General features: G+C 40.8%; 1 long non-coding RNA gene across 1 annotated transcript; it reads left to right on the top strand.

Moving 5' to 3' along the window:
• Positions 1–60266: 60266 nt before the first annotated feature.
• Positions 60267–128003, top strand: LOC115467918. The gene is made up of 3 exons (XR_003941783.1): positions 60267–60334; positions 122716–122754; positions 127881–128003. It is a non-coding gene; the product is annotated as an uncharacterized LOC115467918 (long non-coding RNA).
• The last annotated feature ends 16176 nt before the right edge of the window (positions 128004–144179 follow it).

Below are 144179 nucleotides of genomic sequence, written 5' to 3'. Positions count from 1 at the left end.
ATAAGATGCTGTCCAATAAGCTTTGAAAATCTTTTGGTGAATAGGATGTTGTCATTCAGGACCACAAATAGCAGAGTATCTCCAATCATAACCATTAAAATGCATACACTTAGGAGCCCTTTTACTAAGCTACGTAGGTGCCTATCAGGCTCATTTTCGAAAGAGATGGACGTCCATCTTCCGATATAAATTGGTACTTGGACGTCCATCTCAGAGATGTCCAAATCAGTATAATCGAAACCCGATTTTGGATGTTTCTAACTGAAGTCCGTCACAAGGACGTCCAAATTTCAAGGGGGTGTATCGGAGGCATGGTGAAGGCGGGACTTGGGCATTCCTAAGACTTGGACGTGTTTGATCCATAATAGGTAAAAGCAGAGACGTCCATGACTACAACATTAGACATTTTCCCCCAGGCATGTTTTTATTATGAATAAGGCACAAAAAGGTGCCCGGAATGACCAGATGACCACTGGAGGGAATCGGGGGTGACCTCCCCTTACTCACTCAGTGGTTATTAACCCCTCCCACCCTCAAAATACATTATTAAAATATTCCTTGTCAGCCTCTATGCCAGCCTCAGATATCATACTCAGGTCCATGACAGTGCATGCAGGTCCCTGGAGCAGTTTTAGTGGGTGCAGTGCACTTCAGACAGGTGGACCCAGGCCCATACCCCCCTACATGTTACATTTGTGGAGGAAATAGCGAGCCCTCCAAAGCTCACCAGAAACCCTCTGTACCCACATCTAGGTGCCCCCTTCACCCATAAATGCTATGGTAGTGGTGTACAGTTGGGGGTAGTGGGTTTTGGGGGGCTCAGCACACAAGGAAAGGGAGCTATGTTCCTTGGAGCATTTTATGAAGTCCACTGCAGTGCCCCCTAGGGTGTCCGATTGCTGTCCTCGCATGTCAGGGGGACCAGTGCACTAGAAATGCTGGTTCCTCCCATGTCCAAATGGCTTACATTTGGACGTTTTTGACTTGGACATCTTTGGTCCAAATCTAAGGACATCCTTGGTATTTTCAAAATGAAAGATGAACGTCCATCTTTTTTTTTTTAATTTGCTTTCCCCGCCTCCGGATTTGGATGTTTACAAAGACATCCAAATGCCAACTTAGACATTTCTTTCGAAAATGCCCCTCTATGTGTGCCCAATGTGGGCCAGTTCAGAACTACCACCCAGCTACTATGTGGCCCAGGTTGTAATTTCATTTTTTACGCCCATCCACTATGCGCACCAGAAAATATATTTTTATTTTCAAGCGCACGATGCTAACTGGGTGGTTATTGGCATTGTACGCAGATAGACGATTATCTCCTGGTTAATGCGTGAGACCTTACCACTAAATGAATGGGTGGCAGTAAGGTCTCAGATCCAAAATGGACATGCACCAATTTTCATTTTGCCGCATGTCCATTTTTGCCCCCCCCCCCCCAAAAAAAACATTTTTACAAGTGTGGTGAAAAATGGATCTGCGTGTGTCTGAAACATATGCCTATGCTAGCGCAGGCCATTTTTCAGCACACCTTAGTAAAAGGACCCTTAGGGTCGTCTTCTTCCTAGTCTTGCTTTGACTGTCAACAACCAAACTCGTATTTTAAGCATATAGTCACTTTTATGTTCTTATTCATACCTAAATTCTGTGTTCATGCCATTAAACTGGAATAACAACATTTACTAAATTAGAGTCATAGCTACCTTAAACCAAAGTGCTGGGAACCACATATACTTTATTTGTCTTAACATTGACTGTTAATACCCATTGGATGCAAGACCTCACTGTAAGTTAATAAATAGATCCCTGTATGAAATGTGTAAAATATCATAATTTTGTAAATATATTAAACACATATTTACAGAATACACATATGTGCTTCAGTTTTTTCAGAAAATAGATATTTGATCTGCTTGCCCCAAAGCCTTTGAGCTGACAACATTTTCAATTTATAATTGACAATGTCCTGTTTTTTTCCCTTAATCTTCTTCCTCTAAGCATCCTGTTTTATGTCAGTACAAATTCTTGGGAGAGATTTAAGAAAACATAGAGCAGGCTCAGTGCCACTCATGATTTAGTGCTACTTGGCAGGTACATAACCATTATAAATGTGAGGTCCTTTTCTTTAAAAAGAATGTAGAGAAAGGTCAATTATCGTAATGTGTACGTAAAGATAAATATTGCCCATGCTATTTCATAGCATCAGTCCTAGGGTAGTCTACTTCTCCATCTGTTGGACTGACTCTTTGTTCTTTTTTTTTTTATTAAAATATGCTCACTCTGGGGAAAATGAAGATCAATTTTTACACACACTTCTCAACTGATCCTCAATGTAAGATTTCACTTGTAAGATTGGCACACTCTTATAAGGCTAAGGACCCTCTGGACCACATCATTCACCTGTAAAGGCTAAAGTGGCATCACTCTCAAAAACACTACTTAAAAATTTTCAGTTACTATTCAATCAGCTGCTTGAGCGATACACTTATTTAATTCTTTAGTGTGGCAGGTGTTTTACACTTCTAGCTTAGCCTAGTGGTTAAATCATGTGACCTAGAATAAGAGATGCCAGATTTCTAATCTTGCTTCTTCCACTGATGCTCTTTGGGACTTATGCATGGCACCTCATTAACCATCTCTTAGATAAGCCACTGAGACAGGGACTCACTTATTAAATCTGACTGGATTTCTGATTTAAGAATGTGACCAATTAAATCTAAATGGCAACATGCATCTTAATTTAAAATTACTCAATGCTTTTTTTTAATCCCTATCTTTTGTGATGCCCCTCCATCAAATGAGGCATGTGTATTGACACCTTGGTTTTTTTTCTAAATCGGTAGATAAAAACAACTGTTACACATTGTAAGCTGTCATCCTTGGCGCTTAAACAAATGCTATATCTGTTAGTCAATTCTTGAGAATATGTCGTATTTGTTCTTCTGATTATGTATTTAAACAGAATGCTTAAAGCTAAAGTTTCTAGCAAAAGGGTATCCAGTGATTGTAATAAAGAAGGCATATTACACAGCTCTTTGGCTAACAGACTATTCAGTATACTAATGTAAAGCAAATGGATAAACAAGTGGGTGTCATAAACCATTCAGTATTAGCATCTCAAGTGGCTCAGATTATCTATTGACACTGTACTGGACTTTGTATTGCATATACATGAGGAAGAAATATTAAGGATCACATATTACAAGAATTTTTCAAGGGAATCCTGAAAGAATATGGCAGGGGCTGATCAAGGGGTCCTTTTACTAAGGTGCGCTGAAAAGTGGGCTGCGGTAGTGTAGGCGCATGTTGTGGAAGCATGTATATCCATTTTTCAGTGCACCTGTAAAAAAGGTCTTTTTAAAAATTTTGCGAGAAATAGATGTATGGCAAAATATAAATTAGTGCATTCATTTTTGGTCTGAGCTCTTACCACCAGCCACTGACTTAGCGGTAAGGTCTCTTGCATTAACTGTGCGGTAATTGCCTACATATGTCAAGAAGGAGTTACCGCCCAATTTTTGCCAAGCGACAGAAAATAAAATATATTTTCTGGCGCGCATATCGGACGCATAACAAAAATAAAATTACCACACAGGCCATGCGGTAGCCGGGCAATAACTCCAAATTCATGCATGTTGGGTGCACATAGGCAGCTATCCTTATTTTCGAAGAAGGGCACCCATCTTCTGACACAAATCGGGAGATGGGCTTCCTTCTCCTAAGGTCGCCCAAATCGGCATAATCGAAAGTCGATTTTGGGCATCCTCAACTGCTTTCCGTTGCAGGGATGACCAAAGGCCAAAGGGGTGTGTCAGCAGTGTACTGAAGGCAGGACGGAGCGTGGTTAACAGATGGGCATCCTCGGCCGATAATGGAAAAAAAAGGGCGTCCCTGATGAGTATTTGGCCGACTTTACTTGGTCCATTCTTTTTCATGACCAAGCACCAAAAAGGTGCCAGCACTGACCAGATGACGACCAGATGGAATCGGGGATGACCTCCCCTGTCTTCCCCAGTGGTCACTAACCACCTCCCACCCTGAAAAAAACAACTTCAAAAACTTTTGTCTTTTTTTTTAAGAGTATGTCCTTCGCTATGCCTCCGTCCCTGTGACAGCAGTTGAGGACGTCCAAAATGTGGATGTTTCTGTGAGAAGGACATCCATGCCTTTGCTGTGCCTCTGATACCTTCTTTGTTTATTTACTTGGATTTTGAATCACAAGTAGCAGCAGTGGGATTTAAACCGGCCACCTCTGGATTGCAAAACCAGTGCTCTAACCACTAGGCCACTCTGCTACTCCTCCACTCTATTCCACTCCCTTGAAAATTTGGCCATCCTGAGGGGTGGGGGCAGTATGCAGGTCCCTGGGGGGGATGTATGTGTGTGTATGCAGAGGCATAATGAAAGCGTGGACGTCCTTTGCAAACCATTTTGGCATCCTCAACAGCTCCATTTGCATGCAAGTTCCTTCATGCATGCCCGTTCCTTTCCGTATTGGTAAGGGAAGGGCTTTTTCCATTCAGTTAGTGGGACCAGTGCACTACGAATGCTGGCCCTCCCAGACCAAATGGCTTGGATTTGGTCGTTTCTGAGATGGGCGTCCTCGCTTTCCATTATCGCCGAAAACCAGAGACGACCATCTCTAAGGTCGACCTTAATTTCCTGATTTGGGAGTCCCTGACCATATTATCAAAACGAAGATGGACGTCCATCTTGTTCTGATAATACAGGTTGCCCCACCCCTTTATGGGGGGGGCTGTCCTTGGAGATGGGCGCACTTAGAGATGGGTGCCCCCGTTTGATTATCCCCCTCCACGTGGCTTAGTAAAAGGACCCCCCCAAGTGTGTGGACATTGTGACTTTTGTGATACTTCACTGTCTATTTTGGAATAGGAACATCCTGTTAGCAGAAGGAAATACAAAATGTGACATTTGACTAATTGTGGTTCCAGTTTTGTTGTATATGTTATCATTTGCCCATGCCAAAAAGTATACGTGGGATGCACCACTAGAAAAATTAAAATTTGGTTAATTGAACATTGAAACAGACTGACTACTAGTACTATGTCTTCTCCTTTCTAGTCCATTTCATACAACATAATCATTTACTTTCACAAATCCACTGGTTCATCATTGAAGCTATTACCTCACTCAGTTGAAGCGGGAGACAAGTATCAACATTTAGTTTAATAAAAACAATTCTGGATACACCAATTATCAGCAGTTCATCCCAAGGGGCTAAATGATACAATTGAGTGGAACACTGTTATTTAATAATGACTCTTCTGTGTTTTTTGCTATTGCTTTAATTGACTGTTAGTTAATCATTGAGAAAGCTATGATGTCATCTCGTTTCTGATGCATGGTTTTGTTTTCTCAGAGTTTCAAAACAAGGTGAGTTCACAGAGGTTGGCAAGCCCTTTCTCATTATAATCAAGTGATACAAATGCTCTTTTGGATACCGAAGCTGCCTGTATGAGCTCAGTAGAGTCCCTGAAGCAATTCTGACCACACCTCGAATGTTGTGTTCAATTATGGTCGCCACATCTCAAAAAAGATATAGTGGAATTTGAAAAGGTACAGAGAAGGGCAACAAAAATGATAAAGGGGATGAGAAGACTTCCCTATGAGGAAAGGCTGAAGCGTGTGGGGCTCTTCAGCTTAGAGAAAAGACGGGTGAGGAGAGATATGATAGAGGTCTATAAAATAATGAATGGAGTGGAACGGGTAGACGTGAATCGTTTGTTTACTCTTTCCAAAAATACAACTAAAAACGCTAGCGCACCTCTGGAAAAGACCCCTTTGGTGACTTAAATTTTATGTCTCAAGTATGAAAATGTTTGCATTTTGAATTCAGAGACAATGTTTTGAACTGCCAATTCTGGCTTGGACATTCTTTTGAAAATGCCCCTCCACATGACCATTTCTTGAAAAAGGTGACTAAAGTCACCAGAAACAAGCAAAAAAAAAAAGAGGTTTTAATGAATTATGTTAGAACAAACAATTTGTAATACAACAGTCTAAATGCCATCCTTTTATGTGAATAATAAAAATGTTACAGAAGTTCAAATATATCATTTTTTACAGACTGTTTATGGACCCATGATATGAAAAATTGGTCATTTCCATAATTATGAATCCGCTAGTTTAGTTTACCCTTTTCCCTAAGACAACTTACAGTATGAGTACCATATCAGCCCATTTAAATTTGTCTTATCATAGAAAGAACTATAGACTTCTAACCATCATTTTTCTCATTTGTTGTAATATATATGTTTAGTTGTGTGTTATTTGTGCAAAATGAATAGTGACCAGTACCTATTTCTTCCCAGAGTGTCTTCAATGGTACATTGTAGATTGGACAATGCTGACATTTGTTTAATTTTAGTTTCATGTTTCAAGCATTTCTTGATCAAAAAAAGTTAATGCTTCTCCAACCATGCATTAGACTCAATAATTAGTCTTTATAAAACATCATTAAAAATCTCCTCAAAAGATCTCATTAATGCTCCAAAATTCAGTATCCTTCTTCCAACGGTGACCAGTGCAGGTCACAAGTACCTGATAGAGTTCCACAAAGTGGCAAGATTCCATGCTACGTAACCCTAGGAGGAAGCAGTGGCTTTCCCCCAAGTCTATCTTAATAAGGTGGGTCCATGGGTTAATGGACTACATAACAGCAGCTGAGCATGGAAGAGCGATGTAATATTTATTTTTGGATTTTGCTCACACCTTTCTCAGTAGTAGCTCAAGGTGAGTTACATTTAGGTACACTGGATATTTCCCTGTTGCTGGATGGCTCACAATCTAATTTTGTACCTGAGGCAGTGGAGGGTTAAGTGACTTGCCCAAGATCACAAGGAGTAGCAGTAGGATTTGAAGTGGGCACCTTTGGATGTCAACACTGGTGCTCTAACCACTAGGTTACTTCTCCACTCCTTAAAAGAAATCTTGTGGTAGGGGTGGAAAAGAGGGAATGGGGGAGTTATGAGTGGAAGAGGCAGGCTAATTTTGGGTGCTTGGGAATTAATTGATTAAATATTTTATGGAATTAATTAGTGTTAGTGAATGGGTAGGGAGGAAGGTATGTTCAGATATGGAGGGAGATCTGGCCATTAAAGGGTGGTTGACAGGCTGGATTTGTTGGTATATAAACTACTAGGTTAGATTAGTTTAGATTGATGATCTCATGGTGTCTTGAATTATTTGTGTCACGTATTCGGTGGTTTTTTTCCTTCTTTCTGTTCTATTAAGTAATGTTTGGCCATTTAGCCCATCTCACTAGCATGGAGATTGTTGCTACTTTCTATTTGCTTTGCCCCTCTTGTTATAACACAGAATATTTATAGACTTCCTTGTGTCACATTCCCCACTCCTTGTTTCCTTGGGGAGCTGTTGTCTCTGGTGTTGATGTCTCCCTATATGTTCATAAAAGTTGGACTGAAAACCCCATTGTTAAAGTCAAAAGTAGAATGAATTGCTTTCCCATTGACTGTACTTGAAAAATAATTAAAATAATTAAATACAATAATTGGAAAAAATGAATGAAACTAAAGAAAAGAGCAAATGAATTGAAACATCATGATTTTCTCCATGCACAAAACAGCCAATGAACCTATACAAGGTAGGATTGCATTCCAGATTTGCACTGGAACAGCTTTATCTATATTCAAAGTCTACCTCTTCAGAGCTGGGGGGAGGAGAGGGGAATCAGCCTCTTAAACGATATCTGAAGCTATGAGTTAAAAGTAGATATATGAAACATATTTATATGAAGTCTTTGGTTTTTTTTTTTTCTTTTTAGCAAACAGACTTTTAGCTAATTTTCACAATGACTGGCAATAATGTTTAAGTGAATACCAACAATAAAACTACAATTCATATCAGCCCTCTAGATGATGTATTAGGGTTTAAAGTGCTTGGTTATGTGCTTGAATTAACAAGACATTATTCTTTTTGCTCTCTATATTACAAATGGTACAATGTCTTTTTGGTTAACATGTAATATATTCTCCATAATAAAGGATGAAGTTACCAGTCATGTTATACCACTTCTTTTTCTTAATTTTGTTTTACACACCAGTGATATTTTTGTTTTAAAGGAAATATAAGAGTAAGCATGGATAAACATACTTTTATTTCTGAGTCTTATATTTTATGTTTATTGCCCAGTTGACAAGGTAAACAAAGGCGATTTAGTTATTTGTTCTAGTCTAATTTTATGTTGTTTCTGCAGTCAAATTTAAAGGAACTCAAGCAAGAAGAAAAATACATCATTTAATACAACATATGAGGCCAAAATAAACCTAAGCCCCATTTAGATAGCGTATTTTTCCTTCCTGTTTTATAATGTAAACCTTCAGTTTTTCACAACTAAGAATTGCATATACACGTACCCTATTTCCCCAATATTCAGCATTGACCGGTTAAACATCATATCGTTGCCTAACTGGCAATATTCAGCAGGAGATAACTGGTTATCTACTGCTGAATATTATCAGTTAGTGCCTAGGTTTGTGTTACCCAGTTAGTGCCTGGCACATAACCAGCTATATCACATGATTCATCTGGTTAGGTGCTATTATTCAGTGCCTAACTGGATAAGTCTAGTGGTCAATAGGAACTAGTTAGCACTGAATATCGGCATAACTGGTTAACTGTTCAACAGGGGTCGCTGGCATTTTTGTCTCTCTCTCTATATATATATATTTTTTTTTTCTCACCAAAACACAGAGCAATTATGTTCAGTTATTCAGAGGAATGTCCTCTTCTCTCATAACTTCTCAGAAAGGATCTAGTACTCATAAATGGAGACAGTGGGGGTAATTCTATAATTGGGCACTTCCTTTTATGTGCCAATGCTGTGCCTTGAGAGCCTATTCTATAATGGCATCTTGGCACTCAGATTCCATTATAGAATACTAGCACAGCAATAGATCTGATGGAATTGTGGGCACCTAAATGTGGAAAGGTCATGTAAACATGTAAAGGGCATGCATAGATTACTTTATTCTGTAAGTGGTGTGCTTAAGTGGCAGCACTACCCATGCCCCACTTATGCTCTGCCCACGTGAAAAATGTTTTACAAGTACATGCTATGCTACTTACATGCACACTTAAAGGATAACGCTTAGTTGTTCTGCTGCCACATCCACATGCAAATGCTCACTTACCTGCAAACATACAGGTATTCTATACTAGGAATGGGCTGTCATTTGCAACAACGTGGGGAATGAAAGAAGGTATACAAAGGACAGCAGATCTTTACGATAAAAAAATTACATAAAAGGAAAAGGAAACCATTTTGTTTTTTCAAGGAGGTGGCTGACAGTATTAGAGCTAAAAGGCTAACTTTCAGAAAGTACAATAGATCAGAAAAGGAAAATATAGAAAAGAATATCAAGTAAACTGAGGTAAGCAAACAGAAATCAGGAAGACAAAATTGAGGACAGAAGATAAAATGGCCAAAAACGTAAAATGAGTTAACATGATTTTTTTGGTTATATCCAAGGAGAAAGGCAAGGGGTTGACCTCTAAAACTGAAGACAGAGAGGCCCTTCTACAAAACGGTGGTAAGTACTAACACGTGCTTACCTCACATTAAAAAAGCACTACTGCAGGATGTGCTCAGGTGTTCTGCAGTACTTCTGGGACTGGTGTGCACCAATAGCATGCTAAAAGATATAAAATACTTTTTAGCGTGGGGGGTGTGTTTGGAGGCAGAGAGTAGGCATGGCCTGTGCTAATTGGGCAATGCTGGTAAATTGCTCTACGCTGCTCAATTAGTGTGGGAGCTCTTACTGCCTAGTAAATAGGTGATGTCGCTAATGGCCACATGCTAGTTGGGAAATTAGCACCTGGTCGTGAATGTAAATCTAGAAATTGGGGCCATTTTACTTCCATGCTAAAAGTGACCTCAGAGCTTATGATGCCACCAGGTGAAAAAGAGCGCAGGCCACTTTAAACATCAACAAGAATGTAGTTAATTCAAAACAGAAAATACCAGTGTTATCATTTTTTTTTAGTTTCCAATACCCCCTTTCCCTCCCTTCCCACCCCACCCCAAAACAGCAGTCAACATTCTAATAAGTACCCAAAAAAGGAAAGGAGAGAGAGCTCCGACCCTTATGACTCTCCCCTTCACTAGAGAGCTATAAAACAACCCCAACCCATCACAACAGATCCACCTTAAACCCCCTCTTTTGTCCCCCCCCCCAATTCCTCCTACCACCTGAAACAGTATGGTGAACAACCAAGGTGTAGATGTATCCAACTCTTATCACAAATGGAGGTCATTAAGAATCAAACTATGGGCTCGAGGAGAAAGGCTTTGACTATAGGACTCCCAAATCAGCAAAAACCACTTTTTACGCTTCACTGTGGTACAAGCAGCTTGAGCCTCCCAGGTCATTAACAGATGAATAGCATTACATCAGTGCCAGAAAGAGGGAACATCATTTGAACACCAATGTTGAAGTGTACATTTCACACCTACCTCACAAACTTTATATAAAAAAATAACATTCCCCCTTGGAAAGAAAACCACCACAGCCCATCATTCCCAATAATATATTATATGGAGAAATGTGTAAGGATTGGTGAAAAATTGTTCCTGTGAAGGATAACACCTGATGCCAAAACCCCTGGATATTTATACAAGTCCACATAGCATGAGAAAGAGTATTCTCCACTACACCACATCTACCACAAGTAGAGGAAGGTGTGCTCCCAGCATAGAATGCCTGCTTCGGTGAGAAATAAGCTCTTGTCAAGGTTTGAAACAAATACTTGTGATACTGTGTACTTTGCACCACCAGGTGGAACATTCCTTAACATTTTAAACAAAGTGTCAGGACCCAGGTGAATACACAACTCTAGATTCTATTTTGCAGTAATAAGAGTGGGACTTCTTAGGAATAAGGAAAACTAGAGATTTGTGTAAAGTGGACACTGACACTCAGGATAAGTGAGTCAAAGTAAAAAAAAGTTTGCAGCTTGCAAAAGCTGATTTATTTAGTAGGTCAATTGCATATAGGCAAAGACGTCCTCAGAGTGTGCATATAAGTTTCCAAAATTAGGTCAAAAGACTTTAGCACTCCTGTCTCCATTAGGAGATCTGCAATACATAAATATCCTATCCGTCCCCATCTAGTAAAAACTACAGAATTAAGACCAGGGCCAAAGTCTAAATTTCCCCCCAGGATCAATACATCAGTATAAGTGGGAGGTTTTTGCCAGTATATAAGGAGAGTTTGCCAAGCTGCCTGCATAAATTTAAGTAAAACATTATGCTTAAGACCCGGTAAGAGTGATTTGCTGGGTATATACAGTAAATAATGGGAGTGCAGTGGTTTTAAGACTTCCCTCTCCATATGCTAGGGGATATAATCAGCCATTTCCACCATCCAATATTTCAAATGTTGAAGAAGACATGCAATGTTGTATAAATGCATTTTAGGTTTTCCCAAGCTCCCCTGTCGAGGAACCATTTAGCAAATCCATCCGGATTTTAGGTTTCCTCCCTTTCCAGAGAAATCTACTGAGAACTCTATTGAACAGTTTAAGATTGCTTCTCATAACCCAAAGTAGGAGTTGTTGAAGTACATAGAGCCAACAAGGGGGAACAAAGACATTCTGTATAGATTAATCCTCCCATAAAGAGACAAGGGCAAAGAGTTACACATTTTTAATTGCTGTTTAGTATATTGTAATAGAGCCCCAATATTAGCTGACTCCAACAACTGAGGGTCAGCCAGAAGCTGTATATCTAAATATGTAAACTGATCCATAACCCATTCTGTAGGGAAGGCACCAACCCACTCTCTATGCAAACTAGGATACGTTAGTAAAGCCTTTAGATTTGCCCATGTAAAGCCAAAATCCTGAGAACTCCCCATATTCCTGAAAACTCTCTAACAAGACTGGAAGAGATCTAACTGGATCCACAAGATCCAATAGGTCATCTGTGAGTGCAAAGATCTTAAAGTCCATATCACCTACCATTATCTCTCGAATCAAGGGCTCAAGAGTCAGCATAAACAACAAAGGCGATAGGGAACAACCCTGTCTGGTGCCCCTGTAAATAGGAAATGGCTCAGAAATTTGTATTTATTTGTATTTTGCTCACACCTTTTCAGTAGTAGCTCAAAGTGAGTTACATTCAGGTACATTGGGTATTTCTCTGTCCCTTGAGAACTCACAATCTAAGTTTGTACCTGAGGAAATGGAGGGTTAAATGACTTGCCCAAGATCACAAGGAGCAGCAGTGGGATTTGACCTGGGCACTTCTGGATGTTAAGACTGGTGCTCCAACCACTAGACCACCCCTCCACTCCTTGACCATTGACCATAACAGATGCTCTAGAAGCACAATAAAGCAAACAGATAGCATCATTAAAGCTGCCTGTGATACCATATCTCTCCAGAACCTTAAACAGAAAGCCCCATGCTCACTTTTTCAGCATCAAAGCTGATAAGCGGTGAAGACTCATGCCTAGCGTGCATCACTTCAAGAGTGGCAAGAATCTATCTTATATTTTTAACTGTATGATGATCTCTAACAAATCCAATCTGTGGATCAGCAATAACTGAAGGGAGCTCTCTCACCAACCTATTAACCAGAACTATAGCCAATAATTTAGCCTCAAAACAGAAGAGTGAGGTAGGTCTGTATGCTTCTGGCATACTGGGGTCTTTATGAGTGTTAGGGAATACTATAATCTGAGCAAAAGTCAAGAAATCAGGTAAACATTTAACCATAATAACATTATTATATATAGCTGTAATGGGTTTAGCAATATCTGATACCAAGAGTTTGTAAAATTCAGCCCTATATCCATCAGGGTCCTGTGACTTCAAGAATTCTTGTTAATTGCCAATGTGATCTCTACTTCTCCAATGGGTCGATTTAAAGAGGAGATTTGGGACAGAGTTAGAGTGGGCAAATTGGCACTGGAGAGAGAGAGAGAGAGAGGCATTAGGGTCCAACCCTGAGTCAGTATCATCTCTATACCAGGGCCTGATAAAAATGGGTAAAAATAATATTGATTTCCTTAGCTATATGCACCATTCTATATCAATATCGTATCTCCTAGGCTGTAATGAATAGTATGTTATCTGAGAAGGAGGAAAAAGCCTCAACAGACTCCTGAACCTCAGCTCTAGGCTTAACAATGTTCACTGGAGTTCTATCTGTCATCACCAGCTTAAAAAACCTCCTCTCCGTGCTTCCAATTCTTTATTTGAAAGTCAAAGTCAAAATCTGTACTTATCTTAACTTTGACTGTTGCTCTTGCGACGCTCAGTCTTTCTTGCCACTGCTTCTGCCTTCAGTATCTGTGAGTGTGAGAGAGCTCTTTTCCATTAAGTTAGGTGGTGACTGTTCTTTGTTTAGTGCCTCGGAAATTAGGGGTCCTAATTAGTTCAGGACTTGGGTCTAAGTATGTGTTCTTTGACTTGCATTGATAGGTACATAAATGCTCACTGCCTTAACATCATTGTGAGTAATTTAGCATAAGTACATTATTACTGGTTCACATTTTTCTCTGCTGCTAATACATAATAAATTAGCTTTCACATTTCTATAACATCTGAGCCTTGTGTCTTGTTCTTTTCTAGTGATTATTCTAAGCTGTAATAAATTTAGATCTGTAGTTAGAGCGACATTTTATACCTAACCTAGATAACCAGAGTGCTACCTTTCATATTTTGTTATCTGTGTATACATCCCCTCATTGCCTCCCCTTTTATCTGTGATGTTTTATTTTTAATATATATGTTTATTTTCTACTCCAGTGTGGGCAAGAGTGGTATATAAGTGGTAATGAATGAAAAGAAAGGAAAATAATATATACTATAGCTCTCCCATCTTATTTTTAAGGTTTCTAGCATTTATATACAGACACATCAAATTGTGTTTTTTCTTTGCATCTACAAACTGCTTAGAAATTGATGGGGATAATTTGTAGCCTTTACTCTGCTCTCCCTTTAAACACTCCTTGCTTTCTTTCACCATTGTTGAAACATCTCTATTGTGATTCCCTAAATGTCCCATTTCATCAGTATCCTTCAAGGATACTCCACGCCGAACCATGCACTCTTGGGTGACTGCTGGTTTTCCCTTCCATTTTAGTTTAAATGCTGTTTTATCACCTTTTTCAATGTTAGTGCCAGCAGCTTTGGTTCCATCCCGGTTAAGGTGGAGTCTATCCTATTGGACTAGGCTCGTCCTTTCCCAGAATGTTGTCGTGTTCCTAAGAAATCTAAATTTCGCATCCCTGCACCACCCTCTCAACCACACATTCCGGCATTGGAGTTCTGCCTGCCTCTTGGGTCCTGCATGTGGAATGGGGAGAATTTCTGAAAATGCTACCATGGAAGATTTGGATTTTAGCTCCCTCCCACATTTTCCTATGTCATTGGTACCCACATGTATGAAGACATCTGACTCCTCCCCCAGCACTAGCTAATATCATATCTAGGTATCCTAACCCTTCCCTCCTGGGCAGAAGTTCCTGGAGATGCAACCTTGGTGGAAGAGGATATTGCATCTCCTAGTAGGCAGATACTGGCTACAAGATTACTTCCTACTTCACCAGGGTGATGTTCTCCTTTTAGGAGACCTCCCACTTCCAAGACAGCACAGGGGCTACCAGACTGGAGGTCAGACTTCTCTATAATATCCATATAGGTCTCTTCTATGTACCTATGTTTCCCTCAGCTCTTTCAAGTCTGCTACTCTATCCTTAATAGAACAGACATATAATCTCTCACCAACTGGGGGATAATCATTCATGTGACTCTCAATGCAAATGATTGGATAGCACCTTTCTTGCTACTGAACTGCTGTCTGCATCTTAGTATTATTGAGTTGTTTAATTATTTAAAACGTGTTAAGTTAGTAGGATATTAGACTAAATATAAAGAGCCTTAAGATTATATGGTATATTGTGTGATTTATTTAGTTTGTGCTTCTCAGGAACTAATGGCATGTAATTAAAATTATTTAATGAAAAATCCCCTCTTGTTATCCTAATTAGAACACTTGGCTATAAATTAAAACTATAAATGAAGAGACATGCTAGGGATGGGGAGAGTGTGTATGAAGACTGAATTAGGCCCTGCTGTGCCTTCTAGAGGCTATCTGTTAACACCATAGGCTGTGATAGCTAAGTTTCTACCTCTGGCAGAAAGTTCAAATTTAAAACTATGGGAAAAGGGTTTTATACTATGGAAACAAGTTAATAAAGTTTGCTTTATAAAATGCAAACTGTTTTTATCAATAAACCTACAATTTCTCTTTTATCCCCAATCATTAAATCACCAAAGCACAGAGCAAAATAATGTTCACTTATCTAGAGAACTGTCTTCTTCCAATGTATGTGTCTTATGGGCAAAAAATTCCCTACATTAATCGTTGATCAAAAAACCCTTATATTTGACTTGTTCTCTTCTACCTGCACTTGTCAAACTTTTCAGCAGCTGATGTAACTTTTTAAGTTGATTCTCAGCCAATACCAATTGGGTATTAAAATATTGATTTTATTTTCCTTTTAAACTTGAACTGACAAAATGTATTATGAATCCAACACTGTTCCCTATCAGGTAAGCTATCAAGTTTCCACCAAGTGTGCTCTAATTAACAGGATTGTCTTTTTTTTAACCATCTAACCACTGAATGATACAGCTTCCTGGTGGAAACAGATAACTTGGTCTGTCCCAGCATGGTGATGCTTATGTACTTATGAAGGAAGGAAAGCAAAACAAACAAACTGGAACAGAACGAGGAGGAACTCACCACACAGCACCAGAGCAAACAGAGAAACCCAGGTGTAGTGAGAGAGGTAATTAGACACACGCAGGCAGCAGCCTGCAGACAGAGACAGAGCAATAGAAAACTGCAAGCCGGGAAAGGAGTAACAACTCCACACAAGCACAGAGCTAATAGCTCAGACAGAGCAAAGGTAAGGCTTCAGCAGAATTGGAGAAAATGCCAAAGAAGGGGTTGACGGGAGAGGTGAGCTTAAGTAGATCAGACTGATATCAGCTCAGCCCCTGACGGACCAATCAGGAGTGGTTACAAGCATTCCCCTGTCTGGACTAGCAGAATTCTAAACAGAATCATAACATCACCCCCTCCCCCCTTCAAAGGCGCCCCCTACGTTGGGACTGGGGTTTTGGTTTATGCGGGAAGAGGCAGTGAAAATGTTTGAACAGTACTGGGGCATGTACATCAGCAGCATCCTCCCAGGAATTCTCCGCTGATACATAGCATTTCCAAGAAATCAGGTACTGAAGGTGTCCCCTAAGGCGCCGAGCATCAAGGATCTTTCGGACTTCATATTCCTCCTGGGAGGCAGATACCGCGGGACTAGGTGGCAGAGCAGGCAGGGATCCTTTTCTAAGAATCACAGGCTTAAGTAAGGAGACATGAAAGGTGTTATGTACTTGGAGAGTGAGTGGTAACTTCAGCTGGTAGTATACCGGATTGACTTGTCTCAAAATGGGGTATGGACCCACAAATTGTGGTGCAAACTGAGAAGAAGGAGTCTTCAGTCGAAGGTTGCAAGTAGACAGCCATACTAAATCACCCGGCTGGAACCGGGGTTCCAATCTCCGATGCTTATCCGCTTGACGCTTCGTGCGAGCAGAGGTTAATTGCAGTGTCTTCTGGATGGAAGACCAAATAGACTGGAAAGAGGTTACAGCTTTGGCAGCTGCTGGGACATTGGAGCTAGTCCTCAATGGAAACGGTACGAGAAGATGTCTTCCATACACTATGAAAAATGGAGAAGCCCCTGTAGCCGAGCTCTCTCTATAGTTATGGGCAAACTCTGCCCAAGGAAGCGACTGACTCCAATCGTCATGATGGTCAGTGACATACATTCTAAGGAATTGCTTCAAGCTTTGATTGACGCGTTCCGTTTGACCGTTGGACTGAGGGTGATATCCTGAGGAGAAATTTAGTTTTACCCCAAGGGCCCGATTCAAGGCTCGCCAAAACTTGGATACAAATTGCACTCCACGGTCAGACGTAATTGATTCTGGTAGGCCGTGGAGACGAAAAATAAACATGATGAAGTACTGAGCAAGCTTCACAGCTGACGGGAGGCTAGACAAGGTACAAAGTGGGTCATTTTAGAAAACCGATCTACCATGGCCCAAATGGCTGTATATTCTTCAGATGTAGGCAGGTCAGTAATGAAGTCCATGGCTATATGGGTCCATGGTCTCTCTCAGGCACTGGTAATGGCATGAGGAGGCCCTGGGATCTTTGCCAATCAGCCTTATGCTGCAGCACACTCCGGACAAGCAGCGACAAATTCCTTGCACATCATGGTCAAGTGTAGGCCACCAATACCTCTGCAAAATGAACCATTTAGTTCCCAGGATACCAGGATGTCCAGCAAGTTGGGAGGCATGACCCCACCGAAGTACTCTTTCTCTCAACCGAGGTGGTACAAATGTCATACCTACGGGTACCGCAAGCATCACAGCTGGAATAATGGCAGCCGGTTCAATTACATGTTGCAGAGGATCATCTTCTAGGTCCAATTCTAAAGATCTAGAAAGCGCATCCGCATTGGTATTTTTCTCTGCCGGAAGGTAGATTAATATGAAGTGGAAGCGAGAGAAAAATAATGCCCACTGGCGCTGTCGGGGATTCAATCTCTTCGCTTCACGCAGGTAAAACCAAGTTATTGTGGTCAGTGAATATGGTGAATGGTTCTTGGGCCCCTTTCAAAAGATGTGGCCCACTTCTCTAAGACCAGCTTAATAGCCAAAAGTTCCTGGTCACCAATGGCATAATTCTTCTCTGCTGGAGTATATTTTTTGGAGAAAAAGGCATGGGAGAAGCTTCCTGCTAGATTAGACCTGTGGATAGAATTGCCCCTGTGCCAACTGACGATGCATCCACTTCCATAAAAATTTCCTGGCTGGATCAAGATGTTGTAACACTTGCGCCACAACAAAAGCCCATTTAAGATTTTCAAAGGCCTCATAAGCCTCTGGTGACCAGTTCCGGGCGTCAGCATTCTTTGTGGTCAGAGCAGTAAGGGGAGCGATTAGTGACGAATAATTGTGGATGAACTGCTTATATATTTGCAAATCCCAGGAAGCCCTGCAGCGCCTTACGCCCAGTGGGCTGTTGCTATTGTCAAAATCATGGTCAGCTTGCTGGGATCCATCTGTAGTCTTTGGTTCGAAATGATATAACCAAGGAAAGGCAGCTCAGATAGATGAAACTTACATTTCTCTAGTTTCACGTATAATTGGTTCTCTCTTAACCGTTGTAATGTTTCATAATGATCCTCCGCTGATCTAGAATTATTAGGATATCATCTAGATAGACCATGTCCTGTATATACTGGGTCATGGCTTCAGTTTCTGGACGGGAGAGAGGATACACTTGGTCACGAGGGGGTTCAGCTCCGGTAGTAGGTCAATGGCACAATCATAGGGTCGATGAGGAAGTAAAGTCTCCACCTCGTTGTTTAGAAAAAAACATCCTTGAAGGACTTATATCTGTCTGGTAAACACTAAATTGGCTTGGGCCAGAGGAAGCAGCGCTGGTACCGGAGAGGACTTGTCCCAGACAGGCTTTATGGCAGGCTGGGCCCCACGCTGCCGACCCCGGTCCCAGTCGATGCAGGGGTTATGCAAGCGAAGCCAGGGTAATCCTAGAATGATGGAATCATGAAAGTTAGGTAGTAGGCTCATAGAGATGGCTCTGAAGAGGAACCCTTTCCTCTTCAAAGCCATTTCTAATGCAGTAGAGAGTTTGTAGGATTTGCGAGCAGGAATTCAAGAAAGGTTCAGAGCATTGCTGTTCATATTTGATCAGGTAGACGTCATCTTGGATCTCCTCGATATATGAGCATTTTATAAACAATGGATATACTAATAACTGGGGTTAAGCAATAAAACTTTCTTAATGGTAGCCCATATTGATAACTCACCCCCTAAAAAGCAAAGTAGTAGACATTATTTTAAAATTAATAGAAAAATATGGGAATATAATTCCGTTGTATCAATTAATTGTGTGAACAAACCTTTTAGTATTGTATGCTGTTCCAGTTGTTATATTAAAAAAAAAGAAAATAAATTATGAGAACTAGAAAAGGTACCAAGAAGGACAATCCAAGGAGGATACCAGAAAAGTCTTATTTGAAATACTAAAAACCGACCTAACACCTAAGGCCTGCCTCAGGGGTCTTGATCAATCTCTGTTTTTTATATTAACCTTATCAGCTAACAACACAACATTTTTTTACAAGAGAGGAGATGATCGAGGTTTTGATTAACAACACTTGTGTGCATATTCTCTTCGGTGAATATCTTTACACTGCAACATCAGAGATTGCTCAATACCCCTGAGGCAGGCCTTACAGCTGAAACACAGCCGTGTCCGGTCAGTTTTTAGTATTTCAAATAAGACTTTTCTGGTATCCTCCTTGGATTGTCCTCATTTCTTTTTTTACATCTCACGGTTTCGTGAGGTTCTTTCCACCTCCTTTTTTTGTTTACCAAGGAGAACAAAGTAGATGATGGAGATAGTAAAAGAGCCACTCAAGGAACTATTCTAAGGTGCATTAACATTTTTAGCTCGAGCTAAAAATCAGCTGGTGCTAATTGCTATACCCATTATATTCCTATGGGTGTCTCAGCATTTAGAGCAAGCTAATTTTTAGTGAGAACTAACAATGCTAGTGCACCTTAGTAAAAGATCCCCTTATCAAGTAAGGCTACATTGATTAGGACTTTTCAACTTGAGAGAAGAAATAACTAAGAGGTGATATGTCAGAGCCTTCGAAACCCAGAAATTGGGTCAAACAAACAAGAAGGGATGGTATTTAGTCTTTCTAATAGCAGTAGTATTAGAGGTTTATCCATAAAACTAATTGGTAAACAGATTGAATCACATTTGAAGAAAGTGTTTTGTTTTTCAATTAACACAATTATACCAGAAGTTGTTGCCACAGGATATGGTCTAGTGATATGCAGTAGCTGAGTATGAAAAAGGCTTGGATAAGAATGTGAAGGTCATTTGACAATGAACTGGTGATGAATGGACATTACAGCAGCAGCTTCTTCTGAGCTGAAGGCTAAAACAGGTACCAGTTGAATATGCAAGCGCAACCAGAACAACCAAGCTGGTAAATGGAAATGATAAAACTCTATCAAGAAGTAATTACTAGGCATAAGCTTGATATGATGACTAAGTAGAAAATACTTGCTGTAGGAATGTGCATTTGCAAGCACACATTTGATTGTTTAGTGTACCATAAAATTTTAATGCACACTAAATTAATTTATCACACATAAAATTATAAGTTAACACACATACAATTGATTTGCTTGCATTAAAAAACTTAAACACATGTTTAAAAAGTTATTAAATGAATGTGTGAAACAAACTGAAGAATGCCCAATTAAAAAAAAAAAAGCCAAACTGAAAAGGACCAAAATATTTTCATCTGTTCACATTCCAGACTTGCAGTTAGAAAATTAAAGATGCAGAAACACATAACAGAGTCCAGCAAACATTAAGATGGGCAATATAGCAAGAGCAGGAACAAATGTAAGCATAAACATGACATTTCAGAGAACTGCTGACAAAAGCAGTGGTTGATGGTGCTAGAGAATACATTTCGTAAACTGCAATCTTCAATGAATGAATTAAATGAGAAAATGAAAGTGAATAATCATAAAATCAATGACATGGAACAACACAAATCTGACATGAAGACGGAATGAAGGAAATAACTATGCATGTTGCTGAATTGCAAAGAATAACAAGCTATTGGAGGATGAGTTTGAAGACCTTGAAAATCAAGTTGAAGGAATAATGCAAGGATATTTATGTAACTTTGTAAGTCTAAATGTTTGAAATATGCCTCCACATGTATCTGATAAAGTAAAAGATGAAACCTGCACCTGAATTTGTGAACACTAGCTAGTGTAAAATCAAGGAACTCCTGAGAAGAGAATAGTGATTTTATAGAATAGATTGCGTACATAGGGTACAGTAAGACAAGAGAATGACAAACCCTGACAAGTAACTGCAAAAGTCTAAAAAATTGTAGATGTAGAGGAGCATTTTCGATGTGACATCTAAATGGCAAAATAAATGTTTTATCGGAAAACGTTTAAGAACTGAAGTCCATAACAGAAGAAAAAACTTTTTCTGATATTTGAAAAGACACAAAACATGTTTTAAAAGTGGACATACTGAAAATTTCATAGACAGTCAGAGATAAATGTTTCCATCAATCGAAAATACACTATGCAAAACTTGCAATGGCGATACTGGTTCCCACATCGAAAAAACATCTGCACCAACTGCAGGACATTCCCTCCACTTGCAAATCATATGTCTATATCTATATACCTAGACAATGCTCTCAATAAAGCAAACGTTTATTCAAATACATCTGAGACTCAACACAAGTCATTTTCAGCTTATGCAGCCTGTATCAGGAGTCTAAAACCAAAAACTTATAAACACACATAATATGATTCAATAAATTAAATAATATGGTTACACTGCCATGCAAATCTATTAAACATAATAAAAATTAATATAAAAGCATGAGTAATAAATATAAATAAATACAATATACATCGAAAATAATATACTTTCTGAGACATTCTGAGACAAAGGGACAATTCTCTGGTAAGAGAACATTATTTCTCTCTGTGCTTTGGGAACTTAAAGATTGGGGTTTAAAGGAGAAACTATAGGTTATTGATAGGCAGAATAAAAAAATTAAAAGAAAAAGCAAACTTTATCAAATAGTATCTATACCTTTCCCCCCTAGTTTTAAACTTGAACTTGTATCACAGCATTTACAGATAGCCTCTAACAGGCACAGCAGGAACTAGTTCAGTCTTCATTATAACCTCTCCCCAGCTCCCACCCACCCCTAGCACAGCTCTTTATCTATAGTCATTATTCTAATTAGGATAACAAGAGGAGTTTTTTCATTAGAGTTTTAATTACATCTTCATTAGTTGTAATTATATTTAATTAGTTTCTGGGAAGAAAACATTCATAAGTTACACATTATACCATATAATCTTACGGCTCTTTATATTCATCTAATAATCCTAGTACCTTAAGAAGTTTAATTAAATCACTCTATAATATTAAGATGTAGACAGCAGTCCAGCAGCGGAGAGGAGGTGCTATCCAATCTTTGCACTGAGTGTCACATGTATGATGTGAAATCCAGAAGCCTTAGAAATAAAATGGCAGAGTTAGAATATATTGCACTAAATTAAAAATAGATACAAAAGCATTCCTGAGACCTGTGGAAGGAGGATAACCTTATATTGCAGTGATAGGGTGACCAAATTGGTGGAGGGGTAGTATTGTATGTTAAGGAGGGCCTTGAATCGAATAAAACTAAAATTCTGCAGGACACAAAACACATCTTGGAATCCCTATGGATTAAAATTCCATGTGTAAAAAGGAAAGGATAGGAGTGTACTAATATCACCTGGCCAGGATGAACAGACATGTAGAAATGATATCAGAAATTAGGGAGGTTAACAAACTGGGGAATACGATAATAATGGGTGATTTTATTTGCCCCGATATTGACTGGATAAATGTAACATCAGTGCATGCTAAAGAAGTGAAATTTCTTGATGGAATCAAGGACTGCTTTATGGAGCAGCTGGTTCAGGAGCCAACAAGATGGAGGAACAATTCTAGACCTAGTCCTCAATGGAGTAAATAATCTGGTGTAGGAGGTAATGGTGGTTGGGCCTCTTGATAACAGTGATCAAAGTTCTTGAATTATTTTAAGTTTCTATTCTCTCATGGCATTTCAGGGGTTGAAAGTTCAAATTCAGCCTTTCGCCTAAACCACTCAGTACCGAGTGTGAGTTAAAGAAACCAGAAAGAAGTCTTTTTCAACAAAGAACTGGATTTAGGTCAGCTGGATATGATATCTACAAGCAACTACAATATGAACCAGAATCTACTGCTAAATCAGAAATTCTTATATTTTTCATTGGTTATAAATTGATTAAACAAATTTGCATATGATCTCATATGAAAAGTCTAGGAGTATCCTAGGAAACAATTTTCTCCCCTATCCTTTTTTTTTCCTGTTCTTCAATTTTGTTTTGTTATTTTGTGTGTAGAAATATGATTTCATGCATGTAAAGTAGTGAATAAAGCATGTAGCTAGAAAATGCCACTATACTTGTAACCTAATAATGGTATTCGTACACTTAATTTTTTTCACTCATTTGTATTATTTATATTGTCTGAGGGTCATTTAAAACATTATTTGCAATTTATATATGCAGTGCACATGTCAAGTGTATCTCATACAGGGAAATAGTGTCATTGTACATAAGACACTTATAATTGATTGTTTATTGCTTGTCTTGTGCTTGTAGCACTTTCGTTAGCATATTAAATCCATAAATAGTGCTATTATATTTCAAAATAGGCTGTCACATTGTTCAGATCCAACAATGGAACCTACTGCAATTCCCCATATCACATCAGAAGACCAGTTTGCAAGAGGATTCTTTTATAGCAACAGCTTGAATTTCTGACTAAATGTCAGTCATAAACAATTAGCAAGTATTATATTGCCCCCAGTAGTAAATCCTCATTTATTATCTTGTCTCATTTACTTTCTGTCTTTTCTGGCTTGTCCCTTTTAATATGCAAGTGCTCCTATTGGCAACAGTATAATATAAGCAGAGAGCACACACTGACGCTGTCTAGCTTATTAATAATTATATTGAATGCTCTCTCAGGGCTTGACTCATTCTAAATGTTTCACATCCACTCAAAGTAAAAGCCAGAGGACCACATTTCTTCCTCATAAAGGCTTGTTCAAGTGAAACTCTTACATGCCTCTACAGTGTACACCGATCATGACTGTGAGCTCATTCTTTGAGGAATTGTAGTGAAGATGCCTATTATAGCATGCTGTCTGCTCCTAAGTTGGTCTAATCTTTTCTTTTAAATCAAAGCTGGCAACACTGCGGCACTAGGTAGAGAGAAAGAAAAAGGAGTAAATGTCTGTTTATAAAAGGTTTGCAAGGAGTCCTCCTAGCAATTTTGCTGTGACCTAGTGATTTTGTCTGACAGAGGGTTGAAATAGTACCTCTAAACTTGGAGTATCTTGTCAGTCAATGAGAGGGACTGGAACTGTCAATTAGTGCTGTAAGGAACATGTAACAGACAGGTAGAGGGACATACAAGCATCTCAACATGTTTATAAATATAAGAACTAAACAGTATAAATATTGGAAAGGAGCAGAAATTATCAAGAACTTGTTGGCTTAGAGGCTATTTGAACCATATAGATGCAAGGTAGGTACAAGGGTACTTTGAAATGGATGTGCCTTGTAAAGTAATTTCTAAAGGAAACCTACTTTGCAGTTTTCCTTTGAAAACTAGGTTCAGTAAAGCATGCACATACAAAAAGGGACCAGAAGTTTGAATATCCTTGCTTCCTTAGAAACTACAAAAACAACTCAACTTGAGACTGGCAGTGGGCCATGCAGGCTGTGTTCTCATCAGGCTCCTACAACTTAGATTAAATAATATACTTTTTAGTTATTTACATCTCTAATTTTTACAGACTTCTGTTCAGTCAAGTTGAGGCACTAGTCCTCAGTTTGACTTCAAACTTCTTTCATTTATTTTATCTGGAGAAAGAAAACTTTTATCTTCCCTTCATATTACAAACAGCTTTCCTCCAGCCCTCTGATCTGAGCTGAATCTATATTTACATCTGACCATTCTCCTAGAGAGCAAAAGAAACAGCCTACAGCAACCTGCCTCAATTGGACTATCCAAGGATATCAGAACCAAAAACTACAATATGTGAGTAAAAATTTTATTTTATCTATATAACTATTTTTAAGATTCTGATTCTGTTGAAACTAAAGTTCATTAACCCCCTCTGCGTTAAGTTTCCAAAGAAATTCACACAGAAGTGTAAAGTAGAATCATATGATTTTTTAAAATTTTTTGAACCCTCTGATCTTCCAGGTCTCGTCTGAATTTACAACTTTAAAAGGCCTATTCTCTCAGCAGTGGCGTACCAAGGGGGGGGGGGCGGTGGGGGCGGTCTGCCCCGGGTGCATGTCGCTGGGGGGGTGTCGCGGCGCGCGCCTGTTGCCCTGTCTCAGTCCGAGAAAGTTTGCAATTCGCATGTGTTCTCTGCTCCCTCTGAGTCTGCCCCGGAACAGGTTACTTCCTGTTCTGGGGCAGACTCAGAGGGAGCAGTGAACACATGCAAATTGCGAACTTTCTCGGAGACAGGGCAACAGGCGTGCACCGCGGCACACCCCCCCCCCCCCCAGCGGCGTGCACCCGGGGGGGGGGGTCATTTTGCCGGGGGGGGGTTGCGCTGTACCTGGGGGGGGCGCATCGGCGATCCGCCCCAGATGTCAGCTAGGGTCGGAACTCCACTGTCTCTCAGACCTGATTACTTAAAGCCTTTAATCATCCTACAGTGCCAACTGGTAACCCTTGCTTTACTGCATCCAAAGGTTGCTGATCCACTGACTCTTTTAGAACTATAGTGCCACCTAGTGAAATTTGCCTAAAAAGCTTCTGACACAAAGAATGTGCCTTGGCCCAGCAGAATGAGAGACCTCGGGAATCCAGTGGTGTATGTGAGAGGAAACTATAATCCCCCCCAACCAAAGAGAAGACAAAAGTGCAAGAAGTCACACATCTACATAATAGCACTTAAATAATTACCTCACTGCCAAACTAAAGCTACCCCTAGCATCCCCATATCACCCTTTGAAGCTATAGGCTTGGTGAATGCCAGATCAGCTGCTAAGAAATCCTCAATGATCCACAATGTCATCCATGAAGAGCATCTAGACATTTTAGTGAAATCTGGCTAGATGAAAGCAGGGGTTTACCACTGGCTGAACTATGCCCAACAGGTTTCAATATTCAACATCAAGAAAGACCTGAAAGACGGGATGGAGGGGTATCACTCATGATTTAGGATACAATCAAATTGCACAGCTAAGTCAATCATAATCCCTTTTAATCCAGCTAGAAGAGGAGAAACCAACCTGGCTACTCTTGGTATACCAAGTACCTTGTAACAACACATCATCTGTGAAAGAACTGCTTGATCTGGTTGGACAGGTGATCCTGAATTAACCGAGGATGGTGGTCATTGGAGACTTCAGTCTACATATAGAAACCCCAGATACCACCACAGTTGTCTTCCTGGACATGATGACAGCCTTAGGCGGTCGGTGGCCCAACTGTTTGGGGAGGCTAAAGGGGGCAGGGTTAGGGTTGGGGCCAGGGGTGGAGCTTAAATCCATAATTGTCTGATAACACACAGAAAAAAAGAATAAAAGTCACAATTAATACCTTTTATTAAATTTAGATATTAGATATGTATCATATGTCAAAGAATAAAGTGGTTGCTCAAAGCATATACTAACCACAATCACTCAACTGCAAAACACTATGCACAACTTTGTGCAAAAAAAACACACTCAGAACCTTACTGTACCATAAATATTACACTGGGCAGAACCTAATGCACCAATATACCACCCATACGGAAAATGCAGACCATCAACAATATGAAACAAGGGATCATAATATCACAATTCTCATGTAGAGCCACAAAACACCCTAATTCATGTTTAATGTGGGATAAAATGCCATAAATAAGTAAATAAATATAAACTTTTAATGTTGAGCACTTGATTCTCAAAGTGGACATATTCCAAACACTATAATGAAAATAAAATGATCTTTTCTACCTTTGTTGTCTGGTGACTTTGTTTTTCTGATCATGCTGGCCCAGTATCCGATTCTGCTGCTATCTGTCCTCTTAACTCCGTTTCCAGGGCTTCCTTTCCATTTATTTCTTTACTTTCTGCCTTTATTCTTCATTTCTTGCCTTACATCCGTAAGTAAAAGCTGGGTCTTCTGCAGACTTGACTGTCCAGTGGATCCAGCTTCTGCCTATTTTCTCCATCGATGTGCAGGTTTTCTCCCTTTTCCCTCATCTCATCTCCTTCCTCTCTCTTCCCTCCCCTCCAAGTCCAGCATTTCTTCTCTCTCCCTTCCCCTCCATCCATGTACATCTCCTTCCTCTGTCTTCCCTCCCCTTCATGCATGTCCAGAATTTCTCCCCCTCATCCATGTGCATCTCCGTCTTGTCTTCCTTCCCTCCCCTCCATCCATGTCCAACAATTCTCCTCTCTCCCTGCCCTCCCCTCCATCCATGTCCAGCAACCCTCTCTCCCCTGCCCTCCATCCATCCATGTCCAGCAACCCTCTTCTCTTCCCTGCCCTCCATCTACCCATGTCCAGCAACCCTCCTCTCCGCTCTAGCCACCCATGTTCAGCAACCCTCCTCTCTCCCCTGCCCTCCCCTCCATCCACCCATGTCCAGCAACCCTCCTCTCCCCTCTAGCCATCCACCTATGTCCAGCCCCTCCATCCATGTCCAGCAACCCTCCTTTCTCCCCTGCCCTGCCCTCTATCCACCCATGTTCAGCAACCCTCCTCTCTCCCCTGCCATCCCCTCTATCGACCCATATCCAGCAACCCTCCTCTCCCCTGCCCTCCATTCTGTCCCCTGCCCCCCTCCATCCATACCCAGCGGGATTCTCCTCTCCCCTACCTCCATCCATCTGAGCGAGCGGTGCCGTGAGTCTCCCCTTCCCTCCCCTTCCTTACTATCTGCCCCGCACCGCCCTTGGGGTTTTTAATCTTTAATGTACCTCCGTCCCAGCGCCGGCCACGTCATTTCGAAGCCCGCCCTGCACGTCTCTATTCTTCTCTCCCTTCGTGATGTGACGTGAGTTCGTTCCGCAGAGTCCCGCCCTCGAGGAAATGATGTCAGAAGGCGGGACTCTGTGGAACGAACTGCCCGCCCACCCAGAAATGCGGACAAATGGGCGGCCGGCTGGCCAAACCCCCCCCCCCTCGGACGCCTAACCCTTTCCTGAAATTGGGCAGCACCATACACTGGCCATTTTGGTTTTTTAGGGGCTTTTTACCCATTGTAGGAAAAATGGCCCTGGTGTATGGGAAACATGGACCCCACTGCTACTGCAGGGCCTTTTCATACAGCTTGGTAAGAGGATCCCTTAGAGGATATCTGAGACATTAATATTAAAAAGATTATTTAGAGTGGAAAATTTAACTTATTGCTACCTGAAAGGGTTGAAGGGCTATTGTGTGATTTGTAATGTTTAATATTGATATCTATTTATTATATAAATATGATCAACTAGAATATTTGTTTTTGTTTAATAAGTTTTCATTATTTGTTTACTTAATAGAGAGAACTGTGTGGAGTTTGTTTTTCCCATTTTACTTTATTTGATTGTATCAGATAAATGCAACAACAAAACATGCTAAGTAAGTAAAGTTTATAGAGAAAAGAAAACAGATAAGGAGCCAACAGTAGAGGAAGCTATTTTAGATCTAGTCCTTAGTAGAATGCAGGATTCAGTGTGAGAAGTAGGTAGGAAGTTATCAACATGGTCTAATAAGTCCCATTTTATACAATGAGACCCTGTGTTAAAATAACCTGACTTGTGGTAAAATAACACAATTTTACACTAGCTCATGCTGATAACTTCTCACACCAAATCTCATACTTGCCAATAGTGATCATAACATGATCAAATTTAACTTAACAACTGGATGGAGGACACTAAGGAAATCTAGCGGTCCTTTTACTAAGCTGCATTAAGCACCAATACTTGCTTACCACAGGTTAAAAAGCAATACTACAGGGCGTGTTCAGCAGGTGAGCCCTTACTGTCCACAAAACAGGTGGTGGTAAAGGGCTGATGTACTAATGGCCATGCACTAATGAGGAAATTAACATGTGGTCATTAATAAGATGAACACAATACTCCAGGTGTGGCCTCACCAACGACTTGTACAGGGGCATCAACACCTCTTTTCTTCTGCTGGTCACACCTTTCTCTACACATCCTAGCAAACTTCTAGCTACGGCCATCGCCTTGTCACACTGTTTCATCGCCTTCAGATCCTCAGCTACTATCACCCCAAGATTCCTCTCCCCATCCGTACATATCAGACTCTCCCTGCTTAACACATACATTGCCAAACCTTAGACCATTCTTCTAGCTTCCGTAGGTCCTTTTTCATTTTTTCCACTCCCTCCTGGGTGTCCACTTTGTTACAAATCTTAGTATCATCCGCAAAAAAGCAAACTTTATCTTCTAACCCTTCAGCAATGTCACTCACAAATATATTGAACAGAATCGGCCCCAGCACTGATCCCTGAGGCACTCCACTACTCACCTTTCCCTCCGAGCGAATTCCATTTACCACCACCCTCTGGCATCTGTCCGTCAACCAGTTCCTAATCCAGTTTACCACATCGGGTCCTATTTTCAGCCCATCAAGTTTATTTAAGAGCCTCCTGTGGGGAACCGTGTCAAAAGCTTTGCTGAAATCTAAGTAGATTACGTCCATAGCACGTCCACGATTCAATTCTCCGGTCACCCAGTCAAAGAATTCAATAAGATTTGTTTGGCATGATTTCCCTTTGGTAAAACCATGTTGTCTGGGATCTTGCAACTTATTGTCTTCCAGGAAATTTACTATCCTTTCCTTCAGCATTGCTTCCATTACTTTTCTAATAACCGAAGTGAGGCTTACCAGTCTGTAGTTTCCAGCTTCTTCCCTATCACCACTTTTGTGAAGAGGAACCACATCCGCTGTTTTCCACTCCCACGGAACCTCTCCCATCTCTAAGGATTTATTAAACAAATCTTTAAGAGGACCTGCCAGAACTTCTCTGAGCTCCCTCAATATCCTGGAGTGGATCCCGTCCGGTCCCACGGCTTTGTCCACCTTTAGATTTTTAAGTTGTTTATACACCCTCTCTTCCGTGAACGGTGCTCTATCCACTCCATTCTCATATGTACTTTTGTCAGTCAATTGTGGTCCTTCTCCAGGATTTTCTTCTGTGAAAACAGAGCAAAAGTATCTGTTTAGCAATTTTGCTTTTTCTTCATCATTTTCTACATAGCAGTTCGCAGCATCTTTTAGTCTCACAATTCCCTTTTTTGTCTTCTTCCTTTCACTAATATACCTGAAGAAATTTTTGTCGCCCTTCCTTACCTTTCTAGCCATTTGTTTTTCTGCTTGCGATTTCGCCAGACGTATCTCTCTCTTGGTGTCTTTTAGTTTCATCCAGTATTCCTCTCTGTGCTCCTTTTCTTGAGTTTTTCTGTACTTCAGGAACGCCAGCTCTTTAGCCTTATTTAACTATAAGTTAGTACTCTTATATGCACCATACAACACACACAACTGTTAATAATCTATAGGTTGCACACATCGCTTGGTAACATGCCCATAATGGACTAGATTCCATAAATATCACAGAAAAAATAGGCTTAGCGCTATTCTATAACCCATGCTTACAGTTAGGCACAGTTTATAAAATAGTGCTTAGTTCCAGAAACCATGACTAAATGTAGGTGCAACCACTTATGCCAATGAAAACCTGGTGTAAATTTCCACCTGTAAATTAGGCACAGATCCCACAAATTCTATAACAATGCTCATAAATGTTTGGAACAACCCCAACCTGCCCGTGCCCTTCCCATGTGACCTCTTTTTAGATCCACACACTAGAATTTACATACATCTCTTTTTAGCATACATCTGAAAACATGTGTGCATAAATTTTAATTAGTGTCAATCAGTGCAGATAATTGCTTGTTATTGCCCAATTATCAGCACTGATTGACTCATTAATCAATTAAGTTGCATGCAAATTGAACGTGTGGCCAAATTTGTGTGCACATCTCAAAGCACCATATATAGAATCTGAGGGAATATGCCCATGCTCCACCCAAATGTATACCTGCTTGCAGCTGTATGCTAAACGCTTCTTTTACAAAGCCACAATAGCGATTACTGTATGGCAAATGAAAGGAAGTCCATTCAATTCCAATGGGCTTCCTCTCATTTGTCGCATGGAAAACACTAGCACAGCTTAATAAAAGAAACCCTAAGTGACTTACACAAATGGCCACTACCTCATGGACTACCGGAAACAAAACAGGGTACACTCTGACCCAGTAAGCAGAGGGAAAAGCACCATGGGAGTAGAGCCTATCAACTACCAACATCGTGAGTATTTGCCACAAGCTAGTGGAATCACGGAGCCCAATACCATACACCCACCACAATGCATTGCTGATGTGACTCTGTAGTGCCCTTAACAGAAAAGGTGTCACACTCACCCGAGACCCACATCAGAATCAGGGAAAGGCTGTCAAAGGATAGAACACATTCTGCTGTAATGGAGATGGGTACGGCATTTGAGGCTGGCATACAGGCTGGGAAAAAAAGTTTGTAAAGTGGGTGTTTTTTGGTGGGAGGGGGTTAGTGACCACTGGTGGAGTCAGGGGAGGTCATCCCCGATTCCCTCCGGTGGTTATCTGGTCAGTTGGGGCACTCTTTTGGGACTTGGACCTGAAAAAAGGGTCCAAATAAAACGACCCAAATTCTCATCAAAAACGCCCTTCTTGTTTTGATTATCAGTCAAAGACGCCCATCTCTCCTCGGCCGATAACCACGCCCCAGTCCCGCCTTTGCCACGCCTCTGACCCCCCCCCCCCCCCCCCGTGATCTTTGTTCGTCTCTGTGACGGACTGCAGTTGAGGATGCCAAAAATTGGGTTTCGATTATACCGATTTGGGCGCCCATGGGAAACGGACGCCCATCTCCCGATTTGGGTGGAACTATGGGTGTCTTTCTCTTTCAAAAATAAGCTGGATAGACTTTACACCTCTGTGGAGTACTTTGAGAATTACCCCAATAGCAACAATTAATCCCTCCATTAGAAAGAGTGCTTCTGCTCAGTGTACATGTTTAAATAAATAACTGCGTATATGATTCTTCCCAACTTTGACAATGCATTGTTAATAGGTGATATTTACCTTCATTAAAAAACGATTATATCAAAATGAAAGAACTGTCAGAAATTCTTGAACCATGGAGCGTCACAACTCCTACAGGTACTTCTACACATAGTAATGGTCACATATTTGACATACTAGCCTATAAACTTATAAATCCCACTAATATCTATATATCTGAGATAGAACAGGAACCAGTTTTATGGTCAGACCATAGTATACTAAAGTTTAAAATAAACCGGAAAGAAGTTAAAGACAAAAAGACAGCTCATTACAAACCTACTTTATATAATACAAGAGGTAAAATCAATATAGAACAATTCTGCTCTTAAAGTAGATGAAAATCAACCAATTTCTATGCTAGAGTCTAACAACTTCTTGGTATCTTGAGATGAACTTTGTAAAAACATTAGATGATATAGCTCCTATAAAAACCAAGTCTGGACCAAATAAAAAGCTATTTAACTGATTCAATCAAGAAATCCTAAACATTAAGAGACTCCGCAGAAAACTAGAGAGAAAATAGATGAAAACAAAAAAACATAGAAAACAAAACACTATAGAAGAAAGCAACTAGGGATTACAAAAATAAAATTAAAAAAGGCCAATTTAAATACTTCAAAAAATTGATAGGGAACAGCCAAACATCAAAACAATCTATCCTTCAGATTCAATATAGCACGCATAACATTCTGCACTGAAATCTAAATGAATTCCATAACAATGCACATAACTTAATTGGCTTAACAAGCTAATCAGCATTGATAACAGCACTTAAAAAGCAATAATGATTGGCAATAATTAGAATTTACATGCACAACTCGCTAAGCATATTCAGTTATGTACTGTGCCTAAATTCTAATGTGTGATGTTCAAAAGGGGAATGGCTATGGGTGTGGAAATGAGCGTTTTGTGGGCATTCCAAAATGTATGTGTGCGATCATAGAATATGTCTCTGTGCACATAAATCTATGGACAGGGAATTACTCCATATTTTTGATGGTGTAAATGGATGCACCTACTTTTAGGCGCAGTGATATCTACTAAGTGTATTCTATAAACCGCACCTAAATCTAGATGCCACTTATAGAATATGCTTAGGTGGAAATGTTTACCATGCAGATTTTTTTAGCACCTTATATAGAATCTGTCCTTATATGCCTTGTTTAAAATCCTTATAAACACTCAGGAGATAACATCTTCAAATACAACTGGCAATCTATTTCAAGCAAAAAATATGCAAGCTAAGCAAAATGTAATCCATTTAACAGGAAAGCTAGACAATTATCTAGAAGAACCCAATACATTGTCCATTGCTGCAGATCGAGTATGGTTTGACTTCTCACCTCTAACTTTTTATACAACCAAAACACTTCTACATAAATATTCTACTTCTCATTGCATCTTAGACCCTTCTTCAAGCTAGAATGGAAGAGTAGCTGAGTGGTTAGTGCAGCAGACTTTGATCCTCCGGAACTGGGTTCAATTCCCAGTGGAGCTCCTTGTGACTGTGGGAAAATCACTTAACCCTCCATTGCCCAAGGTACAAAATAAGTACACGTATATATGTAAACCACTTTGAATGTAGTTGCAATATACCACAGAAAGGCAGTATATCGTCCCATTTCCCTTTCCCTACCTCTTGAGATCAGATTCTGAGTCCTTCATTCAAATATGGCATCTTTTCTGAATCAAAAGGTAACATCATGTTAACTCCCATTCCTAAAAATCCATCTGGTAATAAAAAATGATGTGACCAATTACAGACCAGTAGCATCAATTCCACTAATTACTAAGGGCTCTATTTATTAAGCCGTGCTGTAGGTGCGCTAGCATTTTTAGTGCTTGCTAAACATTAGCATGCACTAACACTAGAAAAACACCCATATGGGTGTTTTTAGCATTAGCGTGCACTAAAAATGTTAGTGCACCTTAGTAAACAGGCCCCTAAATTTATGGAAGATATGGTAGCACAACAACTTATGGAATTCCTAAACTCCTTCTCAATATTACTTAAGTCACAATCTGGTTTCAGACCCTATTACAGCACTGAGACAGTCTTAACAACTTGAGGGTTATTTACTAAGCTGTAGCAAAAGGGGACCTGTGCTGGCATCAGTGTGTATTTGTGATATGTGCTGAGGCCCCCTTCTACTGTAGAGTCTAAAAGGTTGGGGGGGGGTGTAAGAAATGGCCATGCGGCAAGTGAAGCACTTGCTGCATGGCCATTGAGATGGCGGTAAGGGCTTCTGCACCAACCTGGCAGTAACCCACCACATGATTACTGCTGGATAAACTCCAGCGCTACAAAAATAAAAACATTTTTGTAGCACCGGAAATGTTGCATGCTGGGGGTGTGAACTACCGCTAGCCTGGCGGTACTTCCAGTTAGGGAATGGTAAACCCGTGTTGGGCTTACTGCCACTTAGTAAAAGACCTGATGGAATCAAGGGTATCCACCTTCCAACTGAAACTAAACAGGGGGGGGGGGGGGGAACATATTCCTAGTCCTTACTGATCCATTCCATTCACACATTGTCAAAGAATTCATTATAGATCAATGCAAGTTCCCACTAGAACACTACATGAAAATTCTAGGTATTTCTATCGATCAACACATTTCTTTTGATCTGCATGTATCTCTAGCTATAAAGAGAGTCTTAATTGTAAAAATATTGTTTACAATTACTTCTCCTATTAATGTTCTAATTGGTGAAATTTTCTTCTAAGGGTTGTTAGATCTGTACATGATTACAGCTAATTTTGGAAATTATTTAAAAAGTTTTCTTTTCAAAACGTTCCTGCAACAAGATAATGGAAGACAGGAAGAACCATTTTTATGTAAAATGGTGTTTCAAACTTTATCCTGTATAACTGCTTATAATTTGATGTTTGTTACATAATGCAACCTTGAAAAATAATTCATAAACTAATTTTTGTAAAGTTTCATATGGCCATATATAGAAAATAAACTCAACATTTTTAAACAGAAGTATAGCTATAATATGTATGTACTAAATTGTCTGGATTGCAAGCCACATTGAACCTGAACTCTGTTTGGGATAATGTGGGATACAAATGTCATTATAAATAAATAAACCTATTTCTTCACCTTTTCACAACATTAGCCAATACTAAATGTTCAACAGCACAAATTATTATTCATACCAATTATGCCATTATTATAGAGCAGATGTGCATGGCACAAAATTTAAAAGAATATAACCATGATGATTAGGGAATCAATCATGAATCAGAGACTGTTCTGGATTTAATTGTAATGAAATTAAGTAGAAATAGTGACAAGTTATAAAAATATAACACAGTTAATATCCCGGTACTATCCTCCTCCTTTGGTTTCCTTCTCAATCAGAACCACGCAGGAATCACTAGCGTGTCTTTGTAAAAGAAGCCCATAGTGAGCAGCGTTCAACTGGATGCAATAGGGTATGTTGCTCCCTTAATCCCTTAATGGTTGATGTCGCCTCCCCCAATAATGTGAAACTGGCATGGGTTATTGATCTTTGTACTGATTATTAAATTAAATTTTAATTACATATTTATTGTCAGTGGCGGGACCTCTTAAAGAGTTATTTAATAGATCTTTACAGATGGGAGAGGTTTCACGGGATTGGAGACGAGTGGATGTGGTCCCTCTTCACAAAAGTGGAGACAGAAAAGAAGTGGGAAACTATAGACCGGTAAGTCTTACGTCGGTGGTAGGAAAAATAATGGAGTTGCTGCTGAAAGAAAGGATAGTTAACTTTCTAGAAGCCGACGGGTTACAGGACCCGAGGCAATGTTGAACAATGGATATTTATGAAATCACAAATTTGAAGTATAAAAGTTTCATTCCGACTTGAGGCTCACACAGTTCCTGCATAGCAGTATCCCACTGACAATTGGATAACGACACACTCGCTATATCAACGCAAGTTAAGTAAATACCAGGTCATAAGTTTTGGAAATCTGTATTTATAGACTGTTCTAGCTGGTATACAACCATATAGTGGAGTGGAGGTAGGGAGTGCTATGATGGTGGCAATGGTGTTTATACATATCTCGAGTCTTCGAGTCGCAGTAAAACACCAAAAAAACTGAGCACAATTTGAATTTTTACTCACATATATTTTTTGCACAATAAGTTTGCTTTATAAGACAAACATTTAGTTTAGGTTGTGATTTATTTTTTCTTTGGTTTCTATAAGAATTTCCAGTTAAAATGTAATGCCAAGAAGTGCAGAGTGATGCACTTGGAGTGCAGAAACCCAAAAGAGAGATACCGGCTAGTGGGGGAGAGATTAGTAAGCTCGATTCAGGAGAGAGACCTTGAGGTGTTGGTGTCTGAGGATCTAAAGGTGAAGAAACAATGCAACAAGACGATGGCTGTGGCCAGAAGGATGCTAGGCTGCGTAGAGAGGGGCATAACCAGCAGAAGAAAGGAGGTGTTGATGCCCCTTCTACAAGTTGTTGGTGAGGCCTCACTTGGAGTATTGTGTTCAGTTTTGGAGGCCGTATCTTGCTAAAGATGTAAAAAGACTGGAAGCGGTGCAAATAAAAGCTACAAAAATGGTATGGGATTTGCATTGCAAACTGTACGAGGAGAGACTTGTTGACCTGAACATGTATACCTTGGAGGAAAGGAGAAACAAGGGTGACACGATACAGACATTCAAATATTTGAAAGGTATTAATCTGCAAATGAACCTTTTTCAGAAACGGGAAGCCAATAGAACTAGAGGACATGACTTGAGGTTGAGAGGGGGGGCAGACTCAGGACTAATGTCAGGAAGTATTTTTTCACATAGAGAGTGGTGGATATGTGGAATGCCCTCCCGCAGGAGGTGGTGGAGATGAAAACGGTAATGGAATTCAAACATGCATGGGAGAAACACAAAGGAATGGTTCTGTGGATTCTTAGTGGAGATTGTGTGGCAACTCCGATAATTGGGAAACAAAACGGGAGCTGAGCAGACTTCTACGGTCTATGCCATGATCATGACTGAATAGATAGGGACGGGCTGGAGTGTAAATTTGAAGGGGCTTCGATGTTAGCTTCAGAACTTAGTACAAGAACAGTGCTGGGCAGACCTCTATGGTCTGTGCCCTGAGAAAGGCAAGGAAAAATCAAACTCATACATATAAAGTATCTTGTTGGGCAGACTGGATGGACCATATAGGTCTTTATCTGCCGTCATTTACTTTGTCACTATGTTAAAACCTCAACCGCCCAGGGGAGGTGCTCAATTTTTGGGGTTAAGGAACTTCCCCACTGAAGATAGTGCTGTGGCTGTCACTCTTTAGAGTCTTCGGGAAATTCTGCATGGCAGTCTCTGAAAAAGGTTTGGCTAATTTCTTAAAGAAAAGTCCATAAGTCATTAGTATGGAAAAGGAAAGGGAATGTGTTTTCACAACTACATTCAAAGCAGTTTATATAGTATGTACAGTATTTGTACCTGGGCCAATGGAGGGTTAAGTGACTTGCCCAGAGTCAAAAGGAGCTGAGGTGGGAATTGAACTCAGCTCCTCAGGGTCAAAGTCTGCTGAACTAACCACTGCTTATTTCTAGGATAAGCAGCATAAAATAGGTTTTACTATTTTGGGATCTTGCAAGGTAGTTGTGACATTGATTGGCCACTGTTTGAAATAGGATACTGGGTTTGATTGACCTTCAGTCTGCTTCAGTATGGCAAATGTTATGTTCTTAGGTAGTGCCGTACTAAGCAATAATGAGGTAATGCTGCATGCTGCCCAGTTACCACTGGGTTACTGTGGTAGCACTTATCACCTCCTAAATAGGTGGCAGTAAAGGCTTCCCCCGGAAACGGCCGTACGGCAAGTGTACACTTACTGCACAGCCATTTCCTTTTTTTTTTTTTTTTTTGCTTTTTATCTGCTCTGGTAAAAGGGGCCTTAGTGCTTGGCAAATCCATGCGCTGATGCTACTACAGGCACCTTTTTACTGCAGTTTGGTAAAAGGAGCCCTAATGTGCATAGCTGTCTTTATAAAATAGATTTAGGTTCCGTGTTAAAAAAATCACCCTCCAGGAGTTACTGTTACATGGTGTTGAACCTCTCTACCTCCTAAGGTCTGTGACAACGGCTTCAGACTTGTTCAAGGAGAAGATCTAATCCAGGAATTTGTCTTAGATTTCAGCATTATCACTGAGCCAGCAGGCTAGCCCAGAATATAACTTGCAATAAAACAATAAAAGTTTTTATATTTTCTGGTAAGTGGGAAAAAGTATTGTAAAAATGCTCTTATAAGTCACAATAATTTGAAGGTTATACCACACATCATATTCAGTTTGTGATTCACAAATGAAAATGAATGATTCACACATCTAACTATAACATTGTCATTTTTCTTGTACAAATCTTTCTAGAGATTTGACCAGTTATGATTTCTGAAGATTGGGAGTCAAGTGGGTGAAAGGCTGCCATATGTCCCTTTCAAAGTTTTAATTTCCAGTCGGGGGTTGTTTATAAAATGATTTTAATATTCTCTTTTCAGTTTCATTGTAAAATAGGTCACTCACAAAACCGACCAACAAATATAGAGGCACAATCTACAGGTTCTTCTTGTTGCTCTCAGGACTAGGCTCAACAGTACATGTAATCATCTCAGCAGGGAAAGAAAAAAATAGAAATAAGAATAACATGTTTTGTTAAGTCAGAGGACACTGACTAGCAATGTGAGACAACTGCTAAGCACTTTTGGTGAAGCTTCAGTTTGAAACATATTGTCAGGAGTAGGGCAACCTGGGCGCCTGGCACTCACCTTGAGCTCCCCAACACATGTCTGAAGAAGTCATTACTTAACCACACATTTAGGATTTGGTAAACAGCTGCTATTGAGCAGCATTCCACTTGAGGGATTATAAGGAGTTTCCCCCTTAACCCCCCCAGTGGTTTTGTCCCCTCCAAATGTCAAAATGGCAAGGTAAACCAATCACTGTGACAACATTTGGACTATACCTGGTTATGTTTCTAAAGTTGCAAGGATAACTGGTTATCTGTCGGCACATAACCAGTTAACTGGTTATGCTGCAGAATAACAATATATGTAAACAAAACCGGTTATGTAATGGCTTTGAACCTAGCAAAATTAGGTATGTATATTTTTCTAAAATGGATGTTTATGCTTCATGCTCACCCCCCCCCCCCCCCCCGTGCATAAATGTACGTTTCTTCTGTATTTTAGAACAGCATCTATATCGGTAGATTCTGTACTGAAATATTAGTGAACCTTAGGATGCACTTACCTGAATGTCTCAATACCGACTTTAACAAACTGTCTAAAATGGGACTGAAAATATATAGTGGTATTGATATGCACGAATGATTTAAACATTGTGGTTAGCTAAAAAACAAAAAAAAAAAACAACAACAACATTGACCATGGGGTTTAAATATTGACCACCTTTATGGGAACCAAAAATAACATCCAGCACACACTTTAGAGGGCAATTCATAACAGAAGTCCATATGTATTTAAAACACAGGTATATCTTCTTCTACTAAAGAAGACTATTTGATTGGGTAATGAATCATAGATGAGCAAGTCACAGTATAAAGAGAAAACATACTGTACGCATTTCATGGTGTTGTGGAAAGGGTCATTTGTCAAGGCATTGTCATCATTATCATAGTCTTTGATGCATTTGCTGTGATTGATTTGGCCAAATGGCAAATGGCCCAACATGCTGGAAACAAAAGTGTTTAAAGATTACTCCACTAATAGAGAGTTCACTCTGTTTGTTATTACAACTTGCAGATCTGACCATGTTATCTACTGTATTATCTGCCCATGTGAAAAGCTATATATAGGGCAGACATCCCGATAATTGTATATGTGACTAGTGGAACAGAAAAGTGCCATTAAAACTCAGAAGACTACCTTGCCCCTAGCGATTCACTGCATTGCCTATCAACATTCATTTGAGATGCTACGGTGTCTAGTACTGCAGCAAGTTAATGTGTCAGTGAGGGGTGGAGATAGATGCCGTCAACTGTTACAGAAAGAACAACAGTGGATTTTCAGATTGAATTCACTAACCCCATGAGGTCTGAATGCTAGACTCGAATGGTGTCATTTTTGTTTTTACTTTTTTGATCATTTGCTGATTTTTTTTTCTCTGTTCTTTAAGTTTTGCTTTTAGTGTTGCCATGCTGATTAGTTGCTGCCTCTGTAGGCATCTGACGTCACCTTAGTTTATTTAGAGGGATCGCCATTTTCCAGGAAATTATCTTCAGAGTTCCATCTGTTTGTGAACGGAGTTGAAGTAAGCAATGATGGGGTTAAGCAAACATTTTTCTTTCTTGCAGACTTTTTGACCAATTGACCCTGACGCAGCTTCACGAAACGCTGGCCATTGTTGGTCATGTTCGGTTCTGTTATACTTGGAAAGAAGAGACTCCATAGCTAAGTACTGGAAACTGCCATTTTGACAACATTCTTGTTTAAAATATTTGCTTTTGCATTTACTAAGGAGGTTTTTTGCCGATGATGAAGAAATCCTGTTCTTCCAGCCTAGAGCTGGGATCTTCTTGAGGCTTTTTCCTCCTTATTATTTAATTTTTCCCTACTGCTTACAGTATTGATTAGAAGAGAATCTACTTTTTCTGTGGAATGTAGATATTATCCAATAACAAAAAGTGAAGACTCAATAACACTCTCTAGTGTAAGGAGGAAAAAGATACTGTGGCAATAAGAACACAAAGTTCTTCTTCTAATGACTTTGAAGCACACAGTTAAAAAGTAATCACAGATCATAAAAAACTTCCTGTAAAACATTTTTTATATAATAATTTTTACCTTGAAAAACTTTTTTTATTGTTTGCTGGTGTGTTTTAACTTTGCATGCTCACTCAAAAGCCCATCAGATGTAGTCCCACAACAAAATAGAGAGAAAACCTGGGACTTATCTGGATAATGCAGTGTTCATGTGAACAGCCCCAGCTTCAAAGCTCAGATCAGTGTGGTACCGACAGACCCGTTTCGCTATAGCTGCAAAAAAAAAAGAAAAGCATTAAAAGACAAAAAACACACAAAACAAAAAATAACTCAAAGAGCATTGTTGTGCTAACTCAAACCTGCTGCAAAATGGTTGCTCCCCTGCTAGTAAAGAGTAAACAGAGGGAACGAAACAGTGGCCATCTTTAAAGGCAACCGCCGACTGTCATTGACTAATCAGCATAAACAATGTCAGCCATCGCTTGATATAGACGCAATAGCAAGGGGTTTTCCTTGAATAATTTTACAAGTAGAGTTTTAGTCCTCCCCATCTCCAAATAAATTTTGATAGGGGCACTATCAGTGGCACTGGCAATCTTTGCCCCATCAAGACAGAGAAGACATGAAAAATAGAGAGCCTATATTTTTTCCTCTCCCTCCTCCTTTCAATACTGTAGTAAACTGTCTTGCTGTACCTGCACCTGAAAGGCAGTATATCAAGCGAAACAAACTAACAGAATGACAGAGAAAAGAGAAGATGATAAATAAGGCAAACCAACACAAATCTGAACACTTGACCAAATGATAAAGTATCTGAAGACAAAGGTCTTTTCTATCACCGATAATGCTATTGTAGGCATAGACCATAGTAGGGAATCCAAGGCTTAAGGTAGAAAAGCATTCCAAGCTTCATTAACTTCTTTGGCATCTGTACTACAGGTTGTTTATAGAAGAGGAACATTTCATGCAGTTATTTCTGAGTTGGATTGGCCAGACTCCTCACAAGATGTGCCCCCTACATGCCTCCTTCTCTCATGAACCAGCCAGTAGAGCTGCTAATGTGTACTATTATGTTATCACACACCAGCACAATTAATGCCCATTATTAGTAACCAGGTGCCACTGCATAAAATGGGATCTTTGTAAACTAAATGTATATTAATGGTATTAGCTCATGCTAATATGGTTGTGCTGTAGGTTCTCTCAAAGTGGGGGCAGGAGGGGTTAGTAACCACTGGGGGAGTAAGGGGAGGTCATCCCCGATTCCTCCAATGGTCATCTGGTCATTTAGGGTACCTTTTTGTGCCTTATTCATTACAAAAACAGGTCTAGCTCAAAACATCTAAGTTTTAGTCCTGGACATTTTTGTTTTGTTTCATTATGGCTGAAAAACATCTAAATCTTAGGAATGCCAAAGTTCCACCCTGAACACGCCCCTGGCACTCTCCCTTGATATCTGGACGCACTTCTGGCAGATTTCAGAGAAAAACGTCTAAAAATATTTTTATTTTATTTATTGCATTTGTACCCCACATTCCCCCACCTACTTGCAGGCTCAATGTGGCTTACATAAATTTGTTAATATTGTCATTAAAGGAAAGCAGATCAGGTTCAGTTAATAATGTGAAGTGAGTAGGAAGGAGAAAAAGAGGAAGGAAGAGAGTGTTTAGGGAAATTATAGGGTAAGCGTTCAGAGATGAGTGGGTTGGTGAGGTGACTTAGAGGGGCATAATCGAACGTGAACGCCCATTTGTAAAAACGTCCATCTCCGAGAACGGGTCCGTGAAGGGGCGGGCCGAACTGTATTTTCGAAAAAAATGGACGTCCATCTTTTTTTTCGAAAATACATTGGATTAGGCGTTTTTTGAGCTGGGCGTTTTTGTTTTTTAGCGATAATCGAAAAAAACAAGCAAGCAAGTGCAGTCAGGGACGTCCAAATCAAAAGATAGTAAAAGGGGGAATTGAACCAGCAACCTTTTGATTACAAGCTCAGTGCTCTAGCCAGTGCACCACTGATTAGATGTCCTTCTCTTTCCATTAGTTCCCTCCAAGTTTCTGTCAGCCAATCACAGCTCATTTAGCTGACATCTGTGTCAGCGAAACAGCGGTGATTGGCTGACAGAAACTTGGAGGGACCTAATGGGAAGGGAAGGACGTCTAATCAGTGGTGCACTGGCTAGAGCACTGAGCTTGTAATCAAAAGGTTGCTGGTTCAATTCCCCCTTTTACTATCTTTTGATTTGGACGTCCCTGACTGCACTTGCTTGCTTGTTTTTTTTTTTTCTTCCGATTTTTCCTCTCTGCATGGGTCCCGCGCAGCACCAACTAAAGTAAAATTGCTCTGGGGACCTGCATACTACTGTCATGGAGCTAGGTATGATATTTGAGGCTGGCATAGAGGCATCTCAGGGGGACCAGTGCACTACGAATGCTGGCCCCTCCCATGACCAAATGCCTTGGATTTGGTCGTTTTTGAGCTGGGACGCTTCGGTTTCGATTATCGCTAAAAAACAAAAACGCCCAGCTCAAAAAACGCCCTAATGCAATGTATTTTCGAAAAAAAAGATGGACGTCCATTTTTTTCGAAAATACAGTTCGGCCCGCCCCTTCACAGACCCGTTCTCGGAGATGGACGTTTTTACAAATGGGCGTTTGCATTCGATTATGCCCCTCTTAGTGGGCTATAGGTTTTTATTGTAGGCCTTGTTGAAGAAGAATGTCTTCAGAGATTTTTGAAAGATAGTTGTTGCTGATTTGGACGTTTTTGTGAGAAAAACATCCAAATGCAGACTTATGCCACTTTTTGGACGTTTTCTCTTTTGAAAATGAGCCCAATAGTTATTTCAAGAGTATGCATTTAGCCTATTATACTATCCCACCAACCATGCTACAGAGAAAAAATTTTTTTTCAGAGGAAAGCATTAATAGCTGCAACTTCTAGTGCAATTGTGAAAAGGCAGGTGTAAGATCCTATCTCCACAAGGGGAAGAAAGGAAGGACAGGGTAAAAGCAACAAGTAGAGCTAACAGAGTAGAGCAGCAGGTGACCTCCATGCCCTGCAGAGAAATGTAGGCAGCTTGTTTTGGCAGATACAGAATCTGATGATTTCTCATGTTATTGATTTTAATCAGAATCATCAGATATTGAACGTTTAACAGCTGAAGTGAGTCTTGAAGATCTTGTTAGCTTTCTAAGAGGTGAAGAAGTAGAAAGTGATATTGCCACTGTCAGAGTCAAGATCACCCCACAGATATAGCAGACAATAGAGAGTGGGAAGGCACCCCTGCACTTTCATTCTTTCCTTCATCCTCCGCCCCAGGTCCAGCAAAAGCAGCATCACCATCTTCAAGGAAGTAGAGAGGATGGTTCTACACAGAAAGAGAAAAGGAGTTCAAATGCCCCATCTTTGGCATATAAATTACTTATCACAAGGGCTACACTTTTATTTTCCATCTGTCAAAAACTTATTTTTATATTATATTTATATTCAAGAATACCATTATGGGTCACTGGTGTCAATTTGGATTACACTGCTGGTGAGGGGAGAAGTGACTAGGTATTTCTCCTACCCAGACTTTACGGTAGGCCTGGGGATAGGAGGGGTGCTTCAGAAGCATGGGGAAGGAATTGGATGATTTTAAACATTGGGATGAGTGGTTCATGGTGTGGACTGCCACTAGGGAGGGCTAGTTGGGTTGAGGGGATATTTGGGAGTGACATTAGGGGGTTGGTCTGTTGAGGACATCCTAGAGGAGCATTCTACTTTGTGGGAGCTGTTGAAAACTATTTTATCCCGGTACCGGGCCTCTTTGCATTGCGGCTCAGGATCATTGGGATATGGCTTAATGGCCTGATGCTTCCAGAACGATGGACTAAGCGCTGTGTGCAAGGTGGCTTGCAGGCAGTATTAGCCTTTTATTATTGGAGTTGGCAGCCTTCGGTACACAGATAGCTCAGATTGGTGACTCCTGTAGTAAATCAAGCTGTGGTAATAGATCTCCTTTTACTGCACCTTGATAACGTCCCTCCTAATTTGGAAAAACATAAGAAAAACAGCAATGTTTTGTGCTGAAGGCTTTAGGTGATGAAATTATAATATAGTGATGATCTTATGAAGTTAGCACGTGAGGCAGAATGTGAGGGATCAGTCACTTAGCAAAACTAGTGAGGTTCATGTTGTTCTGAACAGCCAAGCTAGCTGTGGTGCTGTGATGCGAACACAGCCCAAAGTGAATGGGCTGTGTTGGCATTACTGCACTGCCAGTCGATAGAGTGGCTTAGTAAACAAGGTGGTAAGATTAATGCTTTAAAGTATGTAAGATGGGCAACCAATTACATTGCATAAACCAATTCTAGATTTCTCTTTCTGCAAAATAGTAAAGAGACCATATTTTGTCAGCAAACATCTTGAAAAGTATTTGCAGCATATGTTTGGACAAGTTTCTTTACAAAAAGAGTGAAATAGTTTTCACACTGCGCTCTGTGAAATTGCACACTAAATACATTGCAAAGATCTTGGCAATTTTTTTCCAAGGTTATTTCATAGAGTGTGCTATAAATTGAGCTTGATTCATTCACATTTGAAATTAGAAATTAAAAAAAAAGTTAGTTTGTATATCCAGCAAAAAAATAGCTGATATTCTGACTTGTTGAGTTGCATATCCACACTTTCTTTGACGTTTTCTTTACAATCTCCTCTAACCGATGACATTTTCTACGTTGCTTGATGTCATTTTAAACCCAAAATGATACAAAACCCCCCAAAGCAAATTCCCATTTTTTTTCTTGTCTTCAGTAATGTTCACAATTGCTTCATAGTAAGTACTATTGAGTAAGGGTTAGTTAGGGTTACTCACTTGTTCAGTACCTTTATTTTATCATCCCCACCTTAGTAATTCCCGTATCTCTTATTTGTCCTGTTTGTCTGTCCTAATTAGATTGTAAACTCTGTTGAGCAGGGACTGTCTCTTCATTTTCAAGTGTACAGCGCTGCGTACATCTAGTAGCACTATAGAAATGCTAAGTAGTAGTAGTAGTAGTACTATTGCTCAATAATGTACACTGTCAGATGCACTATAACTTAATAGTGTGCACTATTGCACAGTAATGCACACCAATTGAGCAATAGGGTGCATTATTGTTTATAATACCATTGAAACAAAACCCCAAAAATAGATCAAATAAAGGGGGCTTATTACTAAGCTGTGGTACGCATGTGTGCTTACTGCAGATTTAAAAACACTATCGTGGGGCATGCTCAAGCATTCATGTGGTAGTTTTTGGATCGGTGTGTGCTGCCCAAGCACTAAAAAATACTGTTTATTTTTTAGCGCTGGTGGCAGAGAGTAGGCATGTTCTACATTAATTTGTTCATGCAGCTTCACTGCTGTGCACTAACCGATTAGTGCATGATTAGCACAGGAGCCTTTACTGCATAGAAAATAGGTATTGATAAAGGTTTATGCACTAATGACCATAGTAACATAGTAACATAGTAGATGACGGCAGAAACAGACCGGCACGGTCCATCTAGTCTGCCCAACTCATATGTGCTACTTTTTGTGTATACCTTACCTTGATTTGTACCTGTCCTTTTCAGGGCACAGACTGTATAAGTCTGCCCAGCACTATCCCCGCCTCCCAACCACCAGCCCCGCCTCCCACCACCGGTTCTGGCACAGACCGCATAAGTCTGCCCAGCACTATCCCCGCCTCCCACCACCGGCTCTGGCACAGACCGTATAAGTCTGCCCAGCACCATCCCCATCTCCCGCCACCGGCTCTGCCACCCAATCTCGGCTAAGCTCCTTAGGATCCATTCCAGTGGTGTGCTGGAGCAGGCTCTCATAGGCTCGCAAGAGCTGGTTGTTAAGTTTTTAAGAATTTTGAGAGCTGGTTGTTAGATTGTGAGCTCTTTGAGCAGGGACTGTCTTTCTTCTATGTTTGTGCAGCGCTGCGTACGCCTTGTAGCGCTATAGAAATGCTAAATAGTAGTAGTAGTAGTAGTAAACTAGGGCCCTCCATGGCTACTTTAACAACTGGCTCCCACAATGTGGGCTTGGGCCCCCTGCTGAATTCTCTTTTACTTTGCTGGTGGGGATGCTGAGCCCTGCCAGCCAAGTAAATAGACTGCTGCTGCTCCCCGATCCTTGTTTCCAGCTCTGAGCAGCAGGCTGGGACTTCTCCAGCATGTGTGAGAAGTTTCATCATGCTACTCAGAGCAAGACGTTGGGAGTGGTGGCAGTCCATTTATTGGCTGCCAGCAAAGGTATGCCTAGTGTGCCCGCACGAAGGGAGGGAGGAGAGAGAGGCAAGTGTTGCTCCCCCCCACTCGGCCACCCCTAGCCCTTCCAACTGCAGAGCTGGCTATGTCTGGAGACAGAGCCTGTTGTTAAAAATTTACCAGCACACCCCTGATCCATTCCTTCTGAACAGGATTCCTTTATGTTTATCCGATGCATGTTTGAATTCCGTTACTGTTTTCGTTTCCACCACCTCCCGCGGGAGGGCATTCCAAGCATCCACTACTCTCTCCATGAAAAAATACTTCCTGACATTTTTCTTGAGTCTGCCCCCCTTCAATCTCATTTCATGTCCTCTCGTTCTACTGCCTTCGCATCTCCGGAAAAGGTTTGCAGATTAATACCTTTCAAATATTTGAACGTCTGTATCATATCACCCCTGTTTCTAATTTCCTCCAGAGTATACATGTTCAGGTCAGCAAGTCTCTCCTCATATGTCTTGTAACGCAAATCCCATACCATTATTGTAGCTTTTCTTTGCACCGCTTCAATTCTTTTTACATCCTTAACAAGACACGGCCTCCAAAACTGAACACAATACTCCAGGTGGGGCCTCACCAACGACTTATACAGGGGCATCAACACCCCCTTTCTTCTGCTGGTCACACCTCTCTGTATACAGCCTAACAACCTTCTGGCTACGGCCACTGCCTTGTCACACTGTTTCATCACCTTCAAATCCTCAGATACTATCACCCCAAGATTCCTCTCCCCGTCCATACCTATCAGACCCTCCCCGCCTAACACATATGTCTCCCGTGGATTTCTACTCCCTAAGTGCATCACTTTGCATTTCTTCGCATTGAATTTTAATAGCCAAACCTTAGACCATTCTTCTAGCTTCCGTAGGTCCTTTTTCATGTGCTAATGTTGAAATTTTCACCTGACCATTAATAGGGGAAATGGAAAATGCAGCCATTTTGCAGCCACTCTAAAAATGGCCTCAGCATCCAGGAAAGCCCCACACTAGTAAGAGCACAGACCACGTTTTAGCACTGCTTAGTAAAAGGGCCTCAAAATGAAAAATCCCATTAACAACATGGGATGTGAAAATGGAAAAAAAAAAACCATATATTTTAGCCGGTGCATCCCTAATGGAGAATATACACCTGATAAATGAGAAATATGGGCAAACCTCAGCATATGGAAGGACACCTTTGCAGGGGCAAGTACTAGGTGTTAGATATGTATGTGTGGTGATAAAGCTCCCATTGAGTCCAATGAACATTGTAGTATATTATCCAGGCTTCTACCTACACTGATCTACAAGCAATCTGCAGTCCTTAGCCAAAAAGAGAACCTTTATCATAACTGCCCTTAGGTAAGACAAACACATACAGCTCATCAATAGTTAGGTGATTAATTTACCCAAGGTGCCCTTCAAGCTGCATGTTGATGGATTACTGCAAAAAGTAGGACTAGTATTGGGGCAGGGCAACTGGGGTATTGTTTGGGAGCTGCATTTTTTTAGGGTTTTGAATCTTGCTTTTAGGATGGAGCAAGGAGTAGAGCCATCATATTTCATTTCATATTTCACACTTTAGTACAATTTATTTTCCTTATAGCCTTACTGAATGAGTGAAATTAAACCTAACTAGAGCTGTACCAAATAATATATTTTTGAAAAGTGAATCATCTTTGCAAACAGCCCATACTCTTCACAAATAATGCACACTTTTAGAAAAGTGCACACTTTTTTTGAGTAGACTGCACACTCTTTCAGAAAAGTGTGCACTATTAACAACATGAAAAAAAGTTTCTGTTGTTTCAGAAAAAATGACACCAAACATTTTAAACTAATGTTGACATATCCCATGTCATTTCAAACAAATGCACATTCCTAAAATTTCCCCATTTCTAGTCTTCCCTGGAGTTTAAGCAAGAAACATTTTTTCTAAATTTGAAAAGAAGTCTTCATCTGTAAGTATGTAATCTACTCCTCCTATCATCTTCATCCACCTAACCTACTTTTTCTCCTTATTGGAGGGCAGTAATTAATATTTTGCTGGAAGTGTCCACCGGCTTGTTATACTAGACTGGAACTGTACCATAGAGTGTAGGAGCAAGCTCCGCCTACTTCATTACCATCCCTGAAACCATGGGTATTTAAAAGGCTTCCTTTGCTTTGTGTCATCTGATTCTTTTGCTGGAAGTGCCCACCAGTGTGTTTTGTAATTTAGTCCAATCACTAGTCTTAAGCCGAATCGATTACTGCAATGGCATATACGCAGGGTGCAGAGACCTACTTCTTAAAAAACTACAAACTGTCCAAAACATAGCAGCTCGGCTTATCTTCGGAGCATCAAAGTTCAGCATTTCCAGACCTCTTCGTGAGAAATTGCACTGGCTTCCTGTGCAGGAGCGAATAACTTTTAAAATTTGCACCCTAGTCCATAAGATCCTCTACGGAGCAGCTCCAGCATATATAGATGCCCTTGTCAGCTTACCACCGATGAATTCACTTCGATCTTCTTGTTCATACTTATACCTCCATTACCCTGTGTGATCTGGTCTCAAGTTTAAAAGCACATATGCTTCCACCTTTTCCTATATCGACACTCGTTTGTGGAATATATTACCTAAATCTGTAAAAACGGTTCAAGATCATTTGACTTTCAGGAAGTCTCTCAAGACCTACTTATTTGGGCAAGCTTACCCTAAAGATCCCGTCCTGCCTCTATGATTCCTGGACTCCAACTCCTCTAAAGATCTTGTGGACTTAACTACTTTCTCTAACCCTGAACATTTCTGTCCCACATATCACTTTCCTTTAATTATACTTTCCTGTTTGTTATCTAAATGTTGTAAGCCACATTGAGCCTGCCAGTGGTGGGAAATTGTGGGGTATAAATGATATAAAATAAATAAATAAAAATACCAGACCAGACTGACTGTATTGTAGCGCATGGGAGCAAGCTCCACCCACTATATTAACATTTCTGAAGCCATGGGTATTTAGCCATGGCACTTAGCAGCATGTCACCTAAGGTGCAAGCCAAAGGCATGCACCATTGCATAGCACCTGGCATGGAGCCGATATTTTATTGGCGTGGGTTTAAACTTTGTCCAGTAAGTGGAATCATAATTTTTATTTTATCATGAAGCTGTTATATTTGATAGTTCTTTTGGACATGAGCAGACTGCAAACTGAAAAAAAACAGAATATGTAGGTCAAGCTATTCCTGTTTTGCATACTGTTAATCAAAAGCCTAAACTTAAGAAATAGTCAACAATTAATAGGTCTTGGTTGCTTGACTGTTCTATCTACCGCCTTAATTATATTGAATGTATGATTGGAAATAAGCCTTTTCGTTGTAATGGTCATATATGACCTCAGAGGAATCCCACTAATTTATTATACTATTGTTTGTAACTATAGGTTTTATCATGATATTTCTGCTGTGCCTGTGTCTTGTTCCTATGTTAATGTCAGTTCAGAAAGGAATACGCTTTTATTATTACATGATTTTATTGAGTTTTCTGACTTAGGATTTCTCTTTTTGTCTGTGACGGTTAACCAATATTGTTTGTCCAGAAATATCTCATCTGTGTCCTTCTGGTTATAGCATATTGCATTCCCCTAGGCAAGATGAAAAGGACGGTGGGTTAGCAATTATATTTAAAAGTTATTTTCATCTAACATTATCAGATTCTGCTGTTTTACCTGGGTTGGAATATATGTTTTGTAGATTTCAGGATGAGTGTGCACTATTAACAGCACATGAAAAAAGTTTACGTTGTTTCAGGACTCCAGCATTGAATTTCTGGGTATACGGAGCCAGAAAAAACATAGGAACCACATAAATTTAAGGCTACTTTTTATGCGGTCCTATTTATGTGGTTATCATAGCCGGGTAAGGGGGCCTTTTACAAAGCCACACTGGCTATGGGCATCTCAGTGCTTACTGCCAGCTGATTTTTACTGTGAGCTAAAAACGCTAGTACTAAATATCTGCACTTAACCAGCTAAGTGCTGACATCTCCCCACAATGACCTCAAAATATCGGATTGGGTGCTAAATGGACATTTTCAGCTGATTAAATGTTGCTTAGTCATTTCCCCCTTAGGCCCATCCAAAATCTATTCTCTCGCTATGCTACTTGTAAAGTTTCTAGAAAATAATAGATTGCAAGACCGGAAGCTGCATGGTTTTACTAGAGGTAGGTCTTGACAAACAGAAAGAGAGAGAGAGATATAGAAAGGGTGTGGCTTCATGAATCAGCATTTTTCTCCATACTGTTTTCTCCTTACCTGCTTGTTTTCATAAAGGCAGGATTGTTTCTATAGTTTAAGGGACACTTTTCTTGCTTCAATTATGTATCCCCGTTAACTAAGCCGTGCGGCAATGTTGACCCAGCCCATTCACAGCTAGCACAGCTTAGTAAACAGGGTCGATAGGAAGGATAATTTATTTATCTTCAGATTATCACAGAGGAAGTGTCAATTACCCTGAATACTTTCTTTAATTTTCAGTTTTTAACCCTTCCAATTAATTCATCTCAGATTTTTATAAGATCATGGTCTCATTCGGATCATGTAGATGGTTTTGATTATGATTCTTTTTTTTCTAGTAAAAAAGCAAAGAAGAATCTAGAATCTAGGAAATTTATTTATTTATTTAAAATTTATTATCCTGTGCCATCTACAATTCTAGGCAGGATATAATATATAAATACATAAAATACAAAAAGCATACAAAAAGACACAAAATTTCAAGACATGAAGACATAAACATCATTGGTGAAGTTCTACCACATTTTAGCCATTCTTTTACACTTTTGACAGATTTAGAATCCAAACACTTCTACTTAGCTGAAATAATAAATACATTTCTTACCTTGGCTTGCATGTGTATATTGTTTCCTATTTTCCACAAGAAATCTAAATATTGTATTGTGTTACTAATTAAAAATAAACTTAAGTTGAATTGGTAGCACTTCTAGGGCTCTTTTACAAATCAGTGTTAAAAGGTGGCCTGCAATGGCATCAGCACTTGGCAATTCCACATGCCTGGGTCACCTTTTACTGCAGTGGGTAAAGGGGCATTTTCCCAATAAAGGCAGTAAATGGCTATGCACTAATTTTAAAATTTGGTGTGCAGCCATTTACTGGCAGAACCCTTACCACCTCCTATTTAGGAGGCAGTGAGGGCTCCAGTGGTAACCCAGGGGTAATCAGGCAGTGTGCGGCATTGCCCGATTACTGCCAGACATGCCTATTCCCTGCCCACTAGTGCTAGAAAATAAAAGCTATTTTCTAGTACCAGAAATGGCACGCAGCAGAACTGGAAGTACTCCTGGGCCCCTGCGGTAAGGCCAATTTGCATCATGCTACCCTGGCGGTAGCCCTGCTACTGGTTGGCAAAAGGCCCCCTTAATTTTAATCATATGACCCAGACAGTACTGCACAAGTAATAGCCGATGATCCTTCTACCTGTAGCCTCATCATGTCTTTGCTTAAAAATTAAGTAATTCTAGGCCTGGTATAAGAATGCATGTTCTCTGCCACTTGGAGTAGTATTCTGTAAATAAGAGAAAGTGTCAATTTTTCTTCATAGAATATGCTTAAATTTGGCATCTTAACTAGTACCTAAGTAAGTATCCTGTTATGTGGCACCTATTCTATAAAGGAATGTAGGTACTGACTTTCCTTTATGGAACACTAGCCTAACAAGTGAAATATGCACACTTAAGTTAGGCCATAGAGCCACTGTGTGTGCTAGCATCCAAATGACAAAGATATGTGCATAACTTACAACATTATATAAGTTACACACATTAGTATGAATCATGCCCATGATCCTCTCAGTCTTTATGCCTACCCATAAAATAAGGCTATGTAAGTCATGGATGTATTTACAGACTAGTGGTTGGGTGGATTTGGGGCATTTACACATGTATGTGTACATATATGCCAGTATTCTAAACATATATTCATTAAATCAGTCTGTAAATGTTAGTGCTCACTTTATAGAATTATCCTCTGTGCATTCTATGTTTGAAAACTTTCTTCTCCCCTCAATTTTAATTGGTTCTCTGATCTCTCACACTCAGGAATTCCTAACACAGCCCATTTCTCTAATTAAAAAACAGCTTTGAACTGCTCCTACATTCAGTAGCGTACCAAGGGTGGGGAGGTGGGGGCTGTCCACCCTGGGTGCAAGCAGCAAAGTTATGCATGGAGCAATCGTGTGGCTGCCGGCTCTGTTGGTTCCCTGCCCCCCTCTGATGTTACTTCCTGTTCTAGAGTAGGGACTGGAGGAGCCAACAGCCACTCGACTGCTCCATGCACACCCAGGTGGTAAGGATGATGTGTTTTGCGGGGAGGTGGGGTGATGCGCTTTGGGGAGGGGGATGATGTGCCGAGGGGGGCATAATGCACTGGGTGGGAGACATAACAGTGACCCGCCACATGTGGCAGCCAACATAGGTAAGCCACTGCCTACATTCTGGAATTTCCCCCAGCCATAGCATGTTTGTGATTTGTGGAAACTGTTTATTTCAATTTGAATAATTAATAAGTCTTATAAAACTGGCTATTAGTCAACTGCTTTCTTTTACTTTCTTATTAACACTGTTAGCAGTGCTATGAAAACAGAAATAAATAACTCAAAGAAATATTAAACAATTCATTGTTTTTTTGGATTCCTGCTTAGATTTCATCTTAACTCTGTGGGAAATCACCTCATCTTTAGTGTCAACCTTAAACTGCAGTTATACTCCAGCATTATGGTATTTAGGTAAGTTTGCTAAAATGACTACATTTATCCCAACAGAATCTATATCTATTCAAAATATAGTGACATTCTACTAAAGTGCAGTAATTACTATGGTAATTATTTTAGAAGCATTAGTTGTGTTTTAAATGTCTATAAATAGGTATTTAAATATTCAAATGTCAAGAAAGTCTAAAGTCTGAGTTTACAAAACTAGAAAACTGAAGTGCATCCATATGGCAAAGGGGCAAAGGGTGGGCATGTTTTGGGCTGGACTTGGATGAGCATAACATATAAGGGAAAGGGAACTCCATACACTGCCTTTCTTTGGTTTTTACAACTACATTCAAAGCAGTTTACATATTATTACAGGTACTTATTTGTACCTGGGTCTATGGAGGGTTAAGTGACTTGCCCAGAGTCACAAAGAGCTGCAGTGGGAATCAAATGTAGCTCCCCAGGATCAAAGTCCACTGCATTAACCACTAGGCTACTCCTCCACTTTGTAAAGGGAATGGGCATCCATGTCCTAATGGATGGATTTTGGAAGTTAGACCTGTTACCTGGACCTCCAGGGGGCCCTTGCTGGAGAGAGCAGTAAGTCTTGCACATACCCTCTGTTAACTGGTAAACATAATGGGGCTCATTTTCGAAACAGAATAGCATCCAAAAAGTGGCACAAAGTGGTAGATGGATTTTCTTTTGCAAAAATGTCCAAATCACTGTTTTCAAAACCCATTTTTGAAACATGTTGTGCATCCAAATCATAAGGGGGAGCACTGGGGTGGGATTTGGGCATTCCCAAAACTTGGACCTTTTTCTGACATAATGGAACAAAGCAAAAACATCCAGGGCTAATTCCCGAATGTTCAGTTCTCTTGTTAAATTTGTTACCTCGCCTTGAATCTTGTTATGGGAGAGTTGGCAGGTAATAAATACCTCATAACATAACAAAGGCTACAAGACTGTAATGATCCCAACAATATATATAGATATACAGAATACTCTTAAATACTACTTTATTAGTTTGAAGTAGAATGTGGGTATAGATGATAATAGTGGGCTTTTATAAAATAGGCATATTGTTCCAGTTTTGACATAAGTACCCTTTTATTAAACTAGTCCCATAGAGATTAAAAAAAAATCCCATGCTAGCTGCTTAGCACGGGTAGAGGCAGGTCATTGCCATCAAAAGAATAGAATAGTCACCAGAGACAGCTAATGCATGGGTCAATGCTACGCGCTAACTGTTAAGTGCAGTTGTGCTACAGCCAGTCTGGCAGTACAGTCATACAGTAGCTCTGTAAAGGGGGACCACTGAACATCCTGATGAAGGATTAACCCCATGACTGAAAGCTATGCACCTGATATAATCCCTCTTGTTCTAGTTCTCCCAACAGAAACCTATCTATCCCCCCCCCCCCCCCCGATTTGATCATTCCAATCTGATCCTCCTCCTTCAAGCCCTACACTCATTCACAACTCTAATGCAAACCCCTCCTCCAGTGCAAAGCTACTTGGCTCCAACCCAATTATCCTTAACTTCTTGGACCTCCTGACCAACCTTAGGACTTACCCAGAGGTAATCCCTGGTCTTCTAGTAGGAGTGGTCCTCCTCTGCTTCTGCCCTCTCTGGCTTCAATTTCAAAATGGTGCTGATGACCCCTGGCAATTTTATTTGAGGTTCCTGTTATATGCTGTTTTGCAATTTCCAAAGCTTTACTGATTTTCCTAGTATCTAGGTAATACTTTTAACAAATCTTCCTTGTTTTTCATGTTTTTCTGCTTCTTTTCTTTCATGTCTTTCCGTTTGCTTACATCTGATCTCAATGTTTTAATCTTATTTTCTATCAAATCTTCTTAGCAGTCTTTTTTATTTCATATCCAAGTTCTTCCATGATCACCACTGCTGCCGTGTATATGTACTGGTTGATTTGTTCTCAAATTGTCGTTTCTATATATTTAACCACTGTGTTCGCGTCTTTCAATGTTCTCTTTTTGCACCACGTTTCAGTAGAGGCAATCTTTGGCATTGCTTTTTATTATTTCATATGTTCTAGCATCTTCTACTTCAGTTCAGCAAAAAACAGGAACATCAAAGAAAATTACCAAATGTGCGGCTAAAATTATCTAGTAAAGTGTCACGATTATGACTGTTTTTCTTGGTTTGTGCTCCTCTCGCCCTCTGGTGGCCAGAACCAGTGGCTGCCATAGACTTTCCAGATTCTCTTTTCGGTCCAGTCCAGATATTTTAGCCCTCCAGTCTTGCTTGGAAGTTTGGCAGCTAGCCTCACCCTTAGCTGCCTTGAGATTGCTGCAGCTGAGCCTCAGCTGCTGATCGGTTTATTAGCCACCTAGAAACTTTCTGCTTTGCCTTTGCAATGCCAAAGGTCCAGGTTGGTGTTTGTGCTTAGTGCACTTCTGCCTTGTCTTGATTAGCCTTGTTTCTTAGTTAGTGTCCCTAGTCTGTATTTCTTGCCTGTTTGAGTCTCCTGAATCCTGCCTTGAATCCAGTCCTGATTGCTCCTTCCCTGTCTTCTTTTGGCTTCCTTTCCCTTCTGGTTGTGAGCTTGTGTTTGTTTCCTGCCTGCTTGAGACCTGTATCTTGAACCCTGTTCTAGCCAAGCTTGTGTTTGTTTCCTGCCTGTTTCACACCCTGTACCTTGAACCCTATTCTAGCCAAGCTTGTGGTTGTTTCCTGCCTGTTTGAGACCCTATGGAACGGCGGTCAAGCGCAGATGAAGTCCTGTTCCAGTCACGCTAGTTCCTGAATCCTGCTTGAGAATCCTGTATCCTGTCCAGTCCGGGTTGGAGGGTTTTGCCTGCTGCTGCCGCTCCTCATCAGCAGCCCAAGGGCTCACATTGGTCCAGTGTCTGAGAGCCTGAGACCGTGACATACAGGCAGAACCAACAGTTCTAGCCAAATCAAAAGCCCTTCAACCACAACATCAGTGGAAAAGTAACACATACTGTGCACAACCTGACAAAGAAACAGTTCAGTTTGGAAGAACCAGTAGTTAGAAACCTGTGGAAGATCTAGCTCAAGCAGGTGTTAATAAGTAATGCTGATGGACTGTATTCAAAGGTATTTGGTATGACAGATCAAACAGGTAATATTAAAACCATAAAGACTGACCAGTCATTATTCAGCCAGTCTGGCTCTGGTGTTAAAAGTGGAAATTCAATGCTGGGCCCTGTGTGGAATTCGGCATTGGATTTCCATTTTTTTTTAAGTCGGTAGCGCTTGACCAGTTAAGTTAATATTCAGACTTAATCTGTCATGGGTTAGCGCAGAAAGGGGGTCTTTACTAAGCAACGGTAAGCCCAACACAGGTCCCACTAGCCAAGGCCTTAACCCATTTATCTATACTGATGATGCTACACTATACATCCCCTACAAACATGATCTGACAGAAATCACCAATAAAATCAAGCTCAGCCTAGACATCATGAACTCATGGGCAAATGCATTCCAACTAAAAGTCAACACAGAAAAAACACACTGTCTTATCATCTCATCCCAACACAACACATACAAACCCACAAACATTAACACCCCAGAATACCCTCCTTATATCAGACAGCCTGAAAACACAGCAGCTAGGCTTATATTTGGAAAAACACATTTTGACAGTACCAAACCACTCCAAGAAAAACTGCACTGGCTTCCAATTAAGGAACGTATCGCTTTCAAAATCTGCACGACAGTTCACAAAATTATCTATGGTGAAGTACCGGGTTACATGACAGACCTCATCAACCTGCCAACCAGAAACACTATAAAATCAGCACAATCATACCTAAACCTCCACTACCCAAGCATCAAGGACTCAAATACAAATCCATTTATGCATCTAGCTTTTCCTACCTAAGCGCACAACTATGGAACGCACTACCAAAAGTAGTAAAAACTATGCTTGACCATACAAATTTCCAGAAAGTACTAAATACAGACCTGTTCAGAAAAGCATACCCCAGTGACCCAACATAAAAACCTGGATACCTGCGACACAACATAACCAAAGACCATAATGGACATATGTTAACTCTTCCCCTCCCTCTCTAAGTTCCTCCAATTGTATTTACCATAAATGTAACCCATTCTACCACAATTTCACCTTGTATTGTTCATACCTGCATTTGTTTGAACCGGAATCGGCTAACACCGTTTACAGTACTATGTAAGCCACATTGAGCCTGCAAAAAGGTGGGAAAATGTGGGATACAAATGCAACAAATAAATAAATAAACCAGAAGTAGCAGAGGGCTATCACGTCAGCCTGGTGGTAGTTCCCACCCCCAGCGTGCACAATGTCCGGTGCTACAAACATATTCATTATTTTTTCAGCTTCAGTGTTTGCCCAACAGTATTGCCGGTTACCAATGAGTTAGCATGGGAGCCCTTACTGCCACCGAAATGGCTGCGCAGTAAGTGCTTCACTTGCCGCACGGCTATTTCTTTTAAAAAAAACCTGCTTTTAACATACCGCGATAAAAGATGGTCTCAGTGTGCATCAAAAATACACACTGATGTCAGTGTAGGCCCTCTTTTGTATCAGCTTAGTAAATGGACCCTAAGATAGGACTGCTATTTATGCAGTCCAATTTATGCACTAAACCTGGCCATTTAGGTCTGAATACCAGGACCTAACCGGACTCCATCCCTGGAATGCTCCTGACATAGACAGCTTTAATTTTGCCACAAACCAGTCATTTTCAGTGAGGATGACCAGTTAAGTGCCACTGAAAATGACCAGATAGCCATTACCAAGTGAGTTAACCAGTCGGTGACCATTTCTGGCCTGTTAATTCACTTTGCACATTGGCCAGATTGTTGGCAGTGGTTCTGCTTCTATGACTTTCACGGAGTACTACTCACAGTAAACATTTGAGCTGTCATACCAAGTACCTTGGAATAAGATCCATCAATATTATTTATTAACATCTGCTTGAGCTGGCTTTTAAATTCCTTCAGATATTATTGACTCTTGATGCAAGAGTTTCTGCTGAAGCAGCACCATGTCGAGTCCTTATTTTTATGTGTTGGAACCCTTTTTATTTAAAATTTTGAAAGCATCATTGTTTACAGACTGGACTTTCAATAAATGTTTACATATACATATTTCTATTTTGTGGAACCACCATCTCCTTTTATTGGGGTCTCTTTCTTTTCGATGTTTACACTACTTTTTGCATATTTGGATATCCTCATAGTGGAATTGTTCTTCTCTTTTTTTGTTGAAAGGGAAATATCTGTAGTACCTGAATGCAATATTAACGCTTGAATCATATTTTCAAACTTCTGACATTCACATACAAACATTTTAAAGCATGTTTTTATTTGTACTATGTTGAGGGCAATTTTATAACTGGGTGCCTCTAATTAGGCAGCTGAAGGGTTCATAATAAGAACCTATTCTATAAGGGAAGCTAGGTGCCAAGGTTCCATTATAGAATGTGAGCATAATTGGCTATCAATGTACCTAACATGTAGGTGCTTGCACTTATGCTAGCCATAGAGCTAGTGTAAGTGTACATACCTAATAAATATGGTAGGCATGTACACAGTTTACAGTATTCTGTATTACATGTTAAACTGGGAGCTCCATCTTTGTCCCACAATACTTCACCCCATGTACATCCCCTTGCAAATATGTGCTAAGTAAGTTAAGCACGTATTTGCAGAAGAGTGTTTAGGCACCATACTAGCAATTATGCATGAAAGTGCAAACATTGTAATGGCCATTAGGCTCAACTTTGACAGGATAAGCAAAACAGTAGGAAATATGACTCCTTTTCTCACCAGCCCAGGTGAACTCCAGGGGAGGTTGAAAACCTAGAATGGCCCATGAAAGGAAAGGACCTCAGACCTATAGTCACTTCCCGGAAGCCCAAGAGTCAGTCCATGGGGGAGGGCCAGGATGCAGAGCTAACCAAGTATCCCTGGCTCACTAAGCAATATACTATGGCATCACATTGAGGCTGGGAGGAGGAGGGGCCCACATGGGCTGACAAGAAGAAAGCTGACAAGAGGTGAGAAGGCTGAGATGGACTGGTTGGAACAGGGAGACCTTCAGACTGCCTCAAAGTTACCCTTCCCGGGAGGAGAGGAAAAATGAAGGTTGCTGCAGAATGGATTAAAAAATCAGGTCAGGGTTCAACTACCTGGAAGCTATTGTTAACTGACACCATCCCAGTGAGTGGTACTGGGTGTTTGCCAGTTGCTGGTATGAGGGTGGAGGCGTGAGAGACTCAGCTACAGATACACTGAGTATATGAGAGTTACCAAGTAATTGAAGATTCCAAGTGAACTTTAAACTGGCAGTTTTGGTCTGTGATTTTTTGCTTGTTTGTTTGTTTGCTTCATCTCCTGTGCTTGACAGAACTGTGTTCTTAGAAGGCAGAAAGCTTAAACTCCTCCTGAGTTTCCTACGCTGCTGAACTGTGAGGATTGGAACTGATTACTGTCTGAACTTTGCCTGATGGAGGAGGGGTGAAGTGCACTCTTCTCCATTTCTTTTGAGAGTTTTTGTGAACTGTGTAAAATGACAAGTGCTGTGGATTACAAAAGAACTGCTTATACCAAGAGTTAATGGTGAGGGTTGTCTGCTTCAAGGACATTACAACCAGGTGAGTAGAATTGTGATTAACACTGGCTTTATTTGAATTTTATTTTGATTTTTTTTCTTTTTGCTTGGGGAAATACTCAGATAAGAAGCAAAGGAATCCCGGACTGGATTGGGATCTGGATTGTGGTATTTGTGTTTGCTGTTTTCAGTGTCTCAGTTGCCCAAGGATGTGAGAAGGTCCTAATAAACTTCCATTATGGTGACACAACCAAGGGGTCCATTACAGCATACAAAAAATAAATGCTAGTTTTTAAAACTTGTAACCTGTGTAAATCTGACAATTTAGATTACAGAATTGCCCTTAACCTGATTATTGACAGATGATACAGGGAGTTAGGAGCTATTCAATTTTGTGTGTTCTTTATTTAAATCCATATATCAACCTTTCCCACAGCCTATTAGGACATTCTTACTTTCTTTTTTCAGAGTAACCTTTGATGAAACCTCCCGTCAGACCATGAACTTCTGAATCAGAACAGATTTAACATAATCCCGATCAATCTCCTTTAATGCTTTAAATTCAAATTCATTATATTAAATTGTTTTCTCTACACTGTTGGCAACCAATATACAGTAGGTTAAATAAAAGAGGAGTAGCATACTCCCATAAGATAAACTGGTTATAACCAATATTTCAGAATTTTGTAGCAGTGACTTTAACAGGGAAAAATTAGGATGGGACCCTGTAACACTATTTTCCCCAAGGTAGTGAGGAGCAGAGTTGGGGAGGGAGAGGAGTCATGGGATAGGAGGCAATATCCTTTGGTGGATATTGACTATTGGACAGAAAACAGACAGTAGTGTTAAATGGCCATTTTTCTCAATTGAGGAGGGTGAATAGTGGAGTGCCACAGGGATCTGTTCTGGGGTTGGTGCTATTAAACATATTTATAAATGATCTGTAAATTGGAATGACAAGTGGGGAGATTAAATTTGCAGATGGCACAAAATAATTCAAAGTTGTCAAAATATGTGTGGTTTGTGAAAAATTGCAGGAAGACCTTAGGAAATTGGAAAACTGGGCATCTAAATGGCAAATTAAATTTTATGTGGACAAATGCAAAGCATAGGTGCCTACTTTTCAAAATGATTAGGGGTGCTAAACCCAATGGAAATGACCCCTCCCTGCACACAGTCAAGGAGTTTGCTCAATATTGGGGGTGCTTAAGCACCCACAGAGCTGGCTCCTATGATGCAAAGTGATATACATTGAAAAGAATAATCTGAATCATAGTTACCTAAAGCTAGGGTCCACTTTAGGAGTCAGCACCCAAGAAAAAGATCTAGGTGTAGTTGTAGATAATACGCTGAAATCTTCTGTCCAGTGTGTGGTGGCAGCCAGAAAAGCAAATAGTATGCTGGGAATTCTTAGGGAAGGGATGGAAAATAAGACCAATAATATGTTAATGCCTCGGTATCGCTCCATGGTGTGACCTCACCTTGAGTACTGCATTCAATTCTGGGTTGCTGTATCTAAAAAAAAAAAAAGATGTAGTAGAATTAGAAAAAGACTCCAAGAAGAGTGACTACTATGATAAATGGGATGGAACTCCTCCCATATAAGGAAAGGCTAAAGAGGGTAGAGCTCTTCAGCTTGGAAAAGAGATGGCTGAGGGGGAATATGATTGAGGTCTACAAAATCCCGATTGGTGTAGAATGGGTCAAAAGTGAATCAATGTTTTACTCACTAAAAATGTATAAAGATCAGGGGACACTCAATGAGATTATATGGAAATACTTTTAAAGCAAATAGGAGGAAATATTTTTTCACTCAAAGAATAGTAAAGCTCTGGAACTCATTGCCAGAGGATGTGGTAACAGTAATTAGTGTATCTGGGTTTAAAAAAACAGGTTTGGATAAATTCCTGGAGGAAAAGTCCATAGTCTGATATTGAGATAGACATGGGGAAGCCACTGCTTGCCTTGGGATTGGAAACATGGAATGTTGCTGCTATTTGGGTTTCTGCCAGGTATTTGTGACCTGAGTTGGCCACTTTTGGAAGCAGGATACTGGGCTAAATGGACCATTGGTCTGATCCAGTATGACTATTCTTATGTACTTAGTGCTTCATTAACCAAACTCTGTAAAATACCAACACATTCCATACTTATATATAAAAATGGTCATAATAAAACAGCACTAATGTTCATGACTCAAACAGCAACAACCCTACCTTTAAATGCAGCACCCTAGAATACGAATATAATTCCTGGCCGTCTTCAAATCTAAGCTAAAAGCCTACCTTTTTGATGCCGCTTTTAACTCCTAACCCTTATTCACTTGTTCAGAACCCTTATTTTATCATCCTCACTTTAATATTCCCTTATCTCTTGTTTGTCCTGTTTGTCTGTCCTAATTAGATTGTAAGCTCTGTTGAGCAGGGACTGTCTCTTCATATTCAAGTGTACAGTGCTGCGTACATCTAGTAGCGCTATAGAAATGATAAGTTGTAGTAGTAGTACTGTTTGACAAACAGAACAAGTCAGACTGCTACAGATCTCGACACAGAAACTAAACAGTAGCAGAATACCTCACTTCTGTCTCTCCTGTCTCTCCTGCAGAATACAGACAGATTCTCAAATACAGAACAAGCAACTACTAACTAGAAGTAGGAACTCAAGTTGGAATGCAGTGCAACACTGGAGAAATAGAACAACGCCAACTCCCAGCCTTATCTGTGAAACAGAAGCACTATAAATATTGCACCTGGCATTAAATCACCAATACACCATCTAATAAGAAAACAGACCAAATGGGACAGAAACTACATGCTATCAGAATACTGACCATGGCCACATAGACAAAACACAGACACCTAAACAAATTATGAAACAAGGTACCACAGATCAGTTATAGAGATTTAAAGGCAAAAAAAATAGAACTGGAAACCTCAAGATGTCAGACTCTGCTTGTTCAGAAAAACTAGAGACAGAGAAACTGAAAATAAAGATATCAGAGATACACATTTTTGAAAGCTGACATATTCTAATTAATGCATTCAAAATAAAATACTGAGAGCCCCTTTTACCAAGCTGTGGCAAAATGGGGCCTGTGCTGGTGTCAGCATGTGTTTTTCATGCATGCTGAGGCCCCCTTTTACCACAGCAGATAAAAGGGAAGTCTCTCTTTCCTGTAGGAAATGGCCGTGCAGCAAGTAAAGCACTTTCTGTGTGACCATTTCGGGGGTGCCTTTACTGCCACCCATTGAGGTGGTGGTAGGGGCTCCTGCACTAACCCAGCGGTAACCAGGCAGTGTACGGCACTGCCTGATTATCGGGTACACTCTGGTGCTACAAAAATAAATATATTTTTGTAGCGCCGAATATGATGGTGCGCTAGGGGTGGGAAGTACCACTGGGCTGCTGCAGTAGCCAAGCGGTACTTCCTGTTTAGCGAGTGGTAAACCCGTATTGGGCTTACCAAAGCTTAGTATAAAGGGCCCTGAGCATTTTATTTTTCCATTTGCTTTGTTTCCAGTATCTCCTTTTTGTATTTCTCTGTTTCTTCCTCTCTTTCCAGGGTCTCCTGTCCATTTGACATTTCTTCTCTCTCCATCTTCATCTCCATTCCCCCCCTATGTTCTTATATATCCTGTCCATAATATCCATCAGTACTCCTGCCTCTTTCCTCCTCCATATTCAGCATATTCCCTCTAAGCGTCCCTATCCTCCATCCATATTCAACATCTCCCTTATTTTTATTTATGTATTTATTTTTAAAATGTACATTCCATTCAATCCATGGTTCTTAGTGGATTACTAGGTGCATACAAAATATTGTGGAGGAGTGGCCTAGTGGTTAGGGTGGTGGACTTTGGTCCTGAACAACTGAGTTCAATTCCCACTTCAGGCACAAGCAGCTTCCTTGTGACTCTGGCAAGTCACTTAACCCTCCATTGCCCCATGTAAGCCACATTGAGCCTGCCATGAGTGGGAAAAGCACAGGGTACAAATGAAATTAAAAAAAAAAATCAATTTAGAATATTAACAACTACTCTCCTTACCACAGCTGGAAGCCTGTATAAATAACAGTGTTTTCAGCTCTCATTTAAAAACTTAATATTCCTCAATCTAAGGGGAAGCTTATTCCAGGCTGCTGGTCCTGTGATATAGAAGATCTTGCTATATTTCTCAGCTCTAACAATGTGAAGGGAAGTAATATCAAAAAGTCACTGCGTGCCTGATTGTAACTGATGAGCTGACTGATACATATGAACCTGGGATGGCACAATCTTTGAAACCTGTTGTGCCAATACCTTAAAAACCATCAGAGGATTTTAAACTGAATTCTAAATGCTATAGGTAACTAATTTAGGTTTTTCAGTACATGGGTGATATGTTCAAACCAACCCTGGTAAAACCCTCGCCACTGAATTTTAAGCTATTTGTAATGCTTTTGTCTGGGTCCTTTGCAATCCTAACAGCAAAGCATTTGCATAATCAAAGCAAGGGGTTACTAAACTCTGCACAACAGATTAAAGAACTTGTTAAAACTGCATAATTTTAGAACAGTTCTAAAATTATGCAGTTCTAACAAGTTCTTTAATCTTCTCACTATACATTACTTAAAATAAACATCCCTGATAATCTTATGCACATGAGCTTTCATCGTCAAGCTTTCATCAAACATCACACCTAAATTTCTCAGAATTCAAACAGTAGAGAGAGAAATTCACTATTACATTGAAGCATTGATGGAACATCATCCGATTCGTAGGTTGTCAGTAACAGAATCTGTGTCTTATTGATGTTCAATTTCAGACTGTTCGCAGATATCCAACCATCAATTGACTGCAAAATCAAACTCAAAGTTGCAAATGTTTCTTGAATACCATCAACCAAAGGTATCAAAAATTGTATGTCATCTGTGTACAATCTGAACTGAACACCAAAATGACACAATAATCAGCAAAGTGGAATAAAAAAAATATTAAAAAGAACAGCAGATAAGCAGGAGCCCTGGGGAACACTAGTCAATAATGGTTTAAAATCTATTCATAACCATCTTAACTTCAGGAAATTACTGAAAACCAACTTGTTTAAGAAGGCCTATCCCCCTGACCCAAATTAACTTTCTACTTCCAGTGACACAGAAAACCTATGGACCGTATTGGACTTCTTACACCACCCCCCTCTTTATTTCTTTGTTGCTCTATACTTATGTCTTTCTCAAGTTGATTTCTATATTGTGTACTTGTATTTTATCGAAATGGAGCCTGTCTCTCCAGTATTGTATAAGCCACATTGAGCCTGCAACTAAGTGGGGAAATGTGGGATATAAATGTGTTAAATAAATAAATAAAATCAGATACATCTTCCCCTTATGCTATACATAAGCATCTAGCCTCCAAAAAAGATTAGACTCAGCTTAACACTATACCCTTAATTGTAATCTGTTTAACAGAATGGCATAATTTATAGTATCAAACACAGTTGACACGTCTAAATTCACCACCAACAACAACAAAAAGCTGACTGTTGTTAAATCCAATGCGTACAATATCAAATAGTGACAGTAATAAAGTTTCAATATCATGACCAAAATAAAACCCTAATTTATTGGGATCACGTACTTCGATCAGGTCTAAGAAATGTTCCAGTTGATCATAGACCAGTCTCTTCATCACCTTTGCCACAAAAGTCAGTGAAGATATTGGTCTGCAACTTTCAACACATCAGCTTTAGAATTCTTCAATAATGGTTGTACCACGGTCCTCTTAAAGACATCTGGAACCCTTCCTGATTCAAAACAATTGTCATAAATGTTTTTTATTTCTTTAAACACTGGAAATCTGATCTCATTAAGACCCTTTATCACTATTAGCTTACAGGTACCATTGACACAATAACTATTATTCACTTTAGATAAAGCATGTTCAATCATCTCCTCAGAAACTTTAGGAAAAACTGCCCATAAATCATCTTCCTTTAAAGGACAATTATTCTCAATAGGCAATTTCAATCCATCAGATTGATCAGTAATTAGTTTTACTTTTGCTACAACTCCTTCTGCAAAATCATTTACTGAAAATGTTTGATAAATTCAGCGGGTCATTTACAAAGGCGCAGTAGCATTTTTAGTGTGCGTTGATTAGCATGTGCTAAATGCTAGAGATGTCCATAGGAATGTATGGGCATCTCTAGCATTTAGCGCAGACTTATTCTTAGCATGAGATAAAAACAATAGTGCACCTTTGTACAAGGAGCCCTCAAAGAGGTAGTGCCTTCATCATGAGCCATGCTAAATGCTAGAGATGTCCGTGGGAATATATGGGCATCTCTAGCATATAGTGCACCTTATTTTCAGTGTGAGATAAAAACAATAGTGCACCTTTGTACAAGGGGCCCTCAAAAAGGAAGTGTCTTTATCACGAGCAAATCTATTATGTTAAAAAGCTCTTTCATACCAGATGAAGCTTGTGGAATCTCATTATTATAGTAGTCACATTTTGCCTTGAGAGTAGTCTCCCTATATTCAGCCATTTTGTCCAAGTATACTATCTGTGAAACTCTTGAAGGATATTTTCTCCATTCAAAATTAATCTTTCTCAACTCTTGTTTGTTCAATTTAATTTCACAAGTGAACCATGGGGCTTTATTAAGCCTTGTAACAGCATTCCTCTTTATAGGAGCAACAACATTCATCGATTCTACTAATACAGTATCCAATTTTTCTACCAGTACATCAACTGAGTCCCCTCTCATCAAATTTAACTGCTGACAAGGTATTAGATACTTGCCTTTTTAAATCCACCAATTCAAAACACTTTCAACCATATATGATCTTTTGTCCTTTATGAAAATTATTTCTATCTTTCTATGATATACCAACAGTAATGCCTTGGATTTAGCCGGGGTTGAGATGGCCGCTTTTAGTTTCTATTATCGCTGAAAAACAAAAGCGGCCATCTCAAACCCGGTGAACTGTGGCATTTGGCCGGTCCAAACCATATTATCAAAAGAAAAGATGGCCGGACATCTTTTTCGATAAGGTTCTGGCCAGCTGTTTGCGGCGCTGCCAAAATAGATCACCAGCAATCTATTTCGCCGGTGCCGTTCAATTATACCCCTCTCTGTCTAACATTTTTAGAACATGAATTACTACTACTATTACTGCTATTTAGCATTTCTATAGCACTACAAGGCGTACGCAGCACTGCACAAACATAGAAGAAAGACAGTCCTTGCTCAAAGAGCTTACAATCTCAAATCCCCATATCACCCCCTCCCAACCACCACTGGAATATGACTAAAACACATTGGGCTAGATTCTATATATGGTGCCTAAAAAATCTGTGCTGAACAAATTTCCACCTAAGCATATTCTATAAGTGGTGCCTAGATTTAGGCATAGTATATAAAACATGCTTAGTTGATATCCTAGCACGTAGAGCAATGCACATCCATTTACACCAATGAAAATGTGGCATAAATACTAGTATGTAAATTTAGGTGCAGAGGGGCATATTCTATAACAGTGCATGAAAATTTGGAATGCCCAAAAAACACCCATTTCCCCACCCATAACTATGCCCCTTTTTGGCAGCACCCATTAGAATGTAGGTGCTCTGTGAGTTGTGCTAATAAATTCTAATTATTGCTAATTAGTGCCCATATTGCTTATTAAGTACTGTTAAAATGCTTATTAGCTTGTTAACCAATTAAGTTACACAGAGAGGGGCATAATCGAATGGCGCCGGCCATCTATTTGGCCGATGCCGTAAAGAGCAGTCCCAAACCATATTATCGAAAAAGATGGGCGGCCATCTTTCGTTTCGATAATACGGTTCAGGCTGGCCAAATGTCAGAGATGGCCGGGTTTGAGATGGCCGGCATCGGTTTTTGCCGATAATGGAAACTGAGGCCGGCGATCTTAAACCCGGCCAAATCCAAGGCATTTGGTCATGGGCGGGGCCAGCATTTCTAGTGCGCTGGTCCCTCTAACATGCCAGGATGCCAACCGGGCACCCTAGGGGGCACTGCAGTGGACTTCAAAAATTGCTACCAGATGCACCCTTACCTTGGGTGCTGAGCCCCCAAATCCCCCCAAAACCCACTCCCCACAATTGTACACCATTACCATAGCCCTTAGGGGTGAAGGGGGGCACCTACATGTGGGTACAGTGGGTTTTGGGGGGTTTTGGAGGGCTTAACATTTACCACCACAAGTGTAACAGGTAGGGGGGATGGGCCTGGGTTCACCTGCCTGAAGTGCACTGCACCCACTAAATACTGCTGCATGGACCTGCATACTGCTGTCATTGAGCTGGTTATGGCAAAACACACAGTGGATCCAAAAACGTCCTCTCACAATGAGTGTCTTCCTGAACAAGGTCTTTATTAACAGTAGCAGAATTGACCCGACACGTGACGTGTTTCGGCCGTGAGGCCTGCGTCAGGGGTCTATAAAATAATATAATATACAAAAACATGCATAAAAATACAAATATAATTAAAAACATAAATAAAAACATGAACATGCTGTATCTCATTGAGCTGGTTATGACATTTGAGGCTGGCATAGAGGCTGGCAAAAAAATATTTTTTTTATTTCTTTTTGGGTGGGAGGGGGTTGGTGACTACTGGGGGAGTAAGGGGAGGTCATCCCCGATTCCCTCCGGTGGTCATTTGGTCAATTGGGGCACCGTTTTGAAGCTTGGTCCTGAAAAAAAAGGGACCAAGTGAAGCTGGTGAAATTCTCGTCAAGACCGGCTTACTTTTTTCCATTATCGGACGAAGCCGGCCATCTCAAAGCACGCCCCTGTCCCGCTCCGTCCCACCTTCGCTACCCTACCGAAACACCCCTTTGAAGTTTGGCCGGCTCCGCAACGGAAAGCAGTTGGCGCTGGCCAAAATCGGCTTTCCATTATAAAGATTTCGTCGGCTTCAAGATATGGTGGCCATCTTCGGATTTGTGTCAGAAGATGGCCAGTAATCTCCTTCGAAAATGAGGATTAAGAAATTGTCATCAACAGTGATTCTGCAGGTGAGGGTGCCCTCAGTCCTTAGTTAAGGGCAGCTAGCATTAGCCGAGCTCACCATTCTTAGCCCGAGGGGAATGGTGGAAGGAGAGATGCCTGAGGGCTAAAGTATGAGGATGGGAAGTATGGGAGGTCTGTGGCTGGGTGCCGCTGAAAATAACCAGTTAGTGCCAAACTGAAAAATATCTATTTTAGGACGTTCTGGGGACAGAGTTGGCACCTGGCTGATTAAGTGCCGGTCTTCAGCACTTAACCGGTCAGATTAACTGCATAAATAGGACCGCATAAAAAGTCCTCTATTTATGAAGTATCCCATAGCCAGTTAAGAGCTGAATATCACACTTAGGGGTCCTTATACTAAGCCGCATTAAAAAGTGACCAGTGGTGAGAATAACACACATGGGTTTCACGTGCACTTCAGTCTCTAAAATGGCCTTTTGGGGGTTATTTTTTAATGGCCATGCACTAATTTCTCCATTAGTGCATGGTCATTACCATCACCTATTCAGGTGTGGGATTAGTTCATGCTAAGTGGAAAACTACCACAGAATGTCTCAGAACATCCCGCGGTAATGCATTTTTAGCACATGGTAGGCCTACCACAGCTTAGTAAAAGAGTCCATTAACTGGTTATGCGTTAGCTGGCCCCTGAAACCCAGAAGTTCAATGCCAGCGTGCAAACATGGCCTGGCATTAATTTCCGGGTTTAGCACCAGCGGTAGGCTGATCACTGCTGGCTGAATATTGGGCCCACAGTTTCCTTATTAAAACTTTTAATGTAGAACTAGTGCTATTGATCTGCATTTATTTTAACAGTGGAAAATAAATTCTTTTACTGTAGAGAAAACGTAACATTGCATTTTAATTTGCACATTTGCAAACATTCTCAATCCAATAGTTATAAACAGCCATGTTTACAGGCAATAGCAACATCTGTTTCATGGATAAAGCAAGAGAAGGAAGCTATAAATTGTCACTGTACTGTACAGTGTTTGCCCATTCCACTTTCCCAGCTGTGTTCAATTCAAACCAGTAATAGCTTTCAATATATAAACTGCTACTGTTAAATGAAATGAAGTATGAGTGATAGAAAAAAAATATGTTACTTCTGAGAGATCTTTTGTCTCTCTTTACTACTGAAACCACTACCCAAACTATTAAAACAATACAAGTTTTCTAAAATCATATTTTACTGCTTTCAGTAAATTCATTTGCAGATGAAAGTATAGCTCTAAGCGCTATAGGATTGCATATGTGTTCCTAAATTCATTTGTTTCTTGCTTTTCATAGTTTTTAACAAAAAGATAATGCTTTTTTCAATAACCATATGTGGAATATGTATTTTAATCTTGAATTCAATGCACTCTTTGTTGAGCCCTAGGCAAACAAGCATACTAGAACCCCCAAATAATATACATACATTTTAAAACTTGCAAAGGCAGGGCTCTGTGTGGTCCTGACTGCAGAGGAAAAGTAGTAGAGGAGGATTGAGCACTGTTTGTCAACTTTTGCCAATGGAAGGACAATGAACAGACAATAAGGAGATCAAACAGACCTCTATTCACAGTGGTGGTTCTAGTCCCCTCCCTCTTCTTCTTTTTGCCAGCAACTGACTTAACAAAGCAAACATTTGCTTTAGGAGTCATTCAGAGAGATCCCCTCCTATGCATTTGGGCCATTAGCATATGCCTAGTGTGAATATGTTTTAATCATGCCCTGCTTGTACCCTTCAGATATCTGCATTTTCTAGAGGTTTCTCTCTGCCTCATTTCTAACCACTTTTGAACAGGAATTGAGGGTATTCTTTTTTTTATTATTGGCATTTATGAGACACTACTTTGTCATTGAGAATACTGGTTGATAGGCAGGTCATGAAATGTTGGGTGGACTTACATGACCGTTGTGACATGTCTAGGGTCAGGGCCTTGTTGGGATATACAAGATAAATGAGTATGTGTTTAACAATGTATTCCAACATGTGGAGGGGCATAATCGAACTGCGTCAGCCAAATAGCTGGCCAGCCAACTATGTGGCCGGCGCCGTAAAGAGGCGGAGCCAGCCATATTATAGAAAAAGATGGCCGGCCATCTTTTCTTTTGATAATACGGTTGGCACCGGCTAAATCTCAACATTTAGGTCAAATGTTGAGATGGCCGGGTTTAGAGATGGCCAGGTTCGGTTTTCAGCCATAATGGAAACCGGGCCCGGCCATCTCAAACCCAGCAAAAAGCAAGCCCTTTGGTCATGGGAGGAGCCAACATTTGTAGTGTACTGGTCCCCCTCACATGCCAGGACACCAACCGGGCAACCTAGGGGGCACTGCAGTGGACTTCAAAAATTGCTCCCAGGTGCATACCTCCGTTCCCTTGGATGCTGAGCCCCCCAAATCCCCCCAAAACCCACTCCCCACAACTCTACAGCACTACCATAGCCCTAAGGGGTGAAGAGGGGCACCTACATGTGGGTACAGTGAGTTTTGGGGTTTTTTTGGAGGGCTCAACATTTACCACCACAATTGTAACAGGTAGGGGTTGGGATCGGCCTGGGACCACCTGCCTGAAGTGCACTGCACCCACTAAATACTGCTCCAGGGACCTACATACTGCTGTCATTGAGCTGGGTATGACATTTGAGGCTGGCATAGAGGCTGGCAAAAAAATGTATTTAAAGTTTTTTTTAGGGTGGGAGAGAGTTGGTGACCACTGGGGGAATAAGGGGAGGTCATCCCCGATTCCCTCAGGTGGTCATCTGGTCAATTGGGACACTTTTTTGGGACTTCATCCTAAAAATAAATGGACCAAGTGCAGCTGGCAAAATGCTCATCAGAGCCGGCCATCTTTTTTCCGTAATCATGCCCCGCCCCACCCTGCCTTCTGTACCCTGCCTTAAAGTTTGGCCGGCTCCACAACGGAAAGCAGTTGGCGCCGGCCAAAATCGGCTTTCGATAATACCGATTTGGCTGGGTTCAGAAGATTGCTGGCCATCTCCTGATTTGTGTCGAAGATGGCTGGCGATCTCTTTCGAAAATAAGCTGGATAGTGGCCATCTTGAAACATTCAAGTAAAGGGGATGTCAGCATAGATTTTTACAGGGAGCAAAAACAAAAATAACAACAACAACAAAAAAACATGCTAGCTTCTTAACATGGAAATGAGTAATGTGAAGGTGTGACCAGGAAGGTGAGCAGGAGTGGCCTGCTGTGACAACTAGCATGCAGGTTATTACTGAACACTAGCTATAATGAATGCCAATAGCATGGCTGCACTTACCACAAGATAAAGATGAGGTGGTAGGTGCAGTCATGCTATCAACAGTCCAGTAATGAGGCTACTGTCATAAGAAGTTCTGCAACTGTGCTCCCTCTGTTATCAAACCTCTCTTCTGACACCCGACCCCATTATCAGATCCCACCTCCTGCATTGAAACCCCACCCCTGTCTAAAATCTTGTTCCCGAGAACAAGGCTCCCCTCCAAAGCCCACCCTTCATCCTACTTCCTGACCCTTCTGGGACCTACTTAGGGCCTTCATTGGTGTCCCGTGGTCCTGGGTAAGACCAGTCCCTTTCTATTCCCACAAGGATTCAAAATGGCCATCATAATCCCTAGTAGTAGTTTCACATTACAACTGCTAGGGGTTTTCCCACTACAATAAACAACATGCTTTTATTTTCAGAATGAATATTTGTTACACATTTTCAATTTTCTTGGTAGATGACACAATACAAAGGATGTGTAAGGGACAGCCCATATGCTATTGCCAAGGTCTTGCCATCCCTTGTTTTGTTTTCACGTTTTGCCCCCTTACCTTTTGAGCAGACTAAGGAAGAAACACAAAGCTCTGCTAAATTTGTTCTGCTTTAATTTCTTCCTTAAATCTGTCCTTTCTTGCTTCCATGGACCTCTTCTTTAGTCAGTTCCTTATAATGTGTCACTTATCTTCCAGCAAGGTAGCCTTATAACAATAGCAGATGAGTATGCATGAGCAGTTTCAAGACAAGTTCAATCAGAAACAACCATTAGCCCCGAATTCATATGAGCTACTAAAATGAAGCAGCATCCAATCTGCAGTACAGACAGTGAAATTATTTGGTGCCTTCACAATTAAAGTTGGAACAGAGTTGTATTCATTAAATTATTAGGTGCTCATTTTGAAAGCACTTAGACTTACAAAGTTCCATTGCAACCTATGTAAGTCTATGTTCTTTGAAAATGAGCCTCTATATCAGTTTTGCAATGTGTTATGAATGTAAAATTGCATTTGTGTGCAAATATATAAGTGCATAAATACATAAGTGTTGCCAATCAAGCCCAATATCCTGTTTCCAACAGTGGCCAATCCAGGTCACAGATACCTGGTAAGATCCCAAAATAGTACAATACATTTTATACTGCTTATCCCAAGTCCATTTTAATAATGGATTATGGACATTTCTTTTAGGAAGCCATCCAAACCTTTTTTTAAACCCTGCTAAGCTAACTGCTTTTACCACATTCTCTGGCAACGAATTCCAGAGTTTAATTACACGTTGAGTAAAGAAACATTTTCTCTGATTCATTTTAAATTTACTACTTTGTAGTTTCATTGTGTGCCCCCTAGTCCTAGTATTTTTGGAAAGAGCAAACAAGTGGTTCACGTCTACTCCTTCCACTCCACTCAGTATTTTATATACCTCTATCATTCCTCCTCTCAGCCATCTTAACTCTAAGCTGAACAGCACAAGCCGTTTCAGCCTTTCCTCATATAGAGTCTTGCAAGGAGTGAAAGCATTAAATAAGTAATCCATGTAAACTATAATGAAAAGTTTTCTTATCAAGCATAGATATCCCCCAAACTCAAATCAAGCAGTTACCTGATTATTCTTCTTTCTTGTCAGCATTATGCCTACAAGAAAAAAGGGTTAACTTAGAAGAAGAAAACATATTTTCCTTTTTTTTTCTTTTTACAAACAAAATATCCTCACAGAATAAAGAGTATAGCAGAGCAGCTGATTATGCCAGCTAGCATCAGCCAGAGTGTCACTAGCAACAATACAAGACAGTAACACTGAACAGAGAGCAGGTCAGACACAGCCGTGATCTGGAGTGGGTAGGACAAGTAGTGGTATAGGAGTCAGCATCAGTAGTAACCAAAAAGAGTTTTTAGGTAAGAGAAGGAAGATTCATGCTCTATTTTGCATTTAGATTTAGGCGTTCTTTATAGAATATGCCTAGGTGTATTCTTTTCTGTGCGGATTTTTCAGGCACCATATAGAGAATCTAGTGTGTAAGCGTCTACTTGCGCCAATGCACACCAAAATGGAGTTACCGCCCGACTACTGCGTGGCTCTTGTGGTAATTTCATTTTTGATGCGCATCCGATATGTCTGATAAATATTTTTTATTTTCAGGCATGTGTAACTGACACGCGCCAAGTGGCATTTAACCGTGCGTAGGTCATTACCGCCTGGATTCTTTACCATTATGTCAATGGCTGGCGGTAAGGTCTCAGACCCAAAACGGATGTGTGTGCCGCATGTCCATTTCAGCAAAAAAGAGACCTTTTTTACAGATGCGCTAAAAATTGGATCAGCGTGCGCCCAAAACCCATGCCTACACTACCACAAGCCATTTTTTAGCACGCCTTTGTAAAAGGACCCCAAAGCTTCTTATATAGCCATGTGGAAACACAGACTTATTTTGACACTACATGAATTCTTTAAACAAGGACCTTGTATTTCTTACACTAGACCACAAAATTGTCAGGTTCTATGTCTAACATTATTACACGAGTTACTACTGGCAGACATGGTTCCTGTGTTCATTGTAGCTTGAGTGATATTTTATTGCCCTGTACTGAGTGGACAAATCCTATAACATGCAAGATATACAAGTTACACTCAGTGTCTACATGCGACTCAACATATGTAGTTTTTATGTTATAATATGCCCATGTCCTAAGATCTTCGTGGGATGCACCATTCGTGTGGTTACAGCAGGGGCGTATCTGCGTGGGGCCACAGGGGCCTGGCCCCCGCAGATTTCGTCCTGGACCCCCCTACCACCGTCACCTACCCCCGAGGTCCGCTTCCTTCTGCCGGCTTTTTAAAATATTGCTTCAGCTGGCGGGGGACCCCAACCCCCCGCCAGCCCAGCCGTGCTGAAAACAATAATAACAATGAGCAGCTATAATAAACCCTCCCACCACCACCATCCTCTACCCTTCCAACCCCAACAATACCTGACTTCTACTACCCCAAGGAATCTTAACTCACCCTGTTAAAATGTCCAGTTGTATAAAATATAACCCGTTCTGTATGCAGCTTTCAGCACGACGAGGATGAAGAAGTTAAAGAAGACTGCGACTGGGCTGATGGGGGGTTGGGGTCCCCCGCCAGCTGAAGCAATATTTTAAAAAGCCGGCAGGAGGAAGCGAACCTCGGGGGTAGGTGACGGCGGTAGGCAGGGGAGGGAGGGTTAACGGCAGTAGGGGGAGGGTTGACGGCGGTAGGGGGGGCGGTGGCGGCGGCAGCCGGGGGGGGGCTATAATGTGCCCTCTCACTCTAGCCCCTGCCCCCCCTACCGCCGAACCTCAGATACGCCCCTGGGTTACAGTATGCCTGTTGGCTAAATACGTCATCTGTACCTCATTGTATAACACTGCACCATGCCTTTTCTGATCTACAGCAGTTCATTATTAAACAGATTCCTGAGTCCTTTTGGGGTGATAGATTGATATGCTTGCAGCTTTGTGAACAACTTTGGATTTTTGAGCTGCAGGTTGTAAAACTCCAAAGTTTGAATTATTGCATTGAGTGGCCTATGATATTGTAATTTCCCTCTTACTTCCTGTTTTGATAAAGTTAATTTTAATGACTCATTAAACATACTGCTTTTCTGCAGAAAATCAGGTCAGTGTTCAAGCCTGTTGATCCTCTCTGCCTACAGCCACATGGGCAATTTTGATTGAGATGTTATTTTATTTATACTGATGTGAAATTGTGGATATATTTTTGTATTGTGTTGTGTTTTCACTTGCTAAATGCGTAAAAAACTTTTTTGAGACTAGTATAGTTTTAACCCTACTGCTACTGTTTCTTTTTTCATATGATTGATTTTCAGTTTATCACACATTATGCACGTTGTGAGAGCTGAATGATGTGCTTAAGAGCATTAATAATTGTTCATTATTGAGGCTATATTCATTAGTTTTGCTCGTTTATACTGAGGTCTGTTCCCATGGTTTCAGAACTGAAGGTTCCCTCATTCATTATTGATTTAATTCACTTGGAAATGAGTTTATGTATCCTTATATAGAGTTTAATGATATAAAAATTCATCTTGATCAGTCTCAGTATTCAGTGGTACATATGTGGGGAAGCTAGTTTTCCTTGTATATTCCAGTGTTTCCTCAGTTGGATTTGTTATTCTGTTGGAACAGTGTATTCCATCACATGCCCCCTAATTCCATAAAAGTTGTCAAAAATGATGCATTCAAATTTGGGTATGCAATTCAATATTGAGCTAATTAGCATCAATAACTGGCTTTTTCATGAGCAGCTATTGCCATTAATTAGATTTAATTAGAATTTATGTATGTAAATTTAGGCATGAGCAAAAGAAAAGGGGCTCAGAAATTGGAGGGTCATGGGTGGAATGGGGGCATTCCAAGCATTTATGCATGTTATTATAGAATAAGTGGGTACATGCCCAATTTAGGCATGTACATTTGCACCATGTTTCAGTTGGTGCAGATATGTGTTTAAATGTTAGGTGTGATTCTCGAGCAAAAGTGTTATTCAATAAACCATGCTTAGCTTTAACCGTGGCTTATAGAATAGCACTTTTTTCAGTACCATATATAGAATTTACTCCAGGGTAACTGTCTTGAAACATTCAAGTAAAATGGATCAGTGTCAAATATAGAATTCCCTCCAGGGTAGCCATCTTGAAATATTCAAGTAAAATGGATGTCCGTCCAGATTTTTGTTAAAGACAGAAAAAAAAGGGAAACAGCAGAAAAAGGTTAGAAACTCATTAAACTTGCTGAAATGCTGTATTCCTACCTTAGAAGCTAAATCTGTATGACTCCTGTTTCATATTCTTTAAAACCTGGAACAATTAAAAGGTGAGAGGACATCCTGGCACTTTTATTAGGGTGATAACGTAAGCTTCAGTTTCCCTAGAGTTCTGAAATCCATCTGTTTTCTCCCAGTGAAACAAATAATACAGCTACATAAGTTTTCGTTACTAGTTATACCTGCATATAATTTATATAAACCACTTTGTTTGCCCTACAAAAGGGTGGTATATCAATTCTATGACCCTTTACCCCTTAGACCTCAGCGGAGCAATTCAAGGTATACATTTTCGTTATCATTGAGATTTAAACACCTACCTCATCATCGGTCAGTGGTCAATAAGTATCACAATATTGACTGACGAGGTGGGTGTTTAAATCTCAATGGTATAGAAAGTGTATACCTTGAGTAGCACTGCTGAGGTCTAAATGGTCAAGAATAGAAGAATATAATCTGGGTATTTAAGTGATTGGGATTTTTAATATTTCCTGGATATCTATATTTAAAGAGGAGCCTTGTGTGGAGTGATTCTATAATTTTTTTTTTTTTTTTTGGGGGGGTGGTCCTTTATTATGGTGTGCTAGCATTTTTAGCTCATACTAAAAATCAGCTGGTGCTAAATGCTGAGATGTCCATGATATTCCTATGGGACTCTCAGAGTTTAGTGTCAGCTGATTTTTAGTGTGAGTTAAAAGTGCTAGCACACCTTAGTAAAAGACCCCCTTAGGTGCATAACAGTGTACCGTGTCTATGCTCCACCCAGGCTGTACACATGGATATGCTCACCTTCAAACTACATGACATTGCATTTAGACACCAGTTTATAGAGTAACATGTGATCGGACTATTGGCACATCCGCATGCATCTGCCATTATTGTGGTCATTTGTATGCATTTTTGGTACCTAAATATAGCCATGCTGCTACAGAATTGCCCTCCAACTGTTAATGTGACAGATAATGTGGTGCAGTTAACATCAATGTAAGAAAAACATTTTTGCATTAAGGGGCCCTTTTACCCCATAGGTACCTACATGTGTACAAATTGAGTCAAATTGGAGCTACCGCCTGGCTACCACGTGCCCCAGGTGGCAATTCCATTTTTGATGGGCATCCAAAACACGCGGTAGAAAGTTTCTACCATATGGCACTTACCCAGCGGTAATCGGCAGTGTATGTGAGCTGACGATTACCACCTGGATAACGCGTGAGACCTTACCGCTAAGTCAATGGGTGGCGGTAAGTTCTTATGCCAAAAATGGGCACACACTGGTTTTAATATTGCCACACGTTCATTTTTGCCCCCTCGCCCCCCAAAAATGCCTTTTTTGCAGACGCACTGAAAAATGGACCTGCGCGTGTCCCAAAATGCACACCTACACCAGCGCAGGCCATTTTTTGGTGTGCCTTAGTAAAAGGGCCCCTAACTTAATGGGAGGATGGAGGGAATGCTTCCAACAGTTAATGCATGAGTTTTTCATTTACCACTCAGTAAGTATGGCAATTACTTAATCATAACTGCAAATCCTTACCATACTTTAGGGTTCTTTTATTAAAGGCCATTAAGCCCTAACGTGGAATTTAGAACTATATTTGGAACCTAACAAATCAGTATAAAAAACGCTATTCTATAAACCATGCTTAAAGCTAGGTGTGGTTTCTAGAATAGTGTTTACACCCGAGAGTCAAGTTTAACTTTAAATGCAGCCATTCGCACCAACTGAAACATGGTGCAAATGTATGCACCTACATTAGGCACATATTCCCATTATTCTATAACAATGAGCGTTAATTTTAGGAACACCCCCATTATGCATATGAGCCTCCCATTTCTGCACCCTCTTTTTCAGGTCACATGCAAATCCCATGCCTGAATGTACGCACGTAAATGCCAATTAAATCTGATTAATGCCAATAGTTGCTTGTTAAAAAGCCAATTATTGGCACTAATTGGCTTATTATTCAATTAAATTGCATACAGAAAGTGAACACGTGCCCAAATTCACATGCATAATTTTTGGTGACGTTTTTATAGAATTAGGGGGTCAGTGTGAGAAATGTGTTAAGGCCTTTTATGGTATATTGCAAGATGGCCATTACTTCCATTCTAAAAAGTGGTCGGACCTAGTGTCAGCACATGGGTTTGCCACGTGCTGCAGCCACCTTTAGCATGGTGGTAAAATGGCCACCTTGCCATATTTTTTTATGCAATGTCAACACGCTAATTTCCATATTATCATGTGGCCATTACCACGGGATCCCCTACTGCCACCTATTTAGGAGGCAGCAAGGGTTTCCACACTAGTTCTATACTACCTGAATAGTGCACGGTAATGTGCCCGCCCTACCCAATTAGCGCATGCATTCCTACTCCTGCAGAAAACTACTGTGTGACACCTCAGCGCATCCCACGGTAGTGCTCTATTAGCATATGGTAGGGCTGCATTAGGCTTACTGTGCCTTTGTAAAAGGGCCCATTAATCTGGGCTTAGCACCTGCAAAAGTCTTGTGTTAGGATGTGATAAGCACAGAATTTAGGGGCCTTTTTACTAAGCCATGTAAGCGTCTATGTGCACCCAACGTGCACCAAAATAGAGTTACCGCCTGGCTACCCACATGGCTCTTGCAGTAATTTAATTTTTGACATACATCTGATACGTGCGTATAAAAAATAATTTTTATTTTCGGACGCGCATATTGGGTGGCACCTAGTGGCATTTGACACACGTAGGTCATTACTGCCCGGTAACCGCGTGAGACATTACCGCTAGGTCAATGGCCAGCGGTAAGGTCTCAGACCTAAAATGAACGTACAGCAATTTTCATTTTGCCGCATGTCCATTTTCGTCAAAAAGTTTTAAAAAGGCATTTTTTGCAGGTGCACTGAAAACTTATTCTGCGCGCCCAAAACGCACATCTACACTACCGCATGCTATTTTTCAGCACATCTTAGTAAAAGGACCCCTTAGTGTGCTTTATTGAAAGAGCCCCTTTGCAAACAGTCCCCTATATCTTTTCCTTTTGGTCTTTTAAAAGACATCCTAAAATACACAAAATTTGAAATATTGCTGGATAAGGCACACAGAGATTCTATCTAGATAAAAGTGCTATATGACTAGACATGATTATTACAATTGATAAGTAGATGTTAAAAAGCAACCAACAACATGAAAGACTGCTTATATTTTGTTAAAATTATTGTAAGGAATTATATAGCTAAATTTTGATTTAAATATTCATGAAGCCTTGATTTCATTTTACATTCTAATTTTAAAAAATGTCTTTTAAGAAAAAAAATGCATTAAAAATACATATCCAAGCTAACAATTTCTGAGAAGAGCTTCTTTCTAATTTAGCTATATTATAATTTGCAGAACAACTGGAATGCAAATGATAAAAAAATCTTAACTGAAGTATAACATGTGAGAATATTGTACGGACTACACCTTTCTAAATGGAAGGTTTGTTTATAGTTTTAGACAAAAAAACTTTACAAATAGGTTCTTCAATAAGAATAAGGCAAATTTCATATGTTCAGGTTTTAGAAGATCATTATAAGCAGAATAATTTTAATGTTTAATTCAGTTTCCTTTTTAAAAAAAAAAGTTTCATTGCTTTGTTTACTGAAAAACTGTCTATGATTGCACTTAAAATTCAGTAGTGCCAATAATTTTCTCTAATGTGAAAAGTCCACAACCACAATGGTTGAAGCTATTTCTAAAATCAGGTATAGGATCGGCACCGGACCCCCCTTGCAGGCTGGGGAGGAAACAGAGGCACAGACACTGCAGGTCTTCCTCCAGGGCTGCTCTTCTGCCCATTGTTTGCTGAGCGGCTGCTTTTCCTCTCAGGTGCGCATGCTCGGTTTTGAAACTGAGCATGCCCTGAGAGAAAAAGCAGCTGCAGGGACGGGTAATCAGCAGAATAAAGAGTAAGCGCTGGAGGAAGACATCTTCTGCCGCCAGCCAAGGTATTTGAATTGTGGCAGCGATCTAGGGGGTGGCAGCGGCGACGATCGTGGTGGGGGGCGGCAGTGGCCTTGCTCTGGGCCTGGTTCAGTCTCTCGGTGGCCCTGCTGCAACTTTACAAAGCTCTTCCTATTCCCACCAAAGAATATAATATCCTATAAGAACCATTAGGCCCATCTAATATATAAATATTTACTCTTTGCACAATTTACCTCTTGTCCATTCCCTATTCTACTTCCTTTAGGGACAGGCTTGTGAACCTCAACATGCATAAGCTGGAAGAGAGGAGGGAAAGAGGAGACAAGATAGAGACGTTTAAATATCTCAAGGGCATTTATGTACAGGAAGAGAGCCTTTTTCAAATGAAGGAGAGCTCTGGAATGAGGGGGCATATGACAAAGTTAAGAGGGAATAGGCTTAGGAGTAATCTAAGGAAGTACTATTTCACAGAAAGAGTGGTGGAGGCATGGAATGGCCTTCCAGTGGAGGTTGTGGAGTCGAGGACTGTTCCAGAAATTAAAAAGGCATGGGATAAGCATGTGGGATCGCTTAGGAACAGGAAGAATTAGGGGTTACAGAGGATGGGCAGACTGGATGGGCCATGTGGCCATTATCTGCCATCATGTTTCTATGTTTCAAACTACAACAAAGTGATTTACAGGCCAACAACAGAGATGAAGGTATACTCCAATTTTTGTTAGGTAAAGTAGAGGGACTAAACTTTGTTAATCTCATCAAATAAACCGGAGCTGTTGCTTTAGTTATTATAACAATGGTAACCCTACTGAGCAGGTTATTCCAAAGCATTAGCTGATCATCCTTGTTCCAGGCATGCATTGTGCTTATTCACAAAAGAAGGTATGGTTATACAAATCCAATTTGCTTCTTGGTTCTGGTGTTACAATTGTAACCCCAGGTTCAAGTGATCTGCATAGGCAGTGGAATGGGACTCGTGTACACAAAAAAAATGAATTGATTTCAGGTCCAAGGCTGAGGCTGTATTATGCTAGAAGGCCAAATAAGCAGCTCAGACTTTTAAAAATTATCCACTAAATAACTCAGTTGACGTCAATAAAGTTGTTCTGAACTAGAATTTGCTTTGTATTTTCAAAAGTCATTTATAACTTATTAACAGTGGCAAGGGCCCACCTCTTTAACATTGCTTTTGACGCGTAACCACTCACCTCCACCTACCCTCCTCTCCTCCTTCCTGTACACATTAATTGATTTGATTTGCTTACTTTATTTTTTGTCTATTAGATTGTAAGCTCTTTGAGCAGGGACTGTCTTTCTTCTATGTTTGTGCAGTGCTGCGTACGCCTTGTAGCGCTATACAAATGCTAAATAGTAGTAGTAGTTCTTGGGGTCCGGTGTTCTTACCCATCTTCTGAATTCCATTATTATTATTATTATTTTTGGAATAACCTTTACTGGAAGTCCATTTTATATATCTGTCACTCTTTCTGTGAAGGGCGATTTTCTCATGTTGCATCTGTTACCATGGAATCTCATCCCACATGTTCCTCTTCCATGGACCATAGTTTTGTTTCTGTTTTTGTTTTATGTTTTTAATGAAAAAAAAGGTGTTTCTTGTCTCTTAATTATACCTTTCAGGTACATATTTCTATCATATCTTACTGTCTCTCTATGGTATACGTGTGTTGAGTATAAATATTGGTGCAGACCCTACAGCACTTTGGAAGTCTTTCTACAGACTACCTATATCCTGTCTATAACCTTTCAAAGGAATCCTCCAGAATTGGACGGAGTACTCATGTAAGGTAATAATTATGAAAAATACTGAAGCTTTTTCATCTCCTGTGTTTCTATTGGTTGTGCCTCTGCGTTTGTTCTTTTTTAGAAAAAAAATTATCATTAATAAACAAACAAAATAAATAATGACAAAAAATAAAGACAATCTCATAATAACAAACATAAGACCATATAGCCCATATCACAAAGTCAAAGTAAAGCCATATCAAATACAAGAAACTAGGTAACAGCAGACGTGGAAGGGCATAATCGAATGGCGCCAGCCAAATAGATGGCCGGCCACCTATTTGGCCAGCGCTGCAAAGAGTAGTCCCGAACCGTATTATCGAAAAAGATGGCCAGCCATCATTTGTTTCGATAATATGGTTGGGGCCGGCCAAATGTCAGAGATGGCCGGCATCGGATTTCACCGATAATGGAAATTAATGCCGGCGATCTCAAACCAGGCCAAATCCAAGGCATTTGATCATGGCAGGAGCCAGCATTTGTAGTGCACTGGTCCCCCTGACATGCCTGGTCACCAACCGGGCACCCTAGGGAGCAATGCAGTGGACTTCAAAAATAGCTCCCAGGTACATAGCTCCCTTACCTTGGGTGCTGAGCCCCCCAAATCCCCCAAACCCCACTCCCCACAACTGTACACCACTACCATAGCCCTTAGAGATGAAGGGGGGCACCTACATGTGGGTACAGTGGGTTTGGGGGGGGTTTGGAGGGCTTAACATTTACCACCACAAGTGTAACAGGTAGGGCAGGGATGGGCCTGGATACACCTGCCTGAAGTGCATTGCACCCACTAAATACTGTTTCAGGGCTGTCAGGAAGCTGGGTATGACATTTGAGGCTGGCATAGAGGCTGTCAAAAAAAAAAAAAAAAAAAAATATATATATATATATATATATATATATATATATATATTTTTTTTTTTTTTTGGGGGGGGGTGGGAGGGGGTGGATGACCACTGGGGGAGTAAGGGGAGGTCATCCCTGATTCCCTCCAGTGGTCATTTGGTCAGTTGAGGCACCTTTTTGAAGCTTGGTCCTGAAAAAAAAAAGGGACCAAGTGAAGCCGGCGAAATGCTCGTCAGGGCCGGCTTTCTTTTTTCCATTATCGGGCGAAGCCGGCACACATTCTCCACTTTACACTTAAGTTTATTCACTAAGAAAGATTCAAAATACAAGATATCAAAACATGCACAGATTATTCTCAAAGAGGCCCTTTTACTAAGCCGCGTAAGCATCTACGTGCGCCCAACGCATGCCAAAATTGAGTTAACGCCCGACTACCGTGTGAATCTTACAGTAATTTCATTTTTGGTGCGCATCCGATATGCGCGTCTGAAAAATATTTTTTTATTTTTTGGCGCGCATAATGGACACGCACCAAGTGGCATTTTGACACGCGTAGGTCATTACCACCCGGATTCTTTACCGCCAGGTCAATGGCTGGTGGTAAGGTTTCAGGCCTGAAATGGACATGTGGCCATTTTGATTTTGCTGCACATCCATTTTTGGCAAAAAAAAGGAGGCATGCCATGGGCTGAGAATGGGCTTGGAAATGTTAACCAGTTAGTGTGTTATGATTAATGCATGGTAACTAGTTAATGCAGAGTTAACTCAGGAGCACTTACCATCTTCCATGTTAACGTTTTACAGATACTGCCCTAATGTAAACATTAGCACACAATCTGAAATTAAATAAAATTAGAACATGTCCTAGAAAAATGCCATATTAAATTTGGGCTTAGTTCATGGGAATGTCCCATGATAGACATGTTAAGCCCTGATTTCAGTACTCTTTAATAGAAAGGCCTCTTAGTCAGGAGAACTAGGTGGCTTCAGGAGTGTTTCTGTTGTGAATTTTTATGACCTAGCTGATTAGCAATAATTGTCATCACTGTTTGGCTAAGTTATACAATAAATCCCAGCCACACAAAAAGCTGTCCTTAAATTTTAACTAGAGAGCTTTTTAGCTGAAAATCCACCTATATCTGATTAATTTAAATTGAAAATATGTCTAAAGATTAATGCTTAAAATGTGCCAAGTATCTTCACTGCTCAGGCGATCCTTGAAAGTTGCCTCCAAATCATGCTTACTAAGATGTTGAATAGAACTGAGTTCATCAGTCACTTTACTTTTCTTTCAGTGAATTACATTTATCACCGTTGTCTGTTCTCTATCAATCATTTAGTTTCTAATGCCATCTACCACCATGGGGACTATGTATTTATGAATCTTCTAAGCAAGATAGTTTGGGAAATTCAAGGTTTACTCTGAGAGCACATGTCCAGTATAGAATATATATTGTTATCCACAATGCTCTTGGGGATATTAGCCACATCTTAAAATAATTTCCTAAAATAACCTTAGAACCTTAATAACAACTCCTCTGCCTTCAATCTGGTAACTTTCACTCAGTCTCTGATATCTAGCTATCGTGGTCTGCTCATCCTACTTAATAAAGGGCTCCTTTTACAGTACATTGGTAGAGGTTCATGTACAGTAGATATGACAAAGCTTTGTCATATTTGCCACACCGGAGTCACTACTGCAGCTTTGTAAAAGGAGCCCAAAATTATTAATTGTCTATATATTATAGTTCAATGACAAATACACTTGGCTTCGGCTCTTTCTGGTATCCTAGCAAGGATCCTTGCTGTCTCCATATAGTACTTTGATTCTTTGAAGGGAATATGAGCCTTTAAATTCAGTTACTCTTTGTCATTGGACTATTTTGCTGCTGTCCTTTTGAGGTAACTTTAGAAATATTGTATCTTCTTGTGTCTGCAGTTGTCTTGCTGTCTTTTATAACATTTGCTCCTAATCATTCTTCGGATTTGTTAAATCATCATGTTCTCCTTCCTCTCTTCTGACTGTTTTTCTTAGTCAGGTTCCATGGCTTCTGTAAAAGTTTTCTGAAGCCATTATCAGCTGCTAGCTGCTTATTGAAGCTTACAGGTTTCCAATCCCTCCAATTCATTGGATTTCTTTATCAAACATATTTATAATAATTTCCATATTTTAGCAGAGAGCTTTACTCAAACCTTTGTAAAGTTCTTAAGGAACCTTATTTAAAACAACCATAAGACTGGGCTGCTATCAATAGCATGGCTATCTTCAATAATTGTTAGCTTCAACAGAATAAGGTAACGGCACAGTAGAATAGTGAGCATAGTAGTGTTTCTTTAGCAAAGCTACCTGATTATCTGTGTGTATTGTACTTGTTGCCCAATGATATCTTTTCTAAGAGTAATTGCCATAAAGTTAAAAAGTCTATAGAAATCTGATGGAAACAAGTCTGTGCCAGTAGAAGCTGTGAAAGCGGCAGCAATGGTGGTGCTATACCAGCCCTCACCCCCACCAAGATTGTGATAACTTCTAGAAATAGAAGACAGAAAAAATATACAGCTTTGGAAGATCAGAGGGCCAACAAAAAAAAACAGTAGCAACAATACAGTGTAAGCATTATCTGTCAATCTGTTGTCTAAAAAATCCTCCTCTTTCTGTCTCGTGTAATCGTCAGTAAATTTTCTATTTTCAAAAGAAATATATTAATGATTCTTTCTTGCAGAATATCCCCATTATAGAATTAATCTCAGTCAGCATCAGACAATTTTGCATGGAGTCATAAAGAGGGTATTCTAAAAATATGCCAATTGATGATAAGATGTTTTTTTTTTTTTTTTTTGGGGGGGGGGGGTTATATCCCTTTAACCAGCAGAAGAAAGGAGGTGCTGATTCCTTTCTACAAGTCATTGGTGAGGCCCCACTTGGAGTATTGTGTTCAGTTTTGGAGGCTGTAGCTTGCTAAAGATGTAAAAAGACTGGAAGCGGTGCAAATAAAAGCTATGAAAATGGTATGGGATTTGCGTTGCAAACCGTATGAGGACAGACTTGCTGACCTGAACATGTATACCTTGTAGGAAAGGAGAAACAGATATGATACAGACGTTCAAATATTTGAAAGGTATTAATCCGCAAACGAACCTTTTCCGGACACGGGAAGGCGGTAGAACTAGAGGACATGAATTGAGGTTGAATGGGGGTAGACTCAGGACTAATGTCAGAAAGTATTTTTTCACGGAGAGGGTGGTGGATATGTGGAATGCCCTCCCGCGGGAGGTGGTGGAGATGAAACGGTAATGGAATTCTAACATGCGTGTGATAAACACAAAGGAATCCTGTTTAGAAGGAATGGTTCCGTGGAATCTTAGTGGAGATTGGGTGGCGAAGCCAGTAATTGGAAACAAAATGGGAGGTGGGCAGACTTCTACGGTCTGTGCCCTGATTGTGACTGAATAGATAAGGGACGGGCTGGAGTGTAAATTTAAGGGGCTTCGATGTTAGCTTCAGAACTTAGTACAAGAACAGTACTGGGCAGACTTCTACAGTCTGTGCCCTGAGAAAGGCAAGGACAAATTAAACTCGGGTATACATATAAAGCATCACATACCATGTAAAATGAGTTTATCTTGTTGGGCAGACTGGATGGACCATACAGGTCTTTATCTGCCGTCATTTACTATGTTTGTTACTATGTTCTATTTTAGCACAGGTCCCATTTTATACAATGAGACCTAAGGTGTTGTTTACTAAAGCTTAGCTCGAGTTATCTGCAGCAGGGCCGTAGTTACTAATAACGGGGTTAAGTACATAAGTACATAAGTAATGCCACACTGGTAAAAGACCAAGGGTCCATCGAGCCCAGCATCCTGTCCACGACAGCGGCCAATCCAGGCCAAGGGCACCTGGCAAGGTTAATAGTAAAATAACACATTTTAACAGTAGCCCACATTGATGTTCCTCCCTTCTAATCTTGTACATAGATAATTCAGAGAAAAAGCAGAACCTGAGATCTTAAAGATACAATTTTGTTTTCAATAGATTTTTACCTCAAAAGAAACATCAGTGTAAATCCTAATTTTTTACCCAGAATTTTGTTTTATGTTTCTGTAGGAAGAAAGGTTTAAAAATGCACTCTTAGGGAAGGAGTTGGTAATGTGGACTATCATTAATAGGGGTTATTTTACCACAAGTCATGGCATTTTAGCACAGGGTCTCATTGTAAAAAATGGGATCCCGTGCTAAAATAGCATAACTTGTTAAAATAACCCATGTTAACAATACCCGGGTTTGACAACTTCCTCCCTTAAACAATTCCAAACCAGAAACATTACTTAATTTAGGAAAATTATATAGTGGTGTTTCAGAATATGTTCTGTTTTCTCCAGATTCCTCATCAGTATACTATTAGACTTGAGTGTCCATTGTGTCCACAAACTTATCTGCTTTAATTTCATAATCTTGTGTTCAAAAATCAAACTTCACCACCACATTGTGATGCAATTCAATTATTTGTAAAGGTCACTTTTTCTAATCAGATCTAGCAAAAGCCTATAATAAATACATCAATAGAAGAACCATTTGTTACCAGCACATCCACTTCTACAGGAATATCTGCTATAACTTAAATATTCTTTCCCATATCCAGTTCAAATAACACTGAAGGAGTATACTGTTCAATAACATTCAATCAACCTAAAATAAATAATAACTTTCTGGTGCTTTCTTAAACCCCACATCCAAAGTTTCAGCAACAGTACCTCCAGTTTCCTTTTAGACAGTAGAAACTGTACCTTCAATAATCATATTTGACAATTTCTTAGTAATAAGAATAATATAATCAGTCTGGTTCCTAAATGATATGCAGCTACATCGCTCTCCCAAGCTATCAAAATTTCTCAGCATCACTGAACGCTTGGTTCGATCATGAGGCAGAACCAATAGAAAGCCTATCCAAAGCTCTTTCAGCATTCCCTACCTTTTCCACAAAATGAAGAAACTCCTTCTCTGGCCTTGACATTCCTGGGGATGTTCTCTAAGTGGCTGATATATTGTGATGGTGGCCAGTTCATTAATTTAAATTTAATACATATTTTCAACAACTCTGCATATCATGATAATTGCTATTTGTGAAACTATTTCTCAATAAATCTGAAGTCTAGCCCAGTGTCACCAAACTTTCTTTAGGGGAAAATTCAATCTAACATCCATGCTCATTTATAATATTATAGCTTATAGTGAAAATTGTCCAGGTTTGTGCCATACATCATCCCCCAAATTCTCTCTCTATATAAAAAAAATTAAAAATTGTATATGCAAATTTGGGCACGTGCCCAATTTACACATTCAATTAAATTGAATAATGAGCTAGTTAGCACTAATTGGCTTTTTAACAAGCAATTATTGGCACTAGCTAGAATTAATTAAAATATCCATGTGTAAATTTAGGCACTGGATATGCACATAAATTTTACACATGAGTCGAAAAAGGGGCCATGGAAATGGGAAGGTCATGGGTGGATCGGGACATTCCTATTGATTATGTGCATAATTATAGAATAAGGTGGGATCTGTGTCTGATTTATGTGCAATCATTTTTACCACATTTCCATTGGTACAAAAGGCTGCACCTAAATACCGTCATGGTCCCCAGGCATAAACGCTGCTCTATAAACTGTGCCTAACTTTAAATGCAGTTTATAGAATAGCGCCAGCATTTTCTTGTTTTTTGGGGTGAGGATTTTCTATTTTTGGTGCCATACAAAGAATTTAGGACCATATGTTGAAATTGTGGCTCCTTATCAATACAAGAATATTTAGTAAATTTGATGGTATAATAAATGATTTCTTCAGATATTCTGTAGACTGAATTAAGGCACTGGATATTGTCAATGAATTTAGCAGCCTTTCTGTTGCTATGGTAATCCAGCCTTTGCATTGCAGTAATTAATCACAGGATTCTGAAGGTATGATCAGAATTTTGAAAACAGTAAAAGTTGCTTTTCATTGGGTATAGATCACAACTTTTGACATGATTGTGTGGAAGAATTTTTAAAAATCAATAGCTTTTTTTGTTTTGTTTGACTATAGAGCTGTCATGTTTTTGATTCTTCTGTATCAATGACAGAAAAAATAGGAGGTGATATTGTAAGACCTTTAAGGGGGATACCAGTCCTGCAGGTTGTTGAATCTTGTGGTAAAAAAAAACAATACAGCTTGTGAGCCATTTCATAAGCAACATTATTCCAGTGGCCCAGGAGCATCAAGCCTCAAAGCCACAACTCATTGCTCCCAGACAAGAGACTAAGCATTAGGCCATAGCTTTGCAGTTCAATACTACCAGGCAGTAAAATAACCCAACTAAAGTTATTTTATTATGATTTCTGGACCATAATGCAAGTTGCAGTATGTACCCTGTGCAAACCACAAGTCATGGTTCGGGAAAAGGTATCTTGCAAAGATACCCCACAAACAGGGAAGATAGGGTTTCTGGATAGTGAGGTTGCACAACAGACCGTGGTAGGCCAGGTGCCCTTAAATACAACTAAAGATCAGACAAAAGATGTCAAATCAATAGTGTCAGGTACTAAGCATCATGCAAATAAGAACAACAAACATACTCTGAAATGTCTATATGCAAATGCTAGGAGTCTAAGAAATAAGATGGGAGAGTTGGAATATATTGCACTAAATGAAAAATTGGATATAATAGGCATTACTGAGACCTGGTGGAAGGAGGATAACCAGTGGGACACTGTCATACCGGGGTACAAAGTATATCGTAATGATAGGGTAGACCGGACTGGTGGAGGGGTAGCATTGTATATTAAAGAGAGCCTTGACTCAGATAGATTACAAATTCAGCAGGACACAAATCACACCTTTGAATCACTGTGGGTTGAAATTCCATGTATAAAAGGGAAAAAAATGGTGATAGGAGTGTACTACCGTCCACCTCGCCAGGATGAGCAGGTAGACACAGAAATGATAAAAGAAATCAGAGATGCGAACAAAATGGGCAATGTGATAATAATGGGTGACTTCAATTATCCAAATATAGACTGGGTAAATGTAACATCGGGACACGCTACAGAGATACAATTCCTTGATGAAATCAAGGACAGCTTTATGGAGCAACTGGTGCAGGAGCCGACGAGAGAAGGAAAAATTCTAGACTTGGTCCTTAGTGGAGCGCATGATTTGGTGAGGGACGTTATGGTACTGGGGCCGCTTGATAACAGTGACCATAATATGATCAGTTTTGACATCAACCTTGAAGTAACTGTACACAGAAAGTCAAATACGTTAGCGTTTAACTTTAAAAAAGGAGACTATGATAAAATGAGAAGAACGGTAAAAAAAAAACTTAGGGGGGCAACTGAGAGAGTAAAAACTGTACAACAGGCGTGGACGCTGTTCAAAAATACCATCCTGGAGGCCCAGGCCATACATATTCCGCAAATTAGAAAAGAAAGACGGAAGTCCAAAAGACACCCGGCCTGGTTGAAAAGTGAGGTGAAGGAAGCTATTAGGGCTAAAAGAAATGCCTTCAGAAAATGGAAGAAGGAACCGTCTGAAAATAACAAGAAACAGCATAAGGAGTGTCAAAGCAAATGCAAGGCGCAGATTAAGAAGGCCAAGAGGGAGTATGAAAAAAAGATAGCATTAGAGGCAAAAAAACATAGTAAAATTTTTTTTCGGTATATTAAAAGCAGGAAGCCGGCAAAAGAATCGGTTGGGCCGCTGGATGACCGAGGGGTAAAAGGGGCGATCAAGGAAGACAAAGACGTAGCGGAGAGACTGAATGAATTCTTTGCTTCGGTCTTCACCGAGGAAGATTTGGGTGGGATACCGGTGTCGGAAATGGTATTTCAAGCGGACGAGTCGGAGAAACTTACTGACTTCACAGTAAACCTGGAGGACGTAATGGGGCAGTTCGGCAAACTGAAGAGTAGCAAATCTCCTGGACCGGATGGTATTCATCCTAGAGTACTGATAGAACTGAAAAACGAGCTTGCGGAGCTACTGCTAGTGATATGCAACTTATCCTTAAAATCGAGCGTGGTACCGGAAGATTGGAGGGTGGCCAATGTAACGCCCATTTTTAAAAAAGGCTCCAGGGGAGATCCGGGAAATTATAGACCGGTGAGTCTGACGTCGGTGCCGGGGAAAATGGTAGAGGCTATTATCAAAAACAAAATTACAGAGCATATCCGAGGACATGGATTACTGAGACCAAGTCAGCATGGCTTTTGTGTGGGGAAATCTTGCCTGACCAATTTACTTCAATTCTTTGAAGGCGTAAACAAACATGTGGACAAAGGGGAGCCGGTTGATATTGTGTATTTGGATTTTCAAAAGGCGTTTGACAAGGTACCTCATGAAAGGCTACAGAGGAAATTGGAGGGTCATGGGATAGGAGGAAATGTCCTATTGTGGATTAAAAACTGGTTGAAGGATAGGAAACAGAGAGTGGGGTTAAATGGGCAGTATTCACAATGGAGAAGGGTAGTTAGTGGGGTTCCTCAGGGGTCCGTGCTAGGACCGCTGCTTTTTAATATATTTATAAATGATTTAGAGATGGGAGTAACTAGCGAGGTAATTAAATTTGCTGATGACACAAAGTTATTCAAAGTCGTTAAATCGTGACAGGATTGTGAAAAATTACAAGAGGACCTTACAAGACTGGGAGACTGGGCGGCTAAATGGCAGATGATGTTTAATGTGAGCAAGTGCAAGGTGATGCATGTGGGAAAAAAGAACCCGAATTATAGCTACGTCATGCAAGGTTCCACGTTAGGAGTTACGGACCAAGAAAGGGATCTGGGTGTCGTCATCGATAACACACTGAAACCTTCTGCTCAGTGTGCTGCTGTGGCTAAGAAAGCGAATAGAATGTTGGGTATTATCAGGAAAGGTATGGAAAACAGGTGTGAGGATGTTATAATGCCGTTGTATCGCTCCATGGTGCGACCGCACCTTGAGTATTGTGTTCAATTCTGGTCTCCGCATCTCAAGAAAGATATAGTAGAATTGGAAAAGGTGCAGCGAAGGGCAACTAAAATGATAGCGGGGATGGGACGACTTCCCTATGAAGAAAGACTAAGGAGGCTAGGGCTATACAGCTTAGAGAAGAGACGGCTGAGGGGAGACATGATAGAGGTATATAAAATAATGAGTGGAGTGGAACAGGTGGATGTGAAGCGTCTGTTCACACTTTCCAAAAATACTAGGACTAGGGGGCATGCGATGAAACTACAGTGTAGTAAATTTAAAACAAATCAGAGAAAATCTTTCTTCACCCAACGTGTAATTAAACTCTGGAATTCGTTGCCGGAGAAAGTGGTGAAGGCGGTTAGCTTAGCAGAGTTTAAAAAGGGGTTGGACGGTTTCCTAAAGGACAAGTCCATAAACCGCTACTAAACGGACTTGGAAAACTCCAAAATTCCAGGAATAACATGTATAGAATGTTTGTACGTTTGGGAAGCTTGCCAGGTGCCCTTGGCCTGGATTGGCCGCTGTCGTGGACAGGATGCTGGGCTCGATGGACCCTTGGTCTTTTCCCAGTATGGCATTACTTATGTACATGTTATGATATTTATATAGTAATGAAATGCAAAGCACTCATTTACATGTTTTGTATCTCAGTACCATGTAACCCACTGCAACTTAAATATTGCTACAGTAGATAAAGAGAAGCTGTAAGGCCTTTTAAGTCGTGACTTAAATCTCTAATGCAGCTTGATAACAGTAGCCCTTAAGGGGAAAGTTAAGTTGGGTTCTTTTAGCACTAATCAGATTATTTTAGCACAAGTCAGGTAATTTTAGCACAAGTCAGGTAATTTTAGCACAGGACTCCATTTTATCTAATGAGACCCTTGCTAAAATAACCTGACTTTTGGTATAATAATCCAACATAACAGCAGCCCACTTTGATACCCCCCCCCCCCCCCAAGTCATGTAGAAGAACAGAATAATCCTTTTAAATTCAAAAAATCAAATTAATAAACACATTTAAATAATAGTTTATGATCCACAGAACAAGACATTAGGATCAGCAGGGTATAAATATGTTAAATTAATAGGTACCCATCCAAGTCTACCTCGAATAACTGGGACAATCTGATTAGCATCTGGAGGGGTCCTTTTACCAAGCTGTGGCAAAAAATGATCTTAGGATGCCTTTGTGTGGGTCTTTCCCACATGCTAAGGCCATTTTTTCTGTAGCCATAAAATAGCCATTTTTTTTTTTAAATTAATGGTCATGCCATTAGCATGCAGTCATTTTTAAAAATTACTGCAGGAGTACTTACCACCCCCTATTTTGCAGGTAATAAGGACCCCTGAGTTACCTCTGCACTAACCAGTTAGTGTGCAGTAATATAGATGCACTGGGTAGCACAGGAATGCCCACTCTCTGACCCTAACACCCCCTGAAAAAAAGGCACATTTTTTAGTGCATAGTAACCATAGGATGCCTGAGCCCATCCCATTAACTCCATTTTTTGCTATGTTAAACGCATGTTAGTGCCCAATGCAGCTTAGTAAAAGGGCCCCTGAATGAAAAAGTTTAAAGTATGAACAATCTTCTTAGTTGTCTAATAGGTCTTTCAGTGTTTATATTTGAAAGCTGGATGCAAGAATGAATGTTTGAGGGACAAGTGTCTAGAAACTAATAACGTTTTGATGGAATTACTGTTCAGAAGTTCCAGACCTCTGGAAATAATTCAGCCGTTGCTATCCTGTTGTTAATATATGCTATGCATTTTTTTTCTGTATTGAGAAGAGAAAACTGGGAAAGATGATGTCTTTGGTTCTGTGCTGCTATTGCTGTTGACTGCAGTGCATTTGTTGCCATAGCCTGTTGTCCAAGTACGTAGAAGTCAGTTCCTTTATGGCTACAAAGAGATGTTTCAAGGCTGTTTTTAATATTGGTATGTCTTTCAACTTGTCATCTTTGGGGTCTTTTCATAAATACATTTTAAACCTCAAATTTTCACAAAGTTATTAAAATATAGGTCACAGTCATATTAAAATGTCAGCATTAAACCGAACAATTCCTTTTCCAAATCGGAACACTGGCTTCCCGTATCTGCTCAATCAAATATAAGCTTCTGATTTTGGTCTATAAGGGTCATCTTCCCTCTGCCCCTGAATACACTGATAACCTTCAAACCCACTATCCCCCAGATTCTATATAGCGTACCTAGAGATCTGCGCCAAAATCCAAGCGTATTCTATAACAACGTGCATAACTTAATTGGCTTAACTACTACTATTATTAAACATTTCTATAGCGCTACTAGACTTACGCAGCATTGTACAAATTAACATGAAAAGACAGTCCCTGCTCAACAGAGCTTACAATTGGCTTAACCAGCTAATCAGAGTTTATGAAACTCTTAACAAGCAATAATGAACACTAATTGGCCATAATTAGAATTTATGGGCACAACTCACTTAGCGCATTCTATAATGCAGTGCACCTAACTTCTAACATGCATAGACAGAAAGGGGCATGGCTATAGGTGGGGAAATGGGCATTTCATGGACATTCTGAAATTTACATGTGTATTTATAGACTATGTCCCAGCGCACTTAAATCTACGCGCTGGGATATACACCATGTTTTCATTGGTATAAATGGAGGCATGTAGTTTTAGGCACTGGGATGTCAACTAAGCTCATTTAATATTTATTTTTAGTGGCAAAAAGCGGGGTATAAATGTTCTAAATAAATACATAAATACAGCACCTAAATCTAGGTGCTGTTTATAGAATATGCTTAGTCAGCAGTGATTTCTGTGCTGATTTTTTTTAGGCATCATATATAGAATCCCCCCCATGTGCCCTATCATGCTCTGTGTTCCTCTCATTCCAGTTTACTTCATCCCCCTACCTCATCTTCCCTACAGCTGGATATCTCCTGAGATATAGCCTTCTGTTATGTCAGTTCTAAACTTTGGAACACTTTCCCACAGCTTATTAGGTAGGAAACATCTTACATCAAGTTCAAAACATTTCTTAAAACATGACTTTTTTTTAGATAAACATATCATACAACACTAACATCCCCTCCTCACTTTCCTCTGCCTGTTTCCTATTTCCTCACTACTATCTACTCTGTTCTTTTACACTGTAAACTATTTAAAAGATAGTTTGTTACCCATCAGTGGTATAGCAAGAAACTGTCAATAAATAAATGCAATATTAGAGGATCCACATTAATATTGAATGAACATGTTAAGAGTTAACTGGAACACATGTTAGTATATACAGTAGATTCCATTGTAAGGATAATGCTCTCATAGGAAAATATTCAACTTCTTAACCAGAACATTTACTTCTGCAAATGTGAATTGCATTACTTTCTTACAATCACTCAAACTTATATAATTCCATGTGTCAGTTGCATTACTCTTCTCAATACCACCAATTTATTAAAATCTTATTGATTTGCCGGTTAAATGGCACAATTTAATCAATCTATTTTTTATATTCTCACCCAGCAAATAATCTCTGAACTCTTAGTCCAGAAATGCTGAGTTCAGGCTCTAGTAGCATCCATTCCCCTATTCACCAAAATAACAGAAGGCATGGTGACCAAACAACTCACAGAGTATTTAAACAAGTTCTCAGTACTGCACGACTCCCAGTCAGGATTTTGCTCAAACCACAGCACGGAAACCGTACTAGTCACGCTTATGACCAAACTCAAACAATTGATAGCAAACGGCAACAACATACTACTGCTAACATTTGACATGTCAAGCGCATTCGACATGGTCGACCATGGAATTTTATTACACATCCTCGAATACTTCAGAATCGGAGGTAATGTTCTCAGATGGTTCAAGGGTTTCCTAACCACCCGCTCATATCAAGAGACATCAAACTCGACAACATCAGCCACATGGACACCTGAATGCGGAGTTCCACAGGGATCCCCCCTCTCACCAACCATATTCAACCTAATGAATCTAAACCCATACATATATGCTGATGATGTAACAATCTTTATCCCTTTCAAACACGATCTAAGAGAAATTTCCGACGAAATCAACCAAAGCCTACACATTATGAACTCCTGGGCAGATGCATTTCGACTGAAACTAAATGCCGAAAAAACCCAATGCCTAGTACTCACCTCGCAATACAACAAGAAGGAATTCACCACTATCAACACACCTAATCTAAGTCTACCAGTCTCAGACACCCTAAAAATCCTTGGAGTCACCATTGACCGACACCTAACACTTGAGAACCATGCAAAAAACATAACTAAAAAGATGTTCCATGCAATGTGGAAACTAAAACGAGTCAGACCATTTTTCCCAAGGAATGTCTTCCGATACCTGGTACAATCACTGGTACTTAGTCATCTGGACTATTGTAATTCACTCTACGCCGGCTGCAAAGAGCAAATACTCAAAAAAACTTCAAACAGCCCAGAACACGGCAGCCAGACTTATATTTGGCAAACCAAAATACGAAAGCGCAACACCCCCTTCGTGAAAAACTACACTGGCTCCCACTCAAAGAACGCATCACGTTCAAACTCTGTACCTTGGTCCATAAAATCATCCATGGCGACGCCCCAGCCTACATGTCGGACCTAATAGAACTACCACCCAGAAATGTAAAAAAATCCTCCTGCACATTCCTCAATCTTCATCCTCCCAAATGTAAAGGCTTGAAATACAAATCAATGCATTCATCAACCTTTTCCTATACAAGCACACAGCTCTGGAACTCACTGCCACGTAACCTGAAATCCGTCTACGAAATGACCAATTTCCGCAAACTCCTGAAAACTTATCTCTTCGACAAAATATATCATAAAGAACAACACGCGTAACTCTACTTTCTTTAAGATACCCAGGAATGTTCTTTATGTTTAATAGTTTTTTATTGATGGCAAAATCAGGTAGACAGGCAACTAGTACGTTGTACATAAATCAATTAGCATAGCATTTAACAAACTAAACAGAGATTGGCTAGTACAGTAGTCATCATATGCCCCCTTTTTCTCCCCATCTGGCCCTCCACTGCCCTTCCCTCTCTAGGAAATTACTCCCTTCTTCTATCATATTGGGGATCAACAGTCCTTTGATTACATAACATGAAACTATTCAACAATTATAAATTGCATCCATTCAACTTCCAACTAGCTGAGTGCTACCTTAATAGTGATCCTATCATTTATATTGTCTATTATTCCTTACATCCTTTCCCACCCCCCCACCCCCCGCCCTTGCCAAATTGATCAGGTATTTTAAGATTGTTGCATACACAGACTCACCCTGTCATACATTTCTGCTGACATCAACTGTCTGGAATAGATAAAGAGCCTGAACTCTGATAGCTCTCCTCCATTCCGCAATTAGCGCAAGCATTTACAACTACAAAATTTATAGGGCAAGTGCTATATTCCTGTGTAATCCTCCTACCTTCTCCAGTGAGTTCCTTGTCAAATTCCCCCCCCCCTTCCTTTCGTCCTTCCCACCCCCTTCCATTTTCTTTACCCAGTCTGACACCTTTCCCAATCTATCCACCTTATATCCGAGAGAAACAGGTTTAAGCTACAGAGCCCGAGGCCTTCATGTTCTCTAAACCAGTGTGTGTGTATCCAAATGAACCCACCCATCATTTGAATTATGGGGAGGCCTTCTTGTCACATATACCTTTCCCGACCCCTCTTTGATAATCCTTTAGCCTGCTTTAAGGAGCTAAGTACCTATCACTGTCTATATTAAATGGAGTTTCACATTAATCTCATATTCTGCCCTCTCCTCCCCTAAAACCACAGGTTCATTGTAATGCGTTAGCAGTTCTAAAAGTTTAGTAAATAACTCCTCCCTCTAGGGGTCAAGGTCTCCCACATTGGTTCCCACTGCGCCCTGAACCGTTGGCCCGGTATACTATCTATCTCTCTGACTCCACACCGGTCAACTCGCATTTGCTTAAGCATTTGAGCCCGCCACACCTATAGGGGAGGCTCCTCCTTGTCTCTCCAAAACTGCAAAATTGAATTAATGCCATAGTACACTCCCATGCGTAAAAACGCCTTGAGCCCCTCAGGAGGTGCTACTGTGTATCGAAAGTTGTTAAATAGTATTTGGGGATCTCTAATAAAGGTGCATTGCCAAATCCGATCTACCTCACGCCCCACCCGTTGCCAAAACCTTTCTGCATGTTTGCAGATCCAGAACATATGTCCTAGTGAGGCCATTTCATGTTTGCATTTCGGACAATTCCCATTTTCCGCAAATCCAGCCTTAAACGCTCTACTCGGAGATATGTGGGTTCTTAGGAGCCACTTATATAACCTCTCTCTCTGCGGTATTGACAACCTTTGTCTGTATAAGGATTGTAGGTACTTTTTACAAACTTCGGGAGAAATCTCACATTCTAAATCCCGTGACCACCCCTGTGCCAGCCCTGTGTAATCTAGCTCTGCCGTTGAATCTTTAAGCTGCTGATGATGAAACTTTAAGGGAACAGAAAGCTGGGCTCCTAGGGTGAAATCCTCTGACAGGACCTCCACCACATCCTCCGTTAGATCTGTCCACTCTAAAGAGGCCAAATAATGTTTTAATTGGTAGTATGCAAAGTGATTGCCCCCCAACATCTTATACTTTTGTTGCAGCTCAGGGTAGGAGTACATTTTCCCTTCTTCTGTCACAATATGTGCTAAGTACACCATTCCCTGTTTTTCCCATTTGCTAAAGATTCCGCCCCCTTGACCTGGTGGAAAAGCCGGATTATTACGAATCGACAGCCAAGGGGATACCCGGACCGAGAAGTGGCGTCTCCTACATATCCATCTCCAGGTCTCCCTGAGAGCTCGCAACAGTGGATGCATTTTAAATACATCCGCAGGCAAGGCAGCCCCGGTATGCAGCAAAGAACTGAAATGTATCCGGGGATCCTGGAAATCTCCACGGATGTCACAGGGAAATCCGAAGTCCCCTGGTACCAGTCATTGATATGTCTCATAGAGCAGGCAACCGTCAGGAACTTAATATTCAAAAGACCCATTCCTCCCGCATCTCGTGGTGTTGTGAGTTGCTCATATGTTAATCTAGGTTTTTCCCCTTGCCACAAGTACCCCTGTATTATTTTAATGAGTTTTTTATCGTCTTTAGATTTTAAAAAGAGGGGTAGCTGCTGAAATATATAGAGCCATTTGGGAGCTATCATCATGTTGAAAAGTGCAATTTGTCCCCAAATTGTAAGTGGTAACTCTTGCCACATGGTCAATTTACATTTAGTCATGTCCATGAGGGGGTCAACATTATCCCTGTACAGTGAAACATTGTTATTGGAAATCATCACCCCTAAATACTTCAATTTAGAGCCTACCCATGTGATGGGGAACTCCCCCTGCCATTTTGCTTTAACAGTTTCGTCAAGGGGCATTGCTCCTGATTTATCATAGTTCAGGGAGAACCCTGACAAATTGCCATATTCCCGAATCACCTCCAACACAGTTTTTAATGATCGCTGGGGTTCGGTAAGCAACATAAGGATGTCATCTGCGTATGCTAGGACTCTCACCTCCTGATCTCCCAAACGCACTCCGTTTATCCCGGTTTCCAAGTTTAGTAGCCTAAGCAGCAGTTCTAGTGTCAGATCGAATAACAATGGTGAGAGGGGACAACCCTGATGTGTCCCTCTTCCCACAGAAAATCTTGCCGTTGTCCCGCCGTTAACCACTACCTGTGCATTCATATCAGTGTAGAGGGCCTGTACTGCCCGCATAATCCCTGTGGGCAATTTCATCCACTCCAGTAATTCGAACAGGAAGTCCCAACTGACCCTATCGAATGCTTTAGCAGCATCTAAGCTGACTACTATCCCAGGGATTTTCTGATATCTACACTGGGCCATAGACAATAGAGCTCTCCTTACATGCAGTACTGACTGTCTCCCTGGTACAAACCCTACCTGCGCTGGCCCAATGATGTTGGGGAGGTGCTTTTTAAAATGCTCGGCCAGAATCTTTGCCAATAATTTAATATCCACATTGATTAATGATATAGGTCTGTATGACTCCGGCTCTTCCGCTGCTTTCCCAGGTTTTAACAATAGGGATATACACGCAGTGTTCTCATGCAGTGGGAACTTCCCATCCAGAATAACCGCTTGATGATATGCAAATAGAGGGCCTATCAGGGAGTGTTGCATATTTTTATAGAACTCTCCTGAATATCCATCTGCCCCAGGTGCTGAGTAGGACTTTAACCCCTTAATCGCGGTTTGCAACTCCTTTGGCCGTATCGGGGAATCTAGCAAAGCTATCTCTTCCTCTCCAAATTGTGGCATACAGGCCTTCCGTAATAACTCTGTTATTTCCCGTCTCCCCCCCCCCCCCCCCCCCCCCCGATTGGTCCTTCTTATATAAATGTGTAAAATGCTCTTGTAGGGTTCTAAGTATTTCATCTAACTTATTAGTTATATTCCCCTTACTATCCCGAATTACTGGAATCGTCCGGTTGCCGCCCCTCCTTTTAACCATCCTTGCTAGGAGACCCCCTGCCCTGTTGCCAAATCTATTAAACTTATATTTTTGAAAGGTCTGATTTCTAAGTAAATTCTCGTGCAACATTGAATTGATGGAGGCTTGTATGGCTAAGTATCTGTCTTTATTAACTTCTGTTGGTTGCGCCAGATGTCGGCGCCTTGCCCTCGTCAGTTGTTTGTTTAAACTAACAAGACTACGCGCAGACCTCTTCCGTCTAGCCGCAACGTATGCAATCAAATCTCCCCGCAAAACGGCCTTTCCTGTGCACCAAAATAATTGGGGGTTTGATTGGTGGGCTTTATTGAAATGTGTGTACTCCTCCCATCGTGCCTTTAAAAATTTCTGAAATGATTTATCATTAGCTAAGTAACTCGGGAATCTCCAACGTCTGGTCGTCGCAGAACTACAGGGGTTATCTAGTTCGATCCAGACTGGACTATGGTCAGAAATTAATATCTCCTCTATTTTGGAGTTGATGACATGCTGAAACAGGGCCTCTGATATAAATATATAGTCTATCCTTCCCCATGTTCCGTGGGCCCTCGATCTGTGTGAGTACTCCCTGGTCTCTGGGTGTAAATTCCTCCAGACATCTACCACAGAGAGAGAGTGCCCAAATTCCTTCAACATTTTCCCTACCTTGTGACCTGTGTGAGCGTGACCTCTTGCCCCTGTGCAGTCTAACCCGGGGTCCATCAAACAGTTCATATCTCCCACTACAATCAGGTCTTTACCTTGATATGGTGTCATTTGCCTCAATAAGTTAGGAAAGAATGACCTCTCCGGTGGCGTAGGGGCATATATGTTTAATATATATAATTCCCTCCCTTGTAGCCATAGTTTAACCAAAAGATACCGTCCTGCGGGGTCTTGTAATTCCTTTTTTACTGAATAGGCTAAATGTTTATGAAAACATATCGCTACCCCACCCTTCCTCCCTTCCGCTGAGGCATAAAACACCTGCCCGACCCAACTTTGTTGGAGTTTTTCATGTTCCAAATCTGATAGTTTTGTTTCCTGCATACACACAACATCAGCATTTAAATGTTTTAAAATCTTTTTTCTCTTGCTTGGGGATGTGATACCCCCCACATTCAAAGTTATTAATTTACAATGTGGTACATACAATAATATTGCATCTACTCCTGGTTATTTTATATCGTTAGGCGGCTGGGTCCCAGCCCTTCCCCAGCCACCACATTAAGTATGTAATCGTTCCAGTTCCAGCATCGGGCTTCACTAAGTGTGGATTAAGTAAGTTCTTGTTTGTGTCTCTCCCGTCTAATGCGTTTCTTAGTTGAAAAAGTCCTTCCTTCTCCTCTGGTTGCCCTCTGTGGTGTCCCTGTGCTCTGTTTTCCTTCTGCTGTCTCGTCATACCCTCCCCCCCTCCCACCCCTTCCCGCCTTGACCCTAACACTTATTGACTTCTATCGCCTACTTGAAGCCCCTAATGTGACCATTCCCCCCTTTATTCTATTCCTACTCCTCCCCCCTTTTTGTGTTCATTCTTTGTGCAAGATGAAATCTGATTTCTGGATCACACTTACATCTCATGCAGCATTGAATCAATCTAACATTCTAACCAAAAATATCTTAAACAGTGCAACTTTAAACCTGAACAGTAACATTAAATCTTAGACATTGCTACTACATTTGCATTTACCAGTCCCTTAACCTCCTCTCAGGGAGGTTCGCTGCTTTGGCACTTGTTCCTCTAGACCGCATCCGTTCTCAAGGGTCTGGGTCTTTCAATTCTGCATCCACGAACTGTTGCGCATCTTGGACCTTCTGAAAAGAATGCCACTGGTTCCCATGCTGTATCTTCAAAGTGGCTGGATATATTAGCATAAATCTCATATTTTTATTGGCTAACGCTGCGCATATTGGATGGAATCGCCTCCTTTGTTCTTGAACTCCTGCCGAGTAGTCTTGAAAAATTTTTATCGTGGACCCCTCATATGTAAGGGAATCTCGCTTTATTCTGAAGCCTCGGATGATCTCTTCTTTGTGCAAATAATTGTGTACTTTAATGATGACAATTCTGGGGCGTTGCATACCCTGCTGCCAGCGTCCAAGCCTGTGTGCTCTCTCTATGCACAGCTCTCCATAGCTATCAGATAAAGCCAGTTTTTTTTTCAGCCACTTTTCTAGAAGAGGACCCAGTGACTTCTCCGGTATTTTCTCTGGTAGTCCAACAAGTCTCAAGTTGCACCTGCGTGCCCGGTTTTCCATATCTTCTAATTTGTCCTGCTGCAACTTAAGCTGCTCCTGTAAACGCGCTATTTCCTGTAAGTGCTGTGATCCTGAATCCTCTAATGCTGAGATCCGGTTTTCAGCATCATCCACTCTCTTCTCTGTGTCTGCCATTGAAGACTCCATGTTTTTCATCTGCCTTGCCAGTAGATCAAATCTTGGGCTGAGGGCTGCGCTCACCGCCGCTGTAATCTGGGCGAGTTGCTTTTCTATAAATTCTCCTACACCTGTTTGTTTCTGATCCGCCATTTTGTGACTGGATTTAGGTGGAGATGTTTTTTCCTTATCAAACTTCGTTCCCCTGCGCGTGGTTCCAGAAGGCATAGGCTTCATGCAAAAATTAGGGACGTCCTCCGCCACTTCTTGCCCTGACTGCGGGTGCAATTGTGAATATTGATCAAAGTATCTGGAAAGTCTCAGCCCATATAAATTCCTTGGTACAGTTCGTATTTGTTTAGGGCTTTCCTTAAATCTGTCCTTGTACTAATAGGCTAAAGCCTACAGCAAACCTGGAGTACCAGAAAGAGGCTTCCGCTGTTCTCTGGGCGCTTGTTACCTGCACCACTCTCCACTTCGCTAACACTTAGGAAAACCGCTCTCTTTGAGGTGCCATCCGCTTTAGCAGCCTTTTATCCCGGGAAGTCGTGGCCTTGATGTGTCTTAGAGCTGTATTTGCATGGTAGCTGTTTGCCGCTACTCCTGGAGTCTCCTCTGTACCGGCTCTAAGTGGATCGTGACGTTCTTTTTAATTGCTCCTATTCTCTCCTTTCATGCACCCCCGGGTTCAATTCCTCCTCATTCTGCTTCACCCCCTTTCCCGTCCGATTGCCTGCTAAGCGGCTCACCAGTCTGCCCGTTGCCGCCACTGCTTCCATTTCCCACCTTAGGCCGCCATTTTGCGCTATGGATCGCAACATTTTTAACAGCTTTCTCGCTGCTGCCTTCGACCTCAGGGCTCGTCCCGGCGCACGTTTCTTATGCCCTTGCCTTTCATCAGCCTGTGGTGGTTTGCTGGAGTGGGTCTGGTCCGTCAAAGTTGGGACTTCATTCGTGGCGTGACGGAGCTCACGGCAGCGCTGCCATTTTGCCGCCCGGCTCCACCGGAAGTCCAGGAATGTTCTTTAATGTCTTCTGCTTTCACACTATCATGCACCTAATGTCTATGGCTTTAACACTAGCATGTATTTTACCATCATGTAACCAAAACTTCTGTTAAAACAAATGTATACTCTTTTCTATTTCCAATATTATGTATTTCACCATCATGTACCCAAAACTTGCTGTAAAACCAAATGTACATTCTTTTCTATTTACAGTATCCACGATGAATTGTAAGCCACATTGAGCCTGCAAAAAGGTGGGATAATGTGGGATACAAATGTAATAATAATAGTCAGGCAACTCTTCATTAACTGATGATTGGAACATGGCCAGATGTCAGTGTCCTTCCTGGATTGTAATCAAAACACCCCAAGTGCTGAATCATATAGTTTATCATTGCCTTACTGAAAAAGTAATAGTTTAAAAATATACAAAATAATTTCAAGGCATCAGTGTTCCCTCAGACTGTGGGGTCCTTTCACAGAGCGGCAGTAAGCCCAACATGGGCTTAACACTCACTCTTTCGGGACTACCGCTAGCCCAATGCGGAAAAAGAAACCCCTAGAAATGGCTAGCATGGCAGTAACTCAGCGGTAATTGGGCATCACTGCGTGCTGCCCAGATACCACCAGGTTATGTGCCAGAGCCCTTATTGCCACCTCAATGGGTGGTGATAAGGGCTCCCTGCTATATGACCACGCAGTGAGAGTTATCTCACCATGTGGCCATTTTTTTGGGAGGGGGGATTACTGGCTGCAGGAAAAAAGGGTTCTGGTGCACAAAAAAACAGCCCCTACCGCTAGCGCAGGGCACTTTTTCCTGCAGCTCAGTAAAAGGACCCCTGTAATGGGTTTGCATGATTACATCATGATTTGACCTCAGGCTTGCAGGAGTACATGGGTTTGTTATAGTGTCTCCTTCTCTCTGCTGGAAAAATATTTCTTTCTCCTATAAATTTATTTTTTCTAGTAAATATCTCATCTTACAGTAGTTGCTATTTGCAAAATGTATATATTTTCCAGTGTTCATTCCCTGCACAAAACTGGAGTAAATATTATTGCTCCTTTTTGTTTATAGAATTGCATACATATGTTTGTCAGAAGCAGAGGAACAGTCTAATGGTTAGTGCAGCAGGCCATGAACTAGAGGGTTCAAATCCCAAAATAGCTCCTTGTGTCCTTGGGCAAGTCACTAGGGGGGTCTTTTACTAAAGTTTAGCTCAAGTTACCTGCAGCAGGGTCAATTATATTCCTACTAGTAAAAAAAGGCCCATTCTGACACAAATTAAATGGGTGCTAGCAAAATTTTCCTTGGAGTGTGTATGTTTGAGAGAGTATATGTGAGAGTGACTGTTTGTGAGAGAGAGAGTGAATGTGCAAGTGTGTGTGTGTGTGTGTGAGAGAGAGAGAGGGGCATAATCGACCAGAAACTCCTATCTCCATGGGCGTTTATCTCCGAGAACGGGTCCGTGAAGGGGCGGAGTGAACCGTATTTTCAAAAAAAATAGACGCCCATGTGTTATTCGCCAAGGTGTGAGCTGGGCGTTTTTGCTTTTCAGCGATAATGGAAAATGAAATCGCCCAGCTCAAAAACGAATAAATCCAAGGCATTTGTTCGTGGGAGGGGCCAGGATTCATAGTGCACTGGTCCCCCTCACATGCCAGGACACCAACCGGGCACCCTAGGGGGCACTTTTACAAAAACAAAAAAAAAGGTAAAAGAGCTCCCAGGTGCATAGCACCCTTCCCTTGGGTGTTGAGCCCCCCAAATCCCCCTCAAAACCTACTGCCCACAAGTCTACACCATTACTATAGCCCTAAGAGGTGAAGGGGGGCACCTACATGTGGGTACAGTGAGTTTGGGGGGGTTGGACGACTAAGCATTAAGCAGCACAATTGTAACAGGTAGGGGGGGGATGGGCCTGGGTCCACCTGCCTGACGTCCACTGCACCCCCTAACAACTGCTCCAGGGACCTGCATACTGCTGCTTGGGAGGAGGGTATGACATTTGAGGGTGAAAGTAAAAAGTTGTGAAACATCATTTTTTTGTGGTGGGAGGGGGTTAGTGACCACTGGGGGAGTCAGGGGAGGTCATCCCCGACTCCCTCTGGGGGTCATCTGGTCATTTAGGGCACTTTTTGGGGCCTTATTCGTGAAAAAACAGGGTCCAGGAAAAGTGCCCTAAATTCTAGCTACAAACGTATCCATTATCGGCGAAAGGCGCCCATCTCTGTTCGGGTGATAACCACGCCCCAGTTCCGCCTTCACCACGCCTCCGACACGCCCCCGTCAACTTTGTCCGCATCCGCGACGGAGTGCAGTTGAAAGCGTCCAAAGTTCGGCTTTCGATTATACCGCTTTATTTGTTTTTGTGAGAAAAACGCCCATCTCCCGATTTAGGTCGGAACTTGGGCGTTTTTCTCGTTCGATTATAAGCAGGAGAGTGAGTCTGGGTGCGAGTGTGTCTCAGAGTGAGAGTGTGTGTGTGAGAATGAGAGTGTTTGCAAGTACGTATGTGAGACACAGTGTGAGAGAGAGAGTGTGTGTTTCACACAGATACTTTATTTTTTGTCTACTAGATTGTAAGCTCTTTGAGCAGGACTGTCTTTCTTCTATGTTTGTGCAGCGCTGCGTATGCCTTGTAGCGCTATAGAAATGCTAAATAGTAGTAGTAGTACAGTGTGTGCGAGAGAGAGAGAGTGTGTGAGTGACTGTGCGACACATAGAGAGTGAATGTGATACAGTGTGAGAGACTGTGTGAGAGTGAGAAAGAGAAAGACATTGACTGTGAGAGAGGGAGAGTGTGTGTGAGAGAGAGAGAGAGAGAGAGTGTGTGTGACAGAGATACCTCCCCCCCCCCTCTGGTGTCAGGCTCCCCCTCTCTCTCTCTCTGGTATATGAGCGTTACTGTGGAGGACGCTGAGCTCTGGCTGTGCTTCAAGGAACTGACCAATCCTATTTAATAGAATGCACCTCCAACATTCTGAAGCTGAGAAACCACGTGTGGTTGGTCACTTCTGCTTGTGATGAACCCGGAAGTACGTGATGTCAATTGAGGAGATGGATACAGAGAGCAGGAATGCCTCAGCCATGCAGTCAGCTTCAGAATGTTGGAGATGTGTTTTATTATATAGGATGGGCTCTGCTGCAGATAACTTGAGCTAAGCTTTAGTAAAAGACCCCTTTAACCCTCCATTCCTCAGGAGAAAGTAATGGCAAACTACTCCTACATCATGCCAATAAAGTTATTGGTGGGGGGGGGGGGGGGGGGGGGTCTGTCACTGTGTGGTCACCAGAAGTCAACTCTGACTCAAGAGCACGTTTGGATCTGGAATGTTCATATTTTGAGTTGAAATATTGAAATATTCTGTACTGTCTGTGTTTCAGAAGTGCAGTTGAATTAGCTGCCCTTTTTCCAGAACTATATGCATACTTTGTATATAAAAAATAGATTAGCATATATGGAGTCTAAGCAGGAATACAGAAGATTAGCACATTTTTTTCATTTGCGTAATTGCATTTTATACATGCTTTCTACAAAGCATTAACATGTTATTTAAATTATTCAATATAAAATTTTCATAATACAAATACAACATGCATACCTTTTGCATATTTTCCTGATTAAGTAATGCTAATTATCGCTCTTTCCGCTATCCTGTTTTGTTTCAGAATTTTTTAAAATCTATTTTTCTTCTCACAGCATGCAAACCAAAAAATAGTTACTTTCAATGCTTTTTAGTCTTCATTATGGATACAGTTTTGCAAATTTTCTTTATGTAGATACACATTAAGTGAATTTTCACAAAAACATGATTGCCATTTCCTTTCACAACTTGATTTTATAGTGAAATAACATCTGTGGGTTAGTAAATAGGTCTCTTAATTCAAAAGCAGTTCAGCATTTCACAGTATCCATAATGCTTTCCTCTGACTCCATATTTCTTGGCTAAAGCAAAAGACAGATCCTGTAAAAGTGATCTAGTTGTGGCTCCTATAGCACAGCCATGAGGAAAAGGGATTTTACATGCTCAATTTAGAGAATAGATATGTTGCCTAGCATATCATTAGATATAAAAATTACATGCAAAAACACATGTATTGGATCTATGCTAATGGTTAGATTCTGTATATGGCACCTGAAAAATCTGTGTGGAAAAAAAATTACACCTAGGTGTATTCTCTAAAGTACACCTAAATTTTATAAAAATAGACTTAAATTTCTATGCAGAATATAGAATACGTCAAGCAGCTCGCCACATGACTAAATTTCATTGTGTCCATTTAGGCCACATTTTACTTGGTGTAAATCACAATTGTCTAAATTAGGCACAGATCGGGTGTATTATATAATAATGCATATAGATTTTAGAAACACTTACGCCCCATCCCTTTTTAACTATCCTGCTTATAATTGAAAGAGAAAAACGCCTATATTGCGACCCAAATCAGGAGGTGGGCGTCTTTCTCCCGTGGGCGCCCAAATCAGTATAATCGAAAGCTGATTTTGGGCATTTCCAACTGCAATCCGTCGCGGAAATGGGTAAAGTTGACGGTGGCGTGGAGATGAAAACGGTAACGGAATTCAAGCATGCGTGGGACAGGCATAAAGGAATTCTGTGCAGAAGGAATGGATCCACAGAAGCTTAGCTGAAATTGGGTGGCGGGGGGAAGAGGGGTTGGTGGTTGAGAGGCTAGGATGGGGGAGGGCAGACTTATACGGGGTCTGTGCCGGAGCCGGTGATGGGAGGCGGGACTGGTGGTTGGGAGGCGGGAAATACTGCTGCACAGACTTATATGGTCTGTGCCCTGAAAAAGACAGGTACAAATCAAGGTAAGGTATACACATGAGTTTATCGTGGGCAGACTAGATGGACCGTGCAGGTCTTTTTCTGCCGTCATCTACTATGTTACTATGTTACTATGTTACTATGTGGCGTGTCGGAGGCGTGGTGAAGGCAGAACTGGGGCTTGGTTATCGGCCTGAGGAGAGATGGGTGTCTTTAGCTGATAATCGAAAAGAAGGCGTTTTTACCGTGATTTTTTGGGTCCCAAAAAAGTGCCCCAACTGACCAGATGACCACTGGAGGGAATCAGGGATAACCTCCCCGGACTCCCCCAGTGGTCACTAACCCCCTCCCACCAAAAAAAACCCCACTTTAAAAAACTTTTTTTCCAGCCTCTATGCCAGCCTCAAATGCCGTACCCACCTCCATGACAGCAGAATGTGTTCTATCCTGTGACAGCCTGTCCCTGGTTCTGATGTGGCTCTCGGGTGAGTGTGACACCTTTTCTGTTATGCGCACTGCAGAGTCACATCAGCAATGCATTGTGGTGGGTGTAGGGTATTGGGCTCCGTGATTCCAGTAGCTTGTGGCAAATGCTCACAATGTTGGTAGTTGGTAGGCTCTACTCCCAAGGTGCTTTTCCCCCTGCTTACTGGGTCAGAGTGTGCCCTGTTTTGTTTCCGGTAGTCCATGAGGTAGTGACCATTTTTGTAAGCCAGCTTTAGATCCCTTTCACATTTTAGCCACGTTACAGAACTTAGTTCTTACCTTGAATGTGGCTGAAAGAGGGCATTGTACAGCATTCTGCCAGCTCGGACCTACTGCTAATCTCAGTACCAGGGAGACTCGTTGCCAGTGGGGCACAACCTCTGATCTGCAGTTAACTGTGAGTAAGCGTGCTTATTCCAATAAAGGATGTTTTCGGAGAGATTAGTCTTCAGGTGTCAACTGGTGTGCCAATGTTATATAGCAGCAACAAGTCCTAGAGGCCTGCGTGTATGCAGGTCCCTGGAGCACTCTTAGTGGGTACCGCAGTGCACTTCAGCCAGGTGGACCCAGGCCCACCCCCCCTACCTGTAACACTTGTGTTGGTAAATGGGAGGTCTCCAAAACCCACTGTACCCACATGTAGGTGCCCCTTCACCCCTAAGAGCTATGGTAGTGTTGTACATTTGTGGGTAGTGGGTTTTGGGGGAGGGGGGTTGGGTGCTCACACCTGTGGTAAGGGAGCTATGCATGTGGGAGCGTTGTCTGAAGTCCACCGCACGGACCTCTAGGGTGCCCAGTTGGTGTCCTGGAGTGTCAGGGGAGCGAGTGTACTACGAATCGTGGCCCCTCCCATGACCAAATGGTTCGGATTAGGACGTTTTTGAGCTGGGCATTTTTAGTTTCCATTATCGCTAAAAAAAAAACAAACGCCCAGCTGAAAAATGTCCATTTTTTTAGAAAATACGGTCTGTCCTGCCTCTTCACGTACTCATTTTCGGACATAGACGCCCATGGAGATAGGCGTTTGCATTCAATTATGCCCCTCCACATGACTTAAAAGGGGAACATTTATAGGGAGGACCATGGGTGATGCCTGCTTAGGACCAACATTTACATGCATAACTTACAGTGCTGCCCCAGATGAAGCTATGGTGGTAGAAATATGTGAGCCCTCTCCTAATCCCCCCTATACCTTCCCCATCTGATCTCCCTGAGCATCTAATCCCCCCAGCAGATGCCTCTGACATCAACCACCACAACAAGCAGAACCGGACCCTGACTGCATTCTTGAATCCCCATAGACTCACCTATGGGTTCCTTGGTAATCTAATGCCATGGTGCAGAGTGATCCCCCTCTTCTCCTGCTCATCTGGCTCCAGGTTTCACAATTGTGTTGATGACCCCTACCAGTAGTCTTAAGGTACAATTGATAGGGACCCTCCTTCCATACAAGGGAAATTGCTCTTCAAATGGAAGGATGATCCTTAGTGCTAGATGTCATCAGAGATGTTTTGAAACCTGAAGCCAGATGGGGTGGGAATGGAGAAGGATTGCTCTCTTCCTGTGTCACTAGATTACCAGGAAACTCCTGGGAGAGTGCTGGGAGATTAGGATCTGCTCAGGGAGGTCTGGTGGGTTGATGGAGGGGTGTGATTCTGGAAAGGGTCTGTTGGAGGGGGTTCTGATTTTGGGAGGTTATGATGGGGGAATAGATGTTTAGATGAGAAAGTCGTGGCATGGGGATTAGAAGGGGACTGACTCACTGCTGCCACATCTTCATTGACTTTATTTTTGAACACTTAAGGCAGTGGCTGTGCTAATAGATTGTACTTCACCCCACCTCTTGAGGCGCTATCGGCAGTTATGACAACTACAGCACAGTACAAACCATATGTTGTCTGTCACAACTGGCCACTCCTCTGAACCACCTCTGTCATACCCATGACCCAACTCTATCCATATTAAGCATTTTGTGTAGGTTTTTTATTTGTTTGTGTATTACACTGGCAGATTTTAATGTGCAGTAGTCGTTAGAATGAGTTGTGGCATAGGCTATCACATGGTGTAACTCATACTAGCTACTTAATGCAGCTTAGTAAAAATAAATAAGAAATAAGATATTGTGAATCAGACCTTTCACTTATTTTAGAATCATTGTTTGTTTTTTTTCTTTTTAAGTTGGCCTTTTTTTTTTTTTTAGCTTTTTGGGAAAAAGTTATCATAGTAGATGACGGCAGAAAAAGACCTGAATGGTCCATCCAGTCTGCCCAACAAGATAAACTCAAATGTGCTACTTTTTGTGTATACCCTACTTTGATTTGTACCTGTCCTCTTCAGGGCACAGACCGTATAAGTCTGCCCAGCACTATCCCCGCCTTCCAACCACCAGCCCTGCCTCCCACCACCGGCTCTGTGTTAGGAATTTAAGTCATGTTATTTGACTCTTAAGATGATCTAAAGGGCAACAAGTCAGTGGCCATAAAATCACTGTACAATTTTACCATGCTGGAAGCACAGTCCTCAAAGCCAAGGTCCAGTGCTCCTGGCCAGAGCTTAAAGGGACCACAATGCTAATTCTAGACCCAACAGTCCAACAAAAAATCCCTTCCCTGAACCAGACCTTCCCACTCCTCTAAAGCCTCCCCCCTCATTATCAAGGGCCTAAGGGCCATGGACCTGGTGGTCCAGTGGTCCAAAAGCAGGAACAATTCGCAGTCATTCCTGCCCTACCTGGGCCATCTCCAAAATGGCATCCATAGCCTCATGCTACTACCACTAAGATGATATTTTCTTCTACAGAGATACCTTATGCAAACGGCAGTAAAAGATGACCTGTGGTGGCATGCCGAGACCACCTTTTACCACCACAGGTAAGTGGATTTTTCCAAAGGAGGCAGTAAATGGTCATGTGGAAATTAAAAGATTGCTGCATGGCCATTTACTGCTGGGGCCCTCACCATCTCCTATTTAGGAGGCAGTGAGGGCTCCAGCAGTAACCCAGTGGTAATAGGGTAGCACCTGGTGTTGCCTGATTACCACTGGGCACACCCCCTGGTGCTATAAAATGAATGTGCATTTTCTAGCACCAGAAATGGTGCACAGGAAAGCTGGAACTTCCGCTGGGCTCCTGGGTGAGCCCAGCAGTAGGGATAAATCACCTCTTGCCAAGCTGGCACAACCTCTACCGCCCTTTGATAAAAGGGCCCCTAACCTGCTTATTTTCGAACGAGAAGGCCGGCCATCTTCCGACACAAATCGGGAGATGGCCGGCCATCTCCTGAAGCCGGCCAAATCGGTATAATCGAAAGCCAATTTTGGCCGGCTTCAACTGCTTTCCATCGCAGGGCCAGCCAAAGTTAAAGGGGACATTTCGGCAGGGTATGGAAGGCGGGACGGGGGCGTGGTTACGAGATGGCTGGCTTCGGCTGATAATGGAAAAAAGGCCGGATCTGACGAGCACTTGGCCGGCTTCACTTGGTCCATTTATTTTTAGGACCAAGCCTCCAAAAAGTGCCCCAAATGGCCAGATGACCAACGGAGGGAATCAGGGATGACCTCCCCTTACTCCCCCCAGTGGTCACCAACCCCTCCCACCCCCCAAAAAATTACAATTAATTTCTTTGCCAGCCTCTATGCCAGCCTCAAATGTCACACCGATCTCCATGACAGCAGTATGCAGGTCCCTGGAGCCGTTTTTAGTGGGTCCAACCCCCCCCCTATCTGTTACACTTGTGGTGGTAAATGGGAGCCCTCCAACCCCCCAATACCCAGTGTACCCACATGTAGGTGCCCCCCTTCATCCCTAAGGGCTATAGTAGTGGTGTACAGTTGTGGGTAGTGGGTTTTTGGGGGGTGTGGGGGGCTCAGCACACAAGATAAGGGAGGTATGCACCTGGGAGCTATTTTTTAAGTCCACTGCAGTGCCCTCTAGGGTGCCAGGTTGGTGTCCTGGCATGTGAGGGGACCAGTGTACTACAAATGCTGGCTCCTCCCATGACCAAATGCCTTGGATTTGGCTGGATTTGAGATCACCGCCATTAGTTTCCATTATCGCTGAAAACCAATGCCGGCCATCTCTAAAGCCCGCCCAAATGTTGAAATTTGGCCGGCTCCAATAGTATTATCGAAACGAAAGATGGCCGGCCATCTTGTTTTGATAATACGGTCGGGATGCCGCTTTAAGGGGCCGGCCTTGAAGATGGCCGCCCATATAGATGGCCGGCCCCGTTCGATTATGCCCCTCTAAGTCAACCATGCACCATCACATTAATTACACCAATAAAACTTTATATTATTGTTTTTTTCTGGATAAGACTTCACTGCTAAGAAAACATTAGTCCAAGCTGTATGACTCTTTATCTATCAAAATAATGTAATGTGGCTGCACTAACTGATTAGCGCAGAAACGCCCACTTTATGCCTCCCAGACATGCCCCCTCTTCAGAAAAAATAAAAAATATTTTTTAGCACATAGTTTGTAATCACACATTAGGAACTTGGAGGCCCTTATATAAAAGTACGTTAGGCTCTATGTGCATGAACTACGGGCCAAAATGAGACTACCGCCAGGCAACCATGCCCCCTGGCAGTAATTTTGGATTTGCCATGTGCCCGTGCCACTGGGAAATTTTATTTATTTATTTCCTCCTGAGTGGCGTTTCCGGCGATAATTGGCAGTTGGCGTGTGCCAACTGGTCATCATGCATGTAGTGGGTGAGCCCTTACCGCTAGATCAATGGGTGGCATTAAGGGCTCAGGCCAGTTTTAGTCGTGCACTGGTTTCAGTTTTACTGCAAGCCCTTTTCCCCAGACGCGATAAAAACTGGCCCGGTGTGCAGCAAAAACTCGCACCAACACTACCGCAGGCCACTTTTTACCACATCTTTGTAAAAGGACCCCTTACTGCAGGATACCTGAACACATCCCACAGTAACCCCTTTTAAACTACGGTAACCACGTGCTAGCGCTTTAGTAAAGGACTCTTTAGAGTCCTAAAAGTTTTTTATGGGTTCTGATTTAGGGGTCCTTCTACCAAGCTGATTTAGGGGTCCTTCTACCAAGCTGCAGTAAGCACTACTGCAGCTTAAATAGGCTTACCATGGGTCTCATAGTAAAATCCCGATATGCACACACTATTAACACACTAAAATGAAATTTTTTTTTTGGATGATGGGGCATGTTTAGTGGTGGAGAATGGGCAAGTCTGTGCTAATCAGTAAGTGCAGCCACATTGCTACATGCTAAGGAGGTCTTTCACAAAAGCGCAGTAGCATTCTTAGCGCGCGCTAATCATTAGTGCATGTTAATTGCTAGAGACACCCATAGGAATATAGGGGCATCTCTAGTGTTTAGCACATGTTTATTTTTAGCATGCACTAAAAACGCTAGTGCGCCTTTGTAAAAGGACCCCTAACTGATTAGTTAATAATTAATGCATGAGCCCTTACACAAAATGGGTGACGGTGAGAGCCCACATGCTAATGGCCACATATTGATGGCGAAAGAGAAACAAAAAAGCAACACTGGGCCTTCAGGATTGAGATGATCAAGGTCTCTTGTTTATTAATTGACGGATAGACCCGACACGGACCGTGTTTCGGTGCACTGGCGCCTTCCTCAGGGGTCAGCTAATCCTGATCAAAAAGTGTAGGTGGTACTGTCACAGTGTAGCACCTTTGATATGGAATAGAGTCTCAATTGCTCCGATAGCGTAATCAGCATGGACAACGCTGTCAGTCTAAAAAAAAACGCCAAATTGATGGCAACATTAACACGTGACCATTAATGTTGAAGATGGAAAATTCTGGATTTACTAGATACACACTAATACAGATTAATGGAGGAAAAGCCTTGGGCTCCCTGGCCTTTCAACTGCATGGAGCACTTGCTGTCATCATTGGCACAAAAAACTCCATAAATCAAAGTTTTTAATTTTTTGAATATTTGAAAATATATACAAATAAAAACTTATCTTATGCAGCAGCACAGTCACTTCATACTCTCCACGGATGCCTATGGCCAAAGTTTCGTATGCTTCTTTTGGGTCTGTGGACTGTGCAATTCACTGCTATAACTCGTCTCTGGGTCCAATTCTACGAGGATATTTGTTGAAGTTGATATACATTTTTAGTATGCTCTACTGCTCCTGGTATTTGATTATTGAAGATGGAAAATCAGACATTTTCCAACTGTGGCAAAAAGTGGCCTTAGTGTGCAGGAAAAACCGACACAAGGGTGCGCTAAGGTCACTTTATGCCACAGCTTTGTAAAAGGGCCCCTTAATATAGAATTATTTTTGTTGTTTCTGTTATTTTAAATTCAGTAACTATGGATAAGAGCATGTGTGCATAAAAGTAAAAAAAACACAAGTCAGGTGTTTTAGTTTTCATAAAGTTATATGGGGTAACAAGTTAAATCTTGAGAAAATCACATGGGAAGTTCAATAAATAAATTGCATGGGGCATATCATTGTTATATTCACTTAACAGGTGAAGAAATCTATTAAGATATCACATTATAAAGATTTAACAATTACTTTGCCATATTAGCCACACTGCAGAGTTCAATATAGGATTGGTAACTGATCAGAATTTATAGCAGAGGGAGAAGAACATGGCTATGCTCCCAGAATTCTAATTAATCAGGAACAAATACGCCTCCACAAAGGACATGGAACTTGCTAAGAGTTTTTCACAGAGACAATAGGCTTCATAATTTAAAAAAATGTAATTTCAACTGGGCATAAAATAGAAGACATTAATTTTTTAAAGGCATGTATGCATTCAGCAGTATAATGCAGTATAAGTGCCTTTGTAAAATTTGCTGGTATTATGGGGACTAATTTAGTATGTGCATAAATATTTAGAATACCAGCATATATGTGCATATGTAAATCATGTGTATGCATATGTAAATCATGTGCATATCTAAATCATATAAAATCATTCACGGAGAGACCCCGGCCTATATGTCAGACCTTATAGACTTACCAGCCAGGAACGCAAAAAGGACAACACCACTCTGTATTTCTCATCCCAGAAATGGCGATCGCCACAACGGCATAATGTAAGCCACATTGAGCCTGTAAATAGGTGGGAAAATGTGGGATATAAATGCAGCAAATAAATAAATAAATATGCATAAATGCCCCAAATCTGCCAAAGTTCTATAGTGTAAATTAATGCATATATCTTACATAGCATGTATTTGACCGGTAAGTGTGCACATGTGCGGAGCCTGTACATATTGATGGAGCCTGGTAGGACTCCCAATTACACAGGTAACTTACTGAATGCTATGTTGTGTGTATCTCCAGTAGTTAGATTCAAACCCTATACCAGCTCTCTGGCTGGAGCAGGAGCTCATACTTAGCTGCATATGCTCATATATACCCAGTTATACTAGAATTCTGTAATAAAAATTAGGCATCTACTTTTCTTTATAGTATATGCTTCTTTCAGGTGCCCTCTAGGTATGTATATATAGGTACACAGTTATAGAATTATTCCTATACACTTACTAGGGAATTTTATAAATGGCACCTAAAGTTAGGAGCAAATTCCATGCCCAACTTTCAGTGCAGAAATGCATTCTAATGGATGGAAGGTGCTGAAACAGGGCTAAAATGACAGATCTCTGTGGAAATATATTTACGCACTCAGTTACAGAATAGCACCTAAGTATAGCCATATTCAACTGCAAAGGGGGTGTTTCCACGGGAGCCACATGTGCGGATCAGGGCATTTTAGAAAATTGCACGCAGTGTTATAGAAGATCATAGATGCACACCCAACTTACACCAGGATTTACACCTAGTTTCAGTTGGTATAAATCTTTGTGTCCAAAGCTGGCCATGATGTTCAGCACTCAATGCTATTCTGTGCTTATCCCAGAGAGCCCTTTATAGAATAGCAAAGGGCACCATTTACTGAATCCAGCCCTTAATGCCTGATCAATGAATCAGTTAGGCACCATTAAAATCCACACTAACTGCTGGACTCTATATAGTACGCCTAGAGATCTGCACCAAAATCCAGGTATATTCTATAAAAATGCATGTAGCTTAGTTGGCATGGATGGGGCATAATCAAACGTGGCGCTCAACTCTAAGGATGTCTCGGCAAAGGGGTGAGGCATCCCGTATTATCAAAACAAGATGGGCGTCCATCTTTCGTTTTGATAATACAGTCAGGGACGGCCAAATCTCAACATTTAGGTTGACCTTAGAAATGGGCAACCTCGGTTTTCACCGATAATGGAAACCGAGGACGGCCATCTCAAAAACAACCAAATCCAAGGCATTTGGTCATAGGAGGAGCCACCATTCATAGTGCACTGGTCCCCCTCGCATGCCAGGACACCAACCAGGCATCCTAGGGGGCACTAAAGTGGACATCACAAATTGCTCCCAGAGCAGGGCAGAGCGGAGGGCTGCTGGACATGGGGGGGAGGGGGAAGGCCAAGGGAAAGAGGAGGGTTGCTGGATATGGGGGGGGGGGGATCAGTGGACGGGGTGAGGCCAGGGGAGAGAGGAGGGCTGCAATACTCGCCCCTTTTTAACGGCTTAACGGCTAGTCATAGAATATTCAAATGATGGAGTCAATATTTAAAGCAGCATAGCTCCCTTACCTTGTGTGCTGAGCCCCCCAAAACCCACTACCCACAACTCTACACCACTACCACAACCCTTAGGGATGAAGGAGGGCACCTACATGTGGGTACAGTGGGGTTTTTCTTTGGTGGGGGGGTTGGAGGGCTCCCATTTACCACCACAACATTCAAATTATACTTACACATCAAACATATAAACGGCAAGTGACCGACTCACCTGCATATGTGCAGTACAGAATTCCCTCGCGTCAAGACGTCATGACGTCAGAGGGCGGAACAGAGAGGGAAATGGAGTCGGACTGTCAGACGCTGCTGCCTGGAAACGAACATCGTGCAAACCAACCTCCACCCTCCCCCCATCCCCTCCGCCGCTCCCGCCCCCTTCCGTATCGGGCCCCCTTGCACTGATCTGACAGCGCCTCTCACCTCCATGTGGAAGAGCTGCAGGCAGCAGCAGAGCAATCTGCTGCTGCCTGTAGTGCTTTCACATGGAGGTGAGAGGCGCTGTCAGGTCAGTGCAGGGGGCCCGGCACCGAGGGGGGAGGGAGCGGCGGTGAGGAGGGTAGCTGGACATGGGGGAGTGCAGGGGGGAGAGGGCATGGCTGCTGGACATGGGGTGAGAGCAGGGCAGAGTGGAGGGCTGCTAGACATGGGGGAGGGGGGAGGCCAAGGGAAAAAGGAGGGTTGCTGGATATGGGGGGGAGGATCAGTGGACGGGGTGAGGCCAGGGGAGAGAGGAGGGCTGCAATACTCGCCCATTTTTATGGGCTTAACGGCTAGTCATAGAATATTCAAATGATGGAGTCAATATTTAAAGCAGCATCTGCTACCCTGATGGTCACTATGCCCAGGCAATGATATTTAGTGGCTTTATCACCTGGATTATATATAGTGTGATCAAAATTGCACATGCAAATCTGATCTTATTCTGAATTTGCACATGCAATTTAATTACTTAACAAGCCAATCGGCACCAATAATTTCCACTTAACAATTATTGACACTGTCATTAATTATAATGTTCACTCACAACTATCCGTATTCTGTAAAGTGGTGTGCATAAATTCTAATGTGTGCTGCTATAAGGGGGCATGGTCATGGGTGTGAAATTGTCAGGCCATGGGCATTCTGAAAATATATGCGCATGGTTATAGAATATACCTACTCTGTGCCTAACTGAGGTGCCAGTATTTACAGCAAGTTTTATATGGTATAAATGGACGCACCTAAATTTAGGCATGGCCACTAGGCATATTCTATAAACTCGCTAGGCATGTTCTGTAAAACACACCTAGATTTAGGCATGGTTTACAGAATACATCTAGGTGGAAATATTTTCGGTACCATTTATAGAATCTAGCCCTATATGGGTAATGCCACTAAATGTCTATGAGTTAGGAGGAAAACGCCTCTAGAAGCCACTAAATATCATGTCTCATCATCTCGGCACTATTTGTGCAGTGCTAGGATGGTCTTGGGGGGGGGGGGGCTAAGGCAGTGCCGGAAGTATCCAAGCACCACCCATATTCAACACTGATATTGGGGATAACTATCCAGGCAAGTTATGCCAGATCAATAGCTGTCCTTACTTGCCCAAATAGCCAGCTAGAAGCATGGGTTAAGTATTACCTCAGAAAAATTCTAAATTAATCTTCTAATATCAATGAGGTATTGTGAAAAGCATTCATATCTTTTTATTCCTATGCTTGGTGATATCTTATTTCAATAGAAATTTTCTGAAGATTCAGTAGCTACACTTTTAGCCGGAGGGGGATTCTTTTTCATATCTATTGTGTTTTAAATAGCTATTTGAACATTTTGATTAGGCATTAACTGAAGTTCTACGTGCAACAACCAGAAAAGATGCTGCCTATTAAGTAGGAGTAATTCCTTTGTCAGATTAGTTGAAAATTGATGCCTCTTGTCAATCCTCTGCTAATCTCATCATTCAGGCCTCTGAGCAATAACTCAAACTGCTAAAATAGAAGGACATAGAATAAGGATCCAATGGATAAAATTATGCACATATTATATAATGGCCTTGCACTACTCTTAGTGATTGATTCTATCATCTTTATTTCAAATAAACAAAGGTGATTCTGTAGTTTTAATACTTTTTTTTTCATGGGTAGAAAGTACACTGCACAAAGTCAGCCATTAAGAAAAACATTTACTCTGGTTGAATATATATTGCCCCTTCAAACAACCTCCTGAGGGAATGTCCTGCTAGAGTGTTATATTGTGTAATGAGTTTGCAGGGTAGTACAGATAAAATGAATACCACCAGTAAGTAAATTATCTGCAGTATTAAAGAGGCTGATTCATTTATTGTGCTGCAGATATCAAGGAACCAATAAAATGTTTCTTTGCAAGTTCTATATTGCAGATATTCTTCACACTATCAAAATAGAGTTAAAAAGAACTTAGCACTTTATTCACCCTAGTGTGAGGTTTCATTGCAGTATTGATGAGGCTCATTAGTGTGTTTTTGTCATGAACATTTGCCCTTCTATCATCACTATCATTGGGAATATGAAAGGAGAAATACACAGAGAATGTTCATGGCATGGCATAGGCACTAAGTATATACAAGGATGCTGGGCTCGATGGACCCTTGGTCTTTTCCCAGTGTGGCATTACTTATGTACTTATGTACTTTAGTTAAATGGACTTACCCATACTCTACTTTTGACTGATCCTCATTTTAACATTTTCTGAAACACCTCTATGCTCCTGCTCTATAGCAGGCTATGCTGTTTTTCCTCATTAATTCACACTTAGAAAACACCATAACTTCTATCAAATGATTGCAATTTTTTCTAAGGTGCACTAAGCCCCAACACAGGCTTAACAGATTGAACAAGTCTTACCACAGGATGTGCTAAAGAATCATGTGTTAATTTCCCTGGTTATATGCGGTGTTTGCATGATTTGTTTGGGTGGGGGAGTGACTTGGGTGGTGAATAGGCATAGAAGCACTAACCAGCTAGTGAGTTCATGCTACTGCAGTCTAATTGGTTAATTCAGGGTTAATATGTCCAATAAAATTAAGTTATGTCCAATAAAAAATGTATCATCTTATTTTCTTTTCCATGTTTTATTTCTATTAGTTTTATTTATTTATTTATTTATTGCATTTATATCCCACATTTTCCCACCTATTTGCAGGCTCAATGTGGCTTACATTATTCCGTAATGGCGATCGCCATGTCCGGTAAGAGGAAATACAAGTTGGTAATGCATACATGTTCATAAGAGGAAAGCAGATTATAAAGAGTTCGTTATCAGGATCAGAGATTTAGTGTTGTAGCGCTAAAGTTCATTCATAACCATTGTTAAGGCAATCAGGTGTATGGAGTTAGGTTATGTCCCATTCTGGTATAAGTTTTGTTGACTGGAATTTAGGATGGGTCATTGTGGTATGCCTTATTGAACAGGTTGGTTTTTAGTAATTTTCGGAAGTTAGTTAAGCTATTCTAACATGCACCCCCGGTGTTCCTGATGGAATCTGTGTATCTCCCAGAACCGGATGGTTGTAGTCGGGCCAGGTTCTGCAATTACACTGCAGAACACCGGGAGTGATGCAGAGACACTAACCACGTCTCCCAGTCTCAAAGAATGGGAGAGGAAAAATAAACTAATTTTGGAATTCTTTTCCAAATTTACCTTGATCAACACAACACTTCAGTTCTTCTTTAACATAGTAACAGGCTTTATTTGAAACACTTTATGTTGGTAAGATGCAAAACAATGGTAATTTTCATGTAACAGAATTCACTATTAATGAATATGTTTCCTTTTAGAAATGCACTGGGAATAACTTATATCCCTTTCCTTTTACAGGAATCTCATCCCTTCAACAGTATCACTTTCAGATAAGCATGATACCTCACTTCTCAATTGTATTCAACCCAGCATAACATGTTTGTACTTCGTCTTCAATTATTAACCCCAAGAATTTGATCCTTTGTGTTGTTGTTTTTTTCTTTCAGGTTTAACCTCAACACTACCCGCTATCCAGGAGCAGAAAGGTAAGTATTTTCTTTTTCCTTTATTCCCTATTATCTCTCCCCATCCCAAGTGTCCCCGTGTCCCACACAGTCACTTAGCTGCGGCAAATTCTTTTCCTCTTTCCAAGATGAACGATTCACTTTCTTGCGGTGGGGCCCTTCACGTCAGTTGAACGCCGTTGATCCTCTGTAATTCTTCTCTCTAAAACTCTCTCTTAATTAAAGTAATGGTAGGCAAAACCCTGACTGCCTATTGTTGCAGCGGAAACCCTATTCTGGATGACATTTTTAACAAAGACTGTGGGCAGAAACTATATCAAATAAAATTAAATGAAATCCCCTCCTCTTCCAGGCCTATGCTTGTTAATTACTGTCCCTATACTGTACAGAGTGGCTGGCTTACTCTCACTCACTGCACATCCTCACAGCATTCCGTTCTCTGCACCAAACCCTCACATTCCACCCTATTTCCCACTATGTAAGCTCTCTCAGCCTACAGGTTCTTTTTCTTTAAAAAAAATGAGTTTAAACCCCTAAGATTAACACCCCTCCTATGGCATTGCCTTAGATAATACCTCCCCTTAATATTCCAAACCTTTTTGCCTATCTATCCTTCTCCTCCTATACCAGAACTTCAAAGTCAGCTAAACTTTAAATAAAACTCATCTCACCAATCCATACACTATCATACTCACAACAGTACATTCTTTATCACTCAAACCCTATCTTCAAATCTTCCTTTACCTCAAATTTATCCTTATCTCTCTCACACCCTGCTCAGCACACCCACTCACTCCAGCTGCCTAACCAACTCTGCTAACTGCCCACTCACTTGGTCACCTAGTAAACTGGCTTTAGCTTGGGGTTCCAAAGCCTTCTCAAACTTCCAAGCTGCATTGCTGACCGGCGGAATGTTCGCCAGCACAAGTATCCCTAACCCCATGTTACACTATGCATAGTTTTTGTGGCAAATGGTAGCACATTCCATAGTTGTGCACATATGTATGAGAAGCTTGACACATATGTTGATTTATATTTTAGTCCTTTGCAGCTGGGGTAGTGGAGATTCAGGAATGTGCTTGATGAGTTTTTTTGTATTCCTGGGTGGTAAGTCTATGAGGTCTGACATGTAGGCCGGGGCCTCGCCGTGAATAATCTTGTGAACTATAGTACATATCTTAAATGCAAAATGTTCCCTGAGTGGGAGACAGTGTAATTTCTCTCTTAGGGGTTTGGCACTTTCGAATTTAGTTTTTCTGAATATGAGTCTGGCTGCTGTGTTTTGGGCAGTCTGGAGTTTTTTGATGATTTGCTCTTTGCATCCGGCATATATTGCATTGCAGTAGTCTAGGTGGCTTAACACCATTGATTGTACCAAGCTGCGGAATACTTCTCTTGGGAAGAAAGGTTTTATTCTTTTGAGTTTCCACATTGAGTGGAACATTTTCTTTGTTGTATTTTTCACATGGTTTTCTAGTGTGAGATTTCGGTCAATTGTTACTCCGAGAATTTTCAGGTTGTCTGAGACAGGAAGGGAGAAATCTGTGGTGTTTATAGTGGTGGGTTTATTCATGTTATATTGTGATGAGAGGATGAGACATTGTGTTTTTTCTGCGTTGAGTTTTAATTTAAATGCATCCACCCATGAATTCATAATTTGGAAACTGTGGTTGATTTCCTCTGTGATTTCTGTTAGATCATGTTTGAACAGGATGTAGATCGTAACATCATCTGCGTAGATGTAAGGATTTAGGCCTTGGTTGGATAGTGATTTGGCTAGAGGTGTCATCATTAGGTTGAACAAGGTTGGTGAGAGTGGTGATCCTTGGGATACTCTGCATTCTGGTTTCCATGGTGAAGATATGTTCAATTTTGATATTACTTGGTATGTTCTTGTGGTCAGGAAGCCTTTGAACCAGTTAAGTACGTTTCCTCCAATCCCAAAGTATTCTAGGATGTTTAATAGTATTTTATGGTTAACCATATCGAACGTGCTCGACATGTCGAATTGTAGGAGGAGTACATTGTTGCTGGTTGCTATTGCTTGATTGAATTTGGCTAGGAGGGTGATTAGTATTGTTTCGGTGCTGTGGTTGGAACGGAATCCTGATTGTGATTCGTGTAGTATAGAGAATTTGTTTAGGTAGTCGGTGAGTTGCTTGGTTACCATGCTTTCCATTAGTTTGGTTGCTAGGGGGAATCGATGCTACCGGGCGGTAGTTGGTTATGTCATTGTCATGTCTGTGGCCGTGACCACCCTCATACTTACCCTGTTTCTGGGAGTCAGTGGCTGTGCTGGCTTCTGCTGGTCTGTGTGTCTGTCTATGTCTTAGTTTCTCTGTGGCTCTGTGTGCTGATTGCCTTACTGGACCTCACTTGTGTGGGCTATGCCTCTTCCAAGATGGCTGCCGCCTCCTCTATGCCAGTATCCAAGATGGCTCCTGCTTGTCCTTCCTGTAGGCTCTCTTCTCTGTGTGTCAAGCCTCTCTTTGGAGGCAAGGAACTTCCTGCTGGTGGTGACTCATCAGTGAGAGCCTTCATAAGGAAGTGCTGGGCTTGCAGTCAGTGCCTTTGCATGAAGTGTGTTGCTCTTAGGCCAGGTCAGGTTAGTAGGTGTCTGCTGCACTACTGCTTAGCCTCTCTCTGGGTTCCAGCCCAGCTTCTTTCTGTGTCTGTTGTCTTGCCGTGGGGGGGGGGGGGGGTTCCCTGTCTCTGTTCCTGGCTTACTCTGTGTTTGGGGTGAAGCCTCTGTCCGTGTTTGTTCTCTGTTTGCTCTGCTGCCAGCCCAAGACCCTTGGCCTGTCTTCCTGGTTTACTCTGTTCGCTCTGTTGCCTATCTTGAACCCTGCTTGTATTTTCTGAGTGTATATCCTGAATCCTGCCTTGCCTAGTCTGTGTGCTTACCCTGCTTGTAATTCCTGTGTGTATATCCTGAATTCTGTCTCTCTGTCTAGCTAGTGTTTATGGCCAGGGCGTGGTCCCTGTTTCCTGCTGCTTCTAGTCTTGGTTCCTATCTCTTGTCTCCTTGGTCTGCCGACTGGTTCTTGCTAGTGGCTGTGCAGCAGCACCCCGTCTGAGTTTAGTTCCTAGTCCAGTTTCCTCGTGTTTCCTTGATCCTCGGTGGGTCCTCTGGATCTCCAGTCCGGCCTTGGCCAGTAAGTCCTGTCGGCCACTCGCACGCTGGAGCTCAACTCCAGCGGAAAGGTGGCTAAGCACAGGTGAAGTCTTTTTGTAGTTCTTGTTCATAAGGGTGCTATATCGTCTATTATGCTTCTGCATTTTTCTTCGCACTCAGGGAGGTAGTGTGTGGAGTTCGTTCGTGCTGTCCATTCATTCTCGTATATTTTTTACCAGAATGCTGCTGGGTCTATTTGGCCTCTTGTGCTTTAAGTTGTGGGCTTTTGTGTGCGGTATGGTCCCTTCTTCCGCCAAGTTAGCGATAGGTTTAGTTTGTAGTGATTGGTCCAAGCTGTTGCTGACCATTTGGTGTCTGTTACTAGTATGTTGTGGTCTGCGGACAGTTTGTGTGAGAAGAGGTCTAATGTATGTCCTTTGATGTGGGTAGCATGCATGTGTGGCCATATAAGATCCCAAGAGTGGAAGAATTCTTTACATTCTTGTGCGTTGGTAGAATTTGGGTCTTCTAGGTGCAGGTTTATGTCCTCTAGTATTAGTATGTTTGTGCTGGTTACGCAAGAGTTTGAGATGAAGTCCATAAAGTAAGATTGGCATTCGTTCCAGTTACTGGGTGGTCAATAGAACAGGATACAGTTCAATTGATCAAGCAGGGATTTATTGGAGATTCTGACTGAGGATATTTCAAGTTGGGTTGTTATAGATTCAGCTGTGATTTTGGCAGTGAAGTGGGAGCGATAGATTAGTGCTAAACCTCCGCCTCTCTTTCCCTTCCTGGTTCAGTGAGTGATTTTGTATCCTGGGGGGCATAAATCTAGGATTATGGGATCTTTTTGATTGTGGATCCAGGTTTCATTGATGAAAGTAAGATCGAGGTTTTCTGATGTGATCCAGTCTGTAATTGTTGTTGTCTTATTAACTGCGGATCTGGCATTGATGTAGCCCACTTGAATGTTTTGGTATGGGGTTATTACATTTGGTGATGTGTGAATTTATGTTAGGTGTTGTTCCTTAATTAGTGTCTGTTTGTTGTGGTTCTTCATTCTGTGTTGAAGATGCTGTCTGTATATAGGTGTTTTTTCTTTGTCTTGGTGATTGTTTGTTTGGTGGGGTGTGGATTGCCTGATCATCTTTTTGTGGTTTTGTAGGATGGATGTGGTGTTGTTGATTTTGTAGGATGGATGTGGTGTTGATTACCTTTAAAAGCAGACTAACTTGGCTACCACACCTCTCTACTCAGGGTTAATATGGAAACTTTAGTCACCTTCAAGTGCTCCCTTGTTAATATCTTTGCTGGTCTCACATGCTAATGGAAAAAAGCATGGGACTGGCAAAAAATAATTAGGAAAAGGGCCTATTTCATAACGGCTGAATAAATAGGCTTATTGTGAGGGAAAGACCTTCATGAGGCTGTGCTAAGCCCATTTTATACCACAGTTCAGAAAAAAAGGCCCCTTAAAATTGTTTAGACTTACATAAGTGAAAAGAAAACATTTATCCCAAGCCTTAAAGAAAAACCTTTTTTTAAAATGTTTGCACATATATTACATTCTTACTTGAATCACAAATTTTATTTCTCTCTCAATAGATAGATAGATAGATAGATAGATAGATAGATAAGCCCTAGTGGTAGTTCAGAGGAAAATTGTATGTTATGATTTTTAAATTATTTTTATAGAATTGTTTAATGGTATAAATTTTGTACTGTGAGATTGTAAATCATCTCAAATGACATTGCCAAGGAGAGGGTATGTTAAAACAAAACAAATAAACAACCATGTCATGATGGAGTTTTAATACAGCAGCATCTGATACAGAGGAAAAGAGATTCATGATGATTCCTTACTCATCAGCATCCTGTTGGATGTTGAATGATAAAGACAGAGGGAACAGGAATGGATAATATTACATTATATCTCCCATATGTGAAGTATTACTAAAGGAATGTGTTCAGCACAACACATAAGCCCACTTTGACTTGAAGCCATCTTCTCTCTATCCTGTCCATGGAGCTTATAATAAGGATCTAAGGAGCAGCTCTTGGTTACCTGGAATGGAAATCTCTGAAGACTCATAAAGGATCTGGAGAAGAAAGAAAAAAAACAAGGACCAGAGGTCAGAATTAGTGAATGAACATTTAGCTCCACACTTCACAATGATTTAAGCAAATTATGCAATTACTGCTGAATGAGATAACGTTTCAAACTTCTAAAGTCATTACAGTATCATACATCTCTATTTGTATTCTCTGTTTTTGAAGTTGTTAATTTTGTGTTTTGCTTGTATCATATAGATTTTCTTCATATACTCTGAAATTATGATAAATATCTTGAATAAGGCATGGTACAGTATTGTCTATACTTTAATAATCTTGAATAATGCTTTAGAAAAATAAATCATGTGAGCACTCTAAAGTCTAATTCACTGTTGTACAAATTACACCTAGATATAATAGAATATAAAAATGATGATGTCAATTAGGCATAGGCAACCCTAACATTTTAGTTTTGTTTCCCTTATCATTTGTGACTTTGATCATTTAGGGGTGAATTCTATAAATAGCACCTAAGAGGCCCACTTAAGTGGTGTTCTATAAGCCATGTCTAAATTTCAGTGCAATTTATAAAATAACACTTAAGCGAAGAGGTCATGCATAAATGTAGGCACCACCATTTGCACAAATGAAAACATGGTGCAAATGCCCACTCCTAAATTTACATGTGGACCACCCATATTCTTTAATTACATGTGTAACTGGAAACCACACCCCCAATCTGCCCCAAAACACTCATGACCCTCCCATTTATATGCCTTTTTCAGGCCACATGTAAATTTTAAGTGCATATGTCCCAATTAAATCTAATTAGTGCCAATAATTGCTGGTCAAAAAGTCAATTATTGGCACTAATTGGATCTTTATTCTATGAAATTGTGTGCACAAAGTGGGAGTGTGCCTAAGTTGGTGTGCACAATTTTGGGAGATTTTATAGAATCAGGGGGTTAGTGTTGTATCATTAGTCTTCATTTTCATTTGTGGGCCGATGTTGTTATGACTGCACTTTTTTTGAAGAATGTGTACTCTTTTGGAAGTGTGCTCTCTCTAGGCATAAGTATCATGTATGCAGGAGTAGTGAGGATTCACGGTAAAAGTTTGTGGAACTCTTTCTGTCACTACCACAGTGTCCTGCTATTTGACTGCTGCTAGGGTCTTCCTGCCTTCTCCCAGTGCCCTGTCTGCCTGTCTGCTGCCAGCATTGCCTACCCAGTGCCTAGCCTGCCTCTTTCAGTGCCCTGAGTGCCACAAATGCTCATCCAGTGAACAAAGTAGGGATCACCCATCTACTGAATGTTCTCCTGCTGGGTGCTTTGTAATTTGGAGCTAATGGGCAGATGATCAAAAGCTCCACGCTTTTCCAAGCAGTGCTCTAAAAATAGCACTGGAACAGCGCGGGGCTTTATCGTCCTTGTAAACAGAGAAACTCCCTCATAGGGTGTGAAGCCCTGCCCAGCACATCCCAGGATGCACTGGGCAGGGCTGGGGTGCCGCCATTTTCAAGGCAGTGCCGACAAAAGAGGAGATAGGCCACCTCTCTCCTCCACTGAAGGTAGAGGGTGGAGAAGGGCTGCTAAGACCACCAGGGGGGATGGGGTGTGGATTGACTCATAGCTCACTGGGCTACCAGGGCTTCATTCATGTGAGGGAATGCTGGGGGGGGGGGGGGGGGCTGAACCTGTGTCAGTGGGGGGATGGGGGGATGGATTCTGACCGAACCTCCAGTCCCATGTCGCTGGGCGGGGGGGGGGGGGGGGTTCAGGGTTCTTGCTCCTGCAGGTGGGGCATGGGCTGTTGCATTGGGGGGAATGAGGGGTCTGCTAGCATGCAAATGCATACTGGACAGGGCTCACCATTCCTCCTTAATGGTCTGCAAACCCTAATGCCAGCTCTGAGCTGGCGTAGGTTTTGCCACAGCCAGTGAGCCAATGTTTTGTGCGCTGGTCGCTGATCATTGTGGAAGAATAGGTTTAGCATGCATTTGCATGTTACTTGCATTTAGAGCCCTGTTTTGCATGCATTTACATGCTAGTTGCATTCAGAGTCCGCAAGCACATTGTTTCACGCACTTGGGGGCTCTGATCATGGATCAGTAGCACACGCAGTTGCTAGTAGGTGCTAAGAACCTTTAGCACCTGTATTTGCTTCTGATCATTGGCCCATAAGAGATGGAGCAGCCATTTAAATCTCACGTTCTTCACAACCTGCAAGGGCTGATCTTCCAAAGTGATCATTTCATCTATGTACCATCTAACTACCTTGGATGCAGCCTACCTCTTGACATGGGACAGTGTGGTAAGACACCATCACATTTGCTTCATTTTAGCCTCACTAGGTACAATATATAGAATCTGGGGGTAAGCACCATTCTATTAAGGGCATGCCCCTTATAGAATAGCATTTAGTACAGATCCATGCCTAACTTTTAGCGGCTGGTCTTAAGCCTGCTGAAACCTGGTATAAATGCTGGTGCCCAAGTTAGGTGTAGTTAGACAATATTCTGTAACTTCCTGTGCAACTTTTTGGAATGCCCCTGACTCACCCATGGCCATACCTCCTTTTAAGGTATGCACCATGAGAGTTCCATGCTTTGCCGTATAAATAGCGTGTATCCAGGTGCATGCACAAATTTTACTAATTGACAATTAGCATCAATAATTGACAGCACCAAATTACTGATGATTCAGAGCTCATTATCCAATTTATTTGCACATACAAATATAGAATCTAGGGGATAATGTGCAGGTAAATGTTAACATCTAGGTTATAAAGTTACCCCCATAGTGGTCCCTTCAATAGTGCACACATTTGTAAAGAATATGCTTTATTGAGCAATAATGTGCATGATTGAACAATGATGCACACTACTGATGACACAAGAAAAAAAATATTGGATTTTCATAGTGGTTTTGTGTTAAAACCAACAGGAAGGACATAGAAAATGTTGTTCACTTTTCTATTTTGCTTCAAATTAAAACTCTTTCTTACTCCCCAAGCTTTAGGGTCTTCATTCCATTGTATTTTTTTAAATTATTTTATTGATTTCACACATTACAATTGTGCCACACCTAAAGAAACAACCAGAACACAAAGGGGCTCATTTTTAAAGAACATAGATGTCTCAAAATAGCAAAAAAGAAAAAAAAGTCATTCTGTCAACAATGTCCAAATTTTGATGTTGGAATGGCAGAATTTGGATGTCCTACACTGCAGCTCATCCAAATAGCAAGAGGGGCATGTTGTGATCATGTTTTGGGTGGAACTATGGAGGGCTCTAAATTAGGATGTCCAACAGTGATAATCGAATAGGAATAAACTTCCAAGTCTAAAAAGAAGAATGTTTTTATTTAGAACTGTTTCAGTCACATCCAGGGTACAAAAAGGTGCTCTGATTGAGCAGCTGACCATGGGAGGCATTAAGGTATGACCCCCCTCATGAATCACCCCCAGTGGTTGTTGTCCCCCTCACTCTACCCTGAAAGTGAAACCAAAAGGAATTACTAGACGCTATGATAGCATTAGGTATTATGGTCATTCTGAAGAAAGCAGAAAGTAAGTCGGAGGAGTAGCATAGTGGTCCCTACAGATTAGCGAAAGATATAATAGTTAGAGATACACTGTAGATCTTTTGGTAAATCTTTTCAGAGGTTGGCTGCTTGGTAGGCAAGAGAACTATAGAATAATATTAGAGATTCCTTTTCCTTTAGGTGACAGGAGGGGATAAACAGAATTATTGCAACTTCTGCAATGCCTAATGGCTTTATCAATGCAAAAGAGAATATACATATATGGTGGCAAAGTACCATATAAAGCTTTATGGAATATACAAAGAAATATAAAAAAGAATTCTCCCCTCCATAGGTAACCAATGTAACTTCTGATAGTAAGGAGTAAGACTAGCAATTTTGGACAAAGAGAAAATTAACCTTACAGAGGTATTTGTTTAGTGTAGTTTCTTCAACAGATTTTTGAGACATAAATTAATTACGGTAGTCTACCCGAGACAGTAAAAGTACTTGTGCAAGTAATTTGAAACTCACCATTACCTGAATGTGGTCCTTCCTTACTTTTAATGTTGGTCTCATGACTGTTAATAATTGTTGTTCACATGGGATTTCTCGCCTGTACGGTACTGGCTTCTAGGATAAGTGCCATCCACATCATTTGCATGCATATCCCATCAACAATATTGGTATGATAGCATAATGGACATGAGTGTGGACATAAACAGGTCCTCAGGGAAATGTTCACAGAATATCATAATAATATCATAAAATCATAATAGATTTTTGTTAATTTTGACTTCTCTATGAAGATCAAAAGGTAGAATAGCATGACGTGAGCCCTAGAAAGAGAAACGAGCCACCAAATTGTCTGAAAAATTTACTTTTGAAGTGTCAGTGACCTATCACAGTAATCAGAGCCCTAGCAAATTACACCTTTAAAATTGCTGACTCCTTTACATGTAACTTATTTTGTGTTTTCATAGTCAGGGCAAACCTCTTCATTGTTAATACTTGTAATAAGTATTTGATAGATTTCAATCTTTTTTAAAATTATGATTGGATAGCTTAGCTCTGATTCAGTCTTTCTTTTGGGTTTTTTTTCATCTATAAATCCTTAATTCCAGTCTCTAAGTGAGTAGAACGAAACATTCATGCAGTACGTACAATGGAATAAAGCCAGGACTGCCTCAGCCTGTTCCTCACGACTTAGAACCATCTGGTAACACTTTGTATTTGCGCTGCTTCTATATAAATAATTGAATACATTGCTGTGAGTCTTTGAAGCATTTTTGTGCCAAACAAATGTTGCAAAGAGACAGTAATAAAATTTTTCTTTGAAGGGTTCACATTTTTCTTGACTGGAAGAAATGTTTTTTATAGAAAGTGCATGCTGTCCACACCAACAATATCTAGTGTTCAGTTGAGCTACTTCCTGTTATTGTAAAGGAGTAAAACATTTTAAAGGTTAATAAATACAATGAAAACAACAAAAACCATAATATAAGATTATACACTTTTTGACCAGCTTTCAAAGGTCCTGTCTGAACATTTTCTTGCTAGAGGAAATCCTTGCTTTCAAACTGTGGCTATTATTAGTGAATATAAGAGATTAAGTTCTGATGTACACTATAGAATAATCAGCAGGAAGCGTGAGGTGATAATGCCGTTATACAAAGAAATGATAAGTCCTAATTTAGAAAAATGTGTACAATTCTGGAGACTGCATCTTCAGAAAAATATAAATTGGACAGAGTCTTAACAGAAACCAGCATAAATATGATCAGCATACAAAGTGGAGTGGAATGGGTAGATGTGAATTGCTTGTTTACTCTTTCCAAAAATATTAGGACTAGGGGGTACATAATGAAGCTACAAAGTAGTAAATTTAAAATGAATCAAAGAAAATATTTCTTCACTCAATGTGTAATTAAACTCTGGAATTTGTTGCCAGAGGATGTAGTAAAAGCAGTTAGCTTAGCGAGGTTTAAAAAAGGTTTGGATGGCTTCCTAAAAGTCCATAAACAAGTACTAAAATGGACTTGGGGAAAATTCACTGCTTACTTCTAGAATAAGCAGCATAAAATGTATTATACTGTTTTGGAATCTTGCCAGATACTTGTAACCTGGATTGACCACTGCAGGAAACAGAATGCTAGGCACGATGAACCTCGAGTCTGTCCCAGTATGGCAATACTTATCTACTTATGTACTTATGACTTAAGCATCTAAACTGCAAATAATTGAAGAAAGCTTAGGACAAGTACAGAGATTCTTTGAGGGAAAGATAGAGTTGCAGAGTAAGACAAAAGGATAGGCAGACAGATTAGGCATTATGAGCTCAATTCTAGAACTGGGTACCTCCATTTAGACGCTTGGAGGGTGGGTAGTAGCACTATTCCCTCTAAGATTAGCAGTAGTCATTCATCTACAGTCTTGCCAGTGGGGAGTACTGTTTCACTATCACATTTTCAATAGCAAGGGATGGGCAAGTTCTGCAGGAAACCATGGCCCAATGATCCTAGACCACATCTTAAAGAGGATAACCAATCTAATATTAAGGTACCCCTTCCTTTTGATGCCTCCCTTCATGATACATCCCTCATGGAGACCCTGTTTCCAAAAGAGAGATCCCCACACTCATATAGGCCCCTCCAGTATTACAGTTGAGGTTGCTGGCACCATTTTGAATTCAATGCTAGAAAAGACAGGAGCAACTGGGGAATGTTTCTGCCCCATACTTCAGGGATTTCTCAGAAGGGATGCCCAGGGTGCCCTAGGTAATGGTAGGGAAACTTTTTTGTTGGAAAAGTAGTGATGATAGGAGGGTGTCATGAAAAGATGCACTGTGAGGGGGTGTCATGAGGGGTGCGTTGGGAGGGGCTACTTTAATATTAGACAGCAAGCCTTTTTGACATGTAGCCTAGGAACATCAGGCTGTAGCTTTGCAGACAGCAGAAATAATGTCATTTTTTATCTGATGTTACATTTCAAGGAACAACACCACAAGCCACATTATTCAATTTGCATTGCACTGGAGTGTTTTCAATGTATTTGCATGCTTTGCATCTCATTACTGTATATCCCTCGGTAACTAATGTTAATGTATTATGGTAAAATAATGCTCATTAGTGTTGTTTAATATGTATTAATGACAAATAATACATATTATGGTCATATCATACCTTAATAACAACCCCCTTGAAGTAGATTTTCATCCTATTATCATCTTTCATAAAAGTACTTATAAGAGAACATTATGGAATAGATTCAGTAAGTGGCACCTAAAAATATCAACACTGAAAAAAAATGCTTAAGTGTTATTCTATAAGCCACGCCTAAAGTTCAGCATGGCTTATAGAATAATACTTAAGCATTGTGGTTGCATGTAAATTTAGGCATGGCCATTTGCACCAATGAAAATGTGGTGCAAGTGGCCACACCTAAATTTACATGCAGCACACCATTATTCTGTAATTACGTGTATAACTCAAAGCCACACACCTATTCCACCCCAAGATACCCATGACCATCCCCTTTCCACACCCCCTTTATTGGCTACACAAAAAGTTTAGGTAATCCGTACCTAACTTTACTCGCCTAACACAAAATTAAATCTAGTTAGTATCAATAGTTGTTTTTAATAAAGCCAATTATTGACACTAATTGGCTCATTATTCTATTAAATTGTATGCGCAAATCAGGACCATGCCTAAATTTGCGTGCACAATTTTTTAAAACCGTTATAGAATCATGGGGTATATATCACTTTAGTTGTAATAAACCCCAGAAATATTTTTGACTCCTTTATTACACCTATCTTAAAGCAGAAGCAGTAGCTATAATTCCTAAAATAGCAATTTTCCTGGTCCTTAATGTTTTCTTTTACAATATTATTGATATTTTAGTACATATCTTTAAAAAAGAGCAATCCTGTTTTATTTTTCCATACTTTATTATTTAGCTAGCAGGTAAAAATACACAGTAGATTTCATATTCACTTCCTGGTGAGAGTTAAATATGCTAAATTCATTCATCAGACATCAACTAAAAGCCAGCTAAGAAGTTTTTTTTTTTTTTTTTTTACATATGCACTGATGCATATTATTTGCATCAACCACTAGAGCTACTGTTTGAGAACTTAGTGCTCTCATGGGTGACTGATTAAATTTCCTGGTTCATTTGCATATGTTTGAAATGTTTTCAGTAATTAGATAGCGGTCCTATGTACTACAGGTTGTCTCTCATTTTGTTTTAAAATTTCAATTTTAGAAGTTTAGATACCCACAAAAATTTGCAGTTAGACTGTTCCCTACACTCTCATCAAGAGCATTGTTTGCTATTCCCAAGCCCACTCCAATCACTCATCCTTCTCTCCCATCACTGACACCAAATCATTTACTGTACTTGTACTTTTTCCCCTCCAAAACCCATACCCAGCACTTTAGCTTTGTTCAAGATCCATTGCTTTTTCACATCTTAAACTCCATTAAGGGACCGATTCCACTAAGGATTTCTTCACATTCTGCATCTATGATAGAAGATCTTGATGGACCGAGCCCTAACTGCAATTTTTTTCAATGGGCTGAGGGCGGCTTAACACAGTCACTGTTCTTAGATTTTACTTATCACACAACTACTGACCTTTGTGAGGGCTATTTTGTAACAGATAACCTAGGTAGAAGTCCAAGTGAGTACCTATTAAGAACCTAAGAATAATTAAAAAAAAAACTATGCTGAGTCAGACCAAGGTCTATTGATCCCAGTATCCAGTCTCTGACAGTGTCCAGTCCAGGTTGAAAACTCCTTGCACAATCAAAAAGTAGATCTATCTCCCATAGTAAATTTCCAGGGATGAATAATGGTTCTCCTAAGCCAACTTGGCTATTAATTTTAGGGCTTTTCTTCTGGGAACTCATCTAATTATCTTTAGAATCTCACTATATTGGTTGAAGACCACATCATCTGACCACAGATTCCACAACTTAATTATGTGCTAAGTTAAACAAAAAATATTTTCAGTCTTCTGGTCATTTGTTTTATGGAGTCTCTTTTGTTTTTTTGTTTTATTTAACAAATTAAATAACTTCTATATTTAAGCAGTCAACGGTTTCTAAGTCGCTAATAACTGCAGGCTAAATTAAGCCTAGATATTCAATGCCTGGCTATGTCTGGGCTCTGGCATTGACTATCTGAGTAAATACAGCCACCTAGAAGTTAACCAGGTCACTGGCTAACCAGAAATATGGTTAGCTTGGAAGATAAATTTAGTACAGCCATTTTGCTGTCCTAACTTTATATACTTCTTAACCAGTTAGTGGATAGAATATCACTGGTAGCCAGTTAAATGTCATCTAAATCTCAAACTTCCTTAGATAAACTGACCATTGCTGTGAAGGTCATGGTCATTATTCAGTGGCAGTACTGGCTTAAGGAACCCTTTTACTAAAGTGCAGTAAGGTCTTATACTTTTCATGCAGGAGTAGCCCAAACTATAGCACAGGAAGTGCAAAGCTATTACAATAAAGACAGGGGGCATACTCAGCTATGAATTTACCCCCTCATTCTATAACAGTTCACCTAAAAATTCTTGGAGTCACCATCGATCGACACCTAACACTTGAGAATCACGCGAAAAATACAACCAAGAAGATGTTCCACTCTATGTGGAAATTAAAAAGAGTAAGATCTTTCTTCCCAAGGTCAGTTTTTCACAACCTGATACAATCTATGGTGCTCAGTCACCTAGACTACTGCAACACACTTTACGCCAGCTGCAAAGAACAAATAATCAAGAAACTTCAGACAGCCCAGAACACTGCAGCTAGACTCATATTCGGTAAAATAAAATACGAAAGTGCAAAACCCTTATGAGAGAAACTACACTGGCTCCCACTTAAAGAGTGAATCATGTTCAAAATATGCTCCTCAGTCCACAAAATCATTCATGGAGATGCACCAGCCTACATGTCAGACCTGATAGACCTACCACCTAGGAATGCCAAATGGAACGCATTGCCGCGCAACTTAAAACGATCTACGAACTAACGGACTTCCGCAAACTACTGAAGACCCATCTCTTTAACATGGCATACCACAAAAATAAACCAATGTGAATATACACAACTCCCCCACATATAGTCAGAACTGTTTTACAATATATGCTTGTTATATTACTACCATGTCCTATTACTATCATGTTACCAAAAATTCTGCTGTAATACTAATTATCTATTTTCTAATATACTTCCATTATTCACGATGTATTGTAAGCCACATTGAGCCTGCAAAGAGGTGGGAAAATGTGGGATACAAATGCAATAAATAAATAAATAAAATAAAGCACTGTTGATTCCAATGGGGCAAGATGGGAGCAGTTGCTCTCCACTCCTGCCTGGGACTTCACTGGGATCAAAAAATGGCACCAATGACTGCAAGTGGCAATCTTGCAGTAGTAGTACCAGAGGACATCCTGCCATATAAGGAGAAAATCTCAGTGAGGCTACTGCTAGGGATCATCGATACCATTTTGGAGCTGAGAAAATGAATAAATTCTTTTCTTCGGTCTTTATGGAAGATGATATGAGGGATTTGCCTGTACTGGAAATGGTGTTCAAGGGTGATGATGTGGAGCAACTGAAAGAAATCTCAGTGAACCAGGAAGATGTATTGAGCCAAATTGAAAAATTAAAGAGTAGTAAATCACCTGGGCCGGAGGGAATACATCCAAGGGTACTCAAAAACAAAAGCATGAAATTTCTGATCTGCTGTTAGTAATATATAACCTGTCATTAAAATCATCCTTAGTGCCTGAAGATTGGTGAATGGCCAATGTGGTGCTGATTTATAAAAATTGTTCCAGGATTGGTCCTGGAAATAACAGACCATTAAGCCTGATGTCAGTGCCGGGCAAAATAGTGGAAACTATTATAAAGAATAAAATCACAGAGCATGAAGACAAACATGGTTTAATGGGACAGAGTCAGCATGGGTTCAACCAAGGGATGTCTTGCCTCACCAGCTTGCTTAATTTCTTTGAAGGTGTGAATAAACATGTGGATAAAGGTGAGCCATAAGTACATAAGTACATAAGTAGTGCCATACTGGGAAAGACCAAAGGTCCATCTAGCCCAGCATCCTGTCACCGACAGTGGCCAATCCAGGTCAAGGGCACCTGGCACGCTCCCCAAACGTAAAAACATTCCAGACAAGTTATACCTAAAAATGAGGAATTTTTCCAGTTGATGTAGTGTATCTAGATTTTCAGAAAACGTTTTTTTTTTACACCCAGCTATACCTCTCCACACCTGACATCACCGCAGAGACCCAGGCCAAGGTATCGGCCTGTTTATCCGACATTGCAGCATGGATGTCCAACCGCCACCTGAAGCTGAACATGTCCAAGACTGAGCTCCTCGTCTTTCCTCCTAAACCCACTTCTCCTCTTCCTCCACTCTCTATCTCAGTTGATAACACCCTCATCCTCCCCGTCCCATCTGCCCGCAACCTCGGAGTCATCTTCAACTCCTCCCTCTCCTTCTCTGCGCATATCCAACAGACTGCCAAGACCTGTCGCTTCTTCCTCTTCAACATCAGCAAAATTTGCCCTTTCCTCTCTGAGCACACCACCAGAACTCTCGTCCATGCTCTCATTACCTCTCGCCTTGATTACTGCAACTTACTCCTCACCGGCCTCCCACTCAGCCATCTATCCCCCCTTCAATCCGTTCAGAACGCTGCTGCACATCTTATATTCCCCCAAAACCGATATACTCATATCACCCCTCTCCTCAAATCACTTCATTGGCTTCCGATCAGATATCGCATACAATTCAAGTTCCTCCTCCTTACCTACAAATGCACTCAGTCTGCGGGTCCTCACTACCTCTCCACCCTCATCTCCCCCTATGTTCCCGCCCATAACCTCCGCTCACAGGACAAAGCCCTTCTCTCAGTACCCTTCTCCACCACTGCCAACTCCAGGCTCCACTCATTCTGCCTTGCCTCACCCTATGCCTGGAACAATCTTCCTTTACCCATACGCCATGCCCCCTCCCTACCCATCTTCAAATCTCTGCTTAAAACTCACCTCTTCAATGCTGCCTTCGGCGCCTAACCACTCGAGAAATATAGAATGCCCCAATCTATCCACCCTATCAGATTAACTGTTCACTTGTCCTCTGGATTGTACACTTGTCTTTAGATTGTTCTCTTGTCTTTTAGATTGTAAGCTCTTTGAGCAGGGACTGTCCTTCTATGTTTAAATTGTACAGCGCTGCGTAACCCTAGTAGCGCTTTAGAAATGTCAGTTAGTAGTAGTAGTAGTAGTAGTAGTAGTAGTAGTAGTACTCATGAGAGACTCCTGAGAAAATTGAAGAGTCATGGGATAGGAGGCAAGGTTCTGGAGTGTATTAGAAATTGGTTATTGGACAGAAAACAGAGGGTAGGGTTAGTTGTAGCTTTTCAAATGTCAATAATAGCATCATGTATTCAACCACAATATCAAATAAACATACATGTTACTAGATGGTGCCATACTATTCAATTATCACAAATATTTCAAACAAAATGTCATTCAGTCCTGCCTTTGGTGGCACAAGATTGAATCAATATCAGCTTAACAAGTCAGATCATAAATCCCATGTCTGGATATGGTGGTGAGGCACTTGTTTATTTTTATTTATTTTGAAACAATGTATTTCTCAGTATCTACAGTTCTAAGCAGCTTTCATAATAACATTCATGATAAAATTGAGAACCATAAAATGCAAAAATTATTAAAAAACAAATATAATTCTTCATATTCAAAAATATAACTCAAAATCATGCTAAAGCCTTTCGAAAGAAAAAAAAAAGCTTTTATTTTTTTTCCTAAAGGAAAGTACAGGTTGAACATGTTAAAGTTGATGTGTTAAGGAATTACATAATTTTGTAGCTATTCTATATTCCTCTAGTCTCACCTGTTTAAAGGGACCTTAGTGCTTCCTAAATAGGTGGTAAGGGCTCCCCAAGAAATTGCTGCGGGGCAAGTGTTTAACTTACTGCACCGCCATTTCCTTCCATTAAAAAAAAACCCTTTTACTAGTGGTGGTAAAAGGGGGCCTAAATGAGAGAAGGGTATGGAGTCCAGGTGTGCAGATGTTATAATGCCGTTGTATCGCTCCATGGTGCGACCGCACCTGGAGTATTGTGTTCAGTACTGGTCTCCGTATCTCAAAAAAGATATAGTAGAATTGGAAAAGGTACAGCGAAGGGCGACGAAAATGATAGTGGGGATGGGACGACTTTCCTACGAAGAGAGGCTGAGAAGGCTAGGGCTTTTCAGCTTGGAGAAGAGAGACGGCTGAGGGGAGATATGATAGAAGTGTATAAAATAATGAGTGGAATGGATCGGGTGGATGTGAAGCGACTGTTCACGCTATCCAAAAATACTAGGACTAGAGGGCATGAGTTGAAGCTACAGTGTGGTAAATTTAAAACGAATCGGAGAAAATTTTTCTTCACCCAACGTGTAATTAGACTCTGGAATTCGTTGCCGGAGAACGTGGTACGGGCGGTTAGCTTGACGGAGTTTAAAAAGGGGTTAGATAGATTCCTAAAGGACAAGTCCATAGACCGCTATTAAATGGACTTGGAAAAATTCCGCATTTTTAGGTATAACTTGTCTGGAATGTTTTTACGTTTGGGGAGCGTGCCAGGTGCCCTTGACCTGGATTGGCCACTGTCGGTGACAGGATGCTGGGCTAGATGGACCTTTGGTCTTTCCCAGTATGGCACTACTTATGTACTTATGTACTTATGTACTGTGACTAAGAGTATAAATCTTAAGAGCAGCAAACCTGTCAGATGATGGGAAGCCAATATAACTGCATTAACGTTGATGTGATGTGATCATAACAGGACCCCCCCCCCCTGAAATTTAACATGCTGTAACATTTCAGACCATTTGAAGAGCTTGAAGTGATTTTTTTGGGGTAGCCCTAACAACAAAGCAATGTAGTAGGCAAATAATGGGAAAATGAATGCCTGAACTACACTATAAAACTTACTGGCACTTAACAATTCACATACATTTCTAAGATATTTCAATTTAAAGAAGATTTTTGATAAGTTTTTCTAAGATGTATTTTCATGCTGAGAGCAGTATCTGTCACCTCTAGATATTACATCTGTCTCAGAATGGAGATATCTCCGCTATCAAAATGTGAAGATATAATTTAAATGTATCTTCACACTTGATAGAAATAATATTTGGGTCTTAGTCATATTCAAACAAAACTTATTGGCCATCAACTAAGGTTTACTGTATTTAAACAAAGACTAAGGGAAGCCAAGGTTTCTGAAATCCAATCTTTTATAGCAAAAAAATAAAAATCAAAACCTATATATCATTAGCATATAGCCTGTCTTGCAAGCCATGCCCAGAAAATCATCAGTGCCTGGTATTGTTTCAAAGAAGAGGTATAGTGCCTTCTTATCTTTCACTACAACTACGTCATAGCTATGACTATAACCCATCTCCTGAATTACTCTCCATGCGCTCTTTACTCCTGACAAAATATGGGTGTGTGGGTAGACAACTGTCATTGTAATTGCACCTCAGCCTTCCTTTCCAGTCTCTCTGCTCCTCACTGAGGTAACTCTATACTCGCCCTCTGTAGCTATCCCAAAAAGCATTCACTTGCTCATACCTACCTCTCCCTAACTCCAAACATAAAATATTCTAAAGGGATAACTTGGTTGGCTTAGCCAAGTTAAATGCTCTCAGCCAAGTTATAGTGTCTGATGGCTCTCTTTATTAAACTACAGTTCAACAACCAGATGGCAGTGTTTCACTTAGGTTCCTGCATCAGAGGCCAAAAATTAAAAAAAAAATGCATACATACTTGAAATACATGCACAAAATGCAGCACATATGAAAACTTCATTAAAATGTAATTAATGAAAGCAGAAACAAAGGTGAAGTGAAAGAGGATATTACAGCCAAAAGAATGTCCTTCAAAGAATGGAATTAAGACTCAAATGAAGAAAATATGAAGCAACATAAGCACTGGCAAGTCAGATGAAAAGCATTAATAAAGAAGACTAAAAGAGAATATGAAGAGAAATTTGTTGTACAGGCTAAAACTCACAGTAACAACTTTTTCAGGTACATCAGAAGTAGAAAGCCTGTGAGGGAATCCATGGCTCTGTTAAATCATGAAGAAACAAAAGGGAGGACAAGGCCATTGCGGAGAAACTGAATGAATTCTTTTGTTTTGGTCTTTACAGAAGAAGATGTAATAGATTTGCCAGTACCAGAAATAGTTTTCCAGGGTAATGATGCAGAGGAACTGAAAGAAATCTCAGTGAACCTGGAAGACGTACCAAGCCAAATCGATAAATTAAAGAGTAGTAAATCATCTGGACCGCATGACATACATCAAAGTGTACTCAAAGAATTCAAACATTAAACTGCTGATCTGTTAATAATATGTATCATGTTGTTAAAATCATCTATAGCACCTGAAGATTGGAGTTTTGCCAATGTGACACCGATTTTTAAAAAGGATTCCACGGGTGATCCAGGAAATCACAGACCACATCGGTTCCGGGAAAAATAATGGATACTAGTATAAAGAATAAAATTATTGAACATATAGACAAACATGGTTGAATGGGACAGAGTCAGCATGGGTTTAGCCAGGAGAAGTCTTACCTAACCAATTTGTTCCATTTCTTTGAAGGCATGAATAAACATGTGGATAAACGTGAGCTGGTTGATTTAGTGTATCTAGATTTTCAGAAAGCTTTTGATAAAGGTCCTCATGGGAGACTCCAGAGAAACTTTAAGAGTCATGGGATAGGAGGCAAGGTTCTGGTGTGGCTTAGAAATTGGTTATTGGACAGAAAACAGAGGGTAGGGTTAAATGGTCATTTCTCTCAAGGGAGGAGGGTGAACAGTGGAGTGGCACAGGGATCAGTACTGGGACTGGTGCTATTTAACATATTTATAAATGATATGGAAATCAGAATGACGAGTGAGGTGATTAAATTTGCAGATGACAGAAAACAATTGAAGTTTGTTAAAACAAAGGCAGATAGTGTAATATTGCAGGAAGGCCTTAGGAAATTGGAATACTGGGCATCGAAATGACAGATGAAATTTAATGTGGACAAATGCAAAGTGATGCACATTGGAAAGAACAATCCGAATCACAGATACCTGATGCTAGGGTCAACCTTGGGGGTCAGCAACCAAGAAAAAGACCTAGGTGTCATTGTAGATAATACACTGACATTTTCTGCTCAATGTGCGGTGGTGACCAATAAAGCAAACAGGATGCTACAAATTATTAGGAAAGGGATGGTGAATAAGACCAAAAATACTATAATGCCTCTTTATAGCTCCATGATGCAACCTCACCTTGAATATTGTGTTTAGTTCTGGTCGCCGAATCCTAAAAAGATGTAGCAGAATCAGAAAAAGTTAAAAGAAGAACAACCAAAATGATAAAGGGGATGGAACTCCTCTCATATGAGGAAAGGCTAAAGAGGTTAGGGTTCTTCAGCTTGGAATAGAGGTGGATGAGGGGCATGAGATATGATTGAGGTCTACAAAATCCTGAATGGTGTAGAACGAGTAGAAGTAAATTGATTTTTTACTCGTTCCAAAAGTACAGACTAGGGGACACCCAAGGAAGTTACATGGAAATACTTTTAAAACAAATAGGAGGAAATATTTTTTCACTCAGCGAATAGTTACGCTCTGGAAC

This window comes from Microcaecilia unicolor, chromosome 4 (assembly GCF_901765095.1).
Source record: "Microcaecilia unicolor chromosome 4, aMicUni1.1, whole genome shotgun sequence".
In the NCBI taxonomy this organism is placed as follows: domain Eukaryota; kingdom Metazoa; phylum Chordata; class Amphibia; order Gymnophiona; family Siphonopidae; genus Microcaecilia; species Microcaecilia unicolor.
This window is presented reverse-complemented; position numbering and strand designations above follow the sequence as displayed.